This window comes from Rhinopithecus roxellana, chromosome 1 (genome assembly GCF_007565055.1).
Source record: "Rhinopithecus roxellana isolate Shanxi Qingling chromosome 1, ASM756505v1, whole genome shotgun sequence".
NCBI lineage: Eukaryota > Metazoa > Chordata > Mammalia > Primates > Cercopithecidae > Rhinopithecus > Rhinopithecus roxellana.
Window position 1 is genome coordinate 182425536 of NC_044549.1, and position 144179 is coordinate 182569714.

The 144179-nt window shown below is 40.0% G+C and overlaps 1 protein-coding gene across 3 annotated transcripts; it reads right to left on the minus strand.

Annotated features, from left to right (window-relative positions):
• Nucleotides 1-5364: 5364 nt before the first annotated feature.
• RYK (receptor like tyrosine kinase) lies at nucleotides 5365-98956 on the minus strand. Of its 3 annotated transcripts, none has more exons than XM_030934046.1 (15): nucleotides 98512-98956; nucleotides 69916-70037; nucleotides 57810-57909; nucleotides 55974-56108; nucleotides 53763-53816; nucleotides 49309-49453; nucleotides 42541-42641; nucleotides 39309-39443; nucleotides 36292-36378; nucleotides 30560-30629; nucleotides 25411-25543; nucleotides 23729-23838; nucleotides 23407-23566; nucleotides 8608-8744; nucleotides 5365-7633 (listed from the first exon to the last, which is right to left on the minus strand). In XM_030934046.1, exons 1-15 carry the CDS (start codon nucleotides 98744-98746, stop codon nucleotides 7522-7524), a joined length of 1836 nt encoding a protein of 611 aa, XP_030789906.1. In that variant the 5' UTR covers nucleotides 98747-98956; the 3' UTR covers nucleotides 5365-7521. The 3 variants fall into 3 exon arrangements, with proteins under 3 accessions (XP_030789906.1, XP_030789908.1, XP_030789912.1); XM_030934048.1 differs by having other exon boundaries at nucleotides 39309-39434; nucleotides 98512-98827; XM_030934052.1 differs by lacking the exon at nucleotides 98512-98956 and adding an exon at nucleotides 62889-63010 and having other exon boundaries at nucleotides 69916-69923.
• Nucleotides 98957-144179: the final 45223 nt, after the last annotated feature.

The window sequence follows — 144179 nt, forward strand, 5'->3', positions numbered from 1 at the left end:
CACAAGACAAGTCTGCTCAGCTGGCCAAGAATGCTGGTCAGGTCAAATAAAGCTGCCCCTCTCCTTTAAGCTAAGTTATCTGTGGGCCGTTCTGGGGACTGGGACAGGAGGAAGAGCAAAGGCCAGAGGGACACTGCCTAGAGATCCCAACACAAAACTTAAACACAGATTTATCAAGCACTGCACTTTCTGATAAAGAGATTATGGGTAAGTCAAACCCATTCTGGCTTGAACCACATTGGCCTAGAGGAATTTTCTCAGGATATTAATTTTAGTGTTTTTCTAGAATGAGGGCCCACAACCAATTCGTCATAAGAGTCTCCAGGACGGTATCCTGCTCTCTAAATTAGGCAGACAATGTCTAAACTGTTCTTCAGATGCCTATTAAGTAATGCTGTGACCAAATAGTATCAATTCAAAAGTCAAAAAACCTAGTATGAATGCAAATATTGTCTAAAGACATATGAAATACAGTACAATAAATCTATGTAATAGATAATTAAATAAATATTTTTTAAGCTCTTTAATAAGACTTTCAATGGAGACACACAGCCAATCTCTGGCTTACCTCCAAAGGCCCTAAATAGTCAGATCATGAAGCTAGCAAAAAGGTACCTGGTGGTAGATACTGTATGCCAAATATTGAAGAAAACATAAATAACTTTGCAAGCTCAAATCTATAAGGTGGTGGCAGCATTATGAAAAGGTGGAAAACAGTGGGCCAGAGGCCAAAGTAACAGCATTCACAATGGAATATAGCAGTAGAGTTTTCTGGACAAAGACTTAGAAGGTAAAGGTAAGGTAGTAATTCCAATCAGGCTTTCGTCTCAAACAATGGCAGGACTCACCAACTTAAAACACCAAGCTGAGTGGACACTCCCTACAGTCACTAAGACTCTTCACTATCACTGTACTTTCTCTGACAGAACTTTTGAAGCATTAAATATATTGCTGAAGGAAGCCAGATACCAGCACATTTCTGCAAAGGGGCAGACACTGCTAGCTGTTCACCAAGAGCCATCGCCCCTTCCTTACCAACAGAAGCCCAATTTTGTTCACAACGAGAACATGGCCAACTCAAAACTCAATTTCCTCCAAGGTGCATCAACTGTTGAATGATTTATATCCATACAATGGAATATTTGTCAGTAAAAAAAAGAACGAAGTACCGTTACAAGATACAACATGAAGGAATCTGGAAAATCTTATGTTAAATGAAAGAAGCCAAACACAAAAGACCACGTTGTGTGATTCCATTTATATGAATGGTCCAGAATAGGCAAATCTATACAAACAAAAAGTAGATTCGTGGTTGCCTAGGGCTGAGGGTGAGGGTGGAATTGGGAGTGACTGCTAACGGGCATGGGGTTTCTTTTTAGGGTAATAAAAATGAATTAGATTGTGGTAATGATTATACAACTCTGTGACTACACTAAAAATCACTGAGAATTATATACTTTAAATGGGTGATGCTAGAATTGTATCTCAATAAAGCTGTTTTTAAAAAATAACAAAATCTAATTTTCTGGCATACCTACTACATGAAGTGCTCATGTGCGTTCAGAATATTAAGTTGCTGGTGGAAGCATACGACAGGAAGTTAGTAGTTTCCTCACAAAAAGGACTCAGCTAACTTACTTATGCCTCTTGTTTTTTGCCCTTGCTCATCTTCCTATCTGGAGCAAGCTCTAGGCCCCTGGGGTCCCTAAGAGCCACAGCATGCTACAGATGGCAGAGCAGCAAAACAGGAGGAGACTGACAATGGATGACACCCTAGGATCACTGCATTAGCCTTGGTTTCTCTCTCTCTGGAGCTGTTATGGGAGAAAAATAGACCTGCATTTGGTTAAGTGATTATGGTTGAATTTTTCCATTATTTGCAGCTAAATGCTATCCCTAATGATACAAACCTATCTAATATCAGCCTATGCTTATTCTCAGAACCAAGAAGGCAAAAAGCAAAAAAAGACTCAGAAAGATGTAAAAAAGTTTATTGCAGATGTAAACTTAAGGCACCATAGAGTTAACCTCTTTAAGGGTAAACCGTTATTTTCAAACTATTTTTTTTCCCAGTTGTAATATATCCCCAGAGGAGTGCTCACCCTTCTAAAGACAAATCATTAAAATATGCTTTAGTGTTGAAAGACTGAGAAACCAAGTATGAACAAACGATGTATTTGTTCAAAGAGAATAACGCTGAACATCATCAATCCCTCTTTTTTTTATAAGTAAGTTTTTACCAGTATAACAAGAACATCTGGTCTTTGAAAAGTTAGGAGACATCTCCCATTAAACCCTATAGACTTGGTTAGCCTTAACTTCTTAAAGAACAGCGCTGTCAGGGAGAAAGCAGAGGCTCACCCACACGGTTCACTTACATATAAAATGTATGTTGTCAATATACTCATGCAGGATGTTTGTGTGTCCCAGAGAATTAAGTCCAATATTATCTTGAAATATTAAAGGCAAAAATGAAGGTAGAAAAAAATTATTAATTTAACAAGCAAGTAATTACATTTTTATTTTCTAGACCCATAAATTAAATCATCTCTTTTCTAGTATATGAGTTGGGGATGAGGCGCATGGAAGAATAACACCTGAAAAACCATCTTCCACTAAAATCAATGAATTACTTGACTTGGAATAATTATTGTCAAACTCCAAAAAAGGTTGACCTGTGGGAGTATGAAACAGAATTTACATCAGGCTTATTATTCCGGTGACCAAAGAAAAAGCAGGTAGAATGAAGTAAAAAGGTGGTAGCTGGGGGCAGTGGGAGTGGACTTAAGCCAGTTTGGGGATAGGATACAGATGGTCTTTCCTACCAACCTGTCTCTTTTTATTTCAAACTTTATCAGTTTATGTTGCATCAGACTTGAACTCTTCAAATATGAGATAATGCTTTTAAGGAATTAGAAGACTTCCTTTCTGTTTAAGCCTCTCTAATTGCTCTCCTGTGCAAAATATAGGTATCTTCACTCGTTCATTCGTTAAATATTCACCCCTACCATGTACTGAGCACACCCTAAAGCAATGGAGATTCAGATCTGAGTAAAACACAAGTTCCTATCCTCAAGGAACTCACAGCCAAGCGGTGAAAAATAAACCTCCATCTTACCTTTGTTAAAGTTCAAACCCAGGGAAAAAGGCTGAAAAGCAACCATGAAGCCTGGTGGAGAGCAGTAAGGTATGAGAGGCACCTTCTCGGTCCCCGGGCCCCAGCAGCGGGCATGTGGGGGGTGCGGGGAGCACGTCATTCTCGGAGAAGGGGAAGGAGCATGCAGAGCGGTGGGATGCACTCAGGCCCGAAGTGGGGAGCAGGAGAAATGGCAGAGCTGAGTGGATACTCCGCCTAGGTCTGAAGTCTACTCTGAAGGCTCCAAGCAAGCAGGGACAGCGGCTCAGTTTTAGAAAGTGTTACCTGGGCAGTTGCTGGCTAGAGGGGTTCAAGGCCAAGGCCAGGGAAGCAGCTATGGGGCAATCTGGACAAGGAAACATGACAGCTGCAAGCACAATGAGGGTGCCAGTCTGAAGTCCCAGGAAAGCCCCTCAACAGAGGCAGGCTGTTGGGTAATGGGACCATGAGAGTTTTGTGTACCACTTCCCTTACCTTACCTCCCTCACATTTCTCCCCCACTAAACACACAACCCTTACACAACAAAAGGGCTCGAGGCCAGAGTGAAAGTCTTTCATGCTTGTGGACCAACTGGCAAGGAAGAGCAGTGGCCCATACCCCAGAGGATTTTTCTCCCTCTACTGGATCATTCCCATGAGCCCGTGAAACATTTTCTGGCACTGTACCTTCATCTGGAAAACACTCTCGTCCCTGTCCCTCTTCTCCCAAAACCCCCCTTTCATCTCCTCTAGTTATTGCTCCATTTCCCTTCACAGCAGGGCTGACGATAGTAGGCCTTTACGTACCCACCTGTGTACACACTCGACTTGCTCCAGTCCCCATGCTCCTGCCAGTTAACTCCATATTGCCAAATCTGATGGAGGCGTCTCCATTTTGAAAGACGACCTTACTTGGGCTCCTGCAACTCCTCATTTTCACTTTTTTGTCGTTGTTTTTATCAGTCACAGTGGCTTCTCAGTCTTTGTTATCTCTTCTTCCTTCACTAGATGGAACTGAAGGTTAGAGTGCTCAAGACTCAGTCCTAGGATCTCCTCTCCATCTATACACTCTCTCCCTAGCAACTCCATCCAGTATCATGGCTTTAAAAATAGTCTATATGCTATACTCCTACATTCGTATGTTCAGTGAGACCTTCCCTGAGCTGCAGACTCTCATCTGTCAATCAAAAATTTTCATAGAGATGATCAACTGGCATCTCAAACACAGTCTACACCAAATTATGGATTTATCTGGCCAATGCAAAATCCAGTTTCTCCTAGACTTTTCCCCATCTCAGTATATAGCTTGGCCATAAAACCAGATGCTCAAGCCCCAAACCAATTAGTCATTCCTGACCTCCCCATTTCCTTCTTCACCCCACCGTCAACATCCAATGGATCCAGGTCCTGGTGTATCTTCAAAACGTATCTCCAATCTGCCCCTTCTCTCTGTATGTCCTCACTGCTCAAAGGGTCCAAACCACTATCTTTACTTTCCTGAATTACACAATAGCTTCTTAAAGGGTCTCGTTACTTCTTCCTTTGAATTCTCATAATCCAATCTTCACAGAGGAGCTGGCACAACCTTTTCAGAATGACAAATCAGATCACATTGCTACTTATTTGAAAAATCCTCAAATGAATACCCATTGTATTCAGCAAAAAATATAGACTGTATACCAAAAAATGTAAACTGTATACCACAGTTTACAAAGACCTGTTTCTTTGTACCACTCCCCTCACTAACTACATTCTAGCCACGCTAGCTACCTTTCTCTTTTTCTAACAACAGCAGCTAGAGAATGAATGGGAAGGGCTGAGATTGGAGGCCAGCTTGCTTCTGCTTTAAGGCTTCTGCAATTATGTGCCTTCTGCCTCTGTGTTCTCATGGCTGGCTGCTTCTTGCCATTCAGATCACAATTCAAATGCCACCTGCTTAGGGAAGCTTGGCTAATTATGACATCTAAAGTTACACTCTCTAATATCACTCTATTATTTCTATCATAGCACTTACCAAAATCTTATTTATGTTCATTACCTGCTTTTCCTAACTAGAATGCAAAATCTAGAAAGGGAAGAACCTCATCTATCTTGTTCCCTGCATTATCCCGACAGTCAGGATACAGTGGGCGCTCAATAAATACACACTGAATGAGCAACCTAATCCTCCTTCTATCAAAAAAAAAAAAAAAAAAAAAAAATTCTTACAACAGGAGGATTACAAGAAAGAACAGAATAGAATGCACTTCTAGGTCACCAGAGCCAGCTTATAATACCACAACAGTGCTTTGCCAATTTGTTTCTTTTCCATAAAAATTATGTTTTCTGCAAAATCAGTAAAATGTAAAACTTCAGTAACATTCACAATCTACAACAAAACTACTGGAAGAAGATGAGTCAGGGAAATCTTATAACTGCTCTTCCCTTCCCATGTCAAAGACTCCAAGTAGTTCAAGAAAAATCTACAATAAAAATACACACATAAAATAGAAGTGCTCACAAACACAAAAAGATAAGGTTACAAGCACCACACCATCCACCAAACTGAGGACATTTCTTACTATCTGTTAATTGAGGATAGAAGTCAAGTGTCAGTACTTATTTTTTTAAAATAGATCATGTACATGTTAATAAACTGTGATTTTTAAACAATGCACTCACTTGAACACAAAATAAGACTGCCCTGAATACTGGAAGGGATGCTTGAGCTGAACCACTCCACGTGGAAAATACACAGTAAGTGCTATAAACGTTGACTGAACGCCTTCTAAGAATGCAGGTTATGAATGAAAATATAATTTACAAATGGTTCAAAGGGACTTTTTAAAAAACAGTCCTCCAGGGACTGGCTTCATATGAGTATTTCATAAAACCAAAGAACTGTTAACAAATGTACACAGAAAATCATGCCCTTCAGCTTACCTGTGGAAAACCAGGCACTGGGTGAGCTATCTTTCCAGGTGTGTTGCTGATTCTTAAAGCTTTTTTAAAAACAGCGAAAGCCTCCAACTGCTGCACATTCTCCCTCATATATCTGTGAAGATGGGAGTAGTGGCAGTACCTGCAGGCCTAGCTATTTAGGAGGCCCATTCAACTCTGCTTTAGGCCAACTAAAACTGAGCATAAATACATACATACCCCTTACTTGCTGGTTCTGGAGAAATGTTTCAGTGTTTTAATACATTCTTATAACATTAATTCCAACTTTTTACTAGAACCTGGAGACTGAGCCAGCTGTAACTGTGTTAGGGCTTTGGAACTTGACTGAAACATCATGAAATAAAACACACATGTCCAGCTGTTGAATGTTCAAAGACTGACCAGACGCAATAACCAATCATTCATTATGAAAAATAATTTCAATACTGTCATAATATAAAACAAATCCTTTAATTTTTCAAGTGTTTAAAAAAACAATTTTATACTTAAGCCAGCCTTGAAGATAAGCACAAAATTTACCAGTTTACATTTAAAAAAAAAAAAAAAAAAAAGAATGACAACAACTCAAGCACCCACTCTGTGCATAGCACTATTCTAGGTGCAATAAAAGCGAATTTTAACCTTAGAAATATGAGTTCACTTTCTGGAATTGTATTATATCCTTTTCCAGAGAGTAAAAATAAATAAAATCACCATTGTTTACTACAGATCTGCCCCAAACCACTTCTGGTTCACAGAAAGGCTAATTTCTGCCAAATTAAAGATGTAATGAACTCAGTTCCTGCTTTCCCAAAAAATACGAAAGCAGAATTCCTTTTCACCGAAAAAAATAAACAGTTTTCCATGCAAGGGCAGTTTGCTTCTAGTAAGTATTTTTAAAAATCGCTTTTTTCCTCTAGCTTTTCTTTAAATTTTCTTCCTCTAATACTGCCTTTTCTTGTACAAGGCAAACCAGGTATCTTTTAATGCTGTTTTTCCTTTCCTAAGAAAAGCATTGCATTTTGAAGACAAACCATTCCCCAGAGTAGTAACAAAAAATAACGTTAAAAAAACTTTAAAGGTGAGTCACTTACATCACCTTGATGAAGTAAAAAAATAAAAAGCAGTTGGCACTAAGATAGCTAATTCCAAATATCTGTGTCTAAACAATTTTAAAAACTGTTTATTTATTTTGTAAGAATGTACCCCTCCCTAGTCCAAAGTAACTATGTTTTAAAAAATTTTGGCCAAAAAATTTACAAAAACCCTTTCAGTTCAACCTAATAAAAGTGATTATCTAGAAAATATGCCACACTATTAAGTCTGTCTTAAAAAGTTCAGATTCTAAAGCATTCCTAAGGCACGGTGTTCTGGAAGACGAATGTGCTTCTGTTGGCGTTGTGTTAGATATGAAGCATCCACGACAGGCTTCAAGTGAGCCGCGACAGGCACCTTCCTCCTGATGCTGTGGGATTGGGAGAGAAGAGTCAGACGTAGGCCCCCAGGGCTGCGTGAAACTCTGTTAGGCACTGTACCAGCTGCTGAAACTTGGGCCTCTCCTCTGGATCTAAGGCCCAGCAACAGGCCATCACAGCAAACCTGCAGAGTGACAAAAATGAAAATTTGGACTAGTAAGGATACAGTATTCCTAAACTTTTGGTCAGTTTGATGCCAGTTATGCTGCCTGTCTAAAGGTGGGTATGGAGAGGATGATATATTAAAAACGGATTCATTTTACTATCTGTTGGCAGCTCTAGAAAGAAGCTAAAAGAAATTATTTGGATTACATGTGTGAATTTCAATTCTTCATGACAGCATATCAAAATATTTCAGCAAATACAGAGAGTTCATGTAAAAACCTAAAACACAGTCAAAAAAGAACAACCTGTGTTTTCCTGTAGTTAAATTAAGAAAAAGAACTTGGAGGAAGAGAAAGTTTTATCTAAGTTCTATGAACCCTGGATCTAGAGTAAAATGAGTACAAAAGCTGCCACCTTGTCATGGTGCAGAAACCTTCAGGGAGTTCTGGAACTGAGAACATACTCATCTGTACAATCAATCACCCTGAAGAGCCTCCTGTTTATCCCATCCTCATTACATGGCAAGATAAGCTACATGATAGAAGCAGGAAACAGAAAGCAACTATTTTGCTTACTAGTCCAGATCATCTTCCCTGTATCAGCTGATACTAACTGGCAAGGCAAAATGACAATAAGAAAGGTTTTATAACTACTATGTCCTTTATAATTACTTTATAACTACAAAAGTCAGGTACTCTGTATAGAATAACTGACATAGTATTCAATTTTCTTAGTACGCTCTCTCAGACTAATTTATAGTGCTTAGATTATGTACTATAAAATAAAATGCAAGGCATTCTAATACCAAATGCATGAAAGAGTGAATGCATCTCCCTGACTTTGTGGTTCTTTATAAGAGTCTAATTTAAATCCAAAGAGTCATTATTCTCAAAAGGGAAGGCTCTATGTGAATATGGAAACCTGCTCTTTTCCCTTTATTCCAATATAGTAAATTGAATAAAACCCATGCCTTCAAGCTCAAAAAAAACTCACAATTCATCAGGACAGTTGATTGGCTGGGCTATCCGGTAACCATCTTTCAGGTATGCGGCCATCTCGAAGGGGTCAATGTCCACGTAGGGCGTCTGGCCCAGAGTCATGAGTTCCCACAGCGTCACTCCAAAGGCCCACTAGGAAAGGAGCAGGAGCACAATGAGGGGACATTTAAAACAACGGTCAGGGGGCCAGTGCCCACAGCCAGCTACAGTACAAAAAACAACAGCTCAACTCATGCTTTGGAAAAGCGAAATGTTATTTACAAAAAGAAGTCTATCATACACAGTTAGTTTCCCTTGCTAAGATAAAAAAGAGTGCATCCAATATTAATATTATAAATTCTAAGTAATTAGATCCATTGGAAGTAATAGTTTACTGCTGATTACAAGTTATGTATTATGAATTATGTCTAAGACTCTTCTCAGAATTTGTAACTGTAAATACTATAGCTAGTCTGCATGAAAGATTCTTCTAATATGAGAATTTGTAACTGTAAATACTATAGCTAGTCTGCATGATTAAGAAGTGGAAAATGAACAGAATTTTAGTCTAATTAAAGGGAAGAGCATCCTAAGTGAAATATGCAAATGAGGGAAAATATAAGAAGGCATGGATTTTTACTGTATTTAAAGTTTTAAATTAAAGGATTAAAGTAACTTCCAACCTTGCTTGAGTAAGCGATCAGATTTATTTAAAATCAACATGTAAATACAGAAAGGAACAGGAACAGTAAACAGTGCTAACAGTGTCCACTCATGGTCTGTTTGGAGCTCCCCATCTTGGCCAATTCCTGGCTGTACTCAGCTCCTGGAGAGTGTGCAGGAGGCGGGGGCAGGCAACATGTCTACACAGAGCTGCTGCCACATGGCTGGGAAGGACTCAGATCTGGTACATCCACTGATCTGCCACCAAGTGTGAACCCTGAGGTCAGAACAACTGAACTTGGATGAGGAGGGGGATATCTGTGTACTGTAGTATCAGGTTTACAAGTACCTACAAGTTCGAGGCATTTTGCATCCTTCAATACATTTAATTTCCTCAATAAACCTGTGAGAATCATTGGTAGCTCAATTTTACAGGTGAGAAAACTGAGGCTCAGAGAAATAGCTTGCCCCAAAATACATATTTTAACGAGTAAAAGAGAAAAAAGTGAAAAAAAGAAAAGGAAAAAAGAAAAATACCAAACATAAGTTAAATACAAGTCTGTTTATAAAATCTAAGCATGTTGCATTAAATTTTAGGTTATTATTTTTCAATAGTAACAAAATCCCAAAATACTTACTTTGTAAAATACACAGATTTTTTAAAAAGCCTTGTAATAGTGAACAACAGCTACATTTTCCCCCAGAATCTATGCAAACAAGAAAACAATGAAATGACATATTTTAAAATACTTTAGGACTAGGCACAGTGGCTCACACCTGTAATCCCAGCACTTTGGGAGGATCACCTGAGGTCGGGAGTTCGAGACCAGCCATGACCAACATGGAGAAACCCCATCTCTACTAAAAACATAAAATTATCTGGGCGTGGTGGCACATGCCTGTAATCCCTGCTACTCAGGAGGCTGAGGCAGAAGAATTGCTTAAACCCAGAAGGCGGAGGTTGTGGTGAGCCGAGATTGTGCCACTGCGCTCCAGCCTGGGCAACAAAGTGAGACTCTGTCTCAAAGAAAGAAAAAGAAAACATTAAAAACTGTCATAGAAAGCTCTATATAGAACCAAAATATACTTCAACAATGAAGATAAAATACAGTTTTTCAGACAAATAAAAGCAGAGAGACTATGTTTCCAGCAGACCTGTAAGATGTATGAAAGCGGTTCTTCATGCGGAAAGAAAATATACCACGTGGAAATCTGAGTCAACACAAAGAATAAAGAGTGCTGAAAACATATTAGTAACAACTGAACATATTCTCTTATGTTAAAATTTCCTTGAGAGACTATTTAAAGGAAAAACAGCCAACAATATATTGTGGGGTTAATAATATACAGAGAAGTAAAAGGTATGCCCACAAACAGTTTGAAGACTGGAAGGGGATGAATGGAAACACTATATTAAACATGAAATGATATAATATTTTTGGAAAATAGAAGGTTTACATTGTAAAGCCTAGAGTAGGTTTTTTAACCTCAGCACTACTGATATTGTGGGCTGGAGGATTCTTTGCTGTGAGTAGCTGTCCTGTGCATTGTAGGATGTATAGCATTCTCCCTGGGCATAGCCAGGGAGATGACAGTAGCACATCCTCCAAGCTGTGACAACCCAAAATGCCTCCAGACATAGCCAAACGTCCCTTGGCACAGACAAATGCCCTTAACCAGAGCAAAACTGTCCCAGTTAGGAACCACTGTGTTAGACTGAACAACAACAAAAAATTTTAAATATCAGAAATAAAGGAGGGCACATCATCCTTTAGGACATCAAAAAATACTATGAACAATCCAATTTTATGCCAATAAATTCAGTAACTTAAATGAAATAAACAAATTTCTTAAAATACAAATTACCAAAACACACAGGAATAAACAGAACATCTGTATAGCTCTATATCTATTAAAGATACTGAATTCACAATTCAAAACTTTTCCACAAAGAAAACTCAACATTGTTTGGTGAATTCTATCAAACTTGAAAGAAAATACAAATCTGTATTAGTTTCCTAGGGCTACCATAATAACATACTACAAATGAGTAGCTTAAACAACAGAAATGTATTGTCCCACTGCTCTGATAGCTAGAAGTCCAAATCCACGTGTCAGCGGGGCTGTGCTTCCCCGGAAACCTGGAGGGGGAATCTTCTCTTGCCTATTCGCAGCTTCCTGTGGTTGCCGGCAGCCCCTGGTGTGCCTTGGTTTGCAGTTGCAGCCCTGCGGTCCCTGCCTCTATCTTCACATGACATTTTCTCCTCATGTGTGTGTCTCTTGTCTTAGGGGGTATTAGAGCTCATCCTAATTTGAGTATGACCTCATCTTAACATTACATCTGCAATGACCCTATTTCCAAATAAGGTCACATTCTGAGGTACTAGGGATTAGTGCTTCAACCAATTTTTTTTTTTTTGGCGGAGAGGCAGGACACAATTCAACCCATTCGTTACACACCCAATCCTACATAAACTTTCAGAACACAGAGGAAGGAGTATATCTCAATCACTCTGACGGCAGCATTACCCTAAATACCAAAACCACGGGTTCGGCCTTTTGGAAACTATTATCTTTTTCATTAACAGTGATCATTAACACGGAGCAAAGCTCAGCCTTGAAGTCTATGCTTTGGGAGGAGGAGGGGGCAGGGGACAGATGAAGAAGTGTGTATAGTTTCAAAATCTCCACAGAGTCTTGGAGGCTACTAAAATTTCCCTTACACCTACTGGGACATTCTATTCTGCTTAAAAATGGAAAAATGATTTCAAATTAATAAAAGTTAAAGGACGGTGCCTGCTCACATCTAGTTATTTGCCTACCTTTAAAACCTTACTCTATATGAAACTTTTTTCTGAGAAGTAACAAGATCTATATGAAATCTTAATACTGACAGTCATTAGTAAATGTAATGCTTTATTTTTAAAATCGTGTCCAATTTCCATAGAGAAGGTAGTTCCCTGCACAGATGGAACAGAGCCCAAAGAAATGAAACTGGTCGGAAGGGTGCTCCCATCCCTTCCTCCTGAGATGAAATGATCCATTCAAACTAGATTTTGGAAGAAGAAACTATGGGAATTGGTGACAAGTGCATCTTGACCCTTTGTACACCGGGAATAACCCCATCCACTGACATTCTAACACCTTCTGACTATAAGGACTTTGATAGTAAAGTTGGTGGTATTTGAGATCTGGAGTTGAATGTAAGTATCACAGCAGCAATGTATACAAGTTTTCAAACATTACTCCCTTCCCACTGTTTTGTTCACATTATTACTGCCTAACATTTACCTAAGGTTTTTATATTACAACTACAACACTAAAAGATGCCATCGAAAAGAACAGTTAAGCCAAAGGGAACAATGCCGTTTCATTTCCTTAAAAACTAACAAAAGTGATTAATTACATGTTGGCAAACCAACCCTTAAAAAAATAATCAAGACAAAATGGCACAGAAATGATTTGTGGAAAACTTGCTCTCTAAAGTCTTCTGATAACTGAACCATTTAAACTTTAGACAGACTTATTCTATAATTTCCTTCTGTTTGACGTCGGTGGAAAGGGGGCAATAAGAAGGTCATGCTGTTCTTTCCAGAGTTTTATGAAAGGCTGTGGCTATCTCCATTTAAAGAACACTTAGAGAATTACAATGTTATTCTATTCATCTTATTCCTCTCCCCAAAACATGTGTTATTTTATAGCTTCCATATATAAGATGTAAAATGGTTTTTCCACTAAAACATATATGAATATGACTTGTCAAATATTATATAAGTAAAATTCCTTTTTTCTTTTAGTGCAGCATTAACTAAAGATGGGGCTACTGAATTAAGACATTTCCAGTCATTACTTCAGGAACTTACAGTGCAAGGCTCACTTCAGTGAACTATAAACTGAAAAGAAAATAATTCCATTCAATTGTAAATTATCTTATCTGACCACAGTGGAAGTGTCATCAGGTGTTCCATGGCTAGGCCTTTCTGTTCATATTAGAAACCTTATATCTCTTTCTCATATGAAGACATGGTTGCAGATTACCGAAGTGCAATTAAATGAATCTGGGTTAAGTGTTTTATAAGAAGGGGAAGAATTATCTGGGGTGCTTGCTAAAAAGTACAGTTCCCCAGTCCTATCTCAATAATTCTGAAGCCTGGATCACATTATTTAATTATTTATTTGTATTTTTAGCAGAAATCGGGTTTCACCATGTTGGCCAGGCTGGTCTCGAACTCCTGGTTTCAAATGATCCACCCGCCATGGCCTCACAAAGTGCTGGAACTATAGGCATGAGCCACCATGACAGGCCTGGATCACATCACTTTAAACAAAAGTCCTTGGTGGGTCTTAAGAATGGGCAAATTTAACAAGTACTCTTAGATATGTTAGCAGCAGTGATCAGACAGCAACGACAGTTTTCATTTATTTTTATTGTAGTACAGCTGACACACAAGAAACTGCACATAAAGTATTCAACTGGATAAGTTCTGACATACATAAACACTCCTGAAACCACTGCCACAACCAAGATAAGGAGCATATCTATCACCTCCGAAAGATTCTGTTTTGATCCTTTCCCTTCATCCCTCCCTACCACCAGCACTACCATCCCTAAGTACCCACTAATCTGCTTTCTGTCACTATATAGTTGGCATTTTCTAGAATTATATAAATATAATTATTCAAGCTGTATACTGTTTTCCTAGCTTCTTTTACTCAGAATAATGATTCTGCGATTCATCCATGATGTAGCATGTACCAACAGTTCATTCCTTTTTATTTAGTAGTATAGCTCGTTATATGAATACTGCAGTTTACCCATTTGCCTGTTGATAAGCATTTGAATTATGTTCAGACTTAGCTATTAAAAATAAAGCTGCTATGAACATCTGTGTACAGTGTTGGTAAGAACACGTTTTCATCTAAGAGCAAAATGACTGAATATGGTACATATATATTAATTTTAAGAAATTGCCAAACTGTTTTCCAAAGTGACTATACCATTTTACATTCCTGCCAGCAGTGTAAAGGAGCTCTTGTTCTTTCATATCTTTGTCAATATTTGGTATGGTCAGACTTTTCAATTTTAGCCAAACCAACAGTATCTCACTGTGGTTTAATTTTGCATTTCCCTAATGAATGACTAATAATGTTGATAATATTTTTCAAACTTGGAGAGACTATCTTGAGTTTTCTGACCAAGGCAAAAACGGTGTACCTCTCCTACTGTGTATGTATTCTTTAATTTCTCTCAGCAATGTATTGTACAGCTCTTTCACATTTTTTGTCAGATTTATTCCTGAGAATTTCATATTTTTGATGTTCTTATAAACATTCTTAAAACTTTAATTTCTTATTTTTCATTGTTTAAAAATACAATTTATTTTTGTACATTGATCTTGCAATCTTTCTAAACTCACTTATTAGTTTTAGTAGCGTTTTTCTATATCATACCGAATGTTCTACATAAATTATCACACTATTCTGCAAATAGTTACTTTCTTCTATCCACTCTTTTCTTCCCTTAGTGCACTGGCTATAACCTCAAGGACAGTGCTGAGTAACAGAAGTGATAATAGTGGGCAACTTTGTCTTGTTCCTGATATTAAACAAAAAGAATTCAGCCTTTCACCACTAAATATGTTAGCTATAGGTTTTTCTGTAGATGCCCTTTACCAGGTCTAGAGCAGATGTCCAGAGGGACATGCCTCCTCTTAGATGCCTCTTCAGGTCTGGTGTGTCCCAAGTGCCAAAAAAGGACCTCAGTGCCTCTGGGGTGGGGCCCTGGCAAAGAGCCACTGAGGTGCCTTCCCACCTAACTGAGAGATGATGTTCCCACCCCAAGCGGCCTGAAAAGCAGAGTACTAAGCCAAAGAGAATTATTCTTGAGTCCTAAGGTTTAATATTGTTTGTTCGGTTAGGTTTTCAACTTATTTTAGACACATTCCTCCTTTCTTCTTTCCTATTTCTTCCCTTTGGAATGAGTATGTCTACCCATTACTTGTCCCACCACTGTATTTTTGAAGCACATAACTTGTTTGCTTTTATAGGTTCAGAGCTAGAGAAGAATTTGCCTCAGCATAAACTGTACCTTGAGGTTCATCCATATCGGATTTAGATGATATTTAAATGACACTTTGGACTTAAGACATCAGAGCTGATGCTAGAATAAGTTAAGACTTTTAGGCCTGTTGGGACGGAATGAATGTATTTTGCATGTGAGAATGACATACATTTTGGAAGGCCAGTGGCAGAATGTGGTGGACTGAATGTCTGTGTCCCTGCCACCATTCATATACTGAAACCTTAACCCCCAAGTGATGGTATTAGGAGTTGGGGCCTTTGGGAGATGGTCAGGTCATGAGAGTGCAGCCCTCATAAATGGGATTGGTACTCTTATAAAAGAGACCACCAGAGAGCTCCCTCACCGCTTATGTCACATGAGGACCCAAAGAGAGGACATTTACGAACCAGGAAAGAGGCTCTCAACAGACACCGAACCTGCTGGCACCTTAATTTTGGACTTTCCTAGACTCTAGAATTATGAGAATTCAGTGTTTGTTATTTAAGTTATCCAGTCTACGGCAGTTTGGTATAGTGGCCCCAATACACTAAGACACCAATTCAACTTCAAACATCAGCGATCTTTAAGCAGAGTGTTATACATGATTGAAAAGTGACTACTTCTGCTATGAACCTGCCCTACAATCTGTGATTAGGAAAGACAGAGGAGCCAACATTGGATGCTAACCAGGCCATTGCACGCATCTGTTATTTGTGGCACTTTTTGCCACTGCATCAGATGCAAGATATTACTCCATCAGAACACTGGGGCTATCTGAAGGGAATATTAAACAGAATAAGAACAAATCTCTTTAAAGGAATGTAAAGAGTTGTTTACAAGATTTTATCGGTAAATTATCCTGAGGGAGAGCCAACGACAGAAAACATACCCAGGCCAACTACTTGATCACAGGACAGCAAGTGCTCACCTCTGAAAATACAGCAACTCTTCCTAAAGTAAATCATTTATTCCTCATTCTAAGGAAATATTAGGATGAATAAAACAATACCATTAAATACAACTAAATATCTTAACATTAATATTAAATTTAAAATTTTTATTTCTTCAAGTCTGAAATAATCCTTGCACCTCTAGATTTTTCCTGTCTTTAATATTTATTCCTCTTAATGTGAACTTAATACTTAAATAATTGTTCCAAGATTCTTGTATATAAAATCAGCAACTATAAAGGAAACAAATATTAGGAATCTATGCCTTACTCTAAAATTAATAATGAATAAAGTTTTCTATACTTTAAAAAATAATAAGCATCCTCCATAACCCTAGCTTTCTCTTTGATACCACAGTAGTTCAGCAGACTACTCTTCATGGGTATATTATAAATGTCAGACTCTCCCGCTCAGGTCTGCTCGGGATACAACAAGCACTGGGCTCCCTCCACAGCACTGGGCAAACAGGGAGTTAAAGAGTAATATGTAGCAATGTGCTGCAGATGCAGTCTCTGGATAACTTCAGATTTCCCTTTATTTTCTAGGTAATCATTAACATTCACAAAATAAATTATGTAAAGGCACAAGCAACACATTTTGGTGTGTCCTATCCCCTAAAAACTGTTCAAATACCTTTAAAAGGATCTCTTCATTGCCATAAACCATGCTGACAATATTTGGCATGGAAGTTATTTCCTTGACTTGTTTTTCTTAAGAAAATGCTTCTTAAACACAATGTAATACTATAAAGACAAGAAAACCAATAAGAAAGAAATTCATAACTGCAGACTCCTGATTACATTTAGTAATCTCCTAATAGAAGGTAGTTCTTAAGAGCAGAATTACGTTAGCTACTATAATTAGCTAAATAATTCAAAGAACATGTAAATCAAGAGCTCTATTTTCAAAAAAAGGAAAGTCACATAAAAAAATTTATGGTGGTATCCACATCTGATGAAAACACAATAAAAACAATATCCAGAAATTCTTAAGAATGCCTACAATGATATCATATCTTAGAATAATATTAGACATTTATAACTAGTCAAATCTTGATGTGCATAGTTCTTAAGCTCAACAGTTAAAAGTTGATGTTAACATAAGAATCTGGACATACTGAAATATTGAATCCTTTCAGTAGAAATTCTGAAAACACAACCTAGAGATGCAATGTATTATTTTTATGATGGAAAACATTAATGTATTTCTAAATAAATCATGTAGAATTTTTAATTATAAAGAAATGCAAAAATATTAAGGATGCCTTAAAGGACAGAGAAAATGTTCCCTCCAAGGCAGCAGTATCATTTGTTGGGTGCTACATTTACATCTAAAAATATGTATTTCACATGTGTATAGACTCTGGTGGAAGTGTCCAAAAATAGAATATTAAATGTAACTTTTAAGCCCCCAACTTCACCCATAAAGAAAAAGTGGTAACAGAACATAATGACTGTGTGTATGCATTTCCAACCCAAATGTTAAAAAGCAATTTTCAACACGTGCACTTTAAAATATTTTAAGAATTAAAAAAAAATTCAATCCCAAAAAACTAAAAGGCAGGATTTTTACATGAATAGTCACATCATAGTCATGGAAAACAGAAGGGTGTTCCTAGTCCTTTCAATTCCAATTATCTAAAGCAAAGGCGATACATACATATGTGTGTGTGGGATTGTATATACACACATACATACATACGGAAACAAATTTATAATAATCTAAAAAAGAAAAATGTGAGCATTTTCTAGCAGTTAATCACGTTAAATGCAAATCAAAGGATATTTTAACATCACATGCTAAGTATAGCTCAGAAAATTTGGGTCACACAGCTATTTCAAGTAAGTTTATGCCAAAACACACTGAAAGTAATTATGATGTTAAAGTCATTCTCCTGTTGGGGTGCCTCTTGCAGGGGCAGCTAGCGTGAGGCTGGGGAATCGCTAAGCTATGTGTCATGCCCTGTGCTGCCCAGACTCGTGAACAATTGAGTCAGGGTGGCTAAAATCTACTCCAGAAAACCAAAAGGCAAGATGTTTGCTTATGCCTTCTTTGTGCAGGCATGCAGAGAACCTAAGAAGAAAAACCCAGAGATCCCGGTCAATTTTGCAACATTGACCAAAAAGTGCACTGAGAAGTGGAAGACACCTCTGGGAAAGAGAAGTCTAAGTCTGATGAAAATGGCAAAAGCGGATTAAATATGCTATGATTCAGAAATGAAGGATTATGGACCATCTAAGGGAGGCAAAACAAAAAAATAAAAAACAAAAAGGACCTCAATGTCCCCAAAAGGTCACTGTCCAGATTCTTCCTGTTCTGCACAGAATTCCGCCCCAAGAATTCAGACCCTGGCATCTCTATTGGAGATGTGGCAAAAAAGCTAGGTGAGAGGTAGAATAATTTAAGCGACACTGAAAAGCAGCTTTGCATCACAAAGGCAACAAAGCTGAAGGAGAAGTATGAGAAGAATGTTGCTAACTGCAAATCTAAAGGAAAGTTTGATGGTGCAAAGGGTCCCGCTAAAGTTGTCCCGACAAAGGTGGAAGAAAAAGGCAAAGATGATGAGGAGGAAGAGGCGGAGGAGGAGGATAATGAATAAAAAACTTTATCTGTAATAACTAACTAACTAAAGTAACTCTCTTGTGAAGCTGATCACCATTAAGTTAATGGTGATATTTAAAAATAAAGCTGCCACATGAACAAGCAGCTAAGTATTTGGTATAACTGCATTCTGATGATGGCAGATTCTTACATAAAATGTGTGAACTCCTGCAAAATGTCATAACCATAAAAATAACTATTTCTGATATAATTTGAAATGTTCTGCCTGACCAAACCATGCCATGTATCCTCAACATGAACTTTGCCAGTTAATACCCAGCTGAAGAGACTCAATGCTCTAGGAGCATCTTGCTTGGAGATGTATTATTAGCTATAGCCTCATTTGTTGAAAGTATATTATCTAACTTAATTTTCACTCTGTAGGTCCTGCAAAATATTTGATCATAAATATTACAAAAAAAAAAAATCCTATCATCACTTAATTATACGATGGTATACCTACACCGAAATACATTAAATGAAGTAATACAAGCTGGGTGCAGTGGCTCACACCTATAATCCCAGTGCTTTGAGAGGTCAAGGCAGGAGGATCCCTTGAGCCTAGGGGTACAAGATCAGCCTGGGCAACACAGCAAGCCTCCATCTCCACAAAAAATAAAAGAATTAGCCAGGTGTGGTGGCACACACTGGTAGTCCTAGCTACTCAGGAGGCTGAGGCAGGAGCATCACTTGAGCCCAGGAGTACAAGGCTACACTGAGCTATGATTGCACCACTGCACTCTCACCTGGGCAATAGAGTGAGACCCTGTGTCTAAGGAAAAAAAAAGTAATACATATTTTGGGGGCCTCCACTGTGCAAGCAAATAGCACTACTCATCATCTTGCATACCCCTTTGAAATACAAGCTATCAATGCTCCTTTTTCTAAGAATAATAAAAAAATTTCCAACCTCTTCATATTACACGAAATACTTATAGATTATCATCTAAGAATTACCTTCCATTTTCTGCCCATTGAACTAGTTTTGGTTCACCACAACAACTGCCATTTCATTTCAGCAAAGGCAACTATACTATATTTCAATAAATAGCAAAATAAAAATTTTAAATCAACCACTGGAAATAAAAAAATTAACATCCCAAAGAGACAAGTGAATCCATCTTTTAAATCAACTATGGAATAAAATTTTCAAAGTAAACACTTAAGAAAAGTTTCTTTTACTTTTCTACATTTAAAAATGTTTAGATGTGAGCTTTCACTAAAGGAGTAAATTTGAGAACCACGCTGCTCTAATTCAATTGACATTATGTTTTAAAATTACGTTCTACAACCAAAGCCAAACCGATTCCTCCTGCCTGCCCCCTTCTCACTCCATGAAAATAGCTTTGCTTAATGTAGAGCTGGTAAACAGTTCCAGATACAATTCAAAATTTCTCAATAAAGATTTGGCAACTCTAAAACCAAAAACCTTATCAAAGGGTAGAACTAGTCCTTCCTATCATTTAGTACAGCAGCTGTGCATTGGTCCAAAATCAAACTCAGCTTTCCTTTCATATGTCATTTGAAAAAAATCAAAATCAAAACCAAAAATGTAACCCTTCTCTCCCTAAAAAAAAGCCCAGGTTCTCATTAGATAGCCATTAAAAGTATCTAAGCTGCTTTGCATATTTGTACTGCTTTACTTGGTATGTTTAACGTCTAGACATTCACGCTAGAGGGACATTTTTTCTTTATCAAAGCTCTGGAAAAACAGACCAGGATTAGTACCCCACTGCTCTACAAGCTGAACCCTGGGATTCAGTGTCCAAGAGTCTGGTTTTATTTTCCTCATCCTGGCCCACCATGCCCCATGCCTCTCTGGCTAGGAGAGGCTGTGCACAACATGAAACAGGTTGTCATTCAGTGTTAGCTTCTGAGACTGCTCTGTGAAGCAGATCACATCCCTTCTCATAATCATTCATATTTACTTTGTTCATCTCACAAGTGTCAGATAAACTATTTGTTTGAGAATAGTTTATCTTGAGTTAAAACAAAGTATTTTGAAGATACATACAATGAAAGACCTTGTTAACAAAATTAGCTGGGCATGGTGGTGCATGCCTATAGTCCCAGTTACTCAGGAGGCTGAGGAAGGAGAATCGCTTGAACCGAGGAGGTGGAGGTTGCAGTGAGCCGCAATCGCGCCACTGCACTCCAGTCTGGTGACAGAGCGAGACTCTGTCTCAAAAAAAAAAAAAAAAAAAAAAAAGTTTAAAACTTGTATAAGTAAATTGCATATTTACATTAAGTGAACACATTTTATCAAAATATTTCGTATGTAAAAGGAGCAATATATCTGTATTAGTCCCTTCTCACACTGCTATGAAGAAATACCCAAGACTGGGTAATTTATAAAGGAAAGAGGTTTAATTGACTTATTTCTGCATTGCTGGGGAGGCCTCAGGAAACTTACAATCGTGACGGAAGGAAAAGGAGAAGCAGGTACCTTCCTCACAGGGTGGCAGGATGGAGTGAGTGCAAGCAGGGGAAATGCCTGATGCTTATAAAACCATCAGATCTCGTGAGACTCTAACAGCATGGGGGAACCCGCCCCCCATGATCCAATTATCTCCACCCTTGGTCCCACCCTTGACATGTGGGGATTATGGGAATTACAATTCAAGATGAGATTTTGGGTGGGGACATAGCCAAACCATATCAATATCAAATAGCACATAGTTTCCAGAAAGGAAAAAAAAAATTTACTTAGTAGTTACAGTTAATGAAAGGATTTTTCCCCTTTCTCAAATTATTCTTATTTTAAGGATTTTTAATCAGAAAATCTGGGTCTGAGTCACAGCTCCTCTCCATAAGGCTTTCAGTAAAGAAATCTTAGATCATTTCAATTATTGACTGCAGTGAACTGAATGGTAGCCCCAAAGATATGTCTATGTCCTAATCCCCAAAACTTGTAATTACCTTATACGACAAGATGTGATTAAGTTAAGGACCTTGAGAGGAAAAGTTTATCCTGGATTATGTAGGTGGGTTCTAAATCATATGCAGAGAGAGTTTGAAAGACATACGTGAAGGAGAAGATGGTATGAACTTGGAACAGAGAGATGGAACCACAAGCCAAAGAATGCCAACAGCCACCAGGAGCTGAAAGAGGCAAGGACTGCTTCTCCACTAGAGCCTCTGGAGGGAGCCCAGCCCTGACTACATCTTGATTTCAGACATTTGGCCTCAGAAGTGAACCACGAGAGACTATACTTCTATTGTTTAAAGCCACCAAGGTTGTAGTAATTTGTTACAGCAGCCACAGAAAACTCATACACCAAGGAAATGAGTATATACCAATTAATATAATTAATTAGCTTACAGTAATACACGATTTAAAGATTAATATTTAAAACATACACACTTTGAAGCAAAAGAGTATCCCTAAATTATAAAATATAGAGACACAAAATACAATGATACAGTAAGCCCAATTCTTACAGTTGAAGCTTAGAAGCAAATTATTCTATAGGATTTTACATGTAACATAAACAGATTATCACTGAGTGAACATAGGTGGGACCCTATAAGCAGAAGTTTTACCTAATCCCTAAATATTCTGCAACAATAATAAAGTCTAACAGGCAAGAGATAGGAAATTAAATTATGCTTAGTCTTCCAAATAAGACTAAGAAATCAAGTGACAGAAATTTTAAATGGCTCTAAAATATCCACAAGTGAACGTGGCTTTTGAAACTATACATCACTAACTACAAAGGACTCAACTATGATCTGGCTAAGTGGGCAAAACCACCCAGAAACTTGACAAAAGGATGAGGATGACGTGGGGGAATTACACATTTTACAGGCCATAACACTTAGAAGAGGTCATCTGAAAAAAAGAAAACACCTTTATGATCTGGAAACAATTTGGTCTGTCTCTTAAATAAGAAAAAAAAAATAATGAAATTACTGTAACCTCTCTGAGTCTCAAAATCCTCACCTTTAAAACTGGGATACCACAGCCTCCCTCCTAGTGTTAATAGTGCTCCTGTCGCCAGGCATGGTGGCTCACATCTGTAATCCCAGCACTCTGGGAGGCGGAGGCAGGTGGATCAACTGAGGTCAGGAGTTCAAGACCAGCCTGGCCAACATGGTGAAACCCCGTCTCTACTAAAAATACAAAATCAGCTGGGCATGGTGGCACGTGCCTGTAATCCCAGCTACTTGGGAGGCTGAGGCCGGAGAATCGCTTGAACCTGGGAGGCAGAGGATGCAGTGTGCTGGGATGGCGCCACTGCACTCCAGCCTGGGCAAGAAGAGTGGAACTCCGTCTTTAAAAAAAAAAAAAATAGTGCTTCTGTCAGAGCAGTACTGTGAGGATGAAATGAGATTACACACAGTGCTGGCCTATGGTCTGGGTCACAGCTCCTCTCCATAAACTGGATGATTGGCAGCTAATTACACTTGCTTTCTGGATAAAAATTTCCAGGAACAGCTAGCAGATTTTTTAAAAACCCAAAAGACAAAAACAGTAAAACATTTAGAAACAGAAAGCTATTTCTCTATTCTTTTGCTATCTGGGGGTCTCAGCACTTACCACATCACTAGCGCTAGAGAACTCGTTATTAACCAGACTTTCAAGAGCCATCCAACGAACTGGCCTGTTTTCATTGTCCCCCAGACAGTGATAGTCCATGGGGAACAAGTCTCTGGAGAGGGCATTGTCTGTGATCTTAACTTGAAGTGTGTCATCAATGCTGAAAAGTAAAGACATGAACATCAAATGCAATCAAGAGTATTAAAAAGTAGGGATTACCCCCACCCTTAAATACAACACAAGTCCCACTGTGACTCGCAGAGAACCCCAAATCCAGGAAGCACTCTACATCAAGTGACAGCATAAAGCTCATGGCACCTACACACAGTTCCTAGCAGCCAGGTCTTTGTGGATGACTTCCCTTCTGGCCAGGTAGCTCATTCCACAGGCAATCTGAATAGCCATGTGTACCAGGTCTTGTTGAGAAATTGCCTGTGGTAACAAAAAATGACATGGTTTGCAAATAGCACACAAATATGATGGCACTTTCTTACTTTCTTATTTCATTCCACAATCCTACTCCATCCAAAAATACTGCTTTAAACCTACACACTGAATTTTTAAAAGCTATTTCTTTACCAAGAATATGTTCCCATATATCTGTACTTATGTCAACTATAGTCCTTATTATTTTATAATCTACCATTTACTCTCTGTCTCCTTTCATCTGTTAGATGTGTCTCCCCAATATCCAGCACACAGAGCAGCTGCTCAATACATCTGTTCAGTGAATACTGAGTTCTCAAGGTAATATTTCAAATGTTTATAATTCAGTAATCTTTTTTCCCCCCAAAACAGTAGTTTTTATTAGGAGATTCTCTCCTCAGGATTATTTTCAAATTAACAGAAGTCTAAGCCTGGTGCAGTGGCTCATGCCTATGATCCCAGCACTTTGAGAGGCTGAGGTGGGAGGATTACTTGAGCCCAGGAGTTTGAGACCAACCTGGACAACATACTGAGGCCCTGTCTCTACACAAAATTATTTTTTTTAAATTAGCCAGGTATGGTGGCATGTTTCGGTGGTCCTAGCTACTCAGGAGGCTGAGGTGGGAGGATTGCTTAAATATGGGAGGTTGAGGCTGCAGTGAACTGTGATCACACCACTGCCCGCCACCCTTAGTGACTGAGATCCTGTCTAACGAAACAAAAAACAAAAAAACCCAAAGTACAAGCCCCTAGCTTTTTCTGCTGACGTGCTTCTTTAGGTGGATGACAGTACTTGGGGTGGAGGAATAAAATTCTTCCCCAGGTAATGCAGATGAGCCACAGGCTCTAACCACTTGTTGAGAAGCCCAGCTTTAGTCTTGTCAATTTATAAAGCATATTATACATATTAAGCCAAATACTCAATGCAGCCTTTGAATCCATTTTCTCCTGGCAACTCTAATAAATATACTACTGTAAATCCTAAAGCAACTTAACTGGACTACAAGATACAGCAGACAGCAAAAAACCCACTAGGCTTTACTACCACTACCATCATAATATGCATGGTATCTGACCTTTGCTTCACAGTATAAACACAAGCAGGGAAGAAAAACACTCTTAGATGACTGCCATCTTACAGCCAAGCATATTAACAATACATCCAATTACCTCCCACAATCTAGACCTGCAGTCATCACCAGCCTTTGGTATATATAGTATGAACCAAATGGCTCTAGAAAGTCTGTTTCCATTCCTAAGAGGAAGATCTAGGACAAGTACCCTCAGTTATCAGGAAAACACCTGAGATGGCATTACAAAGGGTTTGAGTTGATTATGAATAAGTACACAATGAAAATATAAGGAAAACTTTAGCATCAGCACAGTGTAAGCCTCAAGGCGGGAACATAAGCCAACATTTTCCTTTAAACCAACAGGTTATAAATATCTTGTGGTTCATTTGAGGTTCTTTTTTGCAGGCCTTTAAACAGTTTATATTCAAGAATGTTAATATCTACTTTCAAAGACATTATCAGAAACTACTGGTAAATAATTGGTATTTGGGCAAATTTTTCTCACCTGTGGATTATTGGCCTCTACTAACTTGCACTGCCGTAAAAACAATTTAAGATTCCCCCAATTCATGTAAGGCAATATCACCATGGGCTTTTCTCCTTCTTCTATACAGACATGAGTAATAGGAAGAAGATTTCTATAAAATAATAAAAAATTGGGAGAAAGACAAAGGAATCCAAAATGTTAGGGGCTTACTTCTAATAAAAATAATCTAAAACAAAACAAAATCCCCAAAATACTTAAAAACATGATTACCATTAAAAATGTAAAATTATAAGTGCTCTGTATTTTAAACCAGACTTAAGTGTTCCCCATATATGTACATATATCACCATATATGCACATTCTTGGTAGGGCAAAGTCATAAACTCAAAGTTGCTTCCCGTGGGCTGGATTCTCTGAAGGCACACTCTAACCACACTGTATCTTTACTCCAAAGGGCAATTCATCAGAAACATCTAAAAACTGACTTGCCCATGAGTGTATTATGATAATAAAATCCCACTTACTCCATATCACACATGAAAAAGAAAAAAAAGAAAAGGCCCAATCCAGACTGTGGTCAAGAATATGATCATCAAAAAGGTCTCTAAAAGGCTGAAACTGCCACAAAAGCCAAAAAGTCCTTAGCTGGTCACACTGGATTTAGAATCAGATTTTTGAATCCTAGATTTACCAGTTACTATCTGAGTGACCATCTGTCTCTTGGCTTTGGTTTCCATTCTTATAACATAGGGACCCCACCAACCATACAAGGTTGCTGTGATGTGCAAAATAAAACCAAGCATGTAGTGGACAATCCTGTTCCTATTTTAATTTCTATGGCATACATACGTACATTTCATCCTATTGTCTAATAATACCTCCTCCACTGACATCTAGAAATAACTGCTAATTTTTCCCAAGGTTATATAACTTTTTACATAATTATATCATTTTCCCCACTAAGCTAAAAATTGCTAGAAGACAAAAACTAAGGTAAACTCAATTTTTACACCCAACACTTTGTATTCTATGCTATATAAAACAAACATTTAATAACAAATAACAGTAACAAATAGCCTTAAAACATTCCTGCTCCTTAACTTAGGAAATTCTGCTTCTAAGGATGTTTAATAAGGAAATACATCAAACATAAAAAAGCTAGTTAATGAACAAGGATAGTTAATGTGATATTAGTAAAAAGTAGCAAACAGCTTGAATGTTCAAAAGTAATGAAAGAATAACAGGATAATATGTCACAATTGGTCACAATATGAGAATATGAGTAAAAGCTTATCTTATAAGAAAGATACAAAATTCACATTTGCAAGATAATTATAAAAGTGGAAAAAATAATAATAAAGGTCTGCATGGAAATATGCAAAGAGTTGCTTTAAGTTGTGAGACTATAAATAATTTCAGCCTTGTTTTCTGCATTTTCTAAAAATTACCTTAATTGAGCATGTATCACTTTTTAAACCCCAGTTATAAAACCGTGGCACAATCACCAATGCACAAGTGGCAAAGCTGTGTGCTCCCCTCATATTTGCGGAAGTTACTAACGTGGAAAGCACTGACCCTGAGGAGGTGGGAAAATGAGGACTTAGAGATCAGTAACAGGCAATCTCTCTATAACCACTCGAGTGGCAGTGATTAGGAGTTCCAGTTTATATGCAAGGAAATCCACACTGGGAGAGAAAGTTTAGGTAACCTGCCAAGGACAAAGAGCAAGTACACAGAGGAAAAAATACAATCTTCATCTGATTCAATAATCTTTCCATTCCCCCGGACCACTAGACTTTCTCTCCAGAGGAGCAAGGGAGATCACATGGGAGATTACAGAGCCCCTTTCCACCAACTCCCATGAGCACTAAAATGACTACGGGTTTACACTCAGGATTAACTTGGGCATACCATGATTTCAGGGTAAACACTGTTGCCCAAACTATTTAACCCACCAAAGATTACTTCTGTTTCTTTCTTTGTGACTGAAATTCATTTAGCAGAGTTAAAGACATTTTATCCATTAGATTTGCTGGATGAGGTCAAATCTTTTATTCCACTACCATAGGATTAAAAATCCACTGGTAGAGGTAACAAACTTCATGAAAATGTTTCAAAGTACAAATGGCTGTTTTTTATTCTGCCCATTTTACAATGAAAAGGAGGATAAAGGGGAAGGTCTGGATCTCTAAGAAGAGTAAATGAAAGCAGGAGGTGTTATAGAGAAGAACGAAGGTAGAGGAAGGGTAGGTTCTGTGGGGCTTGACGTAAGAACTGCCTCTAATTCTCAGTCTTGTTGAGGGTACTTGCAGAGGGAGAGCTGTGAGGCATTTGGTGGAAGTGTTCACCATCAGGCATCCCTGGGCCAAACCACAAGCAGAAATAGCTCAAGAGTACTTTGACATGAAGCACTTCTAATGAAATTAGAATAGGTTGATATCTTTTATTTATACAGCTATTTTCACTTATAATAAAATTATTTTCATAAACTCCAGGGGAAAAATGTGTGAAAAGAAAGGATTTCAAAATGCTTTAAAACACTTCAATACTTGTAAAATCCTTAACCATGGAATGTTAAAACATGAAGCAAACATGCTGTATTACATACCACAACCAGCTACAAAGGTAAAATCTGAAAACAGGTGTCTTTTCTTGCTGAATGTATTGGGTTTGCTTGATAAATTCTATAATATGATCTCTGAAGATCATTTCATTTTCATTCTTTCTACCTAATACAGTTCCAAGTGCAAAATGGGTACTGAATGAATTAGAATAAAAGAATGAACAAACAAATACATAAGTATAGCTATGAATAGTCTATACATATCAGGGATCAAAACCAAATGTGTGATAGGCCCTGGTCACCTCAAAAATGAAATGAACTGCTACAGCGAATGGAAAGAATAATATACTTTCTACATATTGACAATGTGTTTTATTCACTGTAACTAGGAGTCCTGCTATCACCTCATAGAAGGAAGAACTATTAAGCATAATCAAGCTATAACCTACCTTTACAAGACTTTCCTCAAGGACTGAATGTCCAGTATCAAATAACCCCAATTTAGTATGTCATGTCACTCCCTAAGGACCTCCTGAGACTACTACTTCATCCTGGTGGGATGCTGCAAAACCTTACAATCAAAAACTGCATGAGACACAACACGGCAAATGCTTGCTCTGAGCATTTTTCAGCCAAGGCATCTTTAGGGCTACAGTGAATATAAAACTGTTTCTTGGGAAAATTCTGGCTTTCTCTACACTTATCCCTGCTACTCACGTCTGTGCTGAGGTGATGCAAACCTTTCACTGGGGTAAGAACATTGGCTAGGTACCTAAGTAATAGGTTAACATTATACACTAGGATTAAACACCTTTGACCCTTCTCCCAAGAGTCAGTGTAATAGACCATTAAGCACTTTCAACACTGCCAAAAAGGACAATATTCCAACTGTTTCTTTCCCTTCTGCTACTGCGATAATCAAGTTTTAGCATTTCCTTCACCCTTGGTTGCCCAGAAGCTAGGAGATGTTTTATGTTTAGTTACAGTAAAAATATTTGTTCTCCTTACTGCTGGCTTATTGGTTTTCTTTTCTACCACCACAATGCCAAAAAACTCAGTTTCATTTTCATTATCATTTTATTTATCTTACTGTGGCTGCCTTCTTTTTAGGTCCTCAAATTCTTTTGAATATGAACCAAAATATAACCAAATTCAAAAGTAAGGCTCTGGGTAGCCACCTTATTTTTCAGCAGAACTCAAGGAACTGTCTAAATTATACAGAAACTAAAATAGATTTTTTCAGAAGCCCATAAACATCTTCCAACAGGGATGACCACAGTTCTATTTTTAAACATATGTGATCAAATTTTCAGCAGACATACAAATTATGTTGACTCTACATAGTGCTTTAAAAAAAATTTGCTGTAATGTTGATACTGTCACACATTATGATGTTTATTTAAGCTGCTTCTGGCTCAAACAGTAGAAGTTTTTGTTATAGTTCTGTGAACAGCACCAATACCAAGCTTTTAAAAAAGGTCTTCATGGCCGGGTGCAGTGGCTCACGCCTGTAATCCCAGCACTTTGCGAGGCCGAGGCAGGTGGATCACAAGGTCAGGAGATTGAGACCATCCTGGCTAACACGGTGAAACCCCGTCTCTACTAAAAATACAAAAAATTAGCCGGGCATGGTCGGGGGCGCCCATAGTCCCAGCTACTCAGGAGGCTGAGGTAGGAGAATGGTGTGAACCAGGGAGGCGGAGACTGCAGTGAGCTGAGATCGCACCACCGCACTCTAGCCTGGGTGACAGAGCGAGACTCCGCCTCAAAAAGAAAAAAAAAAAAAAAAAGGTCTTCGTACAGAACTATAAGTATTTTTTTTAAATCATGCCATGGCATAATGATTGCATACCAGAAATTAGTTAAATAAAATGTACATCCATTCAGTGGACCACTTTTTAAATGTAGCCTTTTTAAATGGCTACATGGATTTACAGTTGCCAACATCAAAAGTCAGATACATTGTTTTGTTAAATTAAGAAGCATGTTAACTTTGTCAAAGACAACAATGGAATTATGATTATAAAGAAAAATACATTCTTTTTACTGAAAATACATGCTGGACATTCAATAAAAGTACTCAGATGTCTAATTTGTTGTAAAATATTTATATACACAAATATATAGATACTAATATCTAAAGATAGAAATCTCATAAACATACACAACACAGAAAACATGGCAAAATATTAACTATCACTGCATCTAGAAGGAAGATTTATTCATGTTTATTATACTTGACTTTGAGGTCCTATATGTTCAAAATCTCATAACAAATATTTTTTAACATATGTAAACAATCATTCTATTTTTTAAAGGGAAATATGCACATAAATATATATAAATTATTTCTGGAAAGATTAGCCAGATTAGCTATGATTATCCAGATGTGGGCTTACATACTACTGTTTTCTTTATATTTTGTGTTTGTTAAGTTTTGTGCAATGAGAATGCATTTCACTTTTATATTCAGAAAAAAAAAAAATTAAGCTATTCCACAAAGCGTTCAATTCAGAAGTCATCACAATGTCCTGCACATAAAAATGATGCAGCATCAAGTGTTGCCACGTTCAACACCAAAATGTTGGTGGTTTCTCCTCTCACCTGTGATGAAGACCTCGCAGTTTACAACTTTCAGTGAGCATCATTGTCACCTGAATTTCAGAAGCTTGATCTATATATAAAGAAAAGAAATTGTCTTGAATAATAATACTACATATATGGCATTAACATTTTCTGCTATTAGTAAATAATTATCTTGGACTATAAGGTAGGTAGGTTTTCATTATAAGTTACAGGTAAATCTAAATAGATCTAGATAAAAATTCTACTGCAGTCTCATTAAACAAGTCAATTTTCCCAGAAATTTTTATATTAAAATCAATTAAGTTTTCATAAACAAAGCAGAAAATGCAATAACGTACTGGAAAAATATATGCAACACATAAGGCATATATATTGCTAACTTCCTTTTTCCCTATTTAAATAGCTCATATAAATCAATAAGGAAAAAAATTGAAAAAGAGGCAGAGGATATAAACACACAGTTTACTGAGAAAATAAAAAACAAATGACACACAATACAAAACGACTCATAGCCTCAGTCCTAAGTAAAGAAATGCAAAGTAAATCAATAGATGCCATTTCCCCTGTCAAATTGAGACACAAAAATTTCCACTATCTACCTTTGAGAGTTTCGGCAAGAGTGTGAGAAAACAGGCTCATCAATAGTACCTTGGATAGATGCAGAAAGCAACATGTAACAAAATTTTGAAATGCAGATATACCTTGCATCATCAATCCCATTGTTACAGATATAGTCACAAAAGCTCATCTATGTATAATGTAACAAGAGCACTGTTCAATGGCAAAAAACTCAACCACCAAAGTACCCATTAACAAAGAACTAATTAAACTGACACAATGGGATACTATGTGGCTACTTTTAAAAAATGAGATAGGGCTGTATGTACTGACAGAGGAAGATCTCTAAGGTATATTAAATTTCAAAAACAAGGTACAACTTGTGTTTACATATCTTAATATTTCTTACAAATTAAGGAATTGTTTATATATGATGGCTACTTTTCAAGATGGGAGAATTTACGTTTTCTATTCTGTTTATACTTTCTAACCCAACAAACATTACAGGTGTAAAATGACTACAAAAGTTATGATTGGAGATTATGGCATATTCTGTTGCTTTCTTCTTTTTACTTCTCTGTGGTTAAAAACAAACAAGAAGAACTAATAATACAGTAGTAAAAATTAGTTAACTTTCATACGATAACCAAAATTAGAACTATGCCATTTTAGTTTTAGCTTCTAAACTTACGATTTTTGGTCCAAAGTAGCAAAACAGAACAAATTAACTTTTAGGTCAAAGTTTTTGAAACAAAAACATGATAATGCAATTTACCAATATCTTTAAGTCTACATCTCCAAAGGAATTTTTAAGCCTTCAAATAGTTGCACAAATCCACAAGGATTCCTCATCTTGTAGGGACCACAACCTTAATAGTAGAAAGGAATTTCTCCACTACTTGAAAAGAATATTTCTTATTATAAAATTGAAAATGCAGCCAGGTGCAGTGGTTCACACCTGTAATACCACCACGTTGGGAGGCTGAAGCAGGGGGATCACTTAAAGCCAGGAGTTCAAGACCAGCCTGAGTTGGAACAAAACAAGCCCCCATCTCTATTTTAAAAAGTTTTTTAATTAGTTGGACATGGTGGTGCACACTGGCAGTCCCACCCACTGAGGGGGCTGAAGCTAGAGGATTGCTTGAGCCAAGGAGGTCAAGGTTGCAGTGAGCCATGATTGGACTGCTGCACTCCAGCCTGGGCAACAGAGCAAGACCCTGTCTCCCAAAATAATAATAATAAACAAATAAGAAGTGAGTTTGAATTTTAAAAAATAGTTTTTAAATGTTAAAACAAACTTAATAGTATAATATACTATTTATTCTTAAAAACCCTTTCAAAGAAACCCATAATGAATTTTTACATCAGTAGTAAAAACAGCAATAACAATTTGTAAAGCTCAGGCCGGCAACATGGTGAAACCCCATCTCTACAAAAAAAAAAAAAAAGTAAGCAGGGTGTGGTGGCGCACACCTGTAGTCCCAGCTACTCAGGTGGCTGAGGTAGGGGGATTGCTTGAGCCCAGGAGGTTCAGGTAGGGGGATTGCTTGAGCCCAGGAGGTTGAGCTATGATTGCGCCACTGCACTCCAGCCTGGGCGACAAAGTGAGACCCTGGCTATAAATAAATTAATTGGTTAAATAAAAATTTATAAAGCTTCAGACCAATGCAGTAAGAGGCAGAAAGAAATGTAAAAGACTGGCAAAGCCAAGATTTATATTCTAGACCCACCTAGGAAAATGCTGAACCAACAATAAAACCCAACCCACTGAATTCAGATACTATGATTGTCACGTTTGGTCTTTAAATGTGGAACTGTCAAAGCTGAGAAATCTCAAATTTCATTTACTTCCACATCTACCCATTGGAATCTCATTCCTGCTTCACTTCCTCTTGCTTCACTTCTATTACTTGCTACTAAGTGTTCCTTTTCCAAGCAGCTTCTCTTAGTTAAGACTATTGTAAGAACGTAAAATGGGTAGACAAAAAGCCAAGGATCTGAAACATTCGGTACTTCTTTGGAAAAGGTGCTTCATACCAATGTCTGCCAGAATAAACTCTACGTGTCTACAAACTGCTTAAAATGTGAGATTTCTTAGTAAATGGCAGAATGTGCCTTTATTACTCTTTCTATAACCTAAATAATTTCCAATGAAATTATGGCCAGGACTGCTGGGGGCTAGTAGGATCTTTTCAAGACTGAAAACTAGTAATAGTTGGAGGTCCCCGCCCAGTTAAAAAGACTTTACCATTCCCTCAACTGGTAAGGAGATCTAAGTACAACAAATGGTAATTTCAGAATGTGTCATTTTGTACTTACTTTTTTCAAGTTTTTAATTTTGATAAGCATGTTCTATTAAAGCAAAGGATGCTTGAATGATGATCTAAGAAAACTCAAAGATAAAATAACTTTATCCATTTAGTAAGAAAAACTCGTTTTCTTGGATTCCTTTCCCAGTCTCAATAGTCTTTTAATTTTACATAATGAAAGGTCTATCTTCAAGATGTATACATTTGAAAAGGGTACTAATTAAATATATTCTAAAAGTTACAAGGATGCACAAAATGATTTTTAAAATCAAACACTTGTTTACTTACAAAACTATAAAAATTTAGCAGCTATAATAAAGAAAATAAGAATTTAATACCAATAAACCCAAACTGATTCACTTATTTTATGGAATTCAATTTCACAATATTTACTGTGTAAGATTCAGGCTGCTAATTTCAATCTCCAGAAATTTATACTGGAGTATCTATGAAGTCTCTGTATAAAATTATGAATATTTTTAAAAGTCAAACTCCAATTTTCTACTTATGCCTAAAGGCAAAGGTCAGTGCTTTCTAAAATACTTTTGTTTTTTTGTATTTTATGCTACACTTCTAATTTTGCAACATGTAACAAAGCATACAGATTTGTGAAAGACTTTGGTCAGCTCTATGTGGCTACAACTAAACCTAAAAACAACATTCCAAAATAATCAGTCTCAGAGACAGTCATGTGGTGCTATCTCTCTAACAAATTCGAGGCAAGTATCCTGGTCAACGCACTTCCCCTCTGTCCCCCACAAGGACTCACTGTGCTTTCTCTTATTTCCGCACAACTCACAAAGAACATTATCATTACAGAGGTAAAGCATAGAAACAACCAGTGACTACAGGTCAAGCATATATGGAAAGAGAAGTCTTATCTTGTGAAACAGTCCAAGTATACTCATTGTGTTTTCTTATCACTATTATTTCCTTTTATCTCCCCTTCCAATCCTAAATCAACCCAACTTTGTATAAAAACCTCCTGCCTTAATTCAGAACAAGTCAATAATAGCTCAGTTCCACACAGTCTATAGAATACTTACAAACCCTAGAAGAAATATTTGAATTAAGGAGACTCCTTAGGAAAAAAAAAAATGAGAAAAGAGTAACAAAAGGCTGTTGTTTAATAACCTTATGGCTCAAATTTTACATTTACAAAAAGTAATATGTAAACTCTCCCAGTTAGAAAACCTACTGGGACCTAACTTACACTTGGTCTCAGTCAAAGGACAAGAAGGGATGGACCTAACGTAAATACTACCCTTTAAAAGTGTTTTTGGTGCTGGGAAGGGGTGAATGAATAAAATAAATATTGAATGATACAGTAAGTTAAACCATTTGTTTAGACAAGATCAAAGAGGTGTGTGTGTATGGATGTGTTTGCAGCAGCCTTAAACAAACAATTTTGTTCAATTAAAACCAATTCCAAAGATTTTTTGTTAGATTGGCACAAGCCAACTTTTTACAAACAATAAACATAAACCCTTCGTACTTTCCATGTATTCCTTTAAGTAAATTTAGAAACAATTCTTATAAATTAACTTCATAAACTGTAAAATTTTATCGGTTTTTACTCATAAAACTGAATTTAGTCTTCCCTTCAGTTTCTGAAGGGAAAGTGCCAGATTTGTTTTTAGAAATTATTACCATGCCTTCTCAATTTACATCAGACCTGACAGACATTAAGTACCCTATAAATTATCGCATTTTTCTTTCTCTCTAAATAAGCAAATAAGACTTACTTCAGAATCATTATTATCATTTTTTAAAATTAAAACAGGATCTTGCTCTGTCACCTAGGCTGGAGTACAGTGGCATGATCAGGGGTCACTGCAGCCTTGAATTCCTGGGCTCAAGCAACCCTCCTGCCTCATCCTCCTGAGCAGCTGGGACACAGGCATATGCTGGTACCACACCGAGCTATTTTTTTTTTTTTTTTTTGTAGAGACAGGGGTCTTGCTATATTGCCCAGGCTGATCTTGAACCTATGGGCTCAAGCAATCCTCCTGCCTTAGCCTCCCAAAGCATTGGGATTACAATTGTGAGTCACTGTATGCAGCTCTTAATTCAGAATTATTTAAGCTTTTACAAGTATCTGTTGTAATTACAATTCTAATATTTTTTCAAGTCTTAGGAAATAAGCCATATGCCTGCATAAGCAACACTGTAGTATCTCGATAGGGAATCTTTAATTAAATAACTTATATACATCAGTAAATTAAAAATTAGGCATCATATTTCAAATGATGGCCCAAAAGAAGAATATTTAGTGAAAACAGGTATTCCGTTCATGACAATATAAACCAGTGCTATCTTTTAGAGGACAATCTAACAATATCTATTAATTTTTTTTTTTTTGAGACAGAGTCTCACTCTGTTGCCCAGGCTGGAGTGCAGTGGCATGATCTCGGCTCACTACGTCCTCCGCCTCCCGGGTTTGAGCAATTCTCATGCCTCAGCCTTCTGAGTAGCTGGGATTACAGGCATGAGCCACTGCACCTGGGCTCTATTAAAATTTTAAATGTACACACCCTTAGGCCAGCAATTCCAACTATGGCTATACCTGCAAAAGTATACCAACATTAGATATAGTAACAATGAAATCGAGTGGATGCAGTTTGACTTGCAATTAACTGAGTAATATCTAACAAATGTCTCATGTCTTAATTTAGCAGACTTCTGTTTTTCTATACTTAATGAGAACAACCCAAATTTCCAAAACAATTAGGCTCCTATAAGATAATTTTTGTTTTAAACTAAATTAACATGGATTGATTTAAAAGGTATGGCACACACTGGGGAACTGAGACAGAATTTTGCTGGCATCAGCCACCTGAGACAGAAGAGCATCACGGAAATACTATGGAAAAAAGATCCTACCTTTAACTGTTTTGACAAATGCTTGTTTTTCTTTATTTGGATCTTTTTCATCTATTAAAATCCCATGGAAAATACGCCCAAAAGTACCTAAAAGGAAAAGTAATAATTAATGAGATCATATACCCTTCATAAAATTATAGTATGAAACTTTCTGGAACAATACAACATAAAACAAAAATAACAAGGGCATATATGATCAACAACATTATTCTAGCTCTAGAGTAAAAAGACCAAAATCTTTGGTTTTAATGACTGTTAAAAGTTTTTTGTAACTATTACACACCTTGTTTTCAGAAACGCCATATTTAAACTAAGTATATGAAAACTTTCCTGAATTATACTAAATAAACTAATGATATAGCCAGGAGCACTGGAGCTCAGTAATGAAGTATCCACAATGGCATTTATAAGTTTCTAGGCTTAGCCTCAGAGAAATGATGAAAAGACAAAAATGAACTTTCCTCTCTACTGCAGAGCCTTAAAAAGTAGCTTCAAGGGAAGGCCAAGGGGTACCAGTTTTGGATCCAGACAGTCCTAGGTTCCATTCCTTCTACCACTCTCTCCTCAGAAGGTCTCAGACAAGCCAATTAGACTCTTGGTTCACTGGTAAAATGTGTTCCTAAAAACTCTTAGCATGAGAAGAGGCTGGGCACAGTGGCTCATGCCTGTAATCCCAGCACTTCGGGAGGCCGAGGTGGGCGGATCACGAGGTCAGGAGATCGAGACCATCCTGGCTAACACGGTGAAACCCTGTCTCTACCAAAAATACAAAAAAATTAGCTGGGTGTGGTGGCAGGCACCTGTTGTCCCAGCTACTCGGGAGGCTGAAGCAGGAGAATGGCGTGAACCTGGGAGGTGGAGCTTGCAGTGAGCCAAGACTGCGCCACTGCACTCCAGCCAGGGCAACAGAGAGAGAGACTCCATCTCAAAAAACAAAAACAAAAACAAAAAACTCTTATAGTAATAAGAGAAGTTAGTTATGACCTTTGGGGTGCTGGGGGAGGAGTGATTAAAAATGAACTAAGAAAATCCACCTAGATTTTATTACCAATTTTGTAATTGCCCATAAAAAGCTCCCAAACAAGATGATCATTGAAAATCAATCTCATTTTACTCTTTCTCACTAGAAAATTGTTTACTTTCCTTCCTTCACAATTTAAAAGATAAACTTGCAAATAGTTTCACTTAGATGTGGATGCCATGCATACAAATAGGCTTGCTCTAATGCTTTCACTCTATGAGGTGGAGTTGTTTGTATCCATATATCAGGTCTCACTGGGGCCTAGAGACAGAGTAACTTGTATGCTCGAGGCAGAAAAGACTTTGGATAATCTTAATTTAAGACACTTTGCTTGAAGCTGAGTAAATACCTTCAAACACTGTAGTCAATACACAGAGCGACACACCCTGACCTGTCTTCCTCACAAAGGTTTTCCCTTCTCTCTCCACCCAAGTTCACCTTGCTTGACTGAACTTCGTAACTCTTTTGCACTGCAGCACTGTCTCCTGTCTCCTCTTCCCAGTACCTAGTCCCATTTTTAAATATTACTGCCAAACACAGATTTACATATAAAAACAATGGATGTAAGGAACATACACAAAAATATGTATGTACATATTACTTTACCACAATGTTACAGCAATTCACATTCCTACCAGCAATGTAAAAGAGTGTGTGTTCCTCCATACCTGTCAACCTAGAAATTATTTTTACTTTTTCACAGTCTAACGTAAAAAAAAATCGCATGTAACTATTGTTTTCTTTGCATTTATCAGATTTCCAGTGAACCTGACCACCTTTTTAAATGTTAATCAGCCACCATATTTTCTTTTCTGAAATCAAAAGAATTTTAAAATAAACTACTATGGGCCTGAAAAGACCAAAAAAGAAAAACTCTACCTGGTTCAGAATTCCTTCTTCTCAAATCATACCACTACCACAGATTGCCTATTCTATTCCACTCAGAGACCAAAAGAAACTGCAAATATAACATTATTAACTGATCTCTCTTTTTTTTGTTCTTTAGGAAATGCTACCTGGTCTACTTACTCTCTTCAGATTGCAAACAGATCTGCAAACTAGTTACGCTCAGAAATCAGTCAACTATAACAAGTGGCGATCATGCATTTTAAGACATACCAGAAAATCTGCTTCCATTAATTACCATTTGTTACTGGGGACAATTTAAGTACCTGACTTAGTTGTGATTGACCTAAATGTGTCCCAACCAGCAAAGGAATACATAAGAAGGACTCATAAGTATCCAAAGCATTCCAAGCTGAATTACGGTGGGAGTAAAAAAGTAATTCTCTATTTAACAATATGAAGAGCTCAGTACAGTATTTTATTATTAATTTCTGTCCTCTTCTTTCAGCATCTCCCTAATCAATATCCCCCAACTCAAAAAGGAAAGCAAGGCCCAGTGAGAGGGGAAGGGAACCATACTAATATCCGGCAAACACTATTATATGTTAGTTCATTTACTGTACCTAATTTCATCTCATCTTTATAACTAGTCTAAGAGATGACAACGCAGTCCAAATTTATAGAAGAGGAAGCTGGAGACTGAAGACATTACGTGGTTTCTCCAAAGTCACACAGAGAATAAAATGTGGGATTAGAACTTAGGACCAAAACCAAAGCCCATGTCCACTCCTTACACTACAACCCCTAAGTTATCTATCAGAGAGAAAGTAACTTAGAATATTTCAAAGAGACCTGCCAGGTAGTAATCATTTTAAATAAAAACTAAACAGATAATACACCTTAAACATAGCAAACAATAATACACATGCTTTAATATACTTGAAAATCAAGAACTGCACCAAAGTTGTACGAGGCACATTAAAGTATAAAGAGAACATAAAAATAATTTTTGTAAGAGAAAAACCATACATTGCTTCTTATCCTTATCTTACACACAAAACGAGATGAAATTTTTTAAATATTTGAAAAAAGTGTTTATAGTCGTAACATTAAATCATACTTAAAAAACTGACTTTGAGATAATAAATACCTTCTTGGAGTACATCTTTTAGAGTTATCCTCTCCCTGGATATTGCTATATCCTTCACCTTGGCTTTGGCTTCCAGAAGAGTGACACTTCTCAAGTCGTTCTTCTCTATCCGCAAGGTAGGATAACCTAAGGAGCCAACAAAGCCAAACCAAGCAATATAAATACCCTTATTATGGTATTGGGGTCAACTAGTTCAGTTAGAACCTCAGGACTCAAGTCCCAGGAATGAGTGTAAGAATCATAAAAGGAAACAGGCATATATATGAACTAGGAGAGTTATTTGAAGGCCACACTAAATGTTAAAGAAATGTCTTCTCGCCCACCACAATACTACTCCAAAATGTTAAAATTCTGAACTGCAACAAGAAATCCTAAAAATAGCATTACCATGACCACCACTTCAATTGCCTTTTAGCCAAATGAAACAAGCTTGACCTGTGAAATTTCATTTAATCCCTCTTATGGACAGTTTTTCTCCCAAAAGATTTTCTAATATAATCTCATAACAAACCAACTTTTCAAATGAAGATTTTTTTCAAACATCTCATTTGAAAAGTTTTGTTTGAACAAACAAAAAGTTTCAAACAAAAAGTTATTTTTGTTTGCAAAGGCTTTTTTCAAACAAAATACATAACCAATTTAATTATTCTGGTATTACCACATCCTAGCAAAACCATTGTGAGATTCAAATTTATTAAGTTCCTTTAATTCCCATTCATTCTTAATTCAATGACAGCAAAAACAGAATTTACAGTTACAAATTAGTTTTCATTTCAAGAAAAAAAAATGTTAGAATAAAAGGAAAATCTGGTGTTAGCAAGTAGAAGTTGCAATGGCATCTCTAACGATTTACTAGCTTTAGCAGATATTGGGAAGAAACCTCCCCTCAAAATTAGTGGACCTACGCAATGATCATCTATGGTTGCCAGGAGAACCACATGAAAAGTTCTGGGCAACTTTACAAAAGATGTAGGCTGACACCACCTGAAATCACTGACTGGCAGCAGTTTGACTGTGATAGACTATCTAGGTGTGTGAGTACATGTGAATGTTTATGTTTAATTCTACTTGGAGTTCTCTTAGTTTCTTGGATCTGTGATCTGTTGTGCTCTGTTATCTTAGAATATTCTTGGTTACTATGTCTTAAAATAATTTTTTCTTCCTCTTTTTCTATCTGTAAACAAATGTATTTCTATTGTCCTTTTTAAAAAGTGTTTGTTTTTAGCATATATATGGTAAGTAAATTATCTAGTTCCTTACGGTAATGGCCACAATTACAAACAAGTAAATTTCTTATAGATGGCAACAATCTTTAAAAGATAAATTTATTTCTTTTGACTTTATTTATTTATTTATTTTTTAAGATGGAGTCTCACTCTGTTGCCCAGGCTGGGTGCAGTGGCATGATCTCGGCTCACCGCAAGCTCCGCCTCCTGGGTTCACGCCATTCTCCTGCCTCAGCTTCCCGAGTAGCTGGGACTACAGGTGCAAGTCACCATGCCCAGCTAATTTTTTGTATTTTTAGTGGAGACAGGGTTTCACCATCTTAGCCAGGATGGTCTCGATCTTCTGACCTCGTGATCTGCCGGCCTCGGCCTCCCAAAGTGCTGGGATTACTGGCGTGAGCCACCATGCCTGGCCCCTTTGACTTTTTTAAGAAAGTATTTTAGCATATATAACAACAATTACCTACCTCTTTGAGGTCATATATAACAATTAAGAATCCATTCTAATGAGCCAAGATTGAGATCTAAATATTAAATGCAATGATGTGCCTGTTCTGAGTAGCTTAAACTACTTTCACATCTATTGTATTTCCTAAAAAGCATATATTTCTTTCTTCATTAGTGGGAAGAGTAGCTGCCATTATTATCTCCCTTAAATTTCGTTTACTCCATTATGCATTCTCCCCCTCCTTTTTTCTTGCCACTGTCTTATTGAAGAAACTGGGTCAGCTACCCTGGAAAATGTTTGGCTTCTACTTCTTCAAGTAGTATTTCCTATAAACTGTAAGTCAGGTCTATAACCTTGATTAGATCCAGGTTAACTTGTAGGGGGTGCAGTAGGGAGAGAAAAGAACGCTCCATGAATGGTACATAATATCCTTGGGTACAGAATACCTAGGTCCCTACTTTTAGTAACGCTGAGTTCATCAGTGTATTCAGGTGGTGACAGCCTCATCCGTCAATGGCAGAGTTCCCCATTTTCCTTTTAATCACTGATGATCTTTTTCTGAATCAACTATTTCATCAGGAGTTGCACATGTGATTTTTCTAATTATATCATTCCTTCCACATTTATTAGCTGAGAATTATCTGTAAAGAAACATTTTCTCTCATCCACCAGCACCATCTGGTTACTCTGAAATACAGTTCATGTAGTCAGTTGGTAGAGTAAGGTATTCACTGGAGCCTTAGTTACCTTCATAATGAACAATTTTGCTAAATAAGGTACAAATCTGTGGACTTTTACACATTTTACATCTTAATTCATTATAGTCATTATTCACTTTGATGATCAAATGGTCCCATTTTTAGCCAGTGGGAGTTCTTCAAGTCTTAGCTATTTCCTTGATATCTGACTCAGCAACATGTCCCAGGCTTATCTTGTTCACTTCCTGACCCAGACCTGGAATCAGCCATTTCTCCAAAAAATCCTGGTTCTTTTTCATGGGAGACAGTACTGGAAAACCACAATAGGGCACTGGGTAGAGGACAGATATTCTTCATCTTATTTTACTAAAGAATAAATGCTAGTCCAAAAAAGGAAATCAGATCCGACATTCTCAACACTCCAGTTGAGAATAACTTCCTATTATGATTAAAAAACAATGTAGTCTTTACCATGGCCCATAAGACCATCAAACAATTCCTTACAATCTAAAGTCTCTGTCTTTATGTAGCTCAATGGTTAATTAAATATAGTTACCTGAAAATCTTCCTTTTGAATTTCTAAAGAAGTGACTTAGTAGCCCTTTTAGTATGATAAATCTATGGAAATCTCCCCAAAGCCACACCATTTCTAGCAAACTTAAATTTCATTTCTGACACCTCAATTTTAGAATGTTTCATTCAATGCTCTAGAAAGCAAAAGTTGAAGAGCACATCTAATTTTGCATGCTTTAGATACGATTTACACAACATGTCTCACAAGAACACTAACCATGCAACACCACTGGGAAGCAGCATAGACAGCTTTAGTAAACTGGCTTTAGAATTAAATTAACTCTTACTGGTGACAGGAGTTGCATTGTTGGGTGTGTCAGCTCTCAGATACTGAGTCGTCTGGGTGGATGGCTGAGACAGCCCCTGGGAACTACTGCTGGCACTAATGCTGCAAACAATTTTTGAGAGAAATATTTGACAAGTCAGTTTCAATGAGAAATTTCCTTTTTCCATAAATACAAAATGCACACAGCCATTATAACCAGCCTAAAATCCTGATGGAGACCACAATAATTCATGATGTTCCATACTGAAATTTTAATCTAACTCCTATAGAGCTCTATTTTTTCTTTCATTTCTATCTTCAAAATCATTAAGCAAGTTCATCTTATCAAAATTATTCAGAAATGTAGGTACTAGTGCTCAGACACCTCAGGTAATTGTCCTAAACTTCACACAAAGATATGTTAGGGAACTACGGATCATCTCTCAAAATAAGAGCCCATGCCACTCAATTAGACTGCTTTTTAGAAAAGAAGAAGAAAGACAGGCTTCTTTCAATGACGGTCCAATATCAAATGGCCTACAGATAAAGGAAGAGCAAACCAAGTCAAATGTGCCAACACGCTCAGAGCTTAGAAAGGAGTATTGGCCAGGTGTGGTAGCTCACGCCTGTAATCCCAGCACTTTGGAGGCCAAGGCGGACAGATGACCGAAGGTCAGGAGTTTGACACCAGTCTGGCCTACATGGCGAAACCTCGTCTCTACTAAAAGTACAAAATTAGCTGGGCATGGTGACGCATGCCTGTAGTCCCAGTTACTCGGGAGGCTGAGGCAGGCTTGAATCTGGAAGGCGGAGGTTGCAGTGAGTCAAGATTACGCCACTGCACTAAAGCCTGGGTGATAAAGTGAGATTCCACCTCAAAAAAAAAAAAAAAAAGTATTAAATTTGGTTTAAGTTCATTTAATCACAATAAATTTTGCTGCTTCTACTTCCCCAATCCCTCCTTTTTATCCAACTTCTGGGAAATCTCTAGTACTTGAAGCATTACACCATATTCTCTAAATAATACACAACACTAAGAAGATGATAGGTTCAAATAATTGTAAACCTTGTGTTCAAGATTACTGCAAAGTAATGCTGCTCAAGCATGCAGTTTTGTCTTTTCAGGGGGGAGAAACCTTGTCTCTTGGGTACATTTCAGTCTCACTGCCTTAGTTCTTATAATTTTGCAGCAGTGGAGACGTGAAACATAGAAATTCAGCATGAAGAGTGAAACCAGATGGCAGGATAGATCTTTCAATGTCTCTCTTAGCTACAGGATCAGCAGTGCCCAATCAAGTCTCCAACTTTCCTTAATATGCAAAATCTTTTAACTGACCACTTCCCACATAATAGGTCTGTATTTTCAAAAACTGGTGATTTTAAAAAATACATAATAAAGTCCAGGAGTTTGAGGCCAGCCTGGGCAACATAGTGAGACCCTGTCTCTGAAACAAAACACATACACACACACACACACACACACACACACACACACACACACAAAATGACAAACGGCTGCTATATAATCTATAACATTTATATATGAAAGTGTATTTTATCAATTTCAAGAGCCCATATACAAATCTGAAAAATGTAAATATATAACATCCAGGCAATGAGGATCGTAAGTCTTTATGTAGCCTTTCTATTGCTAATAATACAATATACTACTATCTGCTATCGTAACCAAAACATTTGTAGAAAGTCATAGCAAAAATTAAGATAGGAAGGTCCTGCAATAAACATTTAGAGCGCACTTATAATATGCAAGCCATTCTGCTCAGCACAACCCTGGATCTCAAGATACATGTCTGCCAAACGAAATGCCCCTCCAACATGCCTTCCCTGAATATGTCTATCATTTCAGGTTATCCATCAGGTTGGTGCAAAAGTAATTGCAAATTGCGGTTTTTGCCATTGCTTTTAATGAAAAAAAATGGAATTACTGCACCAACCTGAAACTTCTTGTGAAGCTGCAGTTAGCCCTGTTTCCCCAGCAACTCTGCGAAGATACTTTGCAACTCAAAGAGACTATAATAAAGATTCATTATGCTATCATCTGGTCAGAGTGCTGGAAGAGCTTCTTAGGCTCAATGTTATTCCAGAATTGATCTATATGGGTTTATAATGCAGTGGGTATAGGTCAATATAGAAAAGAGATGAAGAGCATAAACCATGAAGTCAGAACTGCCAGTATCATCGATTACTAGCTGTACAGCCTAGGACAAACTATTTAATCCTCTGGAACCTCAAATTCCTTGTGGACAGAATGTACATAATACTATCCTCTGGTAAGACTGCTAAAATGATTACATGAAAAATAAGTAAGTAAAGCATTTAGTGCCTGGCCCTCAAACATATATTTATAAATTATTATTACTAATCTATAGTATACTATAATTATATTAATTATGTGAATATTATGCATCTCCAGTCCTTAGAACAAAAAGCAATTACAGGACTCTGTTTTACAGCAGAGTTCCACTCAAAAATCAAACCAGACATCAAAGCTGTTAGAAGTCCAGACTTAAATAATGGGGAGGGAAGAGGAGCATTACCATCCTCAAAAGGGAAGGAAATAAACGGGATTAAGATAATATGCGTCACAGGATTTTTGTGAGGCTCAAATTGTATGAGATATGTGAAAATACTACTTAAATATCTACAACCAACATCACTGATGACTAAGTGCGCAGACACATTCTCTCCATTAACTGAACAGTAGGTGGCACTCTTGTGCTACCTCAGAATTTTTGAAAAGCCTGTAGGCACACAAAGGTGTTACAGAGACATCTATGTCAATTTTTCACTCCCTCAACAGATATTAAGTAGGTCCCTAAAATAAGCAAAGCACTATGCTAAGTGGTCAGAACAAAATTTTTTTTGGAATCCAAGACTTACTGTTACGAGTGAAGCAAGAAGCAATTGGGAACCTACCCCTGACAACCATTAAAGTCAACACCTACATAGCTGTATCACAAGAGGTAGAAAATGAGATTAAAATGTATATTTGCTAGCACTTAATAGTTCATAGCCAGTCTAAATAAATTATCAATCTGAATAAATTATCTCATTTGATTTTCAAAAGCAAGTAAAATTATGTATGGAGATACTAACCCTGTCTTAGAATAAAGTCAGAACTTTGGGAAAGATCATAATTTTCCTTCAAAACACTTACTACAATTTGTACTTTTCTGTTTTTCTCTGTAACTCCACTTCATCTATTCATTCCACAAATATTTATTAAGTATCTACTACATGTCAGGTACTGTACTGGGTGCTAGAGATATAGCAGTGAACGCAACAGACAAACACTGTGAACCCTACATTCCAGCAGGGATTTTGTTTGTTTGTTTAATGTCTGTTTCACCCAATCAGACTATAAACTCCACAAAGGCAGGCCAAGTGCCTGTTTATTCACCTCTCCTTCCCCAGTACTTAAGCCAGTCAGTGCCTGGCACAAGAAGCCCCAGGTGGGCCAAAGTGAGCCCCAGTGAGAGCTCAATTAATACTAGTCAATCAATGAACAGAGAAAACCACACTTCCCTGGAACAGAAAACATAAACCAGACTGAATGGTCATTTTTGACACAAATTGTTGTGAAAAAAACCAAAGAATGATTGGTATAACAAAACGTTTGTTTTCCTCCCTCTACTCATTGGTTGTTCAGCCAAATAGTTACTGTGTATTTTACTATGTGTCCAACACTGTTAGGCATTAGATATAAAATCAAAGATTTTAAAGGGAAACTGTCACCAGTAAGGGCAGGGGGGCGGTGGTGGGGGCAATGGAAACTGGAAGAGAAAAATCAAGCATCCCACAAAGGAGTAATAAACTTTCCCACGGTCACAAACTAACAGGGAAAGACTACAGTAGAGACATGCTGCAGACCAACCCTTCTGCAGGACTTCAGGGTGAATATAAAGAGAAGCTCTGCTTATCCAGGACAGATTCATCTGGCATAACACAGAGACTGAAAAGATCAATTTGCAGTGTTGGGAGAGGGAAAGCCACACACATGAGCTCCAGCTGCCCTGGCATGAGCACATCTCAGGCAGCGTTTATTCTCTGCCTCTAAGGAGATCTGTTTATAACAAGCAGTGGCTGCTAAGTGCCTGGAATGGAAGAACACTATCATCCCTTTCTAAGGAATTCCACGGAGCCATGGGCTCCAACCAACCTCACCAGACTGTGTGAGGATTAACGGACTTCATAAATGTAAAGCACAGGGAACAGTGCCTGGCACACAGCAAGTGCTTTATACAATGACAATAGTGGATTATTAATATATAGCTATTACAACACTGAGTCCCACCTGCTCTGCCCTGCTCCTAGAAGAGCAATCCTGAAAAAGTTATTTAATCTCTTCAAGCCTATTTTTAGGTGGCTGTGAGTGTTAAGATAATATATATAAAGTACCTGGAACAGTACTAGTAAACAGAAAACAATAAATGGTAATCCCAGTGGTCCCTATATAGAGTGAGAAGCAGCAAATGTCTCTTAAATGCTGTTGGATAACTGGATGGGAGCTTTCTGGTCACCACTGTTAGCCTGCCTGGCAGGTAATAAATAATTGTTAATAGGACAGGAAAAGGTTGAAGAAGAACTTTGTCCATCACTACTAGCATACTGCAGCTTTATTAAAAACTTAATAAAAATGCCATTTACTATACATAGGGCTGTGTTTTAAGAGCTTACACTATTATTTCATTAAAACCTCACAACATACCTAACTAGATGTGTATTTCTGCTTTACAGAAGAGAACTGAGACACACACAGGCTATATAACTTACTCCATGTAGCCCATAAAACTAGTAAACAGAACAGCCAGGCTTCGAACAGAGATAGTCTGGCTCTAGAGTTCATACTCTTGACCACTAGGCTATGCTCTGAAAATATGTGATAATATAAGTTGGTTTCACTCAGGTAATGTCTGGAAACTTTTGCCCGAAAACTACAGAGAACTGGAACACCAATTCATGGATGGTAACTAATTATTTCAGCAGGCAGAGGTAGATGCCCCACGGAATCTGAAAGTTATTGCACAATTTTGGCCTATGTGGACTCACAGCCCTAGCCACACATGCAGGCATTCAAAGAAAACGCAACTCTCTGGGTATATCAAGAGTGACTTCCAAATGTCATACTCTTTAGTCACCTCTCTACCTTAATCCTCTCTCAAAGTCCTATCAAAAATGTTCCCTTAATTGCTTCCAAATGCCATTTCTTCCCCTGTAAAAATCTAAACCTAACTTCACCACCACCATGTACACAAAACATATTCTGAAACAGATCATATATGTACTTCCTTCTCATTCGTATCCCTTTTCTCTTCTTTCTCCACACAGAAATGGAAAATAAAACAGTGGGGACAAAAAGTACTTAGGGGCAAGTACTGAATCCAACCAGCTCCCTTCCTCTTCATATTCTTATGCCACAAATATGCCTCCCAGCTGTATGTTAAGACCAATTAGGACTGGTGACTCAACAAGGAGTAAGACACACTGCTCCCTAACTGGAAAAAGCTTACATTCCAAAGGTAAGACAATTACACAAAAAATTATAGAAGAAAAAGTACAATAACTGCCATGAGAGAGGCACAGAGACAAAGAGAAATGGGTGTTTGGGAGGCTTAGAAAAGACTTCATGAAAGAGACAGCAATGGAGCTGGAATTTGAAGAGTGGACCAAGTATGGACCGGTGGAAAAGGCATGGAGGCAGCCTATGGGAAGAAGAAAGCATGAACAAAAGTTCTGAAGGGCAAAGTGTGGGGCAAAAGTGAGGAATAAGTAATCATTTGACTGGAGCGAAAGGAAGGATACAGCAAGAAGAGGAGAAAAGGTTCAAAGAGTATGGATGATACATCTCCACATAAAGCAGGCCTTTCAAAGAAGTCACAAAGCTGGGGCATGTCTTCAGTCAGCAACTGGGAATCACTGAGGAGGGAAATAAGAAGTGTGTGTTATGAAAATAAACCTATCATTCCATCTGTACCTCTCACCCTAACTTGACTATAACATCCTCCTTGTCATCTCTGACTCACTGAGGCTGGACAAGCACCTTTTGTATTCACACACTTTACTATACATATCACAGTCATCAAATTACATACTTTTGTAATTACAGGTTAATGCAAAAGATTAAAATCCTGAAACTATGAAGTATATTATTATTTCTGTCTGTTCCCAGCACTCAGCATAATATCTAACCCAGTATATCTCAAACTGGCTGTACATTAGAATCATCCAGGAAGCTTTATGAAAAATACTGATCCCCAAATACTACCACAAACCACTTGCATCAAAATCTCTGGAAGGTGGACCCAAATACTAGCATGTTTTAACAGCTTCTCCTTGACTCTACCGTGTAACCAGGTTGAGAACCAACAGTTTAAATCAGAGCAGGTGCTCAATAAATGTTCACTGGATGGAGGGAGGAAGAGAGGGTGGGAGGATGATGAAGGGAAGAGCTAGAAGGAAGAAACAGGGCTATTTTGAAAAGGCAATGGTCTGAAGTAGAGTCATGTCAAAAGGAATAGAAAAAACATACTTGTTCTCCACTTCTTCCCCAACACTAAAAAACAAATTTCTGACTTCATAACTTTTAAAAAATAAAAATAAAATCAGAGAAACACAGAGACAGTGATTAGGTCATCTTATTTTTCCTTCGGCTGGGGCTTGGTCATCCTCCCTCCTTCCCCTGCACCACTGCACATTGGTATGTATGGGCTCCCACACATATACAAATAACTGCTTTCATTTTTTTTCTTTCCCAAAATGTGTACAATACCTGTCATCCAGTTCAATCCTTTTCATACTATGAAGGTGCAAAACAGCTAATATTATTGCTATGAGAAATATTACTGCACAACAAACCCCTACACTAATATAAAACACACGCGTAGAAGTGGTTGGAGCTGCATGTACAGGATCATCTGAAATAAAAACAAAAAGCACATTTAGCTTTTAAAACAAATATGACTGCTTTGTGATCCAATATACACAAGTAAGTACTGTTCTTTTCACGTGCCCATTCTTTGGTAAGATCAGTTACCAGTAGCATATTGGTGTAAGTTCACAAATTTTTTTTGATGTTTTTGTTGTAGTTTTAAAAAAATATTTTAGGCCAGGTGTGATGGCTCACGCCTGTAATCCCAGCACTTTGGGAGGCCAAGGCAGGCAGATCACCTTGAGACCACCCTGACCAATATGGTGAAACCCCGCCTCTACTAAAAATATGAAAATTAGCCAGGCGTGGTGGCAGGCGCCTGTAGTCCCAGCTACTCGGGAGGCTGAGGCACAAGAATCACTTGCACCTCGGGGGCAGAGGTTGCAGTGAGCCGAGATCGCTCAACTGCACTCCAGCCTGGGCAACAGAGTGCAACTACATCTCAAAAAAAAAAAAAAAAAAAAAAAATTTTTTTTAAATAGAATTTTTGGCTAATGAGTATAATAGTCACTCACAAATGGTATACATAGAACATACATACCAGTGCATAAAATATACTATGGCAGTGCTGTCCAACAGAACTTTCTGCAGTGACGAAACTGTTCTCTAGAGTACTGTCCAATACAGTAGCCACTGGTCACCTGTGGCTATTAAGCATTCAAATGTAAATACAACTAAAGCTACTGAAATGTAGTTAGTAAAACTGAGGAACTGATGTTTTAATTTGACTTCACTGTAATTAAGTTAGAAAGTCACATGTGGCTAGCAGGCACCATATTAGACAGTGCAGATCTATATATTCTTCCTATCTCTTCAACAATGATGTTTGGGTTAGAGGGATCAGACATTGTTTTGTTGCCAGGGACCACTGACTCACAGAAGACTGAGTGACAGAAGGGTCCACAAGTTTACAAAAACAAACATTTATTCTTTTTTGAGAGTAACAGAAATTGTTTTGCTTTTCTGTTTTTAAGGACTCCATTAAATAAAATGATACTCGGCTTTCTATTATTTTAAAGAGAGAGGCAGGCTGGGCACGGTGGCTCACATCTATAATCCCAGCGCTTTCAGAGGCCGAGGTGGGTGGATCCCTTGAGGTCAGGAGTTTGAGACCAGTCTGGCCAACATAGTGAAACCCCATCTCTACTGAAAAAAAAAAAAACTACAAAAATTAGCCATGCCTGGTGGTGCGCACCTGTAGTCCCAGCTACTCAAGAGCCTGAGGCAGGAGAATCACTTGAACCCAGGAGGCAGAGGTTGCAGTGAACCAAAATTGCACCATTGCAAACCAGCCTGGGCGACAAAGCAAGACTCCGTCTCAAAAATAATAAATAAATAAATAAATAAAATAAGACAAACAGAAAGCCTCAGCAACAGGGAAAATAACCCAATGACATAGACACAGCCACACACACACACACACACACACACACACACACACACACACACACACAAACACACACACACAAAGCAAACTGAGAAAAAACACACAGAAACAAAAATACAGATGACAGAAGCAGGCAGAGTGGAAGATGCAAACCGAAGCAGAACCGGTGTGCCTGGAGATTCATGCAAGATATGATCACGAGTACTCACATCATAACTCTACTGAACAAAACTTGAGGCATTTGGGGTTTATCCTAAATGAGATGGGGGATCATTGCAAGGTTTCAAGCAAAGCAATTTCACACGGCCACTTAACAAAAAATTACTGCAGGATGTGTGAAGAATGCAAGAGCAGAAGCAGGGAACGAGTTACAAGGTTACCAGAGTAATTCGAGGAGAGAGCAGTGGCTTGAATAAGAGTGTTACAGGGAAGATGAGAAGTAAATGGATTTGGAAACACAGTCAACAGACCTTACAAATGGATTGTACCAAAGTAGAAAGAAAAAGAAGAATGAAAAGTTTTGGCTTAAGCGATAACTTGGATAAGGGTACCTTTACAAAGATAAAAATAAGCAGGTTGGGGATGTGAAAATCAAGAGTTTTGTCCAAGTTAAATTTGGAGTACCTAGTCTATGAACTAGGTACCTCATATCTCCATGCATAGATGTTAAATTGACAGAAAACAAGTTTGGAGTTCTGGGAATAGATCGGGATAAAAGATAAAAGTTATAGCTTTCAAAAACACATGGAAATAAGAAAAATAAAACTTTTCTAAAATTTAAACTTTCAATCAACAAACAATAAATCAGAACAGATTAACGCAAAGAGACCAAATGACTTCTAGGGCAGCTAGACTTGGCTGTAGCCTGAATGAAGGCATGACTTTCATCAAGAATTACCTTATGCCATGGGAAAGCTATTCAATCTTGGGAAGGGCAGAAAAAAATTCTGAATTCTGGAGGCATGTGTTAGCAGAGCTGTCCAAGCACTTTCCAGAGCAGAGCCGAGGATACAGCTCTGCTGGGCAGATCCCCCTAGATGTACCCTGCTCAATTACCTCCAAATTCCAGGCTTCCCTATGCATTTTTCCCATTCCCCATTTGCTACCATCTGGTCACCCTTCAGCTCTCAGAAGACCTGTCACTGTTCTCAGGAAGCTATCCTTGGGTTCCCAAATCCCCCTGTGCTTGCCATATCATAGCTTGCCATGCTATGTTGTTATCACTGCCTATTGCCTTGTCTATTTCTCCCACTACATTATAAACCCCCGAGGATGGGGTCTATTTGCTCACAGTTTAGTTCTCTGCTTCAGTCATACCACCTAACACACCACAGACTCTCCATAGGTGTTGGCTGGCTGAATAAATAGAAAGGGCGGGAAGATGAGAAGGAGCAAGGAAGAGACAGACAGAGGCCAAGAATATGCAATACTGCTCTTGCTGAGAAGTAATATCCTACTAGCATAAAAGAAATGGGCAAAGTCACCAGAATTTTAAAAGTAAACTTTGGCAACAGTGACTTTTTTTAATGCTTTTTTCTTTCTTTTCAGAAATATTCTAGCAAGTAGACAATATGTCACATTATTTTACAGGCAAAAAATTTCCACTTCGGGACATCCAGATACTCTGTGCCTCCCAAGGTGATGAAAAGACAAAATAGGCAGCACAGAGTACCATCTATAGACTATTCTTACCAAAGAGATGGTTCTAAATCTAATCAAGTGCAAAATCTACCTGCCAGTTTACATAAGAGGAAAAAAAAAAAATGCTCAATGATTTCAGGAAGATGCAGAATGTGGGAAATTCTATGGGACAAATGATTTAATTTCTTCAATAAACAAGTAATATTAATAAAAGGGTTGGTGGTTTCTGATTAAAACAAAACACATACCACCCAAACAGTTGTGTAGGCTTCATTTGAATCTTGATTCAGGGGGAAAAAAAGACATTTTTAAGACAATCGGGTTAATCTGAACATGGACTATCTATTGGTGATATTAAGCAACTGCTGTTAATTTCGTTACATGTGATAAGTCAAAATGAATAGGTATTAGGTGATTGTGGGTTTTTTTTTTTTTTTTAAGGCCCTTTTAAAAGAGATCCACCCTGAAATTTTATGGGTGAAATAATGTGATGCCTGGGATGTGCCTGAAAATACTTTCCTCCACCCCTAACCAGCACAAAAGGAGGGAATCAATGGAAGGACGATGGCAAAGTGTTGATCATCACTGAGGTTGGGGGATGGGCACATGGAGTTCATCAAAGCGTACTCTGAACTTTCATAGACTTGAAATTTTCAAAAAAAAATTTTTTAAAAGTCTACTTGCACGAAGAGAATCTAGTATCCTTTTAAGATACTGTTATTAACACAACCCCAAGAAGAGTAAGACTCAACGATGTCTTCATGTCAGAAAAGAAAAAAAGAAGTTTGTAATAGTATCTAAACACAACCAATACCAAAAAATAAAAATCTACTTTGCATATCTGCTCTGTAGTTTTAAGTAACACAGTATCTTTAAGCTTACACCTTCACCTGGATGAAATTAGCTTAAGATTAGGTCCAGACCGCAAGCCAGATTTTCTAACCCTCTGCTAATAAAGATCTTACATATATTTCATGGTCATACTTTAATTAGGACTACTCAAAAATATGTGATATTCTTGCTTGTATAACTTTTTAGCTTACTTGTTACAAAATACATATAAATTTTAGTTCTCAAAATAGTCAATATTCTAAGTTTCATGACCTATCCACCAGTCTACAAAGCACCAGCAAAATAACAGCATGGTGTCATTATCATATGACAAACTGGAAACCATGAGGCCTCCAAGCTTCATGCAATCATGTTTATATGCAGTCAACCATTTTTCATTTCTAATAATGGATAAAGATAATACATTAACACTTACAAATAGTTCTGCTAGTGTTTTTGTCCAAGGCTGAAGTTTTTACTTCTTCAAGTTCTGAATTTAAAAGGAGATAAATGATGCTTTAGAAATTCTCTTTTCCATGAAAATCCTTAATTACAATAATTATCAGAACATTGCTGGAACTCAGCAACAGGTATCTGTTGCAAGATAATGAAAACTACATTACTATTCCGATAATCACCACTACAGTCATCAATCAATAGTCTATACCACTGTTAGCCAATGGGTGTTACTTCTAGATGCTCAATGAAAATCTTCCTGTGGTCAAGAAGTTTGGGAAACGCCACATACTACAGTGTCTCTTTGGAGGTTCACAGTGAACATTAGATTGTAAAGACTAAAAGGAGTCATGGGGTCACAAAACTTGTCTAACCCATAATTGCCATCCTCATATGATAAAGGAAACTTTTCTTGCTAGTAACACCTACTAACATTCCATATGGTACAGATATGTTTTCTGTTGCAGACAGTTTTTGAAATATAGTAGGCTGGAAAACCAGATAAATAAAAACATTAGGATCACATAACAAAGTAAGAGTCATGAGCCTGAACTGGGTGACTAGGGTGGCCAAAACCATGACCAACAAATACAGAGGGCCAGAGAAAAACTTAAGTCTAAAACAGAATAGAAAATTACTCCAACACAGAATTTTAATGTTAATTTCACACACATATTAAAGAAAATGGAGAAGGTATATGATCATTTTGAGTATTAGATGATCATTAACCTTAGCAGATATTAGCACTGGTGGGATCCAGAGGCCACACCACGTCTGGTTATCATTCTGCCTTTAAGAGTAACATGAAGCACCATGGTACAGTCATGTCCATCTCTCGGAGGATCACGAACTGAATGTTTTATACTCCTCACTGGCTAGCTGTGGTAGCCTAGGTGGCCTAGGGTCCAATCTCCTTATATCAAATATATAATGACTACACTGGACTAAAGAGTCTCTGAAATGTCCTTTGTCTTTAAAATTACATAGAAGTTGGTACATAACTGAATATAGTAGAACTGAAAATTGTATCAAAACACTAAAGCTGAAAGATGCTAGCTTTTCTTTCTTAAGATGTCTATTCAAATGTAGTGCAGCTTTTTTATTGGCATGTACCCAGACATTAGCCATTACAACTCACTTGTTGGCCTTAGGTGTTTTCATAACACTCAGCATTGATTTCAATTGGGAAATTTATTAAAAGACAGTTTAACAAAGAGGTTGACAGAACAGGTCTGCATCCTAGCTGCACCACTTAGCCATCTGATCTTGGCAAGCTAGATTCTCTGAAGCTCAGCTTCCTTTTCTGAAAATGACAACAATGACAGAACCCGTTGCCTAGGGTTGCTGTAGGGATTAAACAGGTGTAATATCTGTCAAGCACTTAGAACACAGTAAGCACTCAAGGTTTGGGATAGGATTTCCCCTCACCCCCATCTTAGATACTAACCAATTCTACCTATGCGACCTTGTAAATTTGGGTCACTTTAGCTTTATGGAACTTACAGTGAGTGGGATGGACTAAACTTGTAAGGAGAACTCCAAAATTCTTTGATTTATGACCTAGCATACTGGAACTCTTTCATATCCACTCTGATTTCTTCAGTTTATAATTCAAAACCAAAAAAAAACTAACTTTGGTAAGTACCCACATATGGTATTCTAAGTTTTAGGCTAGATTTAATGAATTGTAAAAACAACAAACCTCTGAAACAGGTATTGTGCCCATTTTACAGATTAAGAAAACTGAGCTTCAGAGATGTTAAGTAACTTGTACCAATATCCTGAAAAGACCAGAGCTGTCATTCCAACCCAGGTCTATCTCACCCCAGAGCAATGCTTCTGCATAAAAGTAACTTGACAAGGGAAACAAAATTAACATAGTCACTCAGAAGTCCCAACAGATTTTTCTTATTTCTTTACCTCTTCAACCATTTTAGCACTATTCCTAATGGAAAACATTTTAGCAATTCTGACAAAAGATTTGAGAAAGCATGGACTGAATGAGGCCTGAGTGAGATTCTTGGCTACCAACTATCTGGGATTATCTCAAAACTTCATCTGTCAGTGTTCTTTTCTCACTTGCAACTATAATCACGAGTTGGTCATAATTAAATCTGTGAAAAAACAACAAACTCTATTTTTCACCTTCTCACATATACGTAAAACATATTTTGGTAAATAAATTCCTTACTTTTGTAGCACATTTTCCTTCGTTTAAAATTTAAGACGGTAAAATTTTTTGAAGAATTTACTGTCAAGTTGAGCTGCATTAGTATCATAACTTCAGAATCTACTTTGCCAGTACAGGAAAGCTCTACCCGAAACACTGTTTAAAAAAGATAAGAAAAATATTTTACATTTTCTAAAAATCACCATTAATGCCCCAAAATGATTCTTTTAAACATTTTAGAATTACTTATTTTTGCTGCAAGAAAACTAAAAATAATACATTTAAATAAAGTAACTAAACAAAAGTTTTTAGAGATCTTCAGACTACCACACCTCTAGACATTAAGCATTTAATTCATTATGGATATAAAAGTTAGCATTAAAGAACAAACCAAGACATCAATGAAGAGATAATTGTTTTCAACTTTTGCTCATTGTTTTTAATACATCACTTTGTCTCATAAGTCCTGCTATTCCAATACACTAAAGCTAAAGGATCATCAGGCAAACCTTAGCAGACACATTAGCAGTAGTAACAACAGTAATTACATGATCAAATGGAAAGACAACTCACTACCAAAATGCAAGTATGTCTGCTCTTCATAAAAAGATTAAATATAAACCTGTAAATGAATCTGATCAATTCTTAGCTATGAGTTTAAAAACAACACCTTTCTCAATAGAAACTGATTTTAATCCATAATTGTAGCAATGGGATAACAGTCTTCAGTGCATATAATTTTTTTCCCCAGTCTTTAAGATTCTCTTCCTACAAATTTAAAACATATCATTCTACCATCTGTATGAGTGTATTAAAGATATGGGCATTTCTGAATTCCTTTACTGCCCATAAAAATTCAAGCAGCCTTCCTGTGCCTTCTTCAAGCTTAATGTATATGACTGTAACAGTGAATATGACTGCCAGAAAAAGTTTCACAACACTATTGTGGCTGATACTTTCAATTTTTAAAAATTTCCATTTCTTACAAATACCACAACTTAAAGAGCCTAAGAAGTTAGTTCAAAAGTAGTTAAATTGGTGTAAATAAGACACTTATTCATTTACTCAGACAAGACACTTATTCATTTACTCAGACTGTACTGAGTGCCTATCCTGCGCCATACTCTATGCTAAGCATCAAGGGAACTGCTAGATAATGTAATCAGTGCAAAAACAGTTAAATATAAAGTTCCAAGGGGGTAGGAAGAACAGAAGTTAACAAATGAAAGAAGAGAAGGTGGCAGGAAAAAGACAGTGTAGATCTTGAGTCTTGCAGAATGAGTAGGATTAATAGAAAGGAGTTCACAAGCAGAAAAAGGAAAAGATGATCCCAAATACTGAGACCAGCACATGCAAAGGTTTAAAGATCAGAACTTCATGTAGTCTGGAACTGCCAGAACTCTGGGGCAAGTGCAGCAACACAGCTAGACAGGCAGATGGGGCAGATGGTAAAGGATCCAGGACACAAGGTGGTGAGTCTGGAATGTTCAGTTGATGGGAGTGGAGGGCACTGATGGGCTTCAGGTCACAGGGTCAAATATGACCATGCAAAGACCATCTGGGCCACAGGGTGGAATGTGGTGCCTAATCAAAGTGAAACGAGATCAGACACAGGGACTCATGTGGAGGTAAGTACCAGCAATGCAGAAAAGGAGAGAGGGAGGGCTGAGCACAGAGAGTTCTAGAAGGACAGAAAAGAGAGAATGGTTTAAGAACACAGTGCAAATATTTACAAAAATCACTTTTTTTGTAAAAAAGTAATACACACTACACATCAGCAGTTAAACTTCCTTTTGGGGACGCAGGGGATACAGGTGAAAAAGTATGTTAACTCTGTCTTTGAAGAATCTCACTTACCTGATAAAGTGCGTGGAACTTCCCCCTGAACAGAAATGTTGACCTGGGGCATGTCCATTGCCAAAATATTGTCCACTTGGAATCCCAGCTTATATTCAACCTGTAAAATAGACAGAAATAAACAAAATGGACCTGTGATAAGAAGAAAGATACTATCAGCTTGACTTCATTAATTAGCTCATTAACTAACCAATGCATGAGCCTTTCACATGTACAAATAATCTAGCTATAAAAAAGTCCAAATTGTCAGAAATAGTCCAAAGAATTTTCAGTTGGATAAAAATTCAACCCAGTAAGCCACCCTCTATTTTATGTCCAGAACAGGACCACCACTCTTCCATAAAACCTGCCATCTAGGGTCAGAAATCCTGCTGAGGACTATGCAGCACTGACAGAGAGGCCATGAAGAGCCAGATGTGAAGAACCAAAGCAGTGAGATATGTAACTGACAGACCATAAATAGCTACCAACGTCTTCTCTGGTTGATAAATGAAAGACAAGCTCGGAGGGCCTCCTTGTGGCTGGTAGAAGAAGGTCTGCTCTACAGACCTACTCACACAATAAGCAGATGCCAAGGTAGATTTCTCATAGAATATCTAAGTCACATCCTCTAGTCTTGCTCCCACCAAAAAGAAAGTTCATATTTAGATCTCCATTTAACTTGAGAAGTGATTCAGAATCCAGAAGGAAAGAGAGGCAACCCATGAAATGTCTCTAAATGAGTAGAATGAGTAGGATTAATAGAAAGGAGTTCACAAGCAGAAAAAGGAAAAGATGATCCCAAATACTGAGACCAGCACATGCAAAGGCTTAAAGATCAGAACTTCATGTAGTCTGGAACTGCCAGAACTCTGGGGCAAGTGCAGCAACACAGCTAGACAGGCAGATGGGGCAGATGGTAAAGGATCCAGGACACAAGGTGGTGAGTCTGGAATGTTCAGTTGATGGGAGTGGAGGGCACTGATGGGCTTCAGGTCACAGGGTCAAATATGACCATGCAAAGACCATCTGGGCCACAGGGTGGAATGTGGTGCCAGTTAAATTATTTATCTATCAATATTATCTATCAATACCTGGACTACCCAATGTGGCTTAATAGAACCAATCAGCATCAATAATTATGGCTCTGTTGCTGTGGAGAGTTCATGAAAGCAGCAGCTCAAACTGCAAAGCAATAGCTGAAATTCAGAATGGCTGCGAGCATCAAGACCTTCAATGAGGTCCTACAGTTCACATCACTCTCTGCCCTGCCCACAGGTTCTTGATACGTATGGTATCCCTCTCCCATTCAGTGGTCACAAAAGGTGTCACTGGTGGCAGACTGAGATTCGCAGAGCCATGAGGCAGCAGGTTGGAAAAAGAGTGAGAAGAAAGACATTCGATAAGCCATTCTTTAAGAAACTTAACTGGAAGAATGGGAGACAGATGGTGAATTGGGGGTGTTCCAAAGCTTTTCTTTCTTCGTTTTTAGATGAGATATTCAAATATGTATATATGCTAGTGAATAAAGCTAATGAAATGGTACATAATAAAGATGAAAGAAAAGAGGAAAAGAGTATCATCTCAGATATAAGGGAAGGCATGGCCCTTACGCTTGGGCTAAGGTGGAAGGCGTTGTTACCCATGAATAAGAAGGGCTCAATCTAGAGTTTGATTCCCCTTGGGGTTTCTCCTTTTACACTGTATTTAGTCTCTTAGCTAAACACTGTAGGGGTATACAAACATTAAATTCTTCCTCTGCAGTTAAGATAGGTACATAAACAACTGTTAAAGGCTGTGTTTAATAAGTGCCACATTCCCAACAAAGGAAATGTTCTTGCTGCAGCAAGTGACTTAGAGGTACCTTGGCTAGAAAGTGTTCACACTCACCTTAGCATATCACAATACCATTGCTGCCACCAGGGGGTGCTAGAGAGCCACAGCCAAGCAAGTTTGGGCAGGGAATGAGCAAGCTTTCCAGCAATACAACATCAAAGAATGCATTCATTATACATCCCTACACCCATGCTATCTCTGAACAGGACTATACATGAAGGGCAGGTGCACAAAAGAAATCAGCACCGCCAGCAAGAACTGGGTTCCGAAACATGAGACCATGTGACCCTCAGGTAAATTAGTAACTTCTCTGAGTTTCCATTTTTTGTAAAATGAGGGTAATACATGTTATGAGGATCAAATAGGATCATTAATGTAACACACCTAACTGTTAGCCTGGCACAAGTCTCCTCTGATAAATGCAGACATCAGCGGCATCAGCAGTCATTCCAGAACAGCCACCTTACTGCCATGCTGCACTTCATAATCATCAGCCCACTGCTGGCCCCAGGGATTCTGACACGAAACCTCCTGGGTCTGTCAAGAACACTGTTGCAGGCCTTCTGTTTCTTCCCCATTCTGAGAACCTCCCTATTTAGAACCACCTCCTACACTCTCTGCCTCTTCACAAATGTCTTCCCACCTTCTCCCACAACCTAGCTTTCCTCAGAAGTCATCTGTTCCCCTATCATTCAGTTCCTATAACACCTGACCCTCAGGGCCTAGGCACTAGGCTCAGCACTCTTTAGGATCACTAGGTCCTTCCTAGACATCCCTTCCTCACGCCCTCATGCAAATCCCCTCTACTCTGAAGCTCATAACTTCTTTTTTTGAGACCGAGTATCACTCTGTCACTCAAGCTGGAGTGCAGTGGCGTGATATCAGCTCACTGCAACCTCCGCCTCCTGGGTTCAAGCGATTCTCCTGCCTCAGCCTCCGAAGTAGCTGGGACTACAGGCACACACCACCATGCTCAGCTAATTTTTGTACTTTTAGTAGAGAGGGGGTTTCGCCATGTTGGCCAGGATGGTCTCGAACTCCTGGCCCCAAGTGATCCACCTGCCTTGGCCTCCCACATTGCTGGGATTACAGGCGTGAGCCACCATGCCCAGCCGAAGCTCACAGCTTCTACTCATAATGGCTACTTCTTATGTCATCAACACCAATGACCTACACAGGACTTGCAGAGGCCTTAGTGTCCTGCTATGTTTTCCCTGGCTTCAATATTCAGTATTCGATATCCTGACACACTAAAGAACTACTTCATAACCAAAACAAATGCAAAAATGCCATTCTATCAAAGATCCCATCACCACCTCTGATTCCTACAAAACCAGTTTTCTGACTCCATCACTCCAAGTCAGCCAAAGTTTATGAGGCACATTTATGAGCCAGGAGCTGTGTTCCTAACAGGATGCAGTAGCCAGTTAAAGCCACTTCCCTTCTCTCCAGTATAGCCACAAACACCTAGTTTCATGTTTCCCACAGCCTAAGCCTTAAAGAAGGCAACATTACTGACAGTCATATTGGCACCTTCAGCTGGTTCACTCCTTCCAAACTCTCAACGGGCAGCTCCAGCATCCTGACCACCCCTTACTCTACTCCTGCTGCTCAGCACTGCTGAAGGAAATCCATCCTACAGAGAAGGAGCTCTTATACAATGATGACCTCCAGTCCCAGGGGAGGCCTTTAGTTCCGCTCAGCAATGCCTTCCTCACTGACCCTCTCTTCCCTAGTCTTATTCCAACCTTACAGACCTTCCCCACCTCCTCACACTCAATGTTTTTGTCCCTTTCCACTAGCACAGAGGAACTCCATTTTCACCTTTCTTCTCAACACCCAGGCAGATCTGTTAGAGCATCCATTCTTTTCATTCCACTCCCAAAGAAAGGTCCATTTTCCTCTCCAAATGTAAATCCTTCTCTCCTAGTACACTGGGTTCTAGCCCATTTCACCACTGATGGAATATCTTAATCATCCATTTCTCTCACTCTCTTTTACCTTCAATCCCTCCCAAGTGTCCAATTACCTATTAAGCAAATCTACCTAATTACCCTACAGCCTTCCAACCTAACAAATTCAAAGCCACACTTACTATTTCCCCAGAAACTTGCTGTCTCCTTTATCATAGGTCTCAGTTATCACAAGGAGAGACGCAGCAGACCAGAGACCAGAACCCCTAAGGAAGCAGAGGGGTCCAGGGCGCTAACTGCAGTTAAAAAAGGGGTAAGACTGGTACGTGAGCATTTCAGCGGGGCAAGGTGAAAAGGAGGAGAGAAGGGAGGGAAATGAGGTTGTGAGTGTAGCTGGCCAGTGAGGGCACAGGGAGAGGTGCAAAGGGCTGAGGAGGAGGTCTGAGAAGGCAGCTCCTTTGGTCGTATCAGCAGCTTAGAGGAATATGAAGCATGAAACTGCGGAAGCCTGCTTGCTAGCTCCTTTTTTGAGGAACTGTCTAAAAATGGGGGGCATTCACAAGGTAGTTCTCTTTTTCCTCTGCAGTCTTTAGGATATAAATTTTAAAACTGCAGTTTCTGGGATTAGAGAAGAAATTGTCAATTATTGAAGTCAAATTTTCTCTAGTTGGGCATGTATCAATCTGTAAGGACTCTCACTTGCCAATCATCCTTTAAAGAAACAGATCTGCTCAAAATTTAAATGTACAGTCTACTGGGACAAAGCAATGTGAACAGCAGTTGTTTATCAGAATGTAGAGTGAGCCAAAATACTTCAGAAAAGAAACCACAGGCCAGGCGTGGTGGCTCACACCTGTAATCCCAGCATTCTGGGAGGTTAATGCAGGTGGATCACTTGAGGCCAGGAGTTCTAGACCAGCCTGGCCAATATGGTAAAACCCCATCTCTACTAAAAATACAAAAATTAGGTGGGCATGGTGGTGTGCACATGTAATTCCAGCTACTCGGGAGGTTGAGGCAGGAGAATCACTTGAACCAGGGAGGCGGAAGATGCAGTGAGCCAAGATCGCACCACTGCATGCTAGCCTGGGTGACAGAGTGAGATTCAGTCTCAAAAAAAAAAAGAAAGAAAAGAAAAGAAAAAAAAAAACAGAAACTACCAAAAATATAAACATTTGAATAAACTGAAAAATAAACATTTTTGCTTATGTTCCCTTACTTGGAAACAAATGGCAATTACAAGTAGGAAGCTGGCAAGTAAAGCCATTTCCTTCTGGAACACAGAGAGTACAGATTTAAAGTGAATACACGTGTCTACAGCTAAATAGCCTTTTAATTTCTCTGAACTTACTAGAAGTAATGCCTTTCTCATAGAAACCTCACTCTGCACAGGACACAGCCGCTGGCCTCCAGCGGTGTCTGCTGGAGCTCTGGACAAGTTCCCTGCAACTCCTAGAAAATGATGATGAATTCCTGAAAGCAGAGAACAGCCATGGGGTGAGGGTGGGTAGTGGGAATATTCTGCTACATCCTGGCAAAGTTTTGCTTTTCGGATTATCTAAAATAGCTACTGATGGCCAGATGCGGTGGCTCATGCCTGTGATGCCAGCACTTTGGGAGGCCAAGGCAGGCAGATCGCGAGGTCAGGAGATCAAGACCATCCTGGCTAACATGGTGAAACCCCGTCTCTACTAAAAATACAAAAAAAATTAGCCAGGCATGGTGGCGGGCGCCTGTAGTCCCAGCTACTCGGGAGGCTGAGGCAGGAGAATGGCGTGAACCCGGGAGGCGGAGCTTGCAGTGAGCCGAGATCACGCCACTGCACTCCAGCCTGGGTGACATAGCAAGACTCTGTCTCAAAGAAGGAAAAAAAAAAAGCTACTGACACTTAACAGACACAGTTACATGTTTTTCCTGGATATTGGGGAATGTGCTGGAATACAGAAGAAACTAATTATCTGTTAAAGCCTCTCAGTAGCCTGCTTTTAAGTGTGTGGTCCTGTGAAAAACAAGCAATACCAGAGTTCTACTCCCAGCTCAAAATGCAATTAACACAATGGTCTTTCCTGACCACTCGCTAAGGCATGTGTGACCTATGCACTAAGAGTAAGACAGCTTCAAGCCTCTGAAGAGACCACAATCTGTGCGGCAAGACAAAACGGTGTAAACACTGAGAAACACTATTACCAGAAGCTGTGATATGTGAAAACTAATGTTAAAATATCTACAATGTTGAACTGACACATACCAGGGAGCCAGGAGATCTCTGGAAGCAAATATTTCATCTTCTGGCAAAACCTTAAAGAAAGAACCGAGGGTTTCCGATAAAGTATTAGAGCTTGAGAGGCACGGCCTTCCTTCTGAAAGCTCATGATTACACCTCAGGGTTAAATGATCAGGTGACATACCCTTCATCAAGCCTCCCCTGCCCTCATGTGTGACTTTCCCATTTCAGGTCATCTCTATCTTCTGCTTCCTCTAACCCTACTTCTCCTACCTTAAGCAAGTCCCTTTCCAAATCTGGGTCTTAATTTGCTCACAGGAACTGATCAATAACCAAAGTACAACCATATAATAATAAATAATACAGCCTTTTGAAGGGGGAAAAAGTACGACTCTGTATCAAGTGACAGAGATCCTTTCTATTTTTTATTTTTATTTTTTGAGGCGGAGTCTCGCTCTGTCGCCCAGGCTGAAGTGCAGTGGCCGGATCTCGGCTCACTGCAAACTCCGCCTCCCGGGTTCACGCCATTCTCCTGCCTCAGCCTCCCGAGTAGCTGGGACTACAGGCGCCCGCCACCTCGTCTGGCTAGTTTTTTGTATTTTTTTTAGTAGAGATGGGGTTTCACTGTGCTAGCCAGGATGGTTTCGATCTCCTGACCTCGTGATCCACCCGTCTCGGCCTCCCAAAGTGCTGGGATTACAGGCTTGAGCCACCGCGCCCGGCCGAGATCCTTGACCAGGATATTGTTCAGTGCTCTGCAAACTGCAGAAAAGTATGTGGTATGTTAGTTGTTGAAAGATGTATATATACATATACACATGGATGCTTACATACACACAAACTATTTCTAAAGGAAAGACAAGAATCAGGCAACACTGGCTGACTCAGGCAAGGGGACCTAAGTGGCTGGATTGCTCAGGGATGGTACCAGAAGGTGTAGGGGACTTACTTTTCACTGCATACCCTTTATGCTTTTTAAATGTTTACTATGTGCATATATTATCTACTCATAAGATTAATTTTTAAAATAAATAAACGTAATCAACTGTGTTAAAATCACCAGAGATTATTACCTAGAATTGGGGACTGCAATAGTGTCTGAAGCCTGAAACTAGATTAACACAGACATATTTCCTTAGTTTTTTACTTAAAAAAATTATAAGATGGTTACTTTCCTCTAAATTTTTATATCTGTTACAGGTATAAATCAGTTTAGGTTTATATTCAACCCACTCATTTTTCCAAACTTATAACCTCACTCTATTAAGAGTAAAATATCTGAAACATCCCATTTGTGCAACTACTGTCGAGTGTACCCAGCCTATATGTTTTCACACTTCCAGAAATAGGAAAGTCACCACTCCTAAAGCCACACATTCCAACTCTGAAAAGCCCTAACTGCTCAGAAGTTCCCCATTTGTTGAGCCGGGCCCTGTGGCTTCTACCTGCACATCTCTTCTGCAGTAAGTACCATGTGCTATACCAAGCACAGGGGATACCCTTTAAGGTGCTCAGCATATAGGAGGGAGAAAGAAAAGAAAATCAAACTAGTACAATATTCTTAAAGTACAACTAGGGCTATAAGAGAGGAGAAGGGCACTGTGCAGACAGAAAAGGGCACCCGACACATTGGAGGAGAGGTGACACCAGGTCACAGCTTTATGAGATAAACAGGAGTTATTCAGGTAAAGAATGAAGAAAGGGCATTTGTGGCAAACAGCAGCACTGTGACAGATCACAGAGCATTCAGGAAATTCCAAGACAGAAAAAAAATGACACTAAATGACTGACTAGATAGGAGGCAGAAAAGAAAGGCCGAGACCAGACCATAAAGGCCTCCTACGAAATCAAGAGCTTTATTCTGGTAGCAACAGAGAAGCCTAGGGTGGCTTTGTGGAGGGTGCAACGAGAGGTCAGTCCAGAGGAAAGGAGACCAGTTAGAAGACCACTTCCGAATCCAGCAAGAAACAATGAAGGCCCAAACTAAGGGTGAGGCACTGGGTCACAACAGAGGTAGGAAACAAATTTAAGATGTAATTATTAGAGAGAATCAACTAGATTTAGAAAGTGTAGGAGAAGGACACTAGGATCCCTTCTACATTTCTGGCCTGGACATGTAAATAAATGGTCATACCCTCCAAAAAAATCAGGAAACTTCTGCCTCACAAAGAATATCATACCACATGGCAGCCCAAATGTGCACTAACAATGATATTTATACCTGCCAAAGAAGTAACCTGGAAATTATGCTCTATAAAATAATGTGAATGATATGGGAGTAAAACTACAGCTATACCAAGGCTTCTCCTGACCCACAATGTACCACGCTAACACAGGTTTCCCTTCAAACATATATATTCACCTGAGCCCCTCCTACCTGCTCTCTCCCACTCCAACATCCTCCTGTAACAGGCTCCTAAGACTCAGACACCCATTACCAGCAACATCAGGGCCCTGCGCTCACTCCAAATAACAAACAGTGTATATTAACTGTTTTAAAGGAATCAGTAAAAGAAGGTTTTATTTTGTTTGGTCCTGACTGCCACTTCCCACATTGCCTTTGTACTCACAAATCACTACCCATACGCTTGCCCAGGAAACCTTCTCATATCCGCATTCTTTTTTCCTAAGTGTGCCCAGAAATATTCACACTCTGTTCAAAGTCAATAGAAGTGCCTAGAACAGAATTCTCTAATAAACCTTTCACCATTTTGAAATACATCTATTATTTGTTTTTAAATGTATCAACATCAAAGGTAAGAATAATAACAAAGAATTAGCTATCAATTTTTTGGAGACTGTAAGAAGCTTCTCTGCCTGAAAGATGTTCATAGAAACACTGGACCGCAGAGTTGCAAGGGAACTTAAAATTCAGTAACAACCACTCCACAAATACTTGAATTCCTTCTACAACAGCCTTACTGAATATTCGGTTATCCAGCGTAGGTCTGACCTCTTCCAGTGAGAGGAAACACACTACCCTCACCACCGCACAGGCTGAAATATAAAACTAGTTTCAAAAACAGATGCAAAAAGTAGAGGTTGAAAGGGTGATGAGGAACGAGATTTTGTTAAAAGATAGTTTCAAATTATCTCCCCACAAATTACTCACTAATTATAAAGGGAAAAACTCGACGGGAGAAATCTGGTGAGGAGAGTGTTCGGAGTTACCACCACCAGTCACGGGACAAATCGGCACCTTGTGCACTGGGAGGGACAGCACCTTTGTGGTATCACTGCCAAAGAGATATTCCTGAATCTAATCATGAGGAAACCTCAGACAACACAAACTGAGGGGCATTCTACAAAATAACTGGCCTGTATGTTTCAAAAATGTTAAGGTCAAAAAACATAAAGAAAGGCTACGGAACTGTTCCAGACTGATAGGGAACTAAGAGACATCAACTAGTAAAAATTAGCTATGAAGAACATTGTTGTGATAATTGATAAAATGTGACTACTATAGATTAGATAATAACATAATAATGTCAAATTTCCTGGTTTTGATCATTGTACTTTGGTCGTATAAAGAATGCCCTTTTTCTTAGAAAATACACACTGACATATGGGGAGCGGGAGGGAGAGGGAGATTGGAAGGCAAACAAGTATACTTAAAATGTTGGTATTAGGAAATGAAGATCAAAAATAAGCACTTATTCACTGGTACATTTGGCAGTACCTTTCAAAGTTTTTTTTTTTTTTTTTTTTTTGAGGCAGAGTCTCACTCTGTCGCCGGGGCTGGAGTGCAGTGGCCAGATCTCAGCTCACTCACTGCAAGCTCCGCCTCCCGGGTTTACGCCATTCTCCTGCCTCAGCCTCCTGAGTAGCTGGGACTACAGGCGCCCGCCACTTCGCCCGGCTAGTTTTTGTATTTTTAGTAGAGACGGGGTTTCACCGTGTTAGCCAGGATGGTCTCGATCTCCCGACCTCGTGATCCGCCCGTCTAGGCCTCCCAAAGTGCTGGGATTACAGGCTTGAGCCACCGCGCCCGGCCTCAAAGTTTTAAACAGGCACACGCATTGGCTAGCCATTTCACTTCTTAGCAGTAATTTACTATTCAGAAATAAGGCCATAAGTGCACAAAAACTTCTGAACAAATATGTTCTTAACATATCTATATACATACACACACATATATATGTACATATACACACACAGGGATGCACATTAACACATTTTTTTCTGTGTTTCTATATTCATCAAAAGCAAAGGTTGAAAAATTTTTAAATAAAAGAAATAGCAAAGGTAGAAATATCAATAAAAGATGAACTACCAATTGTTTTCATCATCCCATTACCTAGATTTTGCCTACAAAATGAAATGAGGGAAACTATGTAACAGTAAAGGGAAGTATTGTTTGAAATAATAAAATGCTATTAAAAATCCATGTGTCCCATCAATGAGGTACTTTACAGAAAGCAATATAGCATACATCCATACAATATCATATTATAAAACCACTAAAGAGAATGAGTGAGAGAAAAAGAAAGATGCCTAGATAAGTTATTCTGTAGGGGAAAAAGTACTATACAACATACACATCTAAAAATCCCTTTTTTGTTTAAAAAGGGAAAAAAAGGGGACCTTGAAGAAGTTATACCAAACTATAAACAATTACTTCTGAATATACAACTACAAAGTCTTAACAGTTCTTTTTCTTTTTTTCTTGAGATGGAGTCTCACTCTGTCACCCAGGCGGGAGTGCAGTGGTGCAATCTCAGCTCACTGCAACCTCCACCTCCCGGGTTCAAGCGATTCTCCTGCCTCAGCCTCTTGAGTAGCTGGGAATACAGGTGTGTGCCACCACACCTGGCTAATTTTCATATTTTTAGTAAAGACGGGATTTCACCATGTTGGCCAGGATGGTCTCGATCTCCTGACCTCGTGATCCAACTGTCTCGACCTCCCAAAGTGCTGAGATTACAGGCATGAGCCACCACGCCAGGTCTAGTCTTAGAGTTCTTAAAACATTTTTGTAATATTTGAATTTTCCCAAAATCATTGTTGTTTTCTAAGTAGAAAAAAATGAAGATTTTTAAAAATCTATATTAAAGTGGCCAATTTAAATAACTTGCAGCAAATACCATGACAGACACTATTCTATAGTACTTTAAAAAAAAAAAACTCTATAATAGGTATTCTTATTTATAGTAGCAAGACTATTTTTATTTCCTAAATAAAACCCTATTCAAAAGCCTATATACAAAGTTGATAAAAGAAACTGAAGTTCGGCCGGGCGCGGTGGCTCAAGCCTGTAATCCCGGCACTTTGGGAGGCCGAGGCGGGTGAATCACGAGGTCAGGAGATCGAGACCATCCTGGCTAACACGGTGAAACCCCGTCTCTACTAAAAAGTACAAAAAACTAGCCGGGCGAGGTGGCGGCGCCTGTAGTCCCAGCTACTTGGGAGGCTGAGGCAGGAGAATGGCGTGAACCCAGGAGGCGGAGCTTGCAGTGAGCCGAGATCGCGCCACTGCACTCCAGCCTGGGCGACAGAGCAAGACTCTGTCTCAAAAAAAAAAGAAACCGAAGTTGGTTGGGTATAGGAGGCACCTCCAGGCTCAGCCTCCGACTCTCTGACTTAGGAGAAAACTTACTATGTTTGAGGGACCCAGGCAGTCAGAGCAAATGTGAAGAATTCAGCAACAAGTAGCCCAGGCAAGAGATTCTTAAGTGATCGGATTTAGCCCTCACCACAGGACACATGGGTGACTGCATCTGCTGTACCTTTCTTAAACCGTTTCTCCATGAGTGGGAGAACTGTATCCATTCTGTCCAACATGTCTAAAAGGCCTGTCTTACCAATCCCCACCCCTACACCCGTATCATTTCACCACAGCAGCACTGTCATTATTGGGTCCAATTTCACCCTTTTCAAGCTAGGTCTGGATCTCTGTTTGAAGAGCCTAAAAGGATGTAAGTGTTGTGTCATATGCTAATCAATTAAATGACAGCCACTTTTGTTTTAAAGGATTCGAGAAATTTTAGAGGAATAGGCCAAGTATTTGAAATATAAATCTGAAAAGACTCAGTACTACTATATCGCATCACCGGCCGACCCTTCGGTACAGATGGCAGCCCAGTCCTCAAACACAGCCCTTGCCTCTGTGGCTGGGTGACCCTGTCATGATGTCTGTGGTTAGTCACTCTCTTACCTTGGACTTCGCATGCCAGGTGAAGTGCAGGAAATTTGTCTCACTGGGTACTAACAGATTAAAGGATAGAGCGTAGTGACTAACAAGGTCATTTCTCACATAATAAAGTTCTGCATCAAGACCTAGAAAAAAATGGGAAAAAAATAATTAAACATTTAAAATACCCTCAAAATCATCCCTATCGGTATTTCAAATACAAATAATAGAGTGAAGATAATACTGATAAGCAAATGAACATCACAAATGGCCCTCCCATGGGCTGCCTTATGAAGCAAGAAAGACACACGGTTTTATCACCACCAAGAAAGATGAAGAAATTGAGACTTGAAACAATTATAAGCAGTTATCCAGCCGAAAACAGGGGTGCTAGAACTAGAACTCTGGCAGCCACTCTGTCTTCCGAGGGCCAGTGTGATGCTCTTTCTTCTGGACACAGTGCTTCTTAGAATAACAGCTACAAAGAAATGCCCGTTCCCCCGAAAAATTTATGTAGACTTAGGAAGGGAGATTCAAAATGAAAGGGAGAAAGGCGCCTCAGATAAAACGTAAGCCCGAGCCAAGCCTCAAGCCCCCAGCCAGAGATGACCTCTGCTTCCTTTGACAACACAAGGTCCTTGCTGTTCTGATAGCATTTACCATGGTACACACTTGCACCAGGTGTCTTGCAGGCACATGCTGTCTTCCCTACCAAGACTACAAAGGGAAGAACACTATGTTTTTCACGGTATCTGCAGGACACAGCTCTCTGCACAAAACATAAACACTTGTTAACCAAGAGGTTAGTACTACAGACAAAACAAAAATAAATGAAGAGCCTGGAATGCCAGAGAAGTGACTCCCAAGTTTCCCTCACTCCCATACCACCTTCTCAACCAGGGCACATGCAATCTCCCAAACGTATCAAGCTCTCAATTTTGTCACACCCTTTTATCCTACCTGCATTTAATATTTCTATTTAAAACTCATTTAATTTGTTAAAATAAAAATTTGTAAGGCAAAATTTAAACACTACTTTTCAGTGGCAAATCAACAGTTACTGTTAAAAAAAAAAAGTTACCCAAAAACAAAAGAAAAACAAAACAAATGTACTAAATTCTAGCTCAATTCTGGTGCCTACCAAGAAGGCAGTGAGCTCGAGCCTAGCTCATTGTTTATAAAAAGGGAGGAGGGAGGTATAATCAAGCATTTGAGAAATGTAAAAAAAAAAAACCTCACACGGAGGATTTCCCCATGATCATCCAAGGAACTGAAAGACTAAAAGCAGGGAGTAACTTTCTCTTGAATTGATTTACTGTTATTTAAAGTTCTATCCAGGTGTCCCTCTAGTAATACATGACATATATATTCCACAAGTTAGAGGGGGAAAGATACTGAGGACAACAGCCAAAATGCAAATTTCACATTTACTGAGCCGGCACTATGGGGTCTGAAACCTCACAGTATGCAGAGAGGTCAAGATGGAGATCTCATACCTCCTAAGAATAGAGACCTAGAAACAAATCACTCTGCTACAGGTATTTATCCTGTAAAATTCGTTTTCTCATTTCTGAACTAGATGTAATAAAATCATTAATGCAGAAATGAAATTTAAGGCATGCCACATAGGGGGAAGCTGCTGCACTTGTAGGGTCCAGCCCTACAGGGCCTGTGGGTTTTTCTCCTTGTGTGTGGAGACCAGAGATCATAGAAATAAAGACACAAGACAAAGAGATAGAAAAAAAGACAGCTGGGCCCAGGGGACCACTACCACAAAGATGCGGAGACCGGTAGTGGCCCTGAATGCCTGGCTGTGCTGTTATTTATTGTACACAAGGCAAGGGGGCAGGGTAAGGAGTGTGAGCCATCTCCAATGATAGGTAAGGTCACGTGAGTCATGTGTCCAACGAACAGGGGGCCCTTCCCTATTTGGTAGCCTAGGTGGAGACAGAGAGGGGCCAGCTTACGTCATTATTTCTTCTATGCATTTGTCGGAGAAATCAAAGATTTTAATACTTTCACTAATTCTGCTTCTGCTACTGCTACCTAGAAGGCAGAGCCAGGTGTACAGGGTGGAACATGAAAGTGGACTGGGAGTATGACCGCTGAAGCATAGCATCGCAGGGAGACATTTAGGTCTCCAGATGGCTGCAGGTGGGCGTGAGTGATGTCAGGCCTTCCACAAGAGGTGGTGGAGGAGAGTCTTCTCTAACTCCCCCAGGGAAAAGGGAGACTCCCTTTCCTGGTCTGCTAAGTAATGGCGCCTTCCCAGGCACTGGTGTTACCGCTAGACCAAGGAGTCCTCTAGTGGCCCTATCCGGGCATGACAGAGGGCTCACACTTTTATCTTCTAGTCACTTCTCACCATGTCCCCTCAGCTCCTATCTCTGTATGGCCTGGTTTTTCCTAGGTTATAATTGTAGAAGACAGATTATTATAATATTGGAATAAAGAGTAATGCTACAAACTAATGATTAATACTATTCATATGTAATCATATCTATATTCTATTTCTAGTATAACTATTCTTGTTCCATACATTTTCTTTATTATACCGGAACAGCTTGTGCCTTCAGTCTCTTGCCCCAGCACCTGGGTGGCTTGCCACCCACAGCACTAGCTGGGTAGTACTGCTTTTATTTATCCTACAAAAGATATTGAAAGCAGAGAGAGAAATGTAGACCCTTCTGCAAAAGCCTCTCCCTGCTGGCAGGAGTGTTAGCAAATATCCAGGAATGGAAGATTGGTGGTGTTGGAGAAAGGCGTTAGAGGAAAAATTGTAAATAATTTAAATTTGCCTTTTTTCTTAAGTCTGGGTCTTACTCTAGTCTAGATAGGTGCTGTTTACTTAGAAATATATGTCAGATAAATAAAAAGAAGAAAGTTACACGAGGCAGTACTGACATGAGATGAACTAGAACTCAAGTTGAAAGGATTTCATAATAAATGTATTAACATAAAATGTATTAATGAGTTCATATTAATAAAAAACACAAGAAGATACAGTAGTACAACTGAAAAAAAAGGGCTTCAAATATAGAAAGTAAAAACCAACAGGACAAAAAGGCAAAAAGAAATACGCAAATCCACAATCACAAATGGAAACTAACATCCTCTCAGAAATCAAAAGATCAGAACAGTTAGGCATAGTGTTACACCTGTAATCCCAGTTCTTTGGGAGGCTGAAGCAAGAGGATCAGTTGAGGCTGGAAGTTCGAGACCAGCCCGGGCAACACAGCAACAACCCATCTCTATAAAAAACTTTTTTAAAATTAGCTGGGAGTGGTGGTGCACACCTGTAGTACTAACTACTCAGGAGGCGTGCGGACGGCTTGAGCTCAGGAATTTGAGGTTACCGTGAGCTATGATCACACCACTGCACTCCCGTCTGTGTAACACAAGACCCTCTCTCTTTAAAAAATAAGATCAAAACAGATACAAATTGAGTGTGGACATAGATGATCTGAACATATAATTATGGGACATGAAAAAGTAAGGGGGGATTAATCATGAATTAGAACACATGCATTTAAATTTTTTTTTAAATATAAAAACAGATTCAAACCAAAATCATACAGGCTACCTTCCTTGATCAAACACCATATGATAAAGATATTAACTATAAGGATGAAACCAAAAGAGTATTCTTTGAAAAGATTAATAAAATATTTAAACACTTCACAAGACTGATCAAGGAAAAAACAGAAAAAACACCAAACACAAATTACCAATACTAGTAATGAAAATGAAATATTACTAAAAATCCTATAGATGCTAAAAAGATAAAAAGATTAGTATAAACAACTTTGACAATAAAATAAACAAATTAGATGAAACAGAAGAACCCTTTAAAAACATAATTTACCAAACTAAAAGAAATAAAAATTTCAAACAATTAAAAACCTATCCCAAAAGAAAGCTCCAGGTCCAGATGGCTTCACTAGTGAATTCTATCAAACATTTAAGGAAGACACCACACCAATCTTACATAAACTCCGTCAGAAAATAGTTGAAGAGAATACTTCCTAAGTCATCTGATGAGGCCAGCAGCATCATCTTGATACAAACTTACTAAAACATTATGAGAAAAGAAAATTACAGAACAACATCTCTTATGAACATAGATTAAAACATTCTCCACAAAACATTAGCAAATTTAATACAAGAATACATAAAAGGATTAACACATCATGACCAAGTATATATGAAAGGTTAACCTTTTAAAAATTGGTATAATTTACCACATTAACAAAATAAAAACTCGTATCATCTCAATAGATAGAGAAAAAGCATTTGACAACATTCAAAGCCTGTTAATGATAAAAACTGTCAACAAACTAGGAACAGACAGAAACTTTCTCAGTTTGGTAAAGAACATTAAAAAAAACCCTAGAGCTAATATCATACTCAATGGTGAATTATTAAATCCTTATTCCTAAGATCAGAAACAAGGCAAAGATGTCCACTTCCACAACTTCTATTCAACCTTGTACTGGAGGTCCTAGCCAATGTATTAAGACATAAAAAGCACAAGGATGAAGTAAAACTGTCATTGTTCACAGATGACATAATGGTATGTATAGAAAGCACTGTGAAATCTACTAAAATACTATTAAAACCAACTAGTGAATTTAGCAAGGTCTCCGAATACAAAGCCAATACTTTAAAATCAATTGTATTTCTATATTAGCAACAACTAGAAAATAAAACTTAAAAAGTCAATACTGTAACATTAAAAAATACCAGGGACCCAGGAATAACTCTAAGGCTATGTAAGATCTCTACATAGATCTTAAAACTGTAAAACATGGCTAAGGAAAATTAGAGAAGGCCTTAAAAAGTGGAAAGCCATACCGTACAATTCTCCTAAGATAAGCCTCAATACTGTTAAGATGTCAAGTCTCTCATATTGATCTGCAGATTCCAAGTATCTTAATCAAAATCTCAAGAGATTTTTTGAAAAAATTAATCACAAAATTTACATGCCAACAACAATCTTGAAAATGAAAATGCCTTGGAAGAGGAACCAAAGCAATTTAATTTTAATATTTTCAACAAGAGATGTAAAGCAACTAGATGCATAAATATACAGAAAAAAAACACCTTAAAATGAAAATTAAAACCACATGAGATAACACCTCATTCCAGTTAGGATGGCTATTACACTGCTGGTAGGATTATAAACTAGTACACCATTACGAAAAAGACTTTGGAAGTCCTTTTTTTTTTAAGACAAGTCTCGCTCTGTCGCCCAGGCTGGAGTGTAGTGGTGCGATCTCAGCCCACTGCAAGCTCCGCCTCCCGGGTTCACGCCATTCTCCCGCCTCAGCCTCCCGAGTAGCTGGGACTACAGGTGCCCACCACCATGCCCAGCTACTTTTGTTTTTGTATTTTTAGTAGAGACGGGGTTTCACCGTGTTAGCTGGGATGGTCTCAATCTCCTGACCTCATGATCCACCCGCCTCAGCCTCCCAAAGTGCTGGGATTACAGGCGTGAGCCACTGTGCCCGGCCTGACTTCGGAGGTTCTTTAAAAAATTAAAAGTAAGGCCAGGTATGATGGCTCAGGCCAGTAATCCCAGTGTGTGGGAGGCCGGGACCAGAGGATCACTTAGGCCATTCAGAAGTATGAGACCAGTCTGTGCAACATTAGCAAAACACTGTCTCTACAAAAAATGTTTACAATTAGCCAAGCATGGTGGCGTATGCCTGTAGTCCTCACTACTTGGGTGGCTGAGATCGGAGGTTGGCTTGAGTCCAGGAGTTCAAGGCGGCAATGAGCTATGATTGTGTCACTGTACTCCAGCCTGGAAGACAGAACAAGACTGTGTAGGGGGAAAACAACAACAACAACTACCATATGATCCAGCAATCGCACTACTGTGTATACATCAAAAGAAAATGAAATTAGTATGTCAAAGAGGTATCTGCATTCCCATGTTTATTGTAGCACTATTTACAATAGCCACGATATGAGATCAACCTAACTGTCCAACAAGGAATGAATGAAGAAAATATGGTAAACGTACACAATGTAATATTATTCAACTTTTTAAAAAATGGACATTCTGTCATTTGCTACAATATGAATGAACCTGGAAGACATCATGTTAACTGAAATAAGCCAGACACAGAAAGACAAATACTGCATGATATCACTCATATGTGGAATCTTTTTTAGAAAAAAAAAAAAAAAGTTAGTATCATAGGAATAGAGCAGAGTAATTACTACCAGAGACTGAAGAGGGGAGGGGAAAGTGGAGGATGGGGAAAGGTTGGTCAGTGGGTACAAACTTACAGTTAGATAAGAGGAATGAATTCTGATGTTCTAACACACAGTAGAGTGACTAGTTAACAGTAAAACACGGTATATCACAAAATAGCTAGAATAGAGGCTTTTCAAGTTTATTATCACAAAGAAATGATAAATGTATGACGTGATGAATACACTAACTACCCTGATTGGATCATTATACAGCAGAGATATGTATCAAAACACCAAACTGTACCCTATAAATATGTACAATTATAATGTGTAAATAAAAATTTAAAAAATAAATGTTTAAAAAACTCTTTCTAGGGTTATAAAAAAACAACAACAACAACAACAAAACCTTGACCCCTATCTTACACATCATACAAAACCCAATCTAAGATATAAACCTAAATGTAAAACCAGAACTATAAAGCTTCTAGAAGAAAACGTAGGATAGAAGAGGCCATGTCTGCCAGAGCGGAGCGTTCCCTCTCTGGGGCCCTGTCGTTCTTGCTCTCTGACTCCCTCACCCTCTCTCTTTTTCTTCTTCTCCCTCTGCCTCGCACTCTCTCTATTGCTTGCTCGCTCGCTCTCTCTCTCTTTCTCTCTCTCTTTTTCTCTCTCTCTCTCTTTCTCCCATCCCTTTCTGTCTTTCCTTCCCTCTCTCCCTTGCTCCTCTTCGGGCTGAGAAAAAAAATACGTAGGACAGAAAAATCTTCACAACCTGGGGTAAGCAAAGATTTCCTGGACAGGTGACACACAACATAAAGCAACCAGAAAAAACTGAAATTTATCAAAATTTAAAAATTATCAAAATTAAAAACTGAAATTCATCAAAATTAACAACTTCTGTCCCTCAAAAAACATTAAGAAAATGAAATTAAAGTCACAAACTAGGAGAAAATATTCACAACACATATATCTAAGAAAGAACTTGTCTGGGGGAAGGCAGAGATGTTGGTTAAATTTTTTTAATGATTTGTTTCTAGAATATATAAAGAACCAAAACTTTTTTTAACCAAATTAGATAAAACGGACAAAAGATGTGAGCAGACATTTCATAATTATATACATACCCAATAAGCATATGAAGAGGTGCTAAACATCTTTATTCATCAGAGAACTACAAACGAACACCACAATGAGAGCCACTAGCACCCAAGAAAATAACATTGAACATTGTCAAGGAGGTGGGGTAACTATTATACAACTCTTACATATTGCTAAGAGTGTAAAAAACTTTCAACTACTTTGGAAAACACAGTTTCTTATAAAGTTAAACATACACCTATTCTATGATCCAAGAATTCCGTTTCTGAGTAATTATCCAAAAGAAAAGAAAACATATGTCCACAAAAAGACTTATGCACAAACATTCATATCCCTCCCCCCAATGTTTTTATTTTTGAGACGGAGTCTCATTCTGTTGCCCAGGCAGGATCTCAGCTCACTTCAACCTCTGCCTCCCAGGTTCAAGCGATTCTCCTGCTTCAGCCTTCGGAGCAGTTGGGATTACGGGCACCTGCCACCACGTCCGGCTAATTTTTGTATTTTTAGTAGAAACGTGGTTTCACTACGTTAGCCAGGCTGGTCTCCTGACCTCAAGTGATCCATCTGCCTCGGCCTCCCAAAGTGCTGGGATTACAGGTGTGAGCCACCATGACTGGCGATGTTCACAGCCCTTTTAGCCACAATAGCCAAAACTGGAAACAACACAAACGTCCATCAACAGATGAACAGATAACCAGCTGTGGCATATATATAAATGGAGTGCTAATCAGCAATGAATTTGAATTGATTACAAAGAGGCATCATGGAATTTCTGTGGTGATGGAAATGTCCTATATCTTGGTTGGAGTGATAGTTACTAGGTGTATGCATTTTTCAAAACTCAACCAGCAGGACATTTAAAATCTGTGTATTTCATTATACGTAGTTTACCTAAATTTTTTAAAAGATGGAAAACTCAACGGTTTTTACCTCTCTGCTTATCTTAAGAAGCTTGCAAAATCATAGTACTTGTACTAACATAAAAAATTTTAGAAAAAATTAATCTTAAGTGATCACCAACTTCCATATTTAAACTTCAAAACACCTTTCCCAGGAAAATAAAGAACTCTGTTCCTAATAAATAACAATTTATTGTTATTACTGGTAATAATAACAAAAAATAATAAGTTTTCCAGACACAGTTCAAAGTATCAAGAGCATCTAGGAGTTCTGTAAATTCAACTCCATGTTAAGCTAGATAAAAAGGACCTGTAAGCAGCCAGACAAGAAAAAAAAAAAATGCAGGCACATCCTTAAGTCATACATGAAGTCATTCGATAATTCATGGTTTTGTTCCACTAGAAATTTTATCTTATCTGTCAAGTAGACTGATGGATAGAACCAATTTCTTCCCAGCCTCCTGGGAACATCTGTTCTCCCCAATTTGCTCAAGGTCTCTCTAGTTCTACCAGCCCAAACAGAAACTACCAACTTCAACAGAAACTATGCCTCCTAAGTAGAGAATATTCTTTTTCAACATATCAGAGCAACTTCACAACATTTCAACTGAAGACAGGGCAAAGACTGCAGTCAGCCAACTTTCTCAGGCTTCTAAAACCTAGTTGGGCTTCAACTTGTGCTGGTAGGCTTAGCACCCTGGCTGTCCACCCCTTATCCCCCTTCAGTGATCTGCTTCTATACTGTCACCCATTAACACCACTCTGACTTCCACCAACCTCCTTATCCTTCTGAAGTACAACTTCCCCCTGGCCCTGTGGAGCCCAAAGGGCCCATTCTCTTACCCTCAGTGGACAATGCCCTGGATCACCATGGCCACTCAGATGACTGAAGTCATGCTTGAGCATCCTTACCAAAAGTTCTGTTTCTTTAGAATCATGCCATCAAACTATGCCACGCTCTATCCTTCTCAGTATCTCAGCTACCTCATTCACTGAGGATTCTGGGACCAGAATCAGTTATACAAGTTCTATACATTCCTTTTCTATGTCTCATTAGGGCAGACTCCCAATGTCTCTGAGACTAACCCACTTCCAATCTGCCCTTCAATGACTCTTTTATTCCTTTTATTCCTCAACTCCAACAACCTTCATCCATACCAAAGAAACTCATTTCTATGGACAGCAGCAATATGCGAATTACTCTGCCTCTAAAATCTTGAACTATAAGTAGTTACTCAGCTCTTTCCCTTACTATTACAACAGCTGCTCCCAGGGTCATTCTGTCTCCAGTATCTATAATCCTCTTGTTTCTCCCGTTCTATTGTACCAATCATTTCCTCAGTTTCTTCTTACAGGCCTCAACCTCAATTACTTCAATTACTTTCTTAGCAGTGGAGGTTTCCACTTTCTCCCACCACAGCCTACGTCTGACACACACAATCCGCTCAGAAAAAGACACCCAATCTTGAACTCACTCTTCTACTTCCTGTCCTCTCTGGTGCTATAATTGAAACGCTGCATAATCCTGGATAGTGCCATTGCCACAAATGACTCACTACAAGATGATGCTTGTACCCTCAGCAAATAAATATTTATAAGCTGCTGACAATTTAAAGCCCTGTGATCCAAATCTCTATGAACACCTAATGACCACCAAAATAAATTGTAAATTTAAAATTCACTACCATAGACTGAGGTGTTGAAATGGCAATACAATCAATCATTAAACACAGTTGCTGTTTTCTGACTATAGGTTTTGAAAACATGTTTTGAAACAGATATTCCATTCTTTATTCGCTAAGGTAGTTATTTCCAGTTTGAAAAGGTTTGAACGAAACCAATAAAATTCTATTCAAATTTTCATGCATCAAATTAGCAAATACAGTCTGTTATATTGTGAGACATGTTTCTGTAACACGAGCTTTTAAGTGGTTTGTAAATAAGATCATTCCAGTATAACAAGGAAGTGGGTTCACATATTAATTTTCCTAGGCAAGGGGCTCTGGAGTAACAGGAATAGAATTATATAACTTTCAGCGAGAAAGAAAAAGATCCTCATTCAGCTCAGCTGCTGCCAAGCAGGAGCCCTCTCAGCTCTATTTCAAGAATATTTAAAATGAGCACCTGTACCCAGGAATCCCAAAGGAGCATTCCCATCCTTTGCACAGCAAGCTGCACTTCCTCTGGTGCCCACCTTTATGGCAACCACATTGGCTTAGAAAATGACTTTCATCTGTACTGTCTCAAGACCACACCTTGTATGTTAGTATCTTTCACTCTCTTCTGAGGCAACACAAGCCATGCTAAATGGTTTGACTGGGCTGCCCAAGTCATCTCATAAGGTACCAATTACGCTTTTGTTAGTGCTCTGCTTTGAAAACTGCAGAGGTCTTGAGTGGTTTGCCCTTAACCTTACTTTTCTCATAAATCCTGTTATTTTTAGTGACTAGGTAAACTTGAAGCGTTTTTTATGGAATGCATTTGATGTTATAACAGAAATGTTTATCTTATTTAAAAATAATACTGAGTGTTATACAGGTTACGACAAGTAATTTGTGATTCTATATAAAGTTTTATAAACATTTATACTCTTTGACCCAGTAATTCCATTACTAAAATCCATCTTAAGGAAATGAAAGACAGACACAAATTTTTATGTACAAATATATTAATAGAAACAATTAAAACTGAAAAAAAGAAATAATATAAACTACCAGCAACAGAGCAATGATTAATAAACTATAATACATCCACAAGAGAGAACAACAGTTTTCAACAGTTTTTCTTTGGAGGAGAGAGGTGATACCCCAAGTCATAATATCCTTTCAACTAAATTGCTCCCTGTTCATCTATCTAACATACTGGGCTTCTTCTTTGAAGACAGGTTTTAATGACCAAATAAGTGACTAAAAAACACTGAAAAAAGACTATGAAGCCATGAACAAAGCTGTTATAAATAATGTAGTAAAATGAGTTTTGCTTAGAATATAATAGTAAAAGAAATTACAACATACAAACTGTATACAGCAAATTTTCAACAATGTCTGGCACCTAGAATAGTTCACGCATGTAACAGGTCTTCAATAAACATCCAGTGAATCAAAGTTAAACATATATTCATATGCATGTTGTGTTCTACTTTAAAAAAAAAAAGGAAAATAAAATATGTTAACAGTGGTTGAATATAAATGGTGGATTATGGATGATTTTTATTATATGCTTTTATTCTTTTTCTTCTCTTAAATTTTCTATGAAAGTTAAACTGGAAAAACAATAAAAGTGTTTAAAGAAATATGCATACAGCTGCAACAACTCATTGATACAAAAATACAACCAACTACTGTCTAAAATAATCCATGAAGGTTGATAAGAGATAGAGAAAAGGCCCTCAAAAATAAAATTCAATTAAAAAATCACATTTGTAAAGACATTATCTTTGGTATATTAATGTTAACACCATTAATGATAAATTATTAATGATTAAAAGATCCTCCCCCACTTTCCCTTAAAATACCCAGTTAAATCAAACAGCAAAATTTGGCAAAGTACTATAAACTGAAGAGAGAGAACAAAAGAGAAGACCAAAACTTGGAAAAAGTTTCCACATGCAACATTTGACAATGGGACTGAAATAAAATTATTGGGTTACCCATGCTATCTGAATGAGAATAACAGAAAACCCTGAAGACGACAGGGAATGGAACAAAGCTTTAATTTTCAGGAGAAGAGGAAGCAGGCAAGGAATTCTATTTCCAGACAAACTCTCATCATATGCAAAAACAGTACTCAGAACGCCTCAGAAAAACACCTCAATTATGTATTCTCCCCAAAAAGTTTCTCTAAAACATACTGAGAGATTAATAGGGGATAGAGAATTGTTTTACACTGAGAAGAGATATGCTTTAGGATGAAGGTATAATAATCATGAATCATCACTGTTCTGTATCAAACTATAAAGAATTTTAAAAACCAAAATAGTAGAAATATGAGGAGAACCAAATATAAGTATGACCATGGCACAAAACTATCAGTCTATGAATGATATTAGCATATAAAAGATATCGTTTATAGGTATAGCCATAATTAATACATACATTAAGATGGTACTCTATAGGAAATGTGACTTACTTCAAATCATCTGTAAGATATTTACAACATGTGATCAGCTATAAGGAAAAGCATAATCAATTTCTTAAAGGAGAAAATGTATAGGCCACAATATGACCACCAGTCAATGGGAAGAAGGCAGGGAGTGAGGCAAAACTGAACATACACATTTTTAAGTACCATCTATCTCAAAGAGTTATCTATATTCTTTTTTTTTTTTTTGAGACAGAGTCTCGCTCTGTCGCCCAGGCTGGAGTGCAGTGGCGCAATCTCGGCTCACTGCAAGCTCCGCCTCCCGGGTTTAGGCCATTCTCCTGCCTCAGCCTCCCGAGTAGCTGGGACTACAGGCGCCCGCCATCTCGCCCGGCTAGTTTTTTGTATTTTTTTTTTTAGTAGAGACGGGGTTTCACCGTGTAGGCCAGGATGGTCTCGATCTCCTGACCTCGTGATCCACCCGTCTCGGCCTCCCAAAGTGCTGGGATTACAGGCTTGAGCCACCGTGCCCGGCCGAGTTATCTATATTCTTAACCTTCACAAATGGTTTCAACTACATAAAGAAAAAACAAGAACATGACAAAAACATTGAAAATACATTTATCAAAAATTGTCAATGCATGGTTAAATAATACATGGTATTTTTCTTCTTTACAAATATTTTCCAAATAGTCTATATTGAATATATTTTCCAGTCTATATATTTTCTTGTATATTTTCCAAATAGTCTATAAATGAGTATATTTTACCCTAATAATCAGGAAATAAAATTAATGAAATAAAAGAATTTTAAACAAATTTATTTTTAGAAAAAGATGAAATCTATAGAGAATATCATGCTTTATCTCTCAATTTTAACTCCTTTTTCTTTCCTTCCCCATCATATGCTTGAAAAAAATTTCAAGGAAAAGTAAAAGACACATAAAGATAGGGGCTAGATAACCTACTTGTTTCTAATTGCTATTAATTATTAGTGTTTCAAAGATGACAATAGCAATCAAAAGCAGCCTGAAAGCAAGGATAGTGGACAGCAAGGGTTATTACTGTCAGGGAGTGTTAAGCGTCACAGAGGTTAAGTGAGTAGTGAGAAATGATGAGAGAGGTAGTGAGGGAAACAATTTATTCAGTAATGCTTTAATGAACCAGTTCTGAGACAAGCCAGGAGCAGGGTAACTCTTTATGAGGCCAGGAAACAGAGCCTGGTTCCAGTAGAAGGGAGAGACTGAGAAGGAAGGTTGGGGTGCTACAGTTAGGAAATTCCAACGGCTGAGTCTAAGGTGGTCATTCCAATGAGTACCTTATTTGGGGGGGAAAAAAAAGAAAACTGGGAACTGGGACACCAGCATGGTCAAAGGAAAAAAAAAAAAAAAAATCAGGGTAGGTTCTAATATCCCTTTGGGATAAAGGGAGGGAATAAATGAAAATTAGAGTCAGGGAAATAAAGTCACTGAGTATCATTTTGTAGATGTCTGGTGACTCCAAAAATCCTAATGAGTCAAAGGTTATGTAAGTAAAGATCATAGAAATCAAAAGAGAAGCGAATGCTGAGACACTGTCCTGGGGCAAAACAATCCAAGCAGGAAAGGAGGGGTATAATGCATAATAAGAGCTGGTCCCTCAATGAACAATCCAAAAAGGAAACTAGAAAACAATTCCATTTACAATAGCATCCAAAAGAATAAAATACTTAGGAATAACTGTACACTGAAAACTACAAAACACTGCTGAAAGAATTAAAGACCTAAATAAATGGAAAAACACCCCATGTTCATGGACTGGAAGACTCAGCATTGTTAATATAACAATACTACCCAAAGTGAGCTACAGATTCAGCAAAATCCCTACCAAAATTCTGACTCCCATTTTTGCACAAGAGGAAAAGCAGATCCTCAAATTAATATGAAATTGTGAGCAGCCCAAAATAGCCAAAACAATTTTTAAAAAGAACATAGCTGGAGGACTCACACTTCCTGGTTTCAGAGCTCACCAAGAATAGTTCATGTAGACCAACAGAAGAGAACTGAGAGTCCAGAAATAAAGTTACATATTTTGGGCTGACTGATTTTTAATATTTATTTATTTATTTATTTATTTTTATTTATTTATTTATTTTGAGACGGAGTCTGGCTCTGTCGCCCAGGCTGGAGCTCAGTGGCCGGATCTCAGCTCACTGCAAGCTCCGCCTCCCCAGGTTCACGCCATTCTCCTGCCTCAGCCTCCCGAGTAGCTGGGACTACAGGCGCCCGCCACCTTGGCCGGCTAGTTTTTTGTATTTTTTAGTAGAGACGGGGTTTCTCCGTGTTAGCCAGGATGGTCTCGATCTCCTGACCTCGTGATCCACCCGTCTCGGCCTCCCAAAGTGCTGGGATTACAGGCTTGAGCCACCGCGCCCGGCCGGGCTGATTGATTTTTGACAAGGATGCCAAGAGAAAAGGGGGCTCTGCTGGAAAGCAGACAGGAACAAGAATGGACAGCCACGGACTAAAGAGGTAGCATTTTGTCATTACAATGCATAGAATTTTTAACTTCTGATTTAGGAATGACAATACTTCAGCTGTTCAGTTACATTAACCAGACTTAAATTTCCCACTGCCAATTCCAGCAAAGTAAAAATGTTGCTCTCTTGTTAGAAAGCATGGCATTTTTTCATAATTTTTTTTAAACAACCCAAATTCAAAGCTAAAAAACCAAAGTTATTCTTGCAAAACTCTTAAGGCTCATCAAAAAAAAATTCATTTTTCCCTAGACGATTTTAAGTTCAAAGTTATTTCAAGGCCTGTGATCCACATGAACTGGCCTGTTTAACTCAGGTTCTAACAACTCAACAGTTCAAAAATTTTTTCCAAATGATTTTAAAAGTTGACTATTGGTTTCTCAAAGCTGCACACATGGTTCATTCATGCTAAATTAGCAAACCATCTCTCTTTATTTTAAAAGCCACCTTTATAGCACTTAACAAAACATACTTCAGGGAGTTGTTTCAAATGTCCATCTTCCTATTACCTTGCACATCTTATCAACAAGGCTGGGGTCTTAGTTTACTTGTAACTACTTAAATATTAGATGCATGAATGGCTGGCTGTCGATAAAAGTCAACTACATCAAAGATGAGTTTTAAAGAAAATGGTACTTTAAAGAAAATGTCAAGAACCATTAGTTAAGCCAAAAAAAAAAGTGATGTTGTAGAAAGAGAACTAAAGCAGAGTTCATGGTTCTTACTTCTCCTCCCCTGGCTTCACTACTAGGTAGCTGAATAACCTTTGGCAACCAATTACTTAACCGCCCTCTCTAGGCAACAATTTTCTCAACTACAAAACAAAAAAGTTAAACCAGATGATATTAATGTCCCTCCTCAGCCGCAAAATTCTATTACTCTATGATATCATCCATGGTTTCCTAGTGTCAGCCAAAACACTATTATTTTATTATATCATCCACAGTTGCCATATGCCAGTTAAACCTTAAGTAAAAATTCATTTAGTCTAGATAATCTTCTAGATTCTGAGGACAGTGGTAATATGAACCATTAATTAGAGAAGAAAAGCAAAATCACTTAACATGTATTAAACCACTGAACACACGTTAATGAATGCTAAAAGGAAAATAAACAAGGTGCTCTCATTTCAAATGCTCTTAGGTTATGGAAAGTTACAAGCTGAAATCGATAAAATAACAGTTTGTTCATCAGAATCTAATAAATCTAGCTGTGGTCATATTATACCTAGAAAATCAGCTGAGACCTAATGTTTAACTACATTATAAGACAAGGAATTAAAATATTAGACTGCAGATAGAACAGGGGCATCCTTTCCTCATAATTGAATAAGCACGTAAATTTTCAATCCCATAGCTGTTCAAGCAATAATCTGTGGATTAAATGCAATTTTTCATGTAATTCTCTGCCACACTCCTCAGCATTTTCCACGTTTGTCCTGCAACCCTAAGTGTCTTGATAGAACTGTCTTGAGAGTGTATGTTCACACAGAAGGATTAAAAAGGGCTTTCCAGAGAAAGAACACATGCATGATCAACAATAGCAGACAACATAAATATACCCCGTCTTCCCCTCCTTCCTTCAGACTGCCTTCTTTCTGCCCAAGGAAAAGCAGGTAGGCCCACCCTTTTGGTCCTGATAGGTGGTTTCGAAATCAGCTTCAAGAAGACATGGAAGGGAATCTCCTGTTCCTCCCAAGGAAAAACCAGGAATCTGCAGGCACTAAGAACCTTTCCTAACTGTGCCACTTGAGGAAGTAAACATGATATGTCATCAAAATCAACACAGAACAGGCACAAATGTTAGAATACAAACAAGGACACTGAAACAACTATTATACCTGTATGGTCTGTCTTCACATGGTTAAAAAGTTAAGTAGAATCATGGAAAACATAAAAAGACCCAAGTCAAACTTCTAGGGCTGAAAACTATACTGTATATAAGATGGAAAATAGACTGGATAGGATAGCAGATTAGGCATTTTGGGGAAAAAAAATTAGAAACTGTATTTCCTAGCTTTTCATTACTGATAAAGGCTTCTGCCAGAATCTCTCTTGAATATTTCACATCCTCCAGTTGTAGTGTGGGCCAACAGTCTATTGAGAGACTGCTCTGCGCCAAGCCATGAGGTAGCCTTGGTGCAGGAGGGGAGAGACAAAATATGATGGGTGCAGTGATACAGGTCTGCTTATGTAGGGTATGGAGCTATGGAAGTTGACATGGGAGCACCAGAGACAGCAAGGGAATGGGAGAGACAAATTATGCAACTCCAAAGAAAGTAAGTTATCAAGACCAGGCACAGTGGCTCACACCTGTAGACCCAGCACTTTGGGAGGCCAAGGTGGGAGGATCTCTTGAGCTCAGAAGTTTCAGACCATCCTGGGCAGCATAGGGAGACACCATCTATACCAAAAAAATCTGTTTAATTAGTGGGGTATGGTAGCTCACACCTAGTAGTCCCAACTATTTAGAGGTTGAGACAAGAGAACCACTTCAGTCTGGGAGATCAAAACTGCAGTGAGCCGTAACTGCATCACTGCACTCGAGCCTGGGCAACAAAGTGAGACTCTGTCTCAAAAAGGAAAAAAAAGAAAAAAAAAGAAAAGAAAAAAAAAGCAGCTATAAAAAATTAACATATGTAAACTTCCATTAGTAAGTATAGCTTCAGTCTAATTTCCTTTTGGATAATAACTTAGCAGGCAATGGGAAATGATGAACAGAATGATGACTCCAGTAAGGCACAGGACAGTGAATTTTTTTGTAAGTATGATTCATTCGTTTACTCATTTGTTCCACTTTTAATGAAAACCTACTACATGTCAGGTACTGTTTTAGGTGCTAAAAATATAAAGTGGAACAACCTAAACAGTCTCTATTTAAATAGAACTAACTTTCACTAAAGGAGATGGAAACAACCAAAAAAGTATCGGATGCTTAAAACAGTGTGACAGCACAGAGAGGCCCTAAGGATCAACCCTAGGAAGACAAGCCTCTCTGGGGAATTGACATTTTAAGTTGAGATCTAGAAAGTACCAGCCATGTAAAAATCTGGGAAAAGAACCCGAGGCAGAGGTGTCATCTAATGTAGACTCTAGGGTGAGCAGCAGTCTGGCACCAAGGGAACTAAGTGACTGGTGCAGGGAGGGTCAGGGATAAAAGTGGATCCCGGTGGTAGGCAAGAGTCTCTATATATACATTTACATATTTATAAATCAGGAAAAGCTCAACAGCTTAGATATTTGATATTTATAAATTCTTAATTTCTTAATAATGTGCAATAATGGTTTAGATTTTTTAAAAGTTTCTTTCAGATATACATATTGGAATATTTTTTATGAAATTATGTCTGGATTTGCTTCAAAATAATCTAAGAAGAGGATAGGGAGAGTGAGGGCAAATGAGTGCAGTAGAGATCAAACAGTAGGTGGCAGAGATGAAACAGAATTGGCTATGAGTTGAGAATTGCTGAAGCTGGATGACGGGTATATAGAAGTTCATTATATTATTATGCCTTATTTTGAATTTTTGAAATTTTCCATAACAAATACATTTTTAAAGCACCTCATTTAAAATAAAAGGGAGGGAGTATTTATAAACACAAATGCCCCATTCACAGGGGATTTTTTAAAGGTGCAAACTACTCTCTATGATACTGGGGTGGATATAGGACAGTATGCATTTGTCAAAACCTATATAACTTTACAACAAAGTAAATCTTAATATATGCAAATTTTTAAAAAATTCATGTAGGAGGTCAGATCTTAGGATGTAAAATAGAATATGACATATACCAGTTTTTGTGACACTCAGGTATACCCATTAAGCTTTTCATCAGGAGTCCCTCAAAGGTCCCAAAAGTCTAAGAGGTCCTAGCACAGTATACAAAATTTAGTATGTGTGGACATTCACGCCTTTTTCTAGGGAGAGGGCCTAAGGCTTTCACAAAAAAAGGTTGAGAACCACTGACATTTCTCCTTGCCTGCAACTTCTTGGCTGAAAAGTAACCTTGGTATTGCTCTTAATCTAATGACAATATCTCATTCATTTTATGGTTTCCCCGGAAGGGCATTACTACACAGCTATTGCCATAAGCAAATAATAAATACCACTAGTGAATTTTACAATTCTGAAAGTTGTGACAAGCACACGCATACGCGCACAAAAAAGGTGGAGGCCTGGTATGGTGGCTCACGACTGTAATCTCAGCACTTTGGGAAGCCGAGACGGGGTCGGAAGGGAGGGAATCACTTGAAGTCAGGAGTTCGAGACCAGCCTGGCCAACATGGTGAAACACCATCTCTACCAAAAAAAAAAAAAAAAGGTACAAAAATTAGCCAGGCGTGGTGGTGCATGCCTGTAGTCCGAAGCTACTCAGGAGCCTCAAGCACCACAATCGCTTGAACCTGGGAGGCAGAGACTGTGGTGAGCTGAGATCGCATCACTATACTCCAGCTTAAGAGACAGAGCAAGACTCTCTCTCAAAAAAGAAAGGAAGAAAGCTGACAAACTATGTATTTAAGTTCCCTTTACACTATCATCTTTTTATACTATCATATTTCATTTAATCTAAAGTACATCATTATTTTTTGCGTCACTAAGAAAGAAAAAAGCTATCAACTGCCTGATGACTCACCACTGATTATAACATGGTTCTGATTTCAGAGATGTTCAAATGTGGAAAAACTGTACATCCTGTAATCAATTAAACATGGCATTCAAAACGTTAATTGATGTGAGCCCCATCTCAGACCAATTCAACAAACTGCTCGGGGTAGGTCAAGGAATCTGTATTTTGATAAAGCTTCTCAGATGATTTTGGTTAAAGACTAAGTAAATTGTTAACCTTCAAAGGCAGCACAGTAGAGAAAGCATGCACTTTGCAGTCACATAACCCCACACATCTCTGTGACCTACAGCAAATTCTGTAATTGCCCACAACCTCAGCGTCTCAGCCTTAACTTCCTACGGTTGATAAAAGAGAACACATGTAAAGTACCTGGCATACAGCAAGATACACTCTTCCTCCTCCTCCCTAAATTACAGGTGATCCCTAACTAGAGACTTGTGTGCTGTCTATTCCAGCTTAAAATTTATATAAGAATGAGAATGAGGCCGGGCGAGGTGGCTCACGCCTGTAATCCCAGCACTTTGAAAGGAGGATGAGGTAGGCGCATCACCTGAGGTCAGGAGTTCGAGATTGGACTGGCCAACATGGTGAAACCCCATCTCTACCAAAAATAAAAAAATCAGCTGGGAGTGGTGGTGGGCGCCTGTAATCCCAGCTAATCGAGAGGGTGAAGCAGGAGAATTGCTTGAACCCGGGAGGCAAAGGCTGCAGTGAGCTGAGATCAAGCCATTACACTATAGCCTGGGTGACAAGAGCAAAACTCCGTCTCAAAAAAAAAAAAAAAAAGATAAGAATGAGACCTATGAAATCCACTAAGCACTACCACTGCTGAACACACAAGAATAATAATCATTCAACAACTGTTTTTTATGTAACTGAGCAATACACATTTATCTTGGCACATTTTAAAAGGTCCTGCACACATGAATGCTGTTTAATAAAATTTTTATTAGAAAATATTGTACTTGATTTACATCAACAATGCACAAAAATGTATACTTTTAAGTGTGATACATAATTTTAGAATAGCTAATGGTTCTGTTTCATGTACAAGTTTTTGTTTTGCTTTAGGATGTGTAGCTGGCAAGATTCTTCAGAACACTGGCATAGCTGCATCAAAACACCAAAAGTAATGCTACAGAACTTCTCAACTCAGGTGCCTGAATAAACACCCACATGTCTGATTTGTCCCAAAAGTGATCCTTAAAATCCAAATAGCATTTTAGGCAGCACCTTCGGAATTGACCAGTCAACTCAGGATGTGACTCACAGGGGACAGGTTTAGCTGTAATTGGCTAGAGTTCTCTCACATGTGTAGCATAAGGAGAAAAAACAGCAACCCTCAAACCCACAATTGCACAATGTCTCTGCCTGTCTCCCGATGAAGAACACATGAATTCAAATAAATACCAACTCCACCAAAATGCCTACGGTTAAGGGTTTGCTGCAGAGTGCTAACCTCCCAACAACCCACCCAGCATCTGGGCCCTCTGGTGGGTTATGCCAGACTCATGGGCAGAGGACGCCTTCAACCCTCCACCCCTCCCCCACACCAAGCAAGCATGGGCTTCAGGATTTAGGAAACAGGGGTGCTGGGAAGAGAGAAATACATGGCTCGTCTCCTTTCTCTTTCCCTCGACCAACCACTTCTCCCAAAAGGAAAGTGTCCTTTGGTTCAGTTGCCCAAATCTGAAACCCTAGATTCCTCTGTGACTCCTCCCCTTTCTTTAGCCCTAAAGTCTCTTCTGCTAAGTCTTCTCCAAACTCACCAAATTCCTCACAAATCCATCCCACCCCTTCAACTGCCTTAGTTGACCCCTCTTATCACAAGGTTGGCTCTATCCCATTTTCCAGATCCAGCATTTCATTCTCCAAAACCATCCTTTTCACTGGGGCCAAAGTTATCTTCCCTATAACCCAGACCTGACTGCGCACTCTCCTAGTCTGCATTCTTCAGCAGCTCACTGAAGAATTCACCTATAAGAGTTCAAATTCCTACTCTAACCTCAGCCTACCTTCCAGCTTTATCCTGTGACACTCCATGGCTTTGCTAATTTTTTCACCTCAGCCACATTAGATTTTTCCTACCCCACGATTTCACACAGCTGCTTCCACAGCTCTATGCCTTTGTTCACACTACTTTCTCTGCCTGGTATGAATTGCTCTTTTCTGCCTATCAAATTCATCCTTCAAGATGAGGCTCAAATGTCTTTTTTTTCCCTGGGACAACTTTCCTAAACTCTCTAAGCCTCTCTCTCCTCCGCCCTTTCCACAGTCAAAAGTAAGTACTCCTACAATAACTTATGTCAATCAGCAACTTATCTCTGTTGCAGTCATAAATGCAAGTCTCCCCTACAAAATTCCGAGATCTTCAGGGAAAGGAATGTAATAATTTTGAATTGTCATTTTCTACCACAATATATGGTACTTGGTTTAGCTTCAAAAAAAATTTTCTGGACTGATTTGGGACACAGTGATCCCAACTAGTATTGACTTGATTTTAAATAAAATGTGAACATGCTTTACTTTTTCAGAAGGTATTTATTTTAAAAGGAGAAGCAAGTTATCCAAAGTGAATTTCTAACTGGTAGGAAATGGGGTCTCTTCCCAAAAGTCCCCCCGACCCCTATCACCACCACCACTGTTGCCATAACCAGTTTATATCATTCCCCCCACCCACCAGCATGTTCTTCCCAAGCTTCTGGCACTGCCCAGCCATATGCCACCTTCACAGGTTCTGGAATTCCACAGAGCTCAGTACTATGAAAACTATCAATTAGAGAACATGGGAGGATGCGAGAATAATTAGCATAATAATAAAGACCACAAACAAGCACCTGCAGGCTTGCAGATTCTACTCTTCGAGTTTTTGGTTAATTGCCCTCCTCCAGAGCTGATAAAGAAGCAGTATGAATTCAGGTCTCAGGCAGGACTGAGTCAAGACCTGGCCTTCTACTCACTGTCCAAAAGGCCCTGAATCAGGGTCCTCATCAGTACAATGCAGAAATGAATGCCTACATTGCAGCCTGTTAAGAGAAGTAAATGCAAGCGATGAACCAGGGCCCAGGAACACAGGAAGGCCAACCAGAGTTGAAAAGCTCCCGAAACTTTTGGTGTTTCAGAACAGATACACTTCCATCAGGACTGCGTGCCCTACTACTACCAAAAAACCAGGCTAGTTATTAATACATACCTACTCTAAGATTATTGTTTTCTCATTTCTCTGTTGAAAATTTCTAGGTTCAATCCTAACCCCTAAGGCGATGGTATTAGCAGGCAGGGCCCTTTGGGAGGTGATTAGCTCATAGGAGTAGTCCTCATGAATGGGATTAGAGCCCTTATAAAAAGACCCAGGGGAGCTCCACCACGTGAGAACACAGGGAGAAGGCCGTATCCATAAACCAGGAACAGGGCTCTAGCAGATATCAAATCTACCAGAGCCTTGATCCTGGACTTCTCAGCTCCAAAACTGTGAGAAATAAATCTCTGTTGTTTACAATTCATCCAATTTATGGTACTTTGTTACAGCAGCCTGAGCAGACTAACACTCATCTGTAAAATAGAAATGACAGTACATAACACAGGGATGACCTCTATGCCCCACACAGATAAAAGACAGCGCTTTTAAAAGTGTCAACTACTACTACAACCACTAACTACTCTTAATACTGTTCATACAAAAAGACACACATCATCTTCAATAGTTAAACCCAAACCCTAACTGCCATTTATACATTGTGAAATGACCATAATCCCTTACCTCCAAAATTCCTCTAAAATGATAGTTTAAAAACAAAAAAAAAATCACAAAGACATCAAACCACAAGGACAAACAGAAAAGGAAAGACAACATACTTTTTTAAACAAACTTTTGCGAGATGGCAAAGTAGTTGAAGGAATGGTCACTGCCCCTCAGGGCCTCTAAGAGGCTCACGTCTTGAGGCACCAAGGAGATGCCAAAGGCTGATCTGAGGCTCAGCCTAGACAAGGCAGGAGCCACTGAAAGAGGTGTTCAAAGCTTCTGGACCCCCAATTCCAGCAGGAGACCCAAAGTTTTTTCTGAAGGAACTGAATCACAGTGATAGGAAAAGTGTACCCAGAAGTCAAAGGCTACAGCCTCCAACCCTCCCTCAGCCAGGTAACCCAAACCCTGGCAGCTGGCATATCACCAAGCATTCATACCAGAGGCAGGAGATGACGGTTTGTTCGTTGCAAACACTGGCCCCAAACGAGATGTAAAGGTGTTGATATTCAGGGCAGACTCCCAATGAAAAGTCCACCTGAACTCACAAGTCACTAGACCACCAATACACACATGTTCTCTCCTTCGCAATCAACTCCTCAGGATCTTTCTCTTCATTATAGACAGTCAAGGATCACCAGATATTTATGATTTAAACAAAGAAAAGATTCCTGAAATGAACAGCCACACTGGAGGAAACAGAAGAAATATTAAAAACATATTAAACACAAACAAAAAATAAAAATACACACATCAGAGGTAAGTGAAGGTAATACATCCATAAAATAAGATGCAATGAAATGGAAACAAAATTTAAAAACATGATCATTAAAATTAAGAACCATTCCCCCCCGCCCACTCTTTCCAGTACAAAGAAATACGCAAGAGGTGAGATTAGTTAAGAAAATCTGAAGATCACTTGTAGGGGGTTCAATAAGCAAACCAACAGACATCTCAGAAACACACACACACACACACACACAGAGAAAAAATAAAGGGTGGGAATTATTTTTTAAAATTTTTTTAAAAAGGCATTTCTGGAAACTAAAAGATAGGAGTCCCTAGATTGAAAGGACCCACTAAGGTAATACAAGAAAGAAAAGGAATAAAGGAAGGAAAGAAACAACCAACCAACCACACAAAAACTTATACAACTTCAGAATGCCAGAGAAAAAGAACCTGAGCTTCAAAAAAACAAGAGAAAAAAAGAGGAATCAGAATGGCTTTGGACTTTTCATCAAAAACCCTTAAGACAGAAAACCGTGAATATGCCATCAAAATTATGAAAAAATGTATTTTCTACCTAATATTTTAAATTCAGCCAAACCATCTATAAAGTATGAGGATAGGATAGACATATTCAAACATTCAAGGCCTCAAGTAATTGATGGCCCATCATTCCTTCTTAAGAAGCTACTGAGGATACATACGTAGTAGCAAAATGAAGCAAACCAAGAAAAAGGAAGACAGGAGATCCAAGACACAGAGGTTCCCAGACAGGAAGGAAGTAACAGGAAATCCCAGAAAAAATAATCCTACTATCTAGATTGGAGCAAGAGAATGGAATGCTCCAGACCAAGAAGTCTCTAAGAGGAAACCAAGTGGAACTGACAGATGATTTAATGTGCTACCTGGAAAAAAAGAAAAAAAAAAATCAAAAGGCATTTAACATACTTCTTGGAGTAGTTGAGGGAACACAGCCAAAGATAAATAGATAATGAATCAAAATGCAATTTTGATAAAATGCAATTATTTGCTCTGGGAAAAGCAAAAACGTATTAAAAAAACAGAATTATAAGTCCCTATTTAGCAATACATGTGTACACAATAATGTAAATACTATTTTTACAAAAAAGTTATGTAACTACATTGGAGGATTTAAGAGAGAAATGATAAAGAGTTCAGTTACCATACTAGAAAGTCAAAGACTTATTCTACATTGATTTAGAATTACAAAAGTAAAAAAAGAGGAAGAAAAAATAAACAGACCTAGTTGAGGTTGTAGCTACCCCTGGAAAGTAGAGCCTGGGGGATGAAAAGGACAAAAGCAAGAGCCTGCTGTGTTTGTCAAAAGCCTTTTAAGCCGGATTCAGTGGCTCACACCTGTAATCCCAGCACTTTGGGAGGCCGAGGTGGGTGATCACCTGAGGTTGGGAGTTCGAGACCAGACTGACCAACACGGAGAAACCCCAACTCTACTAAAAATACAAAATTAGCTGGGCGTGGTGATGTGTGCCTGTAATCCCAACTACTGGGGAGGCTGAGGCAGGAGAATGGCTTGAACCTGAGAGGTAGAGGTTGTGGTGAGCTGAGATCACACCATTGCACTCCAGCCTGGGCAACAAGAGCGAAACTCTGTCTCAAAAAAATAAAAAATAAAAAGCCTTTTAGTGCTACTGGGTTTTCTTAAAACTATATGCATATATTAATTGGATTAAAACAACTTATTCTCATATCAATGGTAATTAGTTCAAGTTATAAAGTTATCACTGTCAACTTCATTTCTAAGTTTCTTCCTTGGAGCTCTAAACTGTCTTAAAAATATTATAAAATAATGGTTCATTTCCCATGCCAGCATTCAGAAGGCACAAAATCTATAGTGATTCTAAAATACGGTGCAAAGTTACTATTCCAAGAAGCCTTAAGTATCATAACAGCTTCTGTGAGAGACTGTATTCTGAGAACTCGGAGTGCCTTGTATACATCTCAGTCCTACCCACTTGGCTCTTCCCTACCTGGAGGAGCCAAGGAGTTATTTTAAAGGTAGAATGTATGGAGGAGATGGGAAGGGATGGAAAGAACAAACGACGTGAATCTGGCAGGATGAAGTGACTAGAGATCCTCTGTAACAGGTCAACCCTATTTGCACTAGAGAAAATACTACTAGAAGTCTCTCTTGCCCCCCAGGGTAGACAAGGGAGTTAATCGAAACAATGCTTCCTACCCTCCCAGCAACAGTATTTCTGGTCATAAATTGGATGCTCATCAATCAGGAGCTTCCTCTGCTGCAAATATTGTTAAGAAAATTAGTTCCAGACCAAATAAGGTAACAGATACATAACTCAAATTCTAATTAGCAATGATTTATTTTCCACCATGCCATAATCAAACTTCTATAGATAATATCTTCATTTCATTCAACAAAACTTGGCTGCCTATGTCAACGCTGTTTCGTTTTTTAAAAAAATATGAACTAGGCCAGGTGCGGTGGCTCACACCCGTAATCCAGCACTTTGGAAGGCTGAGGTGCGCAGATCACGAGGTCAGGAGTTCGAGACCAGCCTGACCAATGTGGTGAACCGCTGTCTCTACTGAAAATACAAAAAATAGCTGGGAGTGGTGGCACATGCCTCTAATCCCAGCTACTTGGGAGGCTGAAGCAGGAGAATCGCTTGAACTCAGGAAGCAGAGGTTGCAGTGGGCCCAGATTGCGCCACTGCACTCCAGCCTGGGCGACAAGAGCGAGACTCCGTCTTAAAAAAAAAAAAAATTATGAACTGTGTGACCTTGAGCAAGTTACTTAAAAACCCCACTTTCCTCATCTCTACAATGGGAATAATGCCACCTACTTCACTGGGCCACGAGAAATTTAGAAGAAATTATGTGTATAAAGCATGTAGGGGCAGGTATATGGCAAGAATTCAATGTCAGTCCCTGGTTGTCCTCTGTCCCCTACCTTCACCTCTGACTTTGTTTACCCATGTAAACAAACTCACAAGCTATATAAGTGCTTTTAACTAAAAAGCCTTTACAAAACCCTGCATAATACGTTAATTTTTTTTTCTTTTTTTTTTTTTTTGTGAGTCGGGGAGTGTCGCTCTGTCGCCCAGGCTGGAGTGCAGTGTCACGATCTCGGCTCACTGCAAGCTCCGCCTCCCGGATTCAAGCCATTCTCCTGCCTCAGCCTCCGGAGCAGCTGGGACTACAGGCGCCCACCAACACGCCCGGCTTATTTATTTATTTATTTATTTATTTATTTATTTTTGTATTTTTAGTAGAGACGGGCTCTCACTGTGTTAGCCAGGATGGTCTCGATCTCCTGATCTCGTGATCCGCCCGCCTCGGCTTCCCAAAGTGCTGGGATTACAGGCGTGAGCCACCGCGCCCGGATAATACGTTAATATTTCTAAAATTAAGGTGATATGAGTCGTGTTGTATTATTTTTCCTAAGTCTTAGTCTTGTGTTCCAAGTACTACCCCAATTAGCAGTTTTAATTCAGCTAAACTACATTCAGCTAATTCAGCTAGACTGAGAAGGATTAAGAATGGCACGACTTTATAAAAACACAGCATTCTTCTTTGGTTAAAAACTGCAAATCCGTACATGTAATGTCTGAAGAGTCTGCTATAAGTAATTCCATTTCTACATTGAGTCAATCTCAACACACCTCAACAAAGTCTTATTACTTAAAAAAATAAAATAATACTGACAAATGATGCAACAGAGAATAACTTTTCCCCTCAAACACTCAGAAGCACCACCTTGAGATGAAATAAAGATACTGCCATAATAACAAAAGAATGCAAATGTCTAGGTACCAAGGACTTTCTTTTGGGGGGGTCGTTCCTGTCAGATCTTCCTCTAAGGGGACATTTCCAGAATCTACAAAGTCTTAACATAAGACCCCAGCAATTTTCCAAATTAATTCCCCAAACAACAAAGCTAAGCAAGTAAATGGAACCACAAACCGACCCAAGACTAAGTTCTTGCTTCCCTTCAAGGTATTCAAAGTAGGAGAGTGGCCCAGAAGTACAGAATCAGTCCAAACTCCCAACACACCCAATGCAAAAACCAAAAAGGTATTGAAACTAAAAAGGTCTGCTACCTGGCGATTCATTCACTAAAAATATGCTTAGAATCTAAGCATATGCTCCAAATCTACGTTCCAAGATTTGGAGGCTGCCACGAACATTTGGTGCCCTTATAACCTCCCCCTTTCTCTCTCTTTTTTTTTTTTTTTTTTTTTTTTTTTGTAAAAGGGTAAGCACAGACCGTGGCCTCTACTGGGGCATCAAAACCACAGCAAAGGGTTTGCAAGTTCAGTCTAAAACGTAAATTTCGAGGTATTCAAAATCGAGGACCCTACAGTGACACGCGTAGAAAGGGTCAAAAAAACTTCGTGTAGCAAGGAAGAAAAGTTGTAAGGGGGCTTGACTCTTCTAGGGAAAAGGGCTAAGGAGGCAGTAAAGAGGATGGGATGGGGTGAATGTGGGTCTATCGCGGCGGGGCAGCGAGGGCGGCACGAAGGCTGACCCGGAGCTGGGGACAGGGTAGGGACCACACCTCCCAGCCAGCACGGCAGGCAGAGACCCGGCCGCGAGGCAAATCCGGGCGCGGGGGGCGGGGAGGGCACTCGCCCGCGGTCCACGGAGCGCAGACTGAGCAGCCGGCGGCCGGAAGCTGCCCTCGCCGGCCCGACCTGCCCGCCCCGGCCTCGGCGGCCCCACTCACCGATCAGCCGGCGCACCTCGTCCTCGCTCAGGTAGAGACTCACGCTGGGCCCCGCGGCAGCGGACTGCAGCTCCGGGGGCCGTGGGGCGGAGGCGGCGGCGGCGCCAGGCGCGGGCAGTAGAGGCAACAGCGCCAGCAGAAGCAGCAGCGGCGGCGGCGGCGGCGGGGCCCTCAGGCCGCGGGCCCCCGGGAGGCTACCCCGGCCCGGCCGCCCCAGCCGCGCCGCCCCGCGCATGGCCGCCGCCGCCGCCGAAGAGGAGCGTCGGCCGCCCGCCGCACCGCCGCCCACCCCCGGCCCCGAGCCGCTCACAGCCCCGAGCCGGGGGCGGCTGCCCAGCTCATCGCGCCGCCGGCCCGTGGCAGCTAGCAGTGGCTTCAGACCTCCAGAGCGCGCCGCCGCCGCCGCCGCCTCCTCGGCGGCATCGTCCGGAGTAGGGGGCTGCCCACGGAGACGCGCCCGTGCGCGCCGCCGCCTCCCCGGGAGCGCGCACGCACCGTTCTCTGTGGGCCGGGCTGGGCATCGCGCTGGGGTTTTAAAGTGCCTCGGCGGGCGAAGGGCTCGGGTCACCCTCTCCCAAGAGCCGGTCCCGCCCCACGCGGTCACCGCGTCTGATTTTTGCTTGTCTATTGTCTAACCCTCCTTTCCCGACGGAGGGGCCAGGCTGGAGCCACCGGCCGCGCCTGCAGCTCAGTGGGCGCCACAGGTCCCCGGAAACGCCTGGATGCGGCCGTTCTGGTTGCGAAAGAGCAGCATGCTTTCCTGTTTAGTGGGAAAACTCAAATTATATAGAAACCATCCTTTAGCTTATCATCGGTGATCAACTTTATCATTTCCGTATCTATTATTAGAATTTATACTACGTACATTTGTTTTCCAGAAAGATCTTAGCACGCTTTAGTAACCCTATTTTTACATGCTACAAAATTTTATTTTCATATTTTCATTTATTTATTTTGAGAAGAAGTCTTGCTTTTCAGTCGCCCAAGGTGGAGTGCACTGGCACAATCTCGGCTCACTGCAACCTCTGTCTCCTAGGTTCAAGTGATTCTCCTGCCACAGCCTCCCGAGTAGCTGGGATTACAGGAGCCCGCAACCATGCCCGACTGATTTTTTGTATTTTTAGTAGAGACGGGGTTTCACAATGTTGGCTGGGCTGGTCTCAAACTCCGGACCTCACGTGATCCACCGGCCTCAGCCTCCCAAAGTGCTGGGATTACTGGCATGAGCCACTGTGCCCGGCCAAATTGTTATTTTTTAATAATCATTCTGCATCACTATAATCCACCTGCCTTTGGGGTTGTTAATCTGTGGTCCACACCAGGCTTCAACAGCCTTCCAATAATATGAAATTGTGTGCAAAAATGTATGTGTCTCCGTGTGTATTTGTGTCCACGTCCATGTTTCTGTGTGTTGTATATGTGCTTGAGTGCACACAGAGAGGTGGTATGTCATCATTTGTTCTAGGGAGTCCTTGTCCCCTCAAAGAGGTTAAGAACTGCAGATAGACCTCGTGTACTTAAAGGCGGTGGAGCCGGCCAGTGCATGGACTTCCGGGCCTCCTGATGTATTTTTGTGAGCTGCCCACCATCGGGGTCAAACTTGCACCAGTGCCCCCTCTCTTGGTGAGGCTCCAAGGGCCCCTGCCCTGTCCGGGGACACCTCGTCCTTGCGGACAGGCCCCCGTCCTGACCCCAGGGCTCTCACGGAGCCCGTGCCTCGGGGAGCAGCTGCTCTCACGCTAGGCCCGGCTTCAGCACGCAGTTGCTCGATTGCAGTGAGGCCCTGGGAAGCGGCTATTTTTATCCTCAGGGAAGAGTAGGAAAAAGAGAGGCGGATAAGGAGGGAAGTGCTGGAACTTGATTTTCTTCCTCCCTATCAAGATACACGGATTCCGTTTAGACCTCAATTTGTCAAGCTTCAGCTCCTCAGCACAAAATCTTACACCCTTCATCCTACCGAAGGAGGCTGAGAAGAGGGAGAGGGAAGGAAAAGTGCTCCATCAGAGAAGGCTAAAAGCCACAAAAGTCAGCAAAAAAGCAAAAATACTTCTGTTGGGACAGCCACTGCTACCAGGGTTCTGCCAGGAAGGGCTTGAGGCTCAAAACCTGTGTGAACAGGAATCTCAATTTAGATGGGAAGCATTTTGTTTTTAAAGGATGGCATATTCTTTGCACTTTTAAAAAGGCTCTCAGTCCGCAAAGAAAGAAACTCCTATCTTCTTGAGGTTCTTTAATTACTAGGTCTTGTCAGTGACTTCTTGAGGTGGCCTGTGATTAAACATTTAGGCCTGGCTGGGTTCTGGTACTTATTAATCTTGTACCAGGGAAAATTAAACTCTCCAAGCCTTGGTTCTCTCATTCATAAAAATCCCAGAATAATGCCCGACTTCCAGGGCATTTACAGGATTTAATTGGAGAGAGATACAAGTAAAACACCTAGGCAGACACTGGGTAGGTGTCACACCTGTTGCTATTGTTATTACAAGGAATGCTTTCCCTTTAATGACCACTTCCTGTGAAAGTTTCATCACCGTTTACCTCCAAACAGTTCAAACCTGGGATCCTCATGAACCTCATTCAATAGCACCACGCATGGCCCAGAGCCTGAGCTTGATAAAGACTGGTGCCAGGCATCACACTAGGCGCTGGGGACACAGGAGCGAGCAATGTGCTTCCTTGAGAACTTTGATAAACAAATGTTTTCATCAGTGCTACAAAGACAAGTTCTCAAAGTGTGGCCCCCAGACCAGCAGTATCATCATCACCTGGGAACTTATAGAAATGTAAATTCCTTGGACACCCCCCATACTAACAGGTAGCAGCTCCAGGACTAGGGCCCAGCAATCTGTTTCCCAAGCCTCCTGATGCTGCTGGTCACTCCATTAGTATCTCAGCACTCCTATCTCTCTTTTGGTTGGCTGTAGTTGCCCACTTTCTCCCTTACTCGCTCAGTTTGTTTCCAACACAGCAGACAGAGGCATCCTGTTAAACGTCAACCTGATCATGTACTCTCTGGCTTTCAGACCACCAGTGGTTCCCCAACTCACCTAGAATAAAAGGCAAAGTCTTTCCAAGATGTCAAGGTAGTTCTCACTCTCCACCTTTCTCCCTTCCCTATGACCTTGTCTTCTTCTGCTCACCGCCTACTCCCTTAGCTCCTGCCACGCCACAAAAGCTTCCTTTCTGTTCTTCCAACAAACCAGACGCAATCCTACCTCAGGGCCTTTGTACTGCTGTTCCCTGTCTCTGGAACGCTCTTCTGTCTGACACCCACATGGCTTCATCTCTTACCTCCTTCAAATCTATACTCAGATGTTAACTTCTGAATAAGATTGCAAACTTCCCCACACTTTAATTAAACCCTCGAGAAGGAATTGATTCCCAGTCTCTCTCTTGCTGTCTCTCCATGACACTTGGTCTCACACAAAGGTCTTCCCACAATCCCCAACCCATCCTGAAGAGGAAGTTTCCTCTCCCTCCCCTAACAAGGTGGGGGTGGCAACTTTTGAAATTTCCCAAAAAGCCTCAGCATGAAAATGAGAAACCCTGACCACCGCCTCCTGAGGTTTCTTTGCCTTGGGGAAATGAAAGCCACAGTCATCAACACAATCCACACACTGGCCCTCCACTCTTGCTTTTGTTTGTCACGGTGGTTGACTTTATTCTCCTCCTCCAGGAGACATATTTCAGCATGGCCAGGAAATACCATCAGCAGGACTTGTACTTTAAAAAGCCAGTCTTGGGTTTGAGATGCCAAGGGGTAGATGGGTAGGTGGGAGCGTGGGGTCACAGCTACACAGAGATGACGGGTGTTCCATGTTTGACCTCTGGTGTGGGCTGAGAATACCTTGTGCCCACAAGGACAGACACCCAGAGACAACTCAGCAACGTGGACCTGACCCGACCACTCAGCTGGGCGGGGGCAGGTGGTTGGAGAAGGGGTAGCTCCAAGTCCTGAAATCAGCCTCTTCTTTTGCCAAGAGCAGTTGGGAATGTGGCTCTCGCTGTAAACCTAATATATTAAACCATTTGCATTGTAAAAGAGTCAAGCAGCACAGAAGTACGTGAAGCAAAATATAAATATGTCCCTCCACATACACCCTCATCTCTCTTACCCACTGCCCAGTTTGGTATATGTTCTGAGAACCCTTTCTCTAGGCAGTTACTTACATATATATGTGTTTAAACACACAATTGTATGTGTGTGCTCTTTTTCAGTCTTATAGAAATGGAATCATACAAAAAGTTGTTGTCTACAGGATTTGCTTTTTTGACTGATCTAAGTAAGTTGAGATCTGGAGGACGTTCTCATGACAGGGCATACGGAGGCACCCCTATGGTGTTCTTTTGACTGGGATGAACTGATGGATTTCACCAGTTCTGGTAATACACATCAAATCCTTGCACATACGTCTTTGTGCACATGTATAAATATTTAGAAGAACAGATTCTCTGAAATGGAATCTTTAAGTCCAAAGGAGTTATGTTTTAATTTTGATAGATTCTGCCGAATTGCCTTCCAAAAGATTTTACGAATATACATTTCCAACAGTGGCATAAATGAGAGACACAAGGTAACATGCCAGTGTTTTTCATTTTGCTTTTGATAGTCTAGCGAAAGAAAAATAGCTTATTGTTGTTTAATCTGCATTGCTGTCATCACTAGTGAGGTTAAGCATCTTATATACTTATTGCCTATTCAAATTACTATTTGAAATATCTGTCCACCTCTTCTATTTTTTAGTTGGCTTATTTGTCTTCTTGTTGATTTATGGATGTTTTCTTTTACTGTATCCCTTGTCATTTAACTTTTCTTATGATATTCTTTGCTTAACTTAAATGTTGGATTTCTGTTTTAGATAAATCTGACAATCTTTTCCTTTATGGTTTCTGCATTTTGTGTCTTACACGGGGCCCCCAATTAACACTTTTTGTATTTTGTACTTTTTTCTCTTAAAAAATAGCTCCTTAATCTATCTGGAATTTATGTTTATGTGTGGCAAATGATACAATTTTATTTTTTCCATATGGCTAACCATTTGTACCAAACACTACTTATTACATTTACTGAATGTTCGTTAGTGGCTCTATCTAGCTTTAAAGAAAACAGGAATTTCAGCCTGCTCTCACATCACTCTTTCTTCACATACCTTCCACATTGAGATCATCTGGTTCTACACTGGCCAGTACAGCAGGCACTAGCCACATGTGGCCGTAAAGTACTTCAAATGTGGCTAGTAGGAATTGAGATGTGCTGTAAATGCAAAATACATGCCCGATATTGAAGACTTGGTATTAAAAAAAAAAGAGTGTAAAATATTTCATTGATAATTTTTATGTTGGTTGAATGTTAGAGTGGTAATATTTTAGATATATTGTGTTAAAATATATTATTAAAATTTATTTCACATATTTCTTTTACCTTTTTTGACTTAACTACTAGAAAATTACGTCTATGGCCTATCTGACATTTCTATTGGGCAGTGCTGATCTAGATATTAGTTCCAAATTGTTCAGCATTTCATTTTAAAAATTACATTTTTCATAGCACTTTAAACAATTGACAAATGACATTACCTGCAGTAACTGAAACTAAAATAGGCAAGTGATCCTACGAGAAGTCACAGTATTATAGGGGATCTTCACTTGTCATAAGCATTTTTTTAACCACAAACCTCAACGTTGAATTGTTTAGCTCAAATGTGCAGAATTTCAATCACCCCAAAGTGAAAAAGAAATTCTGCAAAAATGATGTCTATCATCAAAGTAAATTTTATATTAGGTTTTTTTAAATTATTATATTTATTTATTTATTTTTTAGATAGAGTCTTTCTCTGTCACCTAGGCTGGAGTGCAGTGGCTCAATCTCGGCTCACTGTAACCTCTGCCTCCCGGGTTCAAGCAATTATCTGCCTCAGCCTTCTGAGTAGCTGGGTTTACAGGCGCCCACCACCACACCTGGCTAATTTTTGTATTTTTAGTAGAGACAGTGTTTTACCATGTTGGCCAGACTGGTCTTAAACTCCTGACCTCGTGATCCACTCGCCTCGGCCTCCCAAAGTGCCGGGATTACAGGCGTGAGCCACCACTCCCAGCCTGTTAGTTTTTATTTTCACCAAAATTATATACAAATATAGTTTAAAGAGTCAAATAAATAGTTTTTTGTTGGTGGTGGTTTATTTATTTATTTATTTACTTATATTTTGAGATGGAGTTTTGCTCTTGTTGCACAGGCTGGAGTGCAATGGTGTGGTCTCAGCTCACTGCAACCTCCGCCTCCCCGGTTCAAGCGATTCTCCTGCCTCAGCCTCCCAAGTAGCTGGGATTACAGGCGTGTATCACCATACCCAGCTAATTTTGTATTTTTAGAAGAGACAGGTTTTCACCATGTTGGTCAGGCTGGTCTCAAACTCCTGAACCCAAGTGATCTGTCTGCCTCGGCCTCCCAAAGTGCTTGGATTACAGGTGTGAGCCACCGTTCTACAAGGCATATTACCAAGAAACAACATTACCACTTGTTCTCCATTCTCACCTGGCAGCTGCTTTAAACCCCTTTAGCTGTTTATTCACTTCTATCACTTGAAATAATATGTTTATATGACCAACCTGTTGATTTTTCTATTTTGGGCATTATGTATTAAAATGATTTGCCCCTGCAGAAAACTATGTATATTTTGCCCTCTTTTATACCCTCCAAAATACCACACGCATATAAACTGCCTGTTCTCACTACCATCATACCTTAAACACTGTTTATATAGTTATGACTGTAAATGCTATTCACAGCTGAGCCATGTGACAATAATTTTTCCTTTCTTGCACAGCCCTTTTCCCCACTAAAGTCAGCATGTACTTCACTTGCTTAGGTTTCTATGTATTCATCAATAATTCAGGCCGAAACTCATCCCTCAGTTGTTTAAACCTTCTCAAGTTATTCAAACACATCAACTGATCCATCAGTTTCATCATCTTGGACGTTTGGATTCAGTATTCCCTAGATGCTGCAAAGTGATCATCTTGCAATGTTCCATCATGCAGGGACCTCCCTGTGTAACTCTTTTTAGATTCCCTGTTTCCTGGATACCATCCTCTTTCTTGATTTGCCTTCTTTATGTAGTGGGCACTTCTTCCAGCATTTTCCTAAGCAAGTATACATGGATGATAAGTATTTTGAGAGTTTGCATATTTGAAAGTCTTTATTCAAAACATCTTTATGAACACTTTATTCATAATACTGACTAGGCATAGAAGTCTATGTTTAAAATAACATTTCCTCAGAATTTCAAAGGCATTTTTACATTGTCTTCTGGCTTTCAGTGTAACTTTTGGAAAGTCAGATGCCATTATGATTCTTGACCCTTTGTATAAAATCTTCTCTCCCTCTCTCCTTTTCCTACCCTTGCCCTCTGCCCTCTGGAAAAATCTGGAATACTTTATTCTTGATATTCTGAAAGTTTTTAATGTGCATCTTGATGTGTTTCTATTTTAATCAGTTGTCTAGAGTATTTTGTGGATCCTTTCAATCTGCAAACACTGGCTATTCAGTTCTGGGATGTTTTCTTGAATTATATCCTTGATGATATCCCCACTCTGTTTTCCATCTTCTTTCTAAAATTCCTATATCTTGGCTGTTAAAGCATCTCTTTGTCTGCTAATCTTTCTAACTAATTTCTTTAATTTTACCTTATAACTCTTCTCGAGTTTTTCATTTCTGCTTTCATTTTTAATTTCCTAGAGCTTGTTTGTTCTTTGAAATGTCCTTTTTAATGGTGTGTGTATATATATATGTATATGTATATATGTATGTATATATGTGTATGTATGTGTGTGTGTATGTGTGTGTGTATGTGTGTGTATATATATATATTTTGTTGTTGTTGTTGTCGTTGTTGAGACAGAGTCTCGCTCTGTCACCAGGCTGGAGTGCAGTGGCACAATCTTGGCTCACTGCAACCTCCACCTCCCGGGTTCAAGTGACTCTCCTGCCTCAGCCTCCCGAGTAGCTGGGACTACAGGTGCCCACCACCGTGCCCGGCTAATTTTTGTATTAGTAGAGATGGGGTTTCACCATGTTGGCCGGGATGGTCTCGATCTCTTGACCTCATGATCCACTCGCCTTGGCCTCCCAAAGTGCTGGGATTACACGCGTGAGCCACTGCACCAGGCCTACTGGTATATTCTTGCTTCATAATAATTATCTTCTCTTACAGCTCTGATAGTAATAATATATTTTTTAAACACTTTTTAAAAACTTTTGAAAAAGTTTTATTTCTCTGTATAGTTTTAATTTTCCGTTTTATTTTAAGTTGTTTGTTTTTCATCTTAGTCTTTATTGTTAGACCAGTTCCTGAAATCATCCTTGCCTGGTTGCTCATTGAAGAGAGGAGTGCTAAAAATCAAATTGGAAACTGTATAGACATGGATGGAATCTGTTGACTATGAAGTTCTCAGTGGCTCATCTGGCCACTTATTTAGGAATCCCCAGTGTCCATATCTTTCCACATATCTTTTGGGCTGGTCTAATTTCCCACAGAATATTTTCCACATCTCTTGACTAAAGGGTACAGGCCCAACTAACCACATTCCAGCAGCCAAGGGAAAAGAAGGACCCATAATCCTAAAATCAATATGTAGATAAAATGTCTCAAAATCTTTCGATTTTTAATATGGTTCCCTTGTCTTCAACTTAGCCCTTAGTTTTATCCTCTCCAATATTTAAAACTCCAGTACTTTGCCAGATTTGGGGAGGTAGTGAGAGACATCTTGTTGTGCTGAGTTGGGGAGGTGTCTTCGTCCATTTAGTGTTGCTATAACAGAATATCTGAGACTGAATAGTTTATAAAGAAAAGAGGTTTATTTGGCTCATTTTTCTGGTGGCTGGAAGTTTCAAGATTGGGCATCTGCATCTGGTGAGGGCCTGAAGTTGCTTCAACAGTGGAAAGTAGAAGAGGAGCCAGCATGTGCAAAAAGGTCACACAGCAAGAGAGGAAGCAAGTCGGGGTAGGTGCCAGACTCTTTTTAGCAACCAGAACTTGAAGGAACTAACAGAGAAATAATTCGCCCCTAGGGAGGGCATCAATCTATTCATGAGGGATCTGCCCCCATGACCCAAACATCTCTCACCAGGTGCCACTATGCACCTTGCAACATCAGGAGTCAAATTTCAACATGAGGTTTGTAGGGGACAAACACCCAAACTATAGCAGGAAGGTATCTGGAGGTTTAACAACCTTTTAGCTCTTTAATCTATTTAAACAACTCTCTTATTTTCAATACCATCTTCATTCTCACTTGCAAAGTTAACTGGTTCCACCAATTCCTGAGTCTTTTGGATTGATTCTCTGCTTTTCCCATTTCTGCCTTAGGATTCCTCTTTCTCAGATCAGCGAAATAATTTACTACATGTCCTGCTTTCCAGCTTTGAACATCTTCCTGCTGTTGTCTCCTCTGCCATATTTTTTGTCCTGTTTGTTTATGCCTTTAAAAAAATCTCTTAATGGTGGTATTCAAGGGATTTTAAAAGGGATTGTAGATTAATGCATGTTCTTACTCTACTATCTTTAATCAGAAGCTTCTGTATTTGCTTTCTGTGTTAGTCAGCTCAGGCTGCTGTAACAGAAGACTATAGACTAGGTGACTTAAACAACAGAAATTTATTTTCTCACAGTTCTGGAGGCTAGAAGTCCAAGATCAAGGTGCTGCCAGGATGGGTTTCTGGTGAGGCCTCTCTTTCTGGCTTGCAGATAGCCACCTTCTTGCTCTTCCCTCACATGACCTCTACTGTGTGTCCCCACAGAAAAAGAGAACTATCTGGTGTCGCTTCCTTTTCTTATAAGAATAGAAGTTCAACTGGATTAGGGCCCCCACTCTTCTGTTCTTATTTAACCTTAATCACTTCCCTAAAAAGCTCTGCCTCCAAGTTCATAGTCACATTGGGGGTTAGAGCTTCAACATATGAATTTTGGAGGGACACAATTTAGTCCATTACTTTTTTCATTTTAACTTTCTGATGAGTAAAGCAAAGAGGTTCATATTGCAACTTTTCAATTTGTTCTTCCTCTTGTGCCTAGCTGATATCTCATTATTCAGTTAGCATTGGAAATGGTTTTTAATCACTTTCTGTTAGAGTTAATGGAGTTTGTTTGTTTGCCCATCATCTTTGAGTTGTTAAATTTTTTACTCTGGGGATCCTCCAGTTCTTCTAGTTGTGGAATACAATTAGTCCATGTTTCAATTTCATTCTCTTCTTCTAAGCCTTTAGGATTTCAACTATTACATGATTAATTCACTGAGTGCAGTATGTCACTTCGTCATGTCTCCTGGTTTCTATAGTAAGTGTTCAGTACTTTTAAGTCTAATGTTTTCTTTGAGGTCTTGCAAGTCAGACTTCTTTTTTCCCCCCAAATACTTTAGCTTCATTAGCTCATAGTTTCTTTCTGAAAGTTTTTTTATTTTTTTATTTTTTTTTTTTGAGACGGAGTCTTGCTCTGTCACCCAGGCTGGAGTGCAGTGGCCGGATCTCAGCTCACTGCAAGCTCCGCCTCCCGGGTTCCCGCCATTCTCCTGCCTCAGCCTCCCGAGTAGCTGGGACTACAGGCGCCACCACCTCGCCCGGCTAGTTTTTTGTATTTTTTAGTAGAGACGGGGTTTCACCGTGTTAGCCAGGATGGTCTCGATCTCCTGACCTCATGATCCGCCCGTCTCGGCCTCCCAAAGTGCTGGGATTACAGGCTTGAGCCACCGCGCCCGGCCCTGAAAGTTTTTTTAAATTCCTCATAGAAACAGAGAAGTTTCCACAGATTTCTAGCTTCTCAAGTTGATACACATGTAAACTTTATTGAGATATAATTTGCATACTGCAGTTCACCTAAAGTTAACAATTCGATGAGTTTTAGTATACTTACAGAGCTGTGCAACCACCATCACAATTCATGTTAGAACAGATCAGTACACCTTTCTAGGAATTCTTTAGTTGAAACTACTGAACTTTCCACAGCTCTGAGACATGGCAGTTCTGCTTTTGTCTCTAGGTCAAATTCTAAGGCTGGGCATGGTGGCTCATGCCTGTAATCCCAGTACTTTGGGAGGCTGAGGCGGGTGGATCACCAGTACTTTGGGAGGCTGAGGCGGGTGGATCCTGGTTTCAGGAGTTTGAAACCAACCTGGCCAACATGGTGAAAACCTGTCTGTACTGAAAATACAAAAATTAGCCAGGCATGATGGTGGGCATCTGTAATCCAGCTACTCAGGAGGCTGAGGCAGGAGAATCGCTTGAACCCGGGAGGCAGAGGTTGCAGTCAGCCAAGATCACGCCAGTGCAACACGCCTGGGCAACAGAGCAAGACTTCTTCTTGAAAAAAAAAAATAATCTAAAATCTTCATAGATATTAGCTTTGGGCTCAGATATCAATCTTTAGAAATTTGTTAAAGCTAGATTAATGGTGTAGCATGTCATTTAATTCTGATAAATGTTTCATGTGAAAAGTATATATGCTCTACAATAGTTGAGAGCAAAGTTCTATGTAATGTACATTACATCACCCCATCAACCTTTTTATTTTGTTGATCAAATGTTCTTTCTTTTCACTCTTCTGTTTTTGCCTGATCTCTTACTGTGAGAATTGTATGCAAATTTATCCTTAAGATAATAGATTTATCTATTTCTTCCTGTAGTTCTGTCAGTTTGAGCTTTATATATTTTGGAACTATATCATTAGTGACATAGAAATTTTAAAGTGATGTGTCTTCTAGAAAATTTTGAGCTGTTTATTCTTATGTATGACTCATTTTATCTCCACTGATGCTTTTTGCCTTGAGTCTATTTTGTCTAAAGTTAATAAAGCCATTCCAGCTTGCCAGCTTTCTTGTTGTTAGCATTTGCCTATATATCATATTACATCCTGTCAGCTTCAACATTTCTGTGTCCCAATGTGTTAAGTGTGGATTTTGTTTGATTACATTTGACAATATTTGTCTTTTACTTGAGAATTTAGTTCACTACATTACTGAAGCTATAGGTATATTTGGATTTATTTCAACTATTTCATTACAAATTTTCTATTTTCTTTCTTATGCTGTTCTCCTCACATGCCACTAATCAATTTTTGCTTCTTTTGGGATTGATTTTCCTTCTCGTTTTACTTTTTTGTCTCTACTTTTTGTGGAAGTCATATGCTTTATGGTTATTCTTTTAATAATCGTTCTAGTTATATGAAACTCATACTTAACAAGGTCTAAATTTAATCCATATATTTACCCTCCTCCTGAAGAACGTGAGAACATTAAAACACTTTATGATCACCACCACCCCCACTCATTTGCTCTTATTGTCCACAAGTTTAGTTCTAGCCTATGCCTACGTGCACAAAAGTTTAATACTGTTATTGTTACTTGATTTTGTCAGTGCTTGCTTAGTTACACTTACAACCATTCTTCATATCTCAGACCTTCCATCTGGAAACATTTACCTTTTGCCTGAAGTTCATCTTTTAAATTTTATTTTATGGTGATCTTTTGTGGTAAAATCTCTCAGCTTTTATTTGAGTAGAAATGCCTTATCTTATTCTAAAGAAAAAATAGTTTTACTCATTACAGAATTCAGAGTTGCTAGAACATTGATGATATTTCACTGCCACTTTGATCACCTTGATACATTATCTGTCTCTTGTTTTTTGTTTTGTTTTTTCTTTTTTTGAGACAGAGTCTGGCTCTGTCACCAGACTGGAGTGCAGTGGCACAATCTCGGCTCACTGCAGCCTCCACCTCCTGGGTTCAACTGATTCTCCTGGCTTAGCCTCCCTAGTAGCTGGGATTACAGGCACCCACCACCACGCCTAACTAATTTTTTGTATTTTTAGTAGAAACAGGATTTCTCCATGTTGGCCAGCCTGGTCTCGAACTTGTGACCTCAAGTGATCCGCCCACCTCAGCCTCCCAAAGTGCTAGGATTATAGGCGTGAGCCACCATGCCTGGCCTCCTTATGGGTTTTTAAAAGGTTTTTTAAACTGATGTCTACAGTTTCTCTGGGATGTATGAAAGTGGAGATAATTGAGATTCCCAGAACTGGTGTCTTTCAGAAATTCCAGGAAATTCTCAGCTCCACTTTTTTTTTTTTTTTTTTTTTTTTTTTTTTTTTTTTTGAGACGGAGTCTCACTCTGTCGCCCAGGCTGGAGTGCAGTGGCCGGATCTCAGCTCACTGCAAGCTCCACCTCCCAGGTTTACGCCATTCTCCTGTCTCAGCCTCCCGAGTAGCTGGGATTACAGGCGCCCGCCACCTCGCCCGGCTAGTTTTTTTGTATTTTTAGTAGAGACGGAGTTTCACCGTGTTAGCCAGGATGGTCTCAATCTCCTGACCTCGTGATCCGCCCGTCTCGGCCTCCCAAAGTGCTGGGATTACAGGCTTGAGCCACCGCGCCCGGCCAGTTCTTGCTTTTTAAAAACAATAATACAGTATCGAACATGTATTGAGTACTTATTATTGGCTTATTACTGAGTTTTGTTTTTTCATGATTATCTTATTTAAGTTTTAAAATAATCCTATGAGATTGGTATTATTCAAATTCCCACTTCACAGATTAGAAAACTGAGGCATAACTTTCCCCAGTGGTATCCGTACATCTAAGAGCAGGATAGAACTAGAAATTGATTTCAGGCAGTTTGTTTCCTGAGTCCATGTTCTTAACCATTCTGAAGCAGTTGATTAGAGGTATTTAAACTCTGCTCTTTGCTCTTAACTCTTTCCTCAGACATCAATCTTTCTGCTTGTTAGTCTGCTGTTCTCTTTTAGGGTATTGGTTTTCCTCAGATGCTTCCTGACTATTGACCATCTGCTTATCCTTATTTTTGTGACGCTATATTGGTTTTTGCAGATGGTGATGAAAGTGTGCCTCTGCTGAGTGTGGGAACCTCTACTAGCTTATCTTTTGACATGAGGTTTTTCTTGTCTATCCTGGGGATGACTTGCTGCCGGGACATCACTCTGCATCTCTGGCCTCAGTGCCCAAGTCACTACTTTAGCCTGGAGACAACACCACTGCTAACCCCTGCTCACCACAAGAGGAGCAGAGAAAAGGGTTTCACATGGCCTGTTGCTCCAAACTGAATATCCCAGTGGTTGCCCCAGGGTTCCATCCCTTTTTCTGGTTCCCTTGACTCTGAACTAGGAGCTGTTCCAGAACAACTTCCCTTCCAAAAGCAGGACTGAGGTTATTTTAGGCTGTGGTTTTCTCTGATCTTGCTTCTCTGTTAATTTGATACCATCTGTTTTCTGTCTTTTAGAGGATGTCTTCATTTTTCTGATTCATTTATGGGAAATAAAATACTTCTGCATGACAAAACGACCATAAACAAAGTCAAAAAACAAGAGGCAAACTGAGAGAAAAATCTTTGCAATTCTTGTCACAGTCAAAGCATTGTGCTGTATGAAGAAATGCACTGCCTCTTCGTCCTCCTCCTTCTTTTCCTTCTATACCTCTTCTCCATTCTCCCCGTTCTTTTAAATGTTGTTCACTTTGTGGAATTTGGTGCTGGGGGAAGGAAAAGTAGATATGGGCAAATAGTTTGCTGCCTGGTTCCATTCTCATGTCTTTAATTCTTAATCTCTAGTGGACACTATAATATGCAAAATAGCATAAGCCTTTTTCATTAGTGAGGATTCTTCCCTGAAACAGATCAATAGGAGATAGAGATTCATTTCAAGGAATTGGCTTATGCAGTTGTGGGAACTGGCAAGGGCAAAACGTGTAGGGCAGGCTGGCAGGCTAGAAATTCAGAGAATAGTTGATGTTGCTGTCTTGGGTCTGAGTCTGCAGGCTATAAGTTCAGGCAGAGTTTCTGTCTTGCAGTCTTGAGACAGAATTCCTTCTTCTTCTGGAAACCCCAGTCTTTGCTGTTAAGGTCTTCAGTTGATTAGACTGAGGCCCACCCACATTATCGAAAGTAATCTGCTTTACTCAAAATCTGCAGATTTAAATGTTAATCACATCTTTAAAATACTTCAACAGCAACTTCTAGACTGGTGTTTGACCAAACAATTGGGCACCCTAGCCTTGCCAAGTCAACACATATAATTAGCCATCACATGGGCCGGGCGCAGTAGCTCATGCCTGTAATCCCAGCATTTTGGGAGGCAGAGGCAGGCGGATCACTTGATGTCAGGAGTTCGAGACCATCATGGCCAACATGGTAAAACCCCATCTCTACTAAAAATATAAAAATTATCAGGGCATGGTGGTGGGTGCCTGTAATCTCAGCTACTAGGGAGGCTGAGGCAGGACAATCACTTGAAGCCAGGAGGCAGATGTTGCAGTGAGCTGAGATTGTGCCACTGCACTCTAGCCTGGATGACAGCAGGAGACTCAGTCTCAAAAAAATAAATAAATAAATAAATAAATAAATAAATAATAATAATTAACCATCACAGCCAGCCTTTCTATTCTTTTCTTTTTTACTGGTCGTGATTATTTATGTTATTTATTGTTGTGGATGTCAAGCAAGTTTACAGCATGTTGACTCCGGTGCTCAGCTACACAATACTTCCTAGGCACCTGTGCTATCACAGTGATCACATCAGAGTCATTCTTACGCATGTGTCGGAATCACTCCAAGGTTTTTTCAACCCCCCCATTGGAGAGAAACTCCAAAGGGACAAGGGTCTTACTGGAGTGAATTTCCTTTCCCTGACTTCATTGCTTTACCAAATTCCAAATTTGTCCCTAACATTTTCCTATCTTTTAGTGCAAATATGATTGCCTCTCTTGTGTATTTGTGACATGATACATTCTTGAGAAAAATCATCTTTTTTATTTTTTTTTGAGACCGAGTCTCACTCTGTCGCCCATGCTGGAGTCCAGTGGCATGATCTCAGCTCACTGCAACCTCCATCTCCCAGGTTCAAATGATTCTCATGCCTCAGCCTCCCAAGTATCTGAGACTACAGGCATACACTGCCACACCTGGCTAATTTTTGTATTTTTAGTAGAGACAGGGTTTCACCAGGTTGGCCAGGCTGTTCTGGAACTGCTGACCTCAAGTGATCCACCCACCTCAGCCTCCCAAAGTGCTGGGATTTCAGATGTGAGCTACTGTGCCCAGCTGATTTTTTTGTTTTTTTGTTTTTTTGTTTTTGTTTTTGTTTTTGTTTTTTTAATGGAAATGTTAGGAGTGCCTGCTGTGGATTCATTAGCCAAAGAAAGACGAGGCATTTTTCCTCCTGATTCAAGGGGGTATTTAGTTCATGCTCTCCTTAAATGTGTAAGGTCAACCTGGTTCCCCAAATCCCACAATATCATTATCAGACCCATGCTCTCAGAGCTTGGTTAAAGACGCGAAATTGGATGAATTGAGAGTGGGAGTGGGCCTGAAGTTTGGGCTTCCAGGGAAGGAGGGATATAGCCAGCTGCCAAGAAAACTTCACTGAGGTTGGGCAGAGGAGTATCTCGGATACTGTAAGGAGGCTGGATGTCTGTGGACACCAAGTAGTGGCCCTGGTTACCACAGGGGTCTCTGTAGCTGATCCCTATCTGTGATGAAACCCCTGGGAGGGCCATTTTGGCATCCTGCCTGGAATGGCAGTGCTGGTCCAAGCTGGAGTCCAAATTTGCACAGCAGGAGTTACACTAGTGGTTCTCTTGGGGATCCACCATGAGCAGAGTTGGCTCTTCCCCAGTTGTTCTGGACTAGACAAGCCCCAGATGCTGATATGACCTGAAGGAAGGGGTAAGAGTCACTGAAAATGGCCGGGCGGGGTGGTTTATGCCTGTAATCCCAGCACTTTGGAAGGTCAAGGTGGGCAGATCACTTGAGGTCAGGAGTTTGAAACCAGCCTGGCCAACACAGTGAAACCTCATCTCTACTAAAAATACAAAAACTTAGCCTGCCATGGTGGTGTGCCCTGGTAATCCTAGCTACTTGGGAGGCTGAGGCATGAGAATCACTTGAACCTGGGAGATAGAGGTTGCAGTGAGCCACAATTGCACCACTGCACTCCAACCTGGGTGATAGAGAAAGACTTTGTCTAAAAAACAAAAACAAAACAAAAGAGTCACTAAAAATAAAAAATGTCTGGTATAAGGCTTCTTGCCATTCACAGTGGGTGGGCCTCAAAGTCAGATTTTATTTGAGAAAAATAAAGGTATATCATCCTCGTGCTTTGAGTACTGGAAAGCAGCCTTATCTGTTTACTACATGTTCTTTTATATCTGGCCTCATTCTCAGAATCCTTCACCTAGATCCTGTCCTTTCTCCCAAAGCCTGTTCTGTGGAGTTCCTTCCTTTACTCAGAATATCCCTTCTACATGGAGTCTGTCTCTACTCATATCCACTAGGAAAAACGTGAGCTCCTGCAGGACTTCAGGAGTTCCTCATCCTTCCTGCAGGAAATATCATCTTTATGGGTGGTTAGTTTGCATTACTTGAAACCCCTGCTGAATGTAATGCCTGTATTTCCTCAAAGCAAGGATTTTTCTGCAAAGGAAGCCAGAGTTCCCAAACTCTGTTCCACGATACACCAGCTTGATAAGAGGCTCATCACTGTTCCACCAAAGTCTTTGTCCAATGAGTGGGAAACGAACATACCAACACCTGCTTTTGGAGAATCAAATGCACAGTAATATATTGAGGCTTGTGAGAAGCTCTATTTAACTTTAACTCAATAATGTCCAGATTTATTTAACTGCAGGATACTTTTCTCATGGCACACTTACTGGCATCACCAATTCTGCAGGCCCAGTTTGGGAAATGGGTGCAGTGAAAGGAACATTAGACTCACAATGAAAAGAAATATCCTTGTTCACTTGGCTCCCTTGAGGTCTCAGTTTCCTGCACTTCCTTGGAGCAACCTCTTCCAATTTGCAAAATGAATGAATAGACCTGATGTTTTCATTCAGACCTGTGACTGGATCTGACTTTTTATTTGACCACAATTAGAAAATTGGAACCAATGGGGAAATGCTTAGAGTTTATGTAAGAGAAAGGAGACAGCTCTGAATAACAACGAGAATACATAGATCTGGTTTCAGACCCCAACTCTCTGACCCCTTCCAACTCTGTGACTCCAGGTAAATGGTAGGTCCTAAGTTGTAAATGGATCCAATAATGTCAACTCTGTAGCAGGCCTTAGGAGAGGATGGCATGAAATTGTGCATTCAAAGCAGCCAGCCCATTGCCTGACCCATAGAAAACATCTGCCACATTATTGCCATAGTGATGAGATCACACCAAAGAGCCTGGTGATACTTTTTGAAATTTAGGTATAATTGACTTGAACACCCACCTTTGTTTACATCAGGTCCTCCCCATCCAAGCCCTTTGTTCCTAGGGTCTGCAGGCTCCAATTTCATCCTACCTGGAATTTCCAGAGTCACAGGGACGCCCTCCCACCTCCGTTCTCAGTTCTTGTTCCTAACAGATCCTCAAAGAACATCACCCCTTTCCTCCATTTATAGATTCATGAGGGGCAGTGTTTATATAATAAACTTTACTAAAGATGTTGGGCAAAGGGCAGTGGAGTTAAGGGTATGCCTCCAGCCTCCCACTGAGATGGTGAGTAGCATCCCTCCTAAGGCTTTCCTCAATTCTCTTCCCTTTCTAGATGCCTACCAGCCCCCAAATCCTGATTTATTTCCTGCAGAGGAGTTTAGCTATCTCTTTGTTTTAAATTTCCAACTGTTCACCTTCTGTGTCCACCCAGGTGTTTTTTGTTTGTTTGTTTTGTTTCTTTGTTTGTTTTTTGAGAAGGAGTGTAGCTCTGTTGCTCAGGCTGGAGTGCAGCGGCACGATCTCGGCTCACTGCATACTCCGCCTCCCAGGTTCAAGCGATTCTCCTGCCTTGGCCTCCGAAGTAGCTGGGGTTACTATGCGCATCACCACGTCTGGCTAATTTTTGTATTTTTAGTAGAGACGGGGTTTCGCCACTTTGGCAGGCTGGCCTTGAACTCCTGACCTCAGGTGATCCACCCGCCTCGGCCTCCCAAAGTGCTGGGATTACAGGCCTGAACCACCAAGGCTGGCCCCACCCAGGTGTTTTGAAACAAAGAGCTTTGTGTTCAGAGACATGCAAGCCTTTGGGGATGATGCAGCTGCAGTCTGTTATGACTTTAAATATTAGCTTTTCTCTTCTCTGTTCCAATTATAATTGTTACTGAAATATGCCTAGGAGAGATGTGATCTGGTCAGACAAGCATGTTGAAGGATCGTTTTGGAGAAGATGTAGGGGATGAACTGGAGGGGAAATGGTAAGGCCAGAGGCTGGGACGCCAGGCAGTATGGCTTTCTGACTTTCGAATACACTGGGTAACAGAGGATGGGGACTGAACAGGGCGGGGCAAGGCAGTGAGGGTGGAAATGGGGGCAGAGGAGCAGGTAGAGAGGGTCTGATCTGAGGGATATTTATGGAATAGGATCAATAACTTGATGATAGGTTAAATAAAGTTTGGGGAAGTAGGAAGTGAGTGGCAAGGGCCAAGGATGAATCCTAAGTGTTTGGACTGGAAATAGCTGGTAGTGGTGCCATTCTGATGGATAGAGATTAGTAGTAATATTAATGCTAACCTTCCTCACCCTCCTCTTCCTCCTGCTGTGACTACTAATGATTGAGGACATTTCTTGAACATGGACAGTATGTCAGACACTCTAATGCATGCTTGACATATGTCTTAGTTCATTTTATGCTGTTATAACTGAATACCACAGACTGTGTAAGTTATAATGAACAAAAATGTATTGGTTCATGGTCTGGAGGCTGGGAAGTCCAATAATGAGGAGCTAACATCTGACAGGGTCTTCTTGCTGTGTCATCCCATAATGGAAGGGCAAAGAGAGGGCAAGAAAGACACAAGATATGACCAAACTTGTCCTTTTATAAGGAACCCACTCCTGAGATAATGGCACTAATCGATTCATGAGAATGGCGCCCCCATGACCCAAACACTTCTAATTAGACTCCACCTTCCATCACTGCTGCGTTAGGGATCAAGTTCCCAACATATGGACTTTGGGGACACATTTAAACTACAGCAACATGCATTATGAAATATAATAAGATCATGTAATCCTATAAGAAACTACAGAGAAGGAGTAACCAGAGAGTTAGGCGAAGCATAAGAGTAGTCATCGTGTCTAGAAAAAGAAGTGTGTTAACGGGGCAGTGGTCAATTGTGCTAAATGCAATGAGGTAAGCCATGAATGGAGGCATGCTGAATGCCTCTGCTGACAAAATGGGCATTGGTGAGGGAGACTCCATGGGAAGCAGAAAGCTGACTGCAAAGGTTACAGAAGGAAGGGGAGGCAAGGAAGTGGATACCATGACTTCAGAAGATGTTCGATATAGTTTGACTGTGTCCCCAGTCAGATCTTAGCTTGAATGGTAGCTCCCATGATTCTCATATGTTGTGGGACAGATCTTGTGGGAGATAATTGAATCACAGGGGAAGTTTCCCCCATACTGTTCTCCTGGGAGTGAATAAGTCTCATGAGATCTGATGTTTTTATAAGGGGTTTCCCCTTTCACTTGGCCCTCAATTTTTCTCTCTTGCCTGCTGCCATGTAAGACGTGCCTTTTGCCTTCCACCATGACATGAGGTCTTTCCAGACATGTGGAACTGTGAGTCCATTAAACCTCTTTTTCTTCATAAATTACCCAGTCTCAGGTATATCTTCATCAGCATAATGAAAATGGGCTAAATACAAAGTTTTCAAAAAGCTTGATATAAGAGTAGGGAGAGATGGAGCAATATCTCCATAGGGATTTAGAGGGATTCTTTTAAGATGAAAAAAACTAAGCTCTTTCTAAGCCAAAAGGAATGTGCCGAAAGTGACCACGTCCAAAATGAGGCTGCTCTTACAGAATATAAGAATATGGACAGTTTTCTAAAGAAGACATACGTGCAGCCAAGAAGAATATTTTAAAAAGCTCAATATCATTGATCATTAGAAATATGTAAATCAAAACCACAATGAGATACCATCTCACACACTATTTAGTAATGGCTATTTACTAAAAAGTAAAAAAAATAACAGATGCTGGTGAGGTCACAGAGAAAAGGGAACACTTATACACTGTTGGTGGCAGTGTAAATTAGTTCAACCATTGTGGAAAGCAGTATGGCAATTTCTCAAAGAGTTCAAAGTAGAACTACCATTCAACCCAGTAATCCCATTACTGGGCATATGCCCAGAGGAATATAAATCATTCTACCATAAAGACACATGCATGGAAATGCAGCACTATTCAGAATAGCAAAGATATGGAGTCAACCTAACTGCCCATCAAAGACAGATATAATAAAGAAAATGTGGTACATATACACCATGGAATACTATGCAGCCATAAAATGAATGAGATCATGTCTTTTACGGGAACATGGGTGGAACAGGAGGCCATTATCCTTAGCAAACTAGTACAGCAACAGGAAACCAAATACCACATGTTCTGACTTATAAGTGGGAGCTAAATAATGAGGACTCATAAACACAAAGAAGGGAACAACAGACACTGGGGCCTCCTTGAAGTAGAGAGTGGGAGAAAGGAAAGGAGCAGCAAAAATAATTTTGGATACTAGGTTTAGTATCTTGGTGATGAAATAATCCGTACAACAAATCCCTGTGACACGAGTTTACCTATGTAACAAATCTGCACATGTACCCAGGAACCTAAAACAAAAGTCAAAGAAAAAGAATATAATATAAGATTATAAAAATAAGAGGGGATAGCTGATGGAGCAATGTCCCAAAGAGGCAGGAAGGACTGGAACTGGAAAGCACAGTGTGGTCTGCATGTGGGAGGGACATCTCAAGCAGCTTCATAAACAGAGTCTTTTACAGTGCTGGGGCCAGAGATTGCTGAAGAGGACAGTCAGGATGGGTTCAGATGTAGACATGGGGTAGGGAAGGAGGAGAAAGAAGCTAAGGAAATCCACATTTTGTCGCTTCTATTCTCTCTGAAATATCAAAAAGGTCATTTCTGGGTGAAAGCCCAGAGGAGTAGGGTAGAGTTGGAGATGGATAACAGGGTTGAACATATGTAATTGTTGGTGAAGTGGACAGAAGATAGTATTGGCCAGGGCTCTTCAAGTTCTGGGCATTGTTGGGAGTGAAGCTGAAACTGGTAAGTGAAGTCTCCAAGGTAACACTAACCTATGTGTTGAGCAGTTTGTTTTCTTTTTTTTTTTTTTTTGAGACGGAGTCTTGCTCTATCGCCCAGGCTGGCGTGCAGTGGCCGGATCTCAGCTCACTGCAAGCTCCGCCTCCCAGGTTTACGCCATTCTCCTGCCTCAGCCTCCCGAGTAGCTGGGACTACAGGCGCCCGCCACCTCACCCGGCTAGTTTTTTGTATTTTTTAGTAGAGACGGGGTTTCACCGTGTTGGCCAGGATGGTCTCGATCTCCTGACCTCGTGATCCGCCCGTCTCGGCCTCCCAAAGTGCTGGGATTACAGGCTTGAGCCACCGCGCCTGGCTGAGCAGTTTGTTTTCAAAAAGAAAGAAGATGGCCTGTGGAATAATTCATATTTGCATGCAAATCCAGAGCAGTGGAAAGAAAAAGGAACAAGCTTGTAGAGGACGTTTAAAGTGACACATTACGGCATCTAGCTTGGATAGTTCCCAAATGAAACCAGAAGGGGCTAAAATAGAGTGAAATATTTTTGCTTAAAGATGGCAGATTAAACCCAACTTTTATCTCTGCAATTTCCCTAAACTCTCCTCAATTGGCAGGAAAGGGATTTTTTAAAGGACATAAACCAAATGACAAAGGGAAATGGGAACAGAGACAACAGTAACTACGTTTTGGAAGCAGAAAGCAGAATAGTGGCAACGGACTTAGCAAAAACGTAAGTCAGGAGTTAGAGCCACCAAGTATCTCTGAAAGGAGGAGTGCAGGAAGGGCTAAGGATAGGAGACATGATTATCTCTTTGAGAAGCATACAGATGCCCAGCTTCTCTCCCCAGCCCAAGCATAAAACATGAAGTTTATGATCCGGAAAGGATAAAGCAGAAGTCTTTCGACTGGATGACATGCCCATAGATAGAAAGGGAGGACATCCCCTAGGTTGCAAAAATAATTGCTATGAGTCTTTTTGTGCCTTTTTGCTAACAAATATGTGAACATTTGGCAGAATTTAACGTTGATCGGCAAGCAAAGTATGGGAATAGACTTTAATAGCTATAGGCCATGGATATTTGCCAAAATAATCTAAAAGATGTAAAATGCCCATTATCAATAGATATTCCCTAAAATGGAGAATCAAGCAGCAATATAATCCCATTAATCAGCAATGTAGATGAAAAGATCAAAAGAGTCAACTGGGCTGGGCGCGGTGGCTCAAGCCTGTAATCCCAGCACTTTGGGAGGCCGAGACGGGCGGATCACAAGGTCAGGAGATCCAGACCATCCTGGCTCACACGGTGAAACCCCGTCTCTACTAAAAAATACAAAAAACTAGCCGGGCGAGGTGGCGGGCACCTGTAATCCCAGCTACTTGGGAGGCTGAGGCAGGAGAATGGCATGAACCCGGGAGGCGGAGCTTGCAGTGAGCTGAGATCCGGCCACTGCACTCCAGCCTGGGCGACAGAGTGAGACTCCGTCTCAAAAAAAAAAAAAAAAAAAAAAAGGGAGTCAACTGAAGGAGTACAGTGAGAATGGGAGGGAAGGGCAGGAGAGGAGACCAGAAGACTGTTGTCTTTCTAGCATTTCAGAGAACTATTTGACTTCTTAAACTATATGTATGTATAACTTTGACAAAAATAAAAATGACATGCAAAGATTGGAATGGTAAATAGAAGGGTCCAGTGGAGCACCATGGAGGGGCCTCTGCCCACTCCAAGTACTGAGCAGCCTGGCTGACCTCTTTCCTATGCACTAACTTGGTAAACACCCACGTAACTTGTAAGACAGTTGCAACATGAAGTATTCATTTATGGCAGACTAATAGTTGAGACATCAAAAACATGTTCACCCCCTCAGCATTCACCAATGGCCTGCTACTAACAAGAATGGCAGACTTTCTTAGCTTCTCAATTCAAAGAAGTTTTGTTCTCTGGTAGATGGGAGACAAAATAGCCTGCAAAGTATGCATAAACTTGGAGAACTGGTTTTCACTCTGTGTGTGTGTGTGTGTCCATGTGTGTGTGTGTTCGTGTGTGCAGGCATGCACATACACACACACATCCCTTTCACCTACATAAAAAGAGCTTTGTGCTGGAAGGAGAAAGGCAGAGGAGACAGAATTATAGAAGAATAGAATGACAAGTATTGGAGCACTCCCCTCCCAACCCCAACATGAGCTCTGACGTGAAGAGAAAGAGAAGGGGGGAAAAAGGAAACTTTCCCAGGGTAGAGGTGGGGTGCCTAAGAGAAAGGAAGACTTGCAGGCTCAGTTTCCCTGCTGTAGTTGCTCAGATGGGTCCTTCACCTGGGGATGGGAGAGACATCAAATGCCAAGATGTCCACCAAAATCTGAATGACTCAATGTTTGTGAGCCAAGAGGTCTAGGAGAGGATGGAAGAGGTCATGGAGAGCAAATATCTTCTATTGGGATAACCTTCTGTTAAGGGGAAGCAAGAGGAATGGTGACATGGTGCATTCAGATATGAATAGGTCCCGGTTTTTACAGGTCCAAATGTGGCTTGGAGGGCTTCTGTAGCTCATAGTGAGCCACAAGTTGGCTGGTAGTGAGAGCCAACATGGTCCAGGTGAGGTGAGAGACACCTACCCACGGGGAGGATGAGGTTGGCCTGTCCCCAGAAGTAAGGGAGGAATGAGCCTGACCCCTAGAAGTGAGGGGAGAACAATACTGAAGACTGTAGGATGGAACAGAATGTGCCACTGACGAGAGCTGTCACAGCTGTCATCCCTGAAAGAGCACCATAGACCACAGGACATCAGTAACAAACAACAACATGGGTCCCTAAAGCATAGGAGACCTAAAAAGGGGCCCATTTCTCCCTCCTCGAGGTGACTATGCAATGAGCAAAATTCTCAGATTACACCAAACAAGAGAGCGCAAGAGGAAGTGAAGATGGAGTTCCAAGTCCAATTTGTCATCCCAAATTTTGCTGAGAAGTCAAGACATGGGACTGCATGCACCAGGGTCAGGTTATCTTCCAGGGGCCATGCTGGAGTCACTGAGTTGGAAATTAAAACATGCTCAAGAGATTAATAAGGTTCCATTTTGCACACTTGAGTTTAGTAAATTGCTGTAACTGGTATTATTTCTGTTATACTTGTAATACCTTTTGACTTGAGAGGTCACAGAGGCCTGAAAACCTAGTTGTTGTAATAGTTTAAGAGCTACTGGTTATTGTTCACTCTTATTTACTAAGGGCTACTTAATACCCAGAACTTCATTTACTTCATAATATGGTTTGGCTGTGTCCCCACCCAAATCTCATCTCCAATTGTAATCTGAATTGTAATCCCCACATGTCGAGGAAGGGACCTGATCAGTGATTGGATCATGGGGGCAGTTTCCCCTATGATGTTCTTGTGGTAGTAAGTGGTTCTCAAAAGATCTAATGGTTTTATAAGTGTTTGGCAGTTTCTCCTTCACACTTGCTCTCTCTCTCCTGCCACCATGTGAAGAAGGTCCTTGCTTCCCATTTGCCTTCTGCCACGATTGTAAGTTTCCTGAGGCCTCTCCAGCCATGCAGATGAATGAGTCAATTAAACCTCTTTTCTTTATAAACTACCCAGTTTTGGGTATGTCTTTAATAGCAGTGTGAAAATGGACTAATGCACTTCCCATACACCCAGTGAGGTAGGCCCAATACAGTCTCCATTTTATAGGCGAAGGAGCTAGAGCTTAAGCAGGTAAGTTAACAGACTAACAGAAGCTTAGCAGGTGAAACATGACTAAAGTAGGTAGTAAGTAGCCAAGCCAGAATTCAGACTCAGTTTGCGCTGATTCCAAAACCTGTGCCGACTTTGAAGAATGATGTGTCCAAACAGTGCTTAGCCACAGAGCCTGGTTCCCTAGAAAACAGCAAGTGTCTGGACATCAGGGAATGGGTGCACACATTTGCTTTCTGGAGCATTTGTTAGCAATCCAGAATGGTGCTGTTGAAGCCAGGAAGGTATGGCCAGTGGTATGGAATGGCAGCCAGGTGAAGGCCCTAATGTGCAATTTGGTGCTCAAATCTGTTAACAGTAGCAGTATTAAACCAGAGAACCCTGAAAGCCTTCAAGCTCAAGGCATGCTTTTTCCTGTGATTTTGAAACAGTTGAGGAATTTTCTAACTTTGGAATGTGTTTAACAAATTTCTGTTAAGTGAAGTATTCAGCTCAAGTTCTTTAAACTTGTGCCAAAGATCTGTCAACTTAGATCACAAAGGATCATAACATTCAAAGCTCTCGGTTCTGGCAAGATTCATCAAGCCCTGTGCATTTTCCCTGTTAAATTCTTCCACATCTGTCTTCTCTCTTTTCTTTCCCAGGTCCCCACATCAGCTTTCACCTTTATCACTTCCAGCCTAGCTAGCTGCAACAGACTCATACCTTCATCGGGTTCAGATTAAGCTCCACTCTGGGTCAGGAGACAGGCTTGTTTGTAAGGACCAGCAAGTCTCCCTTGGGTTCAGTGCAGTGATGTGACCAAGTTCTTGACAAAAACCTGTGAAGGAGGTGATGCAGCCACTTCTCTGCCTAGGGCATCAGGCCTGCCTCCTCTGCCTGTCTTCCCTCTTCCAGACTGGCTGGAACCCAGATCTGGTGGTGACCAAGTTTCTATAAAGCAGTTGATGAATTTACCAAGGAGGATAGTGGAGCAATGACTTGGAAGGATCAGGGTCCCTGAATGACCATGAGGAGCAGGCCTCACCTCTTGACTTTTATATGGGAGAGAAAAAGGAACATCTACATAATTTAAGCAATTGTATTTTGAGAAATCTTTGTTGTAGACACTTACCTTTACCATAACCATAAGAGGAATATTTAATTTAAAAAATAGCACCCCAAAATATTCCTGGGGCTACGATTAAAGTGGAAAAAATAAAACAGTTCAAGCAAGGCAGAAGTTAGGAAAATGGAAGAGGAGGTGACTGCCTGGCAGAGGGTACTTGAACTGAATCTTGAAAGATTAATGTTCTCAATTAGCTCTATTCATATTTCTCATCTACTCATTCTTTTGGTTTGCCATTTTTGTCCGTGTTACTTCTTTCAGATATAAACTGTCTCATGCCTGCTTTCTGCCTGAAGGCTTGACTGGGCTAACTATTCAAGATGGCTCACTCATATGGCTAGCAGTGGATACTGCTGTTGGCTGGGAGCTCATCTGATCTTATCAACCATACAGCCTATGGTTGGCCTCCCCATGTGGCTTGGGCTTCTCACAGAATAAATGCCCAAGAGGACCCTGCAAAACTTTGTGACTTAGCCTCAAAAGACCTAGAACCTCACTTCCATCACATTTTAGTGGTTAAGCAAGTTATTAAGGTTAGCCCAGGGAGAGGAATTAGACTCTACATCTCAATGTGAGGAGCAGCAGTGGATTCAGGGACATAAGGAATTGGCAACAGCCTGCCAGGTGCAGTGGCTCACACCTGTAATCCTAGCACTTTGGGAGGCCAAGGTGGGCAGATCACGAGGTCAGGAGTTCAAGACCAGCCTGGCCAACATGGTGAAAACCTGTCTCTACTAAAAATACAAAAAATTAGCTAAGCATGGTGGAACGTGCCTGTAATCCCAGTTACTTGGGAGGCTGAAGCAGAAGAATTGCTTGAACTAGGACCTGGGAGGCGGAGGTTGCAGTCAGCCGAGATCATGCCACTGCACTCCAGCCTGGGCTACAGAGCGAGACTCTGTCTCAAAAAAGAAAGAAAGAAAAGGAATTGGCAACAGCCATCTTTGAAGACTATCTCACTATACCACAGAAGCATGGGGATCTGGAGTTATGATTGGTCCCAAATCAAAGTAGGTGACCATCTTGCATTTCTTCATCTACAAATCAGAGCCCCGGGGAGATGATTCTTTTCCTCCTCCCTGTGTCAACGAGAAGAAGTCAATGTTATTCTGGCATTAACCTGGGGATGGGAGAGACATCCAATGCCAAGATGTCCACCAAAATCTGAATGACTCAATGTTTGTAAGCCAAGAGGACCAGGAAAGGATGGACGAGGTCATGGAAAGCAAATATCTCTTAACTGGGGATAAAGTTGTGTGCTTATCTTTGTTTCTTCTGACAATCACTCACCACCCATCTTTGCCTACTGAATGTGGAGGTTAGGGTCAAGGACTGGAGCAGAGCTAAAATTGAGAAAGGATGGCATCATGCTAAACTTAGAGAAAGGTTTTCCTTAGCCCCTTTGTCACCTATTCAAGTCAGGCTTAGGACCCAGCACGGCCTCTCTCCTGTGTTGTCTATGGCTACAGGAAGAGGAGACCATTCTTCCCCAAGCTACTGCTAGCCACATTGGCCTTTGAGCCCTGTGGTAGACTGGATAATGCCCCCCTCCACAAGGTGTCCATGTATTAATCTGCAGAAACTGTGACTATGTTGTTACATGGCAAATAGGAATTAAGTTTGCAGATAGCATTAAGGTCACTAACTAGCCAACTTTAAAATAGGGAGATTATCCTGGATTTGTGGGGCAGGCTGGTATAATCAAAAAATTCCTTAAATGTGAGAGAGAAAAGTAGAAGAGCCAGAGTCAGGTAAAAAGATTGACTATGAAAGCAGGGCTGCAGTGATGCAATTGCCAGCCTTTGAAGATGGCAGGGGGTCATGAACCAAAGAACCCAGTGGCCTCTAGAAACTGGAAAAACTGTAAGAAAACAGATTTTCCTCTTGAGCCTCCAGAAAGGAATGCAGCCTTCCCCACACCTTGATTTCAGCCCAGTGAGTCCTATTTTGAACTTCTGCACTACAGATCTGTAAGACACAAAATTTATGTTATTTTAAGTTGCTCAATTTGTGAAAATTTGTTACAGCAGCAATAGGAAACTAATACAAACCCAAAGGACCTCAGCAAATAAAATGGGAGTCCCGTCACTGGGGAGAGTGGGCCCTCACATCTTTTCTTGTTTGTTTGTTTTTGTTCTGAGACAGGGTCTCACTCTCTCTCCCAGGCTGGAGTGCAGTGTCACAATCACAACACAGTTTCATGGCTCACTGCAGCCTCTGCCTCCTGGGCTCAAGCAACCCTTCCACCTCAGCCTGGGACTGCAGTAGCTGGGACTACAGGCATGTGCCACCATGCCTGGCTAATTTTTTGTGTTTACTGTAGAAATGGGGTTTCACTGTGTTGCCCAGGATGGTCTTAAACTCCTAGGCTCATGTAATCCACCCGCCTTGGCCTTGCAAAGTGCTGGGATTATAGGCATGAGCCACCGTGCCAGGCCCCTCAGATCTGTTTTGACAGATGACATTCAAGTGCAGGAAATATGTTGTCACGACCAGTCAGGATGGCTGGAATGAGAGGCAGAGGAGCAGAAGCTGATAGCAGGCCAGGCTGTTCTGCCTAGGAAAGCACAGAAGAGAGGAGAGGAATGTGGAGAGAGAGCGCCAGTGGCCAGAGGAGGGAGTCGAGTGTGTTTTATGAAGCAGAAGACTTCCTCTCTTCACAAGAGGCGGTGCTGGGAGAAACTGTTATGTTGGGTGGCATAAACCTTCCTTCCTTCCTTCCTTCCTTCCTTCCTTCCTTCCTTCCTTCCTTCCTTCCTTCCTTCCTTCCTTCCTTCCTTCCTTCCTTCCTTCCTTCCTTCCCTCCCTCCCTCCCTCCCTCCCTCCCTCCCTCCCTCCTTCCTTCCTTCCTTCCTTCCTTCCTTCCTTCCTTCCTTCCTTTTTTGAGACGGAGTCTCGCTGTGTCGCCCAGGCCGGAGTGCAGTGCCGCGATCTCGGCTCACTGCAAGCTCCACCTCCCGGGTTCATGCCATTCTCGCGCCTCAGCCTCCGAGTAGCTGGGACTACAGGCGCCCGCCACCACGCCCGGCTATTTTTTTTGTATTTTTAGTAGAGACGGGGTTTCACTGTGTTAGCCAGGACGGTCTGGATCTCCTGACCTCGTGATCCACCCGCCTCGGCCTCCCAAAGTGCTGGGATTACAGGCTTGAGCCACCGCGCCCGGGATAAATTTTTCTTTATTGCACCTTTTAGTAAAACATCCAGTGAAAGCTGCCTTACCTCTACAAACTTTTGGAGATGGATTTGTTTGTTCTGAATGGTCTGCTGGGCCACGTATGGCCTCAGAGCTGCCAGAGTAGCTGATTTAACAAATGTCTCATTTCCTTGACTAAAGAATAGATACTATTCTTTAGTTAGGGCAGGTGCGGTGGCTCACGCTTGTAATCCCAGCACTTTGGGAGGCTGAGGCGGGTAAGTCACCTGAGGTCAAGAGTTCGAAACTAGCCGGGCCAACATGGTGAAACCCTGTCTCTTCTAAAAATACAAAAAATTAGCCAGGCATGGTGGCGGGCACCTGCAGTTCCAGCTACTCAGGAGGCTAAGGCAGGAGAACAGCTTGAACCTAGGAGGCGGAGCTTTCAGTGAGCTGAGATTGCACCATTGCACTCCAACCTGAGTGAAAAAAGTGAAACTCTGTCTCAAAAAAAAAAAAAAAAGAATCGCTGCTAAGGCCTGTCTGAGCAGTCCCTGCCCAAAGTCTAAGCAGGAAATTTAAAAAGCCAGAGGTACAGAGCAAGCTGGTGGGCAAAGCGGAATCAGAGAGTGGTCATGCTGCATAGTTCAATTTGCTTGAAATAAGGAGCAGAGTTGTCCCTAATTCCTCAAACCAACAATTTCCAAGAACTTGATACTTGGTGCCTTGGGTTTAGAATTCAAAACCCAGAATAAGTTTCCTTACGTCTCAGAACAATTTCCCCTACCAAGGTTGATTAAAAAGATGACGTTGGTGGCTTTTTTTTTTTTTTTTTTTTGAGACAGGGTCTCTCCCTGTCACTCAGGCTGGAGTGTAGTGGTGCAGTTATAGCTCACTACAGCCTCAAACCCCTGGGCTTAAGCAATCCTCCTCCCTCAGCCTCCCAAGTAGCTGGGACTATAGGTGCACACCACCACACCCGGCTATTAAATTTTTTTTTTTTTTTGTAAGGCAGGGCGTGGTAGCTCACACCTCCAATCTCAGCACTTTGGGAGGCCGAGGTGGGTGGATCACCTGAGGTCAAGAGTTTGAGGCTAGCCTGGCCAACATGGTGAAATGCTATCTCTACTAAAACTACAAAAAATTAGCTGAGCATAGTGGCACATGCTCAGCTACTCAGGAGACTGAGGCAGGAGAATCGCTTTAACCTGAAAGGCAGAGGTTGCAATGAGCTGAGGCCGAGCCACTGCACTTCAGCCTGGGTGACAGAGTGAGACTCTGTCTCAAAAAAAGAAAAAAGATTTTTGTAGAGACTGGGATCTTGCTATGTTGCCCAGGCTGGTCTTGAACTCCTGGTCTCAAGTGATCCTCCTGCCTCAGCCTCCCAAAATGCCAGGATTACAGATGTGAGCCTGGCCCAGGTTGATGGCTTTTAAAATGAATGTTTATTATTCCCCTGGTCTCCACCTGTCTTTACTGAAGAACACAGGGTGGAGTGGGGGTGGGGCAGGGGAGAAGTGATGCTGTTTCTGCTTCTTCTCAGTTTCCCAACTGTTAGTGACAGAAGACTACCCTCGCCTAGCATAGAGGATTGGAGCTACTGGGGACAGTTCTGGCTTTGTTCTTGATGAGGGGAAAACAAGGCATTGCTCACAAAATGCTGAGGTGGCAAGTGTTCCCGAGGCTGCTCCATTTCAGGGCAGCCTGCTTCAAGGGCTTGTCCACTCAATTAGGTGGTAGGCAGACCCTCAGTCTCAGCTGTCAGATGCTCTGCATGAGATGGAGCTCAATTTCCATCACTCTTCATTTTTCTGTGCTTGGGGTTCCCTGCCTTTAGAGATGATTCTTACTTTTAAAAAGCTCAAAACAATCCTAAAAGTTGTATAGAACCACAAAAGCCCCGGAATAGCAAAAGCTATCCTGAGCAAAAAGAACAAAGCTAGAGGAATCACATTACCTGACTTCTAATTATACTACAGAGCTATTGTAACCAAAACAGCGTGATACTCATATAAAAACAGGCACATAGACCAGTGGAACAGAATAGAGAACCCAGAAATAAATCCATACATCTACAGTGAATGAATTTTCCACAAAGATATCAAGAACATACACTGGGGAAAAGACAGTCTTCAATAAATGGGAAAACTGGATATCCACATGCAGAAGAATGAAATTAGACCCCTATCTCTCACCATATACAAAAATCAAAAATTACAGGCATGAGCCACTGTAAATCAAATCAAATCAAAATAAATTTAAGACTTAAATCTAAGACTTCAAACTATGAAACTACTGAAAGAAAGCATTAGTAAACTCTCCAGGTCATTGGTCTGGGGAAAGATTTATTAAGTAACACCCCAAAAGCACAGGCAACCAAAGCAAAAAATGGACGAATAGGATCCCATAAAGCTGAAAATCTTCTCCACAGCTGAGGAAACAATTGGCAAAGTGAAGAGACAACCCACAAAATGAGAGAAAATATTTGCAAATTATCCATCTGACAAGAGATTAAAAACTATAATATATAAGGAGCTCAAACAATTCAGTAGAAAAAAATCTAACAATCTAGTTCAAAAATGGGCAAAAGATCTGAATAGACATTACTCAAAAGAAAACATACAAATAGGAAACATGTATATGAAAAGGTGCTTAATCTCACTGATCATCAGAGAAATGCAAATCAGAACTACAGTGAGATATCATCTCACCCCAGTAAAAATGGCTTTTATTCAAAAGACAGACAATAACAAATGCTGGTGAGGATATGGAGAAAAGGGAACCCTTGTACACTGTTGGTGGGAATGTAAATTAGTACAACCACCATGGAGAACAGAATGGGGGTTCCTCAAAAAACTAAAGGCAGAATTGCTACATGATCCAGCAATTCCACTACCGGGTATTTGCCTAGAGGAAATGAAATCAGTATGTCGAAGAGATATCTGCACTCTCATGTTTATTGTAGCACTATTCACAACAGCCAAGATTTGGAAGCAGCCTAAGTGCCCATCAGCAAACAAATGGATAAAGAAAATGTTGTACATATATACAACGAAATACTATTCAGTCATGAAAAGAATGAGATCCTGTCATTTACAACAACATGGATGATGGAACTGGAAGACATTATGTTAAGTGAAATAAGCCAGACACAGAAAAAAGAACTTTGCCTGTTCTTACTTATTTGTGGGATCTAATAATTAAAACAATTGAACTCATGGAGATAGAGAACAGAATGATGGATACCAGAGGCTAGGGAGGGCAGTTTTGGCATTGGGGGGCGGGGGTGGAGGAAGTTGGTCTAAGTGAAAATGATTAATGAGTACAAAAATATAGTTAGATAGAATGAATAAGATCTAGTATTTGATGGTACAACAGAGTGACTAGGGTCAACAATAATTTATTGTACATTTTAAAATAACTAAAAGAGTATAATTGGCATGTTTGTAACATAAATGACAAATGCTTGAGGTGATGGATACTCCATTTACTCTGGTGTGATTATTACTCATTATATGAGTAATATCCATCCATCCTGTATCAAAATATTTCCCCCCCAGCCAATTTTTTATAAGCCAGTTGATACGTAAGTAGTTTTGGGGGGATGATATATTACTTACACATTTTCTCTGTAGTAAACATGTATGTGTATGTGTGTGGGTGTGTATCTAATTACTTCGTTGGAGTGATTACTATGGTTTGGAACTGCTGGGGCCAAGTTTATGGAAAAATCTACATTTTTGAGTAAACTCCCCATGACTAGAGTAAGTTTCCCCAGTATTTGAGAATTCTTCATTTCCTAAAGCTGTACAAACATCAGATAATCAATATTTGTAAGGATAAATAATGTAATTTATAATGACATTGCTTTCTCAGCTATTAATGTTAACTACATCATCTTCACATAGCCTTGTAACTCATTTGTGCTATTCCATTTTCCTCTGTTCCTTTTATTTTCACTTCCCTTGTAATGTTAGTCTCTTTGTACTGATTTCTGAAGAGTTCATTTATGATTAAAGATGTTAACATTTTGTCTAGAATTGCAAAAAAAAAAATATATTTCCATCCTGTATCAAAACATTTCATGTACCCCATAAATATATATGCCTATTTTATACCCATAAAAATTAAAAATAGGCCGGGTGTGGTGGCTCAATACCTGTAATTCCAGCACTTTGGGAGGCTGAGGTGGGTGGATCATGAGGTCAGGAGTTGGAGACCATACTGGCTAACACAGTGAAACCCTGTCTCTACTAAAAATACAAAAAATTAGCCGGGCGTGGTGGCGGGTGCCTGTAGTCCCAGCTACTTGGGAGGCTGAGGCAGGACAATGGTGTGAACTCAGAAGGCGGAGCTTGCAGTGAACCGAGATGGCACCACTGCACTCCAGCCTGGGCAACACAGAGAGACTCCATCTAAAAAACAAAGAAATTATAAAAAAGCCAACAAACAAAAAAACTCAACCCCTAATTTAGACTTAACATTTTTAGCTAATGCTCTCCTCTGCCATTGTTTAGCTGGTTAAAAGATAATACATTTTTAAAACATGAAAAATATAAGGCAAATTACTTCCTTCTTTGTAGTCTTCAACAAAGTAGCCTGTGCTCATGAGCTCAATTTTCACAATTTTCACAGCTTCCTGAACCACAGCTGGACTCAATTAAAAATATTGTACACAGATAGTGGACGTGAGGGGTGTGGATTCTTCTCAGCCATCTCTTTATTCTACATCCTCGAAGAATTTCTCAAATGTATTATCAAATTCACTGTTTTCATTTCTTTGCCTCTCACATTCATTTGCTAATCCATTCCAATGGCTTCCATCCCCCTGCTCATTGCACTGCCTGTCTTAGTTTGTTTTGTGTTGCTATAGCAGAATACCTGAACAGGGTAATTTATAAAGAAGATAGATTTATTTTTATACTTCTGGAGGCTGGGAAGTCCAGGGTTCAGGGGCCTGCGTCTGAGCCTTCTTGCTGCACATCCCATGGTGGAAGGTAGAGGGTGAAGAGAGGGTGAGAACAAGAACAAGAACAAGTACAAGAACAAGAACAAGAACAAGAACAAGAGAGAAGCAAGAGAGAGCAAAACCTGCTTTTATAACAAGCCTACTCCTGGGATAATGACATTAATTCATTCATTCATGAGAACTTTGTTCTCATACCTTTATCACCTCTTAAAAATCCCACCTCTCAACACTGCTCCACTGGGGATCAAGTTTCCAACTCCTGGCCTTTGGCGGACACGTTCCAATCATAGCACTGACCATGTCTCAGTCACCAAGAACCTGCCTACTACCGTATCTAATCGTTACTTCTCTTTTTTCAGCTTACCTCACTTCTCAGCAGCATTTCATACAGTTCTTCTAGAATTCTTCTGATATTCCTCCTACCTTAATGATGGCTACTCCTCAGCCTCATTTGCTGGTTTCTCCTTCTTACCTGACCTGTAAGTATTGATTAGCCCCGGAGCTCAGCTCTGTGGCCTCTCCATTTGTCTGTCTATATTGTCTCCATAAGTGACCTCATGCAAATTTGTATCTCTTGCTCAACTCCTTCTACCAGAGCTCCACATTTGCCTTCAGGAATGCCTTGGTGACAACTCTACTTGTGTCCTCAATAAGTAGCTCAAGCTTAATATGGTTCAAAGTCAAACTTGGTTTTCCTTGAATCCTGTTTCTCCTCACTGTTCCTCACCTTGATAAATGTACTGTTTGCCATTACTATAGCCACATTCAGTCTCTTCCCTTTGGCTCTCCTTCTTTTTCTAATCCATTAGCAAGTCCCATCTTTTCTATCCAGAAAACATATCCTTAATTCCTCCCACTCCCCCACTTCTCCAGCTCCATCCTCTCTGTGGAGTGCTTGCCCCTGACTTCCCACTGCACACCACCTAACAACATGCACAGACATGTACAGTCATGCACACACCTTCTCCCAGTCTCTCTTCTCACTCCCTCATGATTCTTTACCACACTTTGCCTTTATGGCATTCATACCATTCTGTAATTGCATTGTCTACCTCTTGACTGCTTGTTGATGTTCCATCTCCCAAAGGCCAGGACTAGGGTGAGCTGAGAACAGTACTTGCCTCAGATGCAAAACTTAAGGGGGTTCCCAAAATAGTAATCAAGATAAGCAATATTTTAATGCAGTATACTAAAAAGTCAAAGTGCAAAAAACTTCCTGATGAGCAAACCAAATTCTAAGATCACTTAGTTTTATTTTATTCATATATTCTTCAGTATATATCTCTACAGATAAGAATAACAAAAAAGCAACCAAAATTCCACTATTACATCTAATAAAATCAATATAATGCCTGAACATCATTTTACATTTAATTCATTTTCCTTTTTCTCCCACCTCAGCCTCCCAAGTAAACCGGGACTACAGGCTTGTACCACCATGACTGAATTCCCTGATATTTGCTAGATTTTATTTATCCCTATATCTCATGACTACTTTTAGAGTAAAATTTGTATTGGGTGACTAAAAATATGTATTGGCATTCTTTATATATTAGCAGTAAGCCATCTCTCCACCTTCACTTAAACAGACAGGCCAGGTGCAGTGGCTTACCCCTGTAATTCCAGAACTTTGAGAGGCTGAGGCAGGTAGATCACGAGGTCAGGAGTTCGAGACCAGCATGGCCAGCATGGTGAAACCCCGTCTCTACTAAAAATACAAAAATTAGCTGGGCATGGTGGCATGTGCCTATAATTCCAGATACTTGGGAGGCTGAGGCAAGAGAATAGTTTTAACCTGGGAGGTAGAGGTTGCAGTGAGCTGAGACCACGCCATTGCCCTCTAGCCTGGGTGACAGTGCAAGACTCTGTCTCAAAAAACAAAACAAAACAAAACAAACAAAAACAAACAAACCAAAAAATAATAATAAACAAACAAAAAACCCAAACAGACAAAAAAAAATCAAAGTGAGTGTTTGTTCTTTGTAATGAACTACCTGGCCCCTGTACAGCTGTTGGGTCCATCCCCTACTCAGTCTTCATTTTAAAAGGGTTTCCTGTGGACTGCAGCTGCATAACCTTCTCAATGCAGAAAACTGAATGTACCTGACGATGCAAATCACAGTATTAGTCTGTAACATAAACCGCCATTCACTGTTATAGATAGCTCAAGAAAAAGAAAACCTCATGAATCTGGAAACAAAGGCACCTGCCCTAACCACCCCCCATCCCCTCCAACAACTATCAACCCTGTAGATGTTACTCAAAAAAACAAAACAACAAAAACAAAAACAAAAACAAAAAAAGAAAAAAGAAGAAGGGCCAGTGTGGTGGCTCACGCCTATAATCCCATCACTTTGGGAGGCCTAGGCTGGTGGATCACCTGAGGTCAGGAGTTCAAGACCAGCCTGGGCAACATGGCGAAACCCTGTCTCTACTAAAAATAAAAAAATTAGCCAGGCATGGTGATGCACGCCTGTACTCCCAGCTACTTGGGAAGTGAGGTACAAGAATTCCTTGAACCCAGGAGGCAGAGGTTGCAGGGAGCTGAGATTGCGCCACTGCACACTAGCCTGGATAACAGCACAAGACCCCGTTTCAAAACTAAAATAAAGATTTTAGCAGGTGGACTTCATTCTGTGTCCTCTGACGAGGACCTGATGGAAAAGAGGTTATTCAGATGGGCCGTTTCCAACCCTATCTATTCATTAGAAGCACTAAGGGTTCAAGAGAACTAAACAAAAATTACATTTCAGGCCCACCCCCGTCCTCACATGCCCCAAGATACTTTTGGACAAACTTTACTTTTATTTGTTTATTTATTTGGCTTAAGGAATTGCAGGAAGTCTTACACTTCCTACTTTTTGGAAAAATAAATGCCATAATTCTAAACTAAGTTTCATTTGGATTGCAGATTTAAATGTCAAAAAAACAAATTATAGAAGACAAAAGGAAGAAAATAGAAGCAAATGTTAATCAAATTTCAGGACAGGAAATATATTTGTAAACTTTGAAGTGAAAACCAAAAAGAAAGGAAAACAAAAGAAAAAAGGAAGAAACCACAAAAGAAAAGACTGACGAATTTGAGTAAATACAAATTTAAAACTTCTTCACTACAATGAAAACGATGGAAATAAAATAACCAAAATGAAAAAGCAAAGAGAGCAGAATGAGGGCGGCGAGGTGGAGACAAAAGGCTGCTGTTACCACAGACAGAAAACTAACATCTTTGTTACATAAAGAATTTATAAAAATTGCTTTAAGAAATTAAGGCTGCCAGGCCTGGTGGCTCACGCCTGTAATCCCAGCACTTTGGGAGGCCGAGGCGGGTGGATCACGAGGTCAAGAGATCAAGACCATCCTGGCTAACACGGTGAAACCCCGTCTCTACTAAAAAATGCAAAAAAATTAGCCGGGCATGTTGGCGGGCACCTGTAGTCCCAGCTACTCGGGAGGCTGAGGCAGGAGAATGGCATGAACCCGGGAGGTGGAACTTGCAGTGAGCCAAGATCGCTCCAGCCTGGGTGAGAGAGCGAGACTCCATCTCAAAAAAACGAAACAAAACAAAACAAAACAAAAAGAAATTAAGGCTTGAGTAAGTAAGCCAGCATCGGTGCTCACAAATTACACAAGTGGAAACATTGTTATAAACAAATGTGGCAAAAGATCACAGCCTGCTGTAATCACATAAATTCAAATTAAAACAAAGAAAAAATATGATTTTTGCTCATCAGAATGGCAAAATCTAAAATAATCACTCTTAATCTTGGTGACAATGCAAGGAACAGATATGATAGACAGTGCTTATTCACCATGCAAATCTTGGAAAGCACTTGGTCAACTTGATTTAAAAGCCATATAAATATTGTTATACTTTGAGCCAGTTATTCCACATCTGGGAATTTATCCTAGGGAAATAATCTAAAAGAAGGAAGAAATTATTCTTGGTGATGTCATTGAGTGTTACTGATATCTCAGGGGGTTCTTAATGGTCTGGCTGCAGGTCCTCAATGCTTCTAGCAGGTCTGGGATAAGGGAGTGGAGAGGGAGGCAAAATTGATGCCTGCCTTTCCCAGGAAATCATCCTGCCATTTGGCCTGGTCAGGTGCTTGGAGCTGGCTTATATTTGATCTCTTCATCTTGTGTAAGCCAGGCCTCATTTGAGTTCTGCAAGCTCTGGGAGGTGGAACGGGTGAGTAGATAATCATCTGTCTCTGAACAGACCCCTCGCCTTTGGGGAAGATATGTCTCCTCACTCCTTCCCCAGAATTGTGCCTGGGAACAGACATTAAGCTTTTACAAAATAACTATATGCCCTCCGCCTCTCCTAGGCCTCTGGAAACTGTGTGGAGCCATGTGACTGATTCTGGTCAATGAACTGTGAGTGAAAGTGACGGCCTTCATTTCTGGCCTGATGCCTTTAAGAACCAGTGTGTGTCCTTTCATCTTTCTCTTTTCCTGCTCTGAAGTGGTGACCAGATGATGCAAACGCACTTCAGAAAAGCCTCCATCAGGCTAGATCTCTGAGACACTGAATTGCAGAGCCCCTCGCAATTCATTCTGGAAATGTGGCATGAGCAAGAAGTAAAGTTCTGTTTTATGTGACAGATTTGAGGGCTGTCTGCTACCAAAGCAAAGCCTATCCTCTCTTCTCCCGGCTAATACATGCTATTGAACTGGTGATTCTCTGCAGGGAACATAAGCCTGGGAAAGGACAGACAGGAGATGTTTAGTGGCATTTGCTCTTGGCTGTCAGAGTCCTCCCAAATTACCCCACTTTCAGTCTTGGCCTATTAAGAAAATAAAGTTAGGGCCGGGCGCGGTGGCTCAAGCCTGTAATCCCAGCACTTTGGGAGGCCGAGATGGGTGGATCACGAGGTCAGGAGATCGAGACCATCCTGGCTAACATGGTGAAACCCCGTCTCTACTAAAAACTACAAAAAACTAGCCGGGTGAGTTGGCGGGCACCTGTAGTCCCAGCTACAGCAGGAGGCTGAGGCAGGAGAATGGTGTAAACCCGGGAGGCGGAGCTTGCAGTGAGCTGAGACCCAGCCACTGCACTCCAGCCCGGGCGACAGAGCGAGACTCCTTCTCAAAAAAAAAAAAAAAAAAAAAAGAAAATAAAGTTATATTTTTAGAAATATTAGCCTTTTATTTAAAAAATTTAAAACACCAGTAGAAAAAGAGATGGGGAGAGAGGGGGGAAGAGAAAAAAGGTGGGGAGAGATGGAAAAGAGATGGAGCTGAGCCCATCAGATTACTACTGTCTTTGAAAGCACCCCTGAAAAGCCCTAGTGGGGCCTGGGATGGTGGCCAAATGGGGCCTTGAGCAAGAAGAGTAAGTGGAGAAAGATTCGAGCAAGGCTGCCAAGGAAGAAAAACAAAAGCAAAACCCGCTCTTGTTTCTGAACTTCCCTGGCTTTCCTTCCTGTCCTGGGTTTCATCATTGGTTCAAAAAATATTTCAATGAATGTAAATACATATATATATATATTTTTAGATGGAGTCTCACTCTGCTACCCAGACTGGAGTGCAATGGTGTGGTCTCAGCTCACTGCAACCTCCGCCTCCCAGGTTCAAGTGATTCTCCTGCCTCAGCCTCCCAAGTAGCTGGGACTACAGGCATGCGCCACCACACCCGGCGAATTTTTGTATTTTTAGTAGAGATGGTGTTTCACTATGTTAGCCAGGCTGGTCTTGAACTCCTGACTTTATGATCCACCTGCCTTGGCTTCCCAAAGTTCTGGGATTACAGGCATGAGCCACTGCGCCTGGCCTCAACAAATATCTATTGAGCATCTGCCATGTGCCAAGAAGGGTCTGATGCTGGAGATTCGGCTTGAACAAAACATAGTACCTGCCCTCATGGACCATACTTTGCATACTTTTTAGTGGAGAGACAGACAGCAAACCAATCCGTATGTATTATGTGTTATGCTAGAAGGCGGCACACATGTTATGGAGTAAAAGCAGGGAGAGGGGATAGAAGATAGGGTAGCTGCAGTTTTTAAAAAGCTTTCAGGGAAGGCCTTCCTGAGAAAGTAATATTGTCTGAGCAAGACCTGCAGAAGGAGAAGGAGCTAGTAATGTGGTTCTCTGGGAACAGTGCCAGGAGTGACAGGAAGCCAGGGTGGCTGGATTGAGTGGACGAGGGGGAGCGTAGTAGGAGATGAGAGCCTAGAGGCACTGAGGAAGGCAGATCTCCGGAAGGACTTTGGCTTCATCAGCACTTTGAGCAAAGATGGGAAGCTATTGGCAGATTTTGAGCAGAGGAATGATATGAGCTAATTTGTATTTTATTTTATTTTGTTTATTTATTTATTTATTGAGACTGAGTTTTGCTCTATTGCCCAGGCTGAAGTGCAGTGGTGCAATCTCGGCTCACTGCAATCTCTGCCTCCTGGGTTGAAGCAATTCTCCTTCAAGCCTCTCAAGTAGCTGGGATTACAGGTGCCCACTACCACGCCCAGCTAATTTTTGTGTTTTTAGTAGAGATGGGGTTTCACCATGTTGGCCAGGCTGGTCTCGAACCTCTGACCTCAGGTGATGCACCCACCTTGGCCTCCCAAAGTGTTGGGATTATAGGTGTGAGCCACCGCACCCGACCTAATTTGTGTGTTTTTAGTAGAGATGGGGTTTCACCATGTTGGCCAGGCTGGTCTCGAACCTCTGACCTCAGGTGATGCACCCACCTTGGCCTCCCAAAGTGTTGGGATTACAGGTGTGAGCCACTGCACCTGACCTAATTTGTATTTTAAAAGAACTCTGGTTGCTGAAGAATAGGGTTGCCAGAGCCAGCAAATAAAGCTACATGGTGTTGAGTTAAATTTGAATTTCGGATAAATGCATGCTTCTTTTAGTATAAGTATAGCCTGTGCAATATTTGTGACATATTTATACTAAAAAGTATTCATTGTTTATCTAAAATGCAAATTTAACTGAGTGTTCTGTATTTTATTGGCAACTTGTACCTAGAGAAAGATTGAGGGCATAAAGGTGAAAGCAGGAAGATCAGCTGGGGATATCGCAATAAACCAGGTGAGAGATGAAGACAGTTCAGACCAGGGAAGTAGACAGCAGGTGGCAAGAAGTGGCTGAATTTTGGATATATGAGATCAAGTGTGTAATCTCTCTCTCTCTCTCTCTCTCTCTCTCTCTCACACACACACAAACCTCTTGTGTGAGCCAGTTTGATTCATTTTACCACCAAAAATAGAGGAAAGGGGTGGTGGTCAACGGGGAGGATGTGGGTGTAGGCCTTCTGACATATGAGAAGGACATGGGTTACACCGCAAGTTTCATATCATGTTAGAGAATACTTGAGAATAGAATTAGTCACTCAAAGGTAGAAAAAAGCCCAAGGTCAGGTGACAGTGCAGACAGAGCTCCACTTCTACTAGCTCAGGGACATGGGGATCAGACTCTGGGATGTAGCAGTAAAAACTTCGGCTGTGACACTTTCCTTTTGTTGTCTTCCCCTCTAGCTGGATGCCAGCAGACATCTCCTGGCTGGAGGAAGAGTAAGAGAGAGACTGTTGAGGGAATGGTGACTTGTGACTGGATCTTTGCATTTAGATCTTTTGTTTTGAGCCAATGTGCTGAAAATTCTTGGAGGGCAGAATCAACATCTTATAGATTGCTGGAATTGAAGAGAGGTAGGAGCTCCTGTAGGAATGTGCTAAGTACCAGCAGGTGTGTTGCTCACGAGCCAGATTTAGACATTATCACCCCCTTTTCAAGGATGAGAGACTGGCGCAGAAAGTTCTGGCAACCTTCTCAGGGTTACTTTGGAGAACTTGTTTCATTTCCCATCATTATCACTTGTCTAAGTCAAGCAAACACCCCTTTAGTGCTGAAGATCTGAAAGGAGAAGATAAAACAGCTGTATAGTTTTATTCCATGAAGAGTTTAAAACCAAGTGTTTGGTCAAAAGAGACCCACAAAAACATAATCCTTACCAGCTGACTTCCCTCTCTGAATTCCTCCTACCTCAGTCATTCAATTGTTTTGCAAAAATGTATTAAGCACTTTTTAAATAGCAGGTTCTAGACTAGGCCAAGGATACACTGGTGAGCAAAAGATGGACTGTGAAGTCGACATTGGAAGAAAGAGGTAACCAGGTTAAGGATGAGGGATGAGGAAGATGTTCCAGAAGGAAAACATGTGCAAATGTCCTGTGGCAGGAGGGAGGGTAGATGATACCAGGGGCTGAATAGGGAACAGAAGAGAGACATGCAGATGCAAGAAAGCTATGCGAGAGTGTCTGGCAGGTCATATTAAGGATTTTAATTTTCATCCCAAGAGCAAGGGGATGCTATGGAAATACTTTAAGTAAGACTATGACAGGACCAGATATACATTTTGAAAAGATAAAATCCAAATGTCTTATATAGAAAACCCTAACGATTCCACCAAAATAACTGTTAGAACTAATAACTAAATTCAGTAAAGTTGCAGGATATAAAAGCAACATACGAAAATCAGTAGTATTTTAATACACTAACAATAAATTATCCAAAAAGATATCAAGAAAACAATCTCATTTACGATGGGTACAAAAAATATTTAGGAATCAATTTCACCAAGAAGATAAAACACTTGCACACCAAAAACTATAAAATAATGAAAGAAATTGAAGACACAAATAAATGTAAAGTTATCTTGTGTTCATGGATTGGAAGAATTAATATTGTTAAAATGTCCAAAATGATCCATAGATTCAATGCAATCCCTATGACATTTTTCACAGAAATGACATTTTTCATTTGTCATTCCAATGACATTTTTCACAGAAATAGAAAAAAATTTCTAAAATTTGTGTAGAACCACAAAAGACCCCAAATAGCCAAAGTAATCTTGAGCTAAAAGAGCAAGGCTAGAAGCATTACACTACCTGACTTCAAAATATACTACAAAGCTATAGTAATCAAAACAGCATGGTATTGGCATAAAAACAGACACATAGACCAATAGAATAGATTAGAGAGCCTGGAAACAAATCTACACATTTATGATTAATTGATTTTTGACTAAGATCAAACAATGGGAAAAGGGCAACTGCATATCTACAAAGAGAAGAATCTCAAACCATATGCAAAAATCAACTCAAAATAGATTAAAGACTTAAATATAAGACCTGAAACAGTAAAACTACTGAAGAAAACATACAGGAGGAGCTCCATGACATTGGTCTGGGCAATGATTTTTTGGATATAACTCCAAAGCATATGCAACAACAGCAAGAACAGACACATGAGATTACACCAAACTGAAAAGCTTCTGCACAGCCAAGGAAACAACCAGCAGAGTGAATAAACAATCTACAGAATGGGAGACAATATTTGCAAACCATACATCTAATAAGAGGTTAATATCCAAAATATATAAGAAACTCAAATAACTCAGTAAGAAAACAAATAAGCAAAGGATTTGAATAGACATTTCTCAAAAGAAGACATACAAATGGCCAACATGTATATGAAAAAAATGCTCAACATCACTAATCATCAGAGAAATGCAAATCAAAACCACAATGAGATATCACTTCACACCAGTTAAACTGGCTATGATGAAAAGGAAAAAAGATAACAAGGGTTGGGGAGGATGTGGAGTAAAGGGAACACTTGTTCACAGATGGTGGGAATGTAAATTAGTGTGGTCATTATGGAAAACAGTATGGAGGTTCCTCAAAACTTAAAAATATAATTACTATCTGATCCAGCAATCCCACTACTGGGTATATATCCAAAGGAAATGAAATCAGTATGCTGGAGACATCTGGACTCCCATGTTTACTGCAGCACTATTCACAACAGGCAAAATTTGGAAGCAACCTAAATGTCCATCAACAGATGAATGGATAAAGAAATATATATATCTCCCCCAAAAAATCATAACCAAATGAAAATAGAAAAAATGACTTTGCTAATATGCAATTTCATTTTATTTTATTTATTTATTTTCGAGATGGAGTCTCGCTGTGTAGCCCAGGCTGGAGTGCAGTGGAGTGATCTCGGCTCACTGCAATCTCTGCCTCCCGGGGTCAAGCGATTCTCCTGTCTCAGCCTCCCGAGTAGCTGGGATTACAGGCACGTGCCATAACACCTAGCTAATTTTTTGTATTTGTAGTAGAGACGGGGTTTCACCATATTGGTCAGGCTGGTCTCAAATTCCTGACCTGGTGATCCGCCCACCTTCGCCTCCCGAAGTGCTGCGATTACAGGCGTGAGCCACCGCACCAGGCCCCTGCAATTTTAAAAAAATGAAAACCAAAGCAGAAAGCCTAAGTGTCTATCACTAGAGGAATGGTTAGACCAATTAGATCACACACATATGGGGAATACCAGGTATCTGTTCAAAAGAATGAGTATAACCTAATAGCATGATCTCTAAGAAATAGTGTTTTAAAAATATAAGGTACAGAGCAGTGTGTCCTGTATACTATCATTTGTACAGGAAATGAGTGTATATAAATACTTAATTCTTCTTATTTGCAATAGTTATAGTCTAAAAGCTGCTGAAAACACTGAATTAGTGAATACTGAAACATTTGCTCCTGACAGAAACACAGCATTAGGTTTCTATGACCCTGTGGTCACAACACTTTTGTAAACATAACCATATTTTATGCATGTATGGTTTATCCAATACATTTAATATATAATATAGTATTCATTTA

What these genes read in the sequence shown, in the direction of transcription:
- RYK (XM_030934046.1), bottom strand. Translation starts at nt 98,746, where the DNA reads ATGCGCGGGGCGGCGCGGCTGGGGCGGCCGGGCCGGGGTAGCCTCCCG. An exon ending in ATTTGTCAAAACAGTTAAAG is followed by an intron (nt 30,630 to 36,291) that starts GTAGGATCTTTT and finishes CTTTATATATAG; the next exon opens with ATCAAGCTTCTGAAATTCAG. An exon ending in ATCAACTGTCCTGATGAATT is followed by an intron (nt 7,634 to 8,607) that starts GTGAGTTTTTTT and finishes GTCACTCTGCAG; the next exon opens with GTTTGCTGTGATGGCCTGTT.